General features: G+C 33.4%; 14 protein-coding genes and 2 long non-coding RNA genes across 21 annotated transcripts; 7 read left to right on the top strand and 9 right to left on the bottom strand.

Moving 5' to 3' along the window:
- The first annotated feature begins 6039 nt into the window (after positions 1 to 6039).
- Positions 6040 to 20403, top strand: LOC130644693 (uncharacterized). Of its 2 annotated transcripts, none has more exons than XM_057450398.1 (3): positions 6040 to 6381; positions 17954 to 17990; positions 18172 to 20403. In XM_057450398.1, exons 2-3 carry the CDS (start codon positions 17954 to 17956, stop codon positions 19269 to 19271), a joined length of 1137 nt encoding a protein of 378 aa, XP_057306381.1. In that variant the 5' UTR covers positions 6040 to 6381; the 3' UTR covers positions 19272 to 20403. The 2 variants fall into 2 exon arrangements, with proteins under 2 accessions (XP_057306381.1, XP_057306380.1); XM_057450397.1 differs by lacking the exon at positions 6040 to 6381 and adding an exon at positions 12212 to 12918.
- LOC130645952 (probable basic-leucine zipper transcription factor S) lies at positions 10857 to 11363 on the bottom strand. The gene has a single exon (XM_057452079.1). The coding sequence runs from the start codon at positions 11361 to 11363 to the stop codon at positions 10857 to 10859; it is 507 nt and encodes a 168-aa protein (XP_057308062.1).
- A 5419-nt stretch (positions 20404 to 25822) lies between the features above and the next one.
- Positions 25823 to 27456, bottom strand: LOC130644694 (melanocyte-stimulating hormone receptor-like). The gene has a single exon (XM_057450400.1). It carries the CDS (start codon positions 27182 to 27184, stop codon positions 26336 to 26338), a length of 849 nt encoding a protein of 282 aa, XP_057306383.1. The 5' UTR covers positions 27185 to 27456; the 3' UTR covers positions 25823 to 26335.
- Positions 27457 to 32305: 4849 nt separating this feature from the next.
- LOC130645951 (melanocyte-stimulating hormone receptor-like) lies at positions 32306 to 33142 on the bottom strand. Its single transcript, XM_057452078.1, has one exon. It carries the CDS (start codon positions 33140 to 33142, stop codon positions 32306 to 32308), a length of 837 nt encoding a protein of 278 aa, XP_057308061.1.
- A 4473-nt stretch (positions 33143 to 37615) lies between these two features.
- LOC130644692 (uncharacterized) lies at positions 37616 to 39712 on the bottom strand. Its single transcript, XM_057450396.1, has 2 exons — positions 39279 to 39712; positions 37616 to 38973 (listed from the first exon to the last, which is right to left on the bottom strand). Exons 1-2 carry the CDS (start codon positions 39382 to 39384, stop codon positions 37709 to 37711), a joined length of 1371 nt encoding a protein of 456 aa, XP_057306379.1. The 5' UTR covers positions 39385 to 39712; the 3' UTR covers positions 37616 to 37708.
- An 855-nt stretch (positions 39713 to 40567) lies between these two features.
- LOC130644688 (X-linked retinitis pigmentosa GTPase regulator-like) lies at positions 40568 to 54721 on the bottom strand. The gene is made up of 14 exons (XM_057450393.1): positions 54598 to 54721; positions 52655 to 52780; positions 52017 to 52109; positions 49821 to 49883; positions 47160 to 47224; positions 46455 to 46545; positions 45851 to 46003; positions 45431 to 45754; positions 44752 to 45077; positions 43936 to 44074; positions 43774 to 43796; positions 42684 to 43442; positions 41920 to 42483; positions 40568 to 41352 (listed from the first exon to the last, which is right to left on the bottom strand). Exons 1-14 carry the CDS (start codon positions 54632 to 54634, stop codon positions 41224 to 41226), a joined length of 2892 nt encoding a protein of 963 aa, XP_057306376.1. The 5' UTR covers positions 54635 to 54721; the 3' UTR covers positions 40568 to 41223.
- Positions 54722 to 56510: 1789 nt separating this feature from the next.
- LOC130644690 (uncharacterized) lies at positions 56511 to 64017 on the top strand. Its single transcript, XM_057450395.1, has 4 exons — positions 56511 to 57051; positions 61495 to 61760; positions 62058 to 62227; positions 62327 to 64017. Exons 2-4 carry the CDS (start codon positions 61514 to 61516, stop codon positions 63548 to 63550), a joined length of 1641 nt encoding a protein of 546 aa, XP_057306378.1. The 5' UTR covers positions 56511 to 57051; positions 61495 to 61513; the 3' UTR covers positions 63551 to 64017.
- A 219-nt stretch (positions 64018 to 64236) lies between these two features.
- On the top strand, positions 64237 to 71145 carry LOC130644689 (DNA mismatch repair protein Mlh1-like). Its single transcript, XM_057450394.1, has 6 exons — positions 64237 to 64814; positions 65319 to 65966; positions 66638 to 67034; positions 67111 to 67211; positions 68321 to 68856; positions 70818 to 71145. Exons 1-6 carry the CDS (start codon positions 64358 to 64360, stop codon positions 71088 to 71090), a joined length of 2412 nt encoding a protein of 803 aa, XP_057306377.1. The 5' UTR covers positions 64237 to 64357; the 3' UTR covers positions 71091 to 71145.
- A 1781-nt stretch (positions 71146 to 72926) lies between these two features.
- On the bottom strand, positions 72927 to 78097 carry LOC130644687 (transmembrane emp24 domain-containing protein 9-like). 2 transcript variants are annotated; one of them, XM_057450392.1, is made up of 4 exons: positions 77876 to 78097; positions 74024 to 74250; positions 73675 to 73870; positions 72927 to 73485 (listed from the first exon to the last, which is right to left on the bottom strand). In XM_057450392.1, the coding sequence occupies exons 1-4, from the start codon at positions 78000 to 78002 to the stop codon at positions 73454 to 73456; spliced, it is 582 nt and encodes a 193-aa protein (XP_057306375.1). In that variant the 5' UTR covers positions 78003 to 78097; the 3' UTR covers positions 72927 to 73453. The 2 variants fall into 2 exon arrangements, with proteins under 2 accessions (XP_057306375.1, XP_057306374.1); XM_057450391.1 differs by having other exon boundaries at positions 73724 to 73870; positions 77876 to 78091.
- A 943-nt stretch (positions 78098 to 79040) lies between these two features.
- LOC130644686 (uncharacterized) lies at positions 79041 to 87259 on the top strand. Of its 2 annotated transcripts, XM_057450390.1 has the most exons (3): positions 79041 to 79274; positions 85561 to 85672; positions 86106 to 87259. In XM_057450390.1, exons 2-3 carry the CDS (start codon positions 85594 to 85596, stop codon positions 87254 to 87256), a joined length of 1230 nt encoding a protein of 409 aa, XP_057306373.1. In that variant the 5' UTR covers positions 79041 to 79274; positions 85561 to 85593; the 3' UTR covers positions 87257 to 87259. The 2 variants fall into 2 exon arrangements, with proteins under 2 accessions (XP_057306373.1, XP_057306372.1); XM_057450389.1 differs by lacking the exon at positions 79041 to 79274 and having other exon boundaries at positions 83469 to 85672.
- Positions 87260 to 90347: 3088 nt separating this feature from the next.
- Positions 90348 to 96299, bottom strand: LOC130644685 (uncharacterized). Of its 2 annotated transcripts, none has more exons than XM_057450386.1 (8): positions 96096 to 96299; positions 93883 to 93975; positions 93353 to 93532; positions 91963 to 93045; positions 91692 to 91826; positions 91418 to 91492; positions 90996 to 91074; positions 90348 to 90620 (listed from the first exon to the last, which is right to left on the bottom strand). In XM_057450386.1, exons 1-8 carry the CDS (start codon positions 96172 to 96174, stop codon positions 90401 to 90403), a joined length of 1944 nt encoding a protein of 647 aa, XP_057306369.1. In that variant the 5' UTR covers positions 96175 to 96299; the 3' UTR covers positions 90348 to 90400. The 2 variants fall into 2 exon arrangements, with proteins under 2 accessions (XP_057306369.1, XP_057306371.1); XM_057450388.1 differs by having other exon boundaries at positions 91963 to 92790.
- A 109-nt stretch (positions 96300 to 96408) lies between these two features.
- Positions 96409 to 99201, top strand: LOC130645949 (uncharacterized). The gene is made up of 2 exons (XM_057452077.1): positions 96409 to 97481; positions 97814 to 99201. Exon 2 carries the CDS (start codon positions 98149 to 98151, stop codon positions 99199 to 99201), a length of 1053 nt encoding a protein of 350 aa, XP_057308060.1. The 5' UTR covers positions 96409 to 97481; positions 97814 to 98148.
- LOC130644684 (uncharacterized) lies at positions 99200 to 102773 on the top strand. Its single transcript, XM_057450385.1, has 3 exons — positions 99200 to 102323; positions 102452 to 102540; positions 102692 to 102773. Exons 1-2 carry the CDS (start codon positions 99365 to 99367, stop codon positions 102526 to 102528), a joined length of 3036 nt encoding a protein of 1011 aa, XP_057306368.1. The 5' UTR covers positions 99200 to 99364; the 3' UTR covers positions 102529 to 102540; positions 102692 to 102773.
- A 6120-nt stretch (positions 102774 to 108893) lies between these two features.
- Positions 108894 to 116972, bottom strand: LOC130644683 (uncharacterized). Its single transcript, XR_008982617.1, has 3 exons — positions 116814 to 116972; positions 111456 to 113713; positions 108894 to 109186 (listed from the first exon to the last, which is right to left on the bottom strand). It is a non-coding gene; the product is annotated as an uncharacterized LOC130644683 (long non-coding RNA).
- Positions 116973 to 117053: 81 nt separating this feature from the next.
- LOC130644682 (uncharacterized) lies at positions 117054 to 122335 on the top strand. Its single transcript, XR_008982616.1, has 2 exons — positions 117054 to 117204; positions 122128 to 122335. It is a non-coding gene; the product is annotated as an uncharacterized LOC130644682 (long non-coding RNA).
- Positions 122336 to 125613: 3278 nt separating this feature from the next.
- LOC130644680 (actin-binding LIM protein 1-like) lies at positions 125614 to 140804 on the bottom strand. Of its 2 annotated transcripts, XM_057450383.1 has the most exons (19): positions 140603 to 140804; positions 136073 to 136174; positions 135710 to 135893; positions 135415 to 135581; positions 134430 to 134556; positions 134062 to 134155; positions 133453 to 133587; positions 133333 to 133369; positions 132707 to 132739; positions 132176 to 132565; positions 131918 to 132024; positions 131692 to 131746; positions 131552 to 131604; positions 131273 to 131314; positions 131150 to 131198; positions 130639 to 130676; positions 130326 to 130388; positions 129382 to 129456; positions 125614 to 127591 (listed from the first exon to the last, which is right to left on the bottom strand). In XM_057450383.1, the coding sequence occupies exons 1-19, from the start codon at positions 140604 to 140606 to the stop codon at positions 127478 to 127480; spliced, it is 1869 nt and encodes a 622-aa protein (XP_057306366.1). In that variant the 5' UTR covers positions 140607 to 140804; the 3' UTR covers positions 125614 to 127477. The 2 variants fall into 2 exon arrangements, with proteins under 2 accessions (XP_057306366.1, XP_057306367.1); XM_057450384.1 differs by lacking the exon at positions 129382 to 129456 and having other exon boundaries at positions 140603 to 140795.
- Between the last annotated feature and the right edge of the window lie 2502 nt (positions 140805 to 143306).

Genomic DNA, 143306 nt, shown 5'->3' with positions numbered 1-143306 from the left:
TGCGTTTTATGACAGCTGTAATTTGGATGGAGCTGTTACTTCTTAACATACTCCAGCCTGGATTCGTTGCTGTCGTGTGGAGATTCCCATCACAGTTCATGGGGATGCAGAGAATATGATAATACTTTCTCCGGATGCGATATATTGACAATTGTGAGCAGTTTGTTCGCAGATGACTTAACATTGATCAGCAACGCGTATTCAAGCATGGAAAGCTTGATTTCACTCTCTAAGGATAATGAATTAACTCGTGACACATTACATAAAAACAGTAAGAAACAAGGTAAGAAAACTTTATTAAACTTTATATAAACTTCTGATCAAATTATTGAACGTTAAGGATATCAATTGTAAGTACACGTGTCTACATACAGTTAAATAGGAGAAGAAAACAGCTAAAGTTAATCAGAAAAAAAAGAGAAATGTAAAAAAGTTGTAAATAAGATGTTACTACGTTTAAAACTACACTCTGATTTTCTTCCAATGAAAATTCTTATTTTATTTTAGATTTGACAGATATTGAAGATGAAGTTGTGGAAAGCATTTGTACATTATTGGACTCGCCACCAGCTACAACAAACAACATTCAGAGTGAATCCCAACCTTTACTTTTGCAGCAGGAGGCTACTAACGAACTGCCACGACAAAACTGCTCCAATAACGTTTTTCGAAGATTCCTTCGTTAGTACCGAAATAAAATCCGAACAAAATAAATAATAGCTTTGTTTCTTGCGATTACCATCTCTGTCAATTAAATGCCAGGGAGGGATGAATCAAAACAAGCTTTGTTTTCATCGTGAAACTAAATTTCAAAACTACGATTGGTAGAAACTAGTCCTATTTTTATCACGCCAATTTCAGTTTGTATTGCATTAAAGTCCAATTCACATGAACGTAAATTTTTGTTTTAAAAGCTTAAAACAAAAAGAAATTTCGCTAAACGTCTCGTCTTCCAAAGTTCACTAAATTTTGTTTGAAAAACTTTAAACAAATCGACCAAATCGAATATTGTGTGACATCAATTCGAATGTTTGTGTTCTTTTATTGATCTTAAGCTCTTTACGACAAGTTTCTTAAGCATAAAATAAAGGAATTGTTGCTTACCGTAAAATGCCGGAATCAAGCGTACCGGATTATGAGCGCACCTGCTGTTAAGCGCATCAAATCCTTACCAAGATTTTATTCCCGTTTATAAGCACACCCACAGATAAGCGCATATAGGGAAAAGAGATATAGGATACAATGTTTGTTTCACCTAAAATGGGATATTTTTTTTACCTCTTTAACGCTTTAACAACGCTTTCACCAGTAATGACTGCTTTCATCCATAAGATTCGCCACTCATTCATCATTGGATACAAAATTTTGGCCAAAGTTTCTGAAATATGTCCTACAAGTTTTTCTACCGGCTTTACAATACAACCTTTCTTCTGTTTCTTTTCGACCTTTAACAGAACTTTAAAAGCATTATCGCTGTAAATTCACAGTGTATTTATAGTCATACACATGGTGTCCTTTAACTCCCGATTTTATGTGGGCAATGGTTCAATGCTGTTTACAATGTTGTTGGTATCAATATTCAAGGTTTAAAAGACTACATTATGCCAAAAGCAGAAAGCGAATTCCACTTAATGAGTGACAATGATGATGATAATTCAGAATCCTCTGACACAGATGGTGTTAAGTACAAACAAAGTGATGTTCGTTCTGATATTCTTTTGACGATTCAACAACTGATGCAGATTAAAACATATACTAGCCATAGTTACCACTAATGCGCCCCGAATTACTAATAACGATTTCAAACATTCAAATTTAGAACGGGATTTAAAATTAAAATGGAAAATGGTGGACGTTTGAAATCTATAAAAACTGCAGTGTTAGAACTTATTATTTTCGTTATTTTCACATTTGGCTAAGGCTCTATCTATAAAGTTAGATCTTGATTAAATATATGTACACTTTAAACGCCTCTAGCCTTCTTGTTGTGTAATTTCACGTAATCATTGCTTTTGATTTTTGGTTAAAATTCGTTCAAAAGACTTACGCATACATTTTTGACTTATCAAATCTCCAAAAATTCTTGTGCTGTAATAACAAATTGTGTCTGAAAGCTATTCTGCTGAAACATTTTCCGCCAAATATGACGAATATGATAGAAATGCAGTACGGAATTGCATAGAGGCTTGTGAATAAGCTTATTGCCCAGGGGAAAATTTTTAAATAAGAAGCCCTGCGACTTGAAGATTTCCGTCATTAGCCTAAAAGATTCTGAAATTTGAAGTAGACTTTAAAACGGAGAACAATGGGGTATATAAACACATCATAAGTATCCTAATTCTCAATTATTATTGTAATTAACGTAAAATACAACTTGATAAATAAAAAATAATTTTTTTTTACATATATATAGTATATATTCTAAAACAATAGTTAAAACTTTAACTGGATTTTTTTATAACTGATCTCGAAAATTCCAGGATGCAGGATTGCTATGTATGAACTTCACGATTCGAATATATATAATAACTTCTGAACAATTTCAATTTCAATGAATTATTACTCTGTTAAGTTACCAATAAAATCCTTAAAAATTTCTCTCGTTGAAGATTTTTCGAAAATGCTGATGGTGCATGGTTTCATAACAAATGATCTGAAAAAGAAAGTATATTTAAAATTGAGAAAGAAGAATACAATTTTACCAGAACTGAATTAATACTAGGTTGTTTAATTATTGTCTACTTATCTGATTTAAAGTTAGAATTTATTAAAAAGATACAAATCAATGCCATGTGATACACGAAAGGTATACTATATAAATAAAAATATATATATAAATTTAGTCAAGCTGGCTTTGATATCATTGTTAAACAAGTATAATATTAAGCAGGCGATACAAGATTTTCAAACCTGTGGACAATACAGGACTTATTTTGTTGAAATCGATTTATTGAATTTTACAAATTTGATTGTTTATTATCGAGGAAATTGATTGGTCATTGTTTTCGAATTGAATTGAACAAGTTGATACAAAAAAGGGTAGACACTCAATTAATAAATTTGTCAGATTTGATAAATCAACAACATCATTTATAATTTCAAGAAAAAACATAAAAAAGGGAAGAAAACAAAGAAACCTGTAACATACTGTGGGTAGCGTCTAGTTGTACTGCAAGGGCTAACTATGTTATGTTATTGGTTAATTTATCAGTTCAACTTGACTGTTCCGTGCAATGAACAACAATATTTTTTCATGATTCAACAAATATCTTTTTATATATATTCTTGCGGTCGGATTCGTGTCAACCAATCACGGGCAGCCATTATGAAATGGGGTACAAATGCCGTAATTAATGTTTTTGTGGTGAAATCTTCATAAATACAATACTGGATTTTTCAAGGAATTCTTTTTTTTTTAGTCAAATCTTTAATATGTTTTAGATACTGCTTAATTTTTGCCATTTTGCGACATTTTAACGACGTTTTACTTGTAAATTCTGTTTAAGTAAGGTTGCTACTTTGAAGGTTTGACCGTGAAAAGTCCACTTTGTTCTCCATCGGATAGCAACGAAGGAGAACATTCTGACCCCAAGAATACATGATAGCAGCCTCACAAAGGTTCCTTTAGAAGTTATTTTACTCACCCAAAACGCCTATACTTTTTATGGTGTATGTGGCTTATCAGCACCCTTGTTGATAAAATTACACAGGGCAGGATAAAAGTTTTTTGTTGCTTCTGAAAAAAGGGACTCTAATGAAAGCACTATTTTGTGCAGTTCTAGCTTGATAGCTGTAGTACAAGTGAGAGTAGTTTTACGACTATTAACTTATAAAATGCAAGAATTTAAAAATAAGTATTTAGCTCCCTAGCTACATCATTAAAGCTATTACGACAAGCCAGACCATCGGGAAGGGAAGACCAACAAAATGCAAGCAGTTTTAGTCATGGCCATACACGGAATGTTCTGTTCTTGATTGACTTTAAATTGTGATGCATTTATAAATTGCGGCCTTTGGATCAACGCCATAAACCGTTCTGAGTTTAATTTCATATAAAATATAAGTAATCCTTCTACTTACTGTTAACAAGTTTCGAAACAACTTGGACAAAGAAAAACAAACCTTTTCTTGAAGATAAATTCACGTGGGCTGCAGTGACATTTAAGCATATTAAACGAGACAATATTACAAAGCTTTAAATTAACATAACAAAAGAATCTCGATTAATATTTTTTATGGCAGTCAAATCTTCAGAGACAACAAAGAAACCGAGACAAGATAAGTTTTGCTCGATCAGTGTTATTTTTGTCTTGATGGTACCAAACACACAGGTTGTGTTATATCAAACCTAGGTTGGATGTTCGAGCCGAAGTTCCCCCGCGAAGTTGAGAGTAAGAAAAAAACTTCTCCCATACATAAAACAAACACTATATACCCGCGGTCCACTAAATGTGCGCCCCTTCGGCGGGGCGCAAAAATGTACACACACAAAAAAAATACATTATCGAAGAAAAAACTATTTCGCTAGAACTATCAGAAAGAGCAGCGCCGTTGAGAACCAAATAGTCCTGGGGACGAGGTTGATTATTATTTATATTTTATGTTGGGGTTGTGGCTATCTAGTTCTTTCTTTATCTACCCTTGGCTAAAAAGTGATGGTAGCCAAAAATGTAGGCAACAAAATTAATCCTCAATTAATCAATAATTCTTATGCTGGACACACTAAGATACCTACACCTTTTATTACTGTCACGAAAACTTATTCCACAAAATAAAAAGGCGGAGTGAGTCCAGGGTAACAACGGACTGTTTCCTATGATTTTATTTAGGCTAAAGCTGCTACCCAGTTAAGGGTATTACACCTCTATGGATGTGCTACCAGGTTTACATGTATACACTAACACAGCCCAGGGTTAACAATGTGGTTTTAGTAATCACACCGAAGATGCGATAACACAGTTTTTAACCTGTTTTTACCCCAAATATAGCAAAAACAGTCGGTCTATATTTTTCATTGTTTCGAATAACTTGCCTTGAAAGTTCAAAACTTAATCCTGACAGCGGGCTGAGCACGATCGCACGGGAAAGATCAATTAAGGTGTGAAGGTCATGGAAACCATGGTCATTTTTCTCTCCCTCACAAAAACGAGAACTAAAGTATTTTGACATAGGAAAAACAATAAACAAAGGTCAAGATATTGTCCTAGGGTCAGTCAGAATAACTTGAAGTAAAATGCCTAAAAATCTAGCTATTTATTTTATGTGAGAATAATTATTACTTCATAAATTTTTTGTCGAAATATACGTGCAGAGACGTTTGGGTGGCATGTTAAATTATATTCGATACTTAGAAACAATGTTTGTACCATCTGCAGTTATTATTTGTTATTTCCAAACAAAATTCCTCAGCTAAACAGCTACTTTAAACAGGCATAACGTTCGATCACATGAAGTGTTAAGCACGTGGCGTAATATTTAGTAGTACCGTATAGCAGTCCACTATTGACTTGCAAAGTAAAAAAATAGTGTACACTCGTTTCTTTCTTACCATAGCCTGGTCAACTAAACTTTCTTCGTCGAGTTGATAAAATGAGTTTCTCTCAAACTAAAGCTTAGACGCGAACGAATGACTCAGCGGAAACCCCGAGTTTAAATTAAATAATGTGATTAATCGCTTCGGAGGCCATATTAATTTTTCTGTGAGTTGTTTACCAAGCTTGGCCACATCTTACTGTGGTAAAAACTTTATAGTTTACTAATGTTTGTTAGGGTGAGTGAAACAACTCGCTGGAATATTCAGATGAAAAAGGCTTTCCTCGACATGGACCACGTAAGCAAAGAACAATAGAATTAGCCAATCAAAAAGCGCGGCCAGATTTTGGCCGCAGAAAAATCGTTTGAGACCCAGCGTAATTTTTCCCACCTTAACTACTCCTATTTCCCGGTGGTAAGAAAAATTACGCTGGGTCTCCTGGCTATTCTTACCATAGCTTTTTAATTATATTTGTGGCATAATTTTAGAATCGGAGTGATTTTATTAGCTGTGGAACACACAGCTTCTAGTTTCGGCTGAAAGCTCGAACAAAATCTTGATCTTCTGGGATTTAAGTGAAGTTACGCGTGTCTCCGAGGCGGTTAGTAAAGTTAAAAAAATCACGTGAAATATCACGTTATCTTCGGGTAAAAACTGCATAATCACGCGAAAACTCACATGGTACCTGCTACTTTTCCCCAATCAAATGATTTTGCCATAAAACCGGCCAATCAGCGTCCATGTGCTCGAATACTCCTCCTCAATCCTCAAATGCTGTACCACGATGCCGCGCAGTACTGGTTGCAAACTGGTTGGAAGTAGTAAAGTAAAACTTTGATTGTAAAAAGGTATATAATAAATTTATTTTATTTCATTTTACTGACAATTGACTGTACACTTGTCCTTCCAACATTATTCAACTTTTCCAGCGTTCTTTATGTTAGAAATGTCAGAATGTGGTACAAGCGTTGAAGTAGATTCTGGCCTAACTTACACAATTATTAAATGTACGAAGGGTTCATTTCATCAGGGTCACGAAAAATTTAGCTATACAAGAGGAATCCAATGTACCTGCATATCATTATATGCATCTCTCTTTTCATTTTTTAAGCATGTCTCGCGATGGACAAAAAATGACATCAATTGTGTTCTTGAAAAGGGTGATAATTTGCAGTCAGGGAAATCCTCTTAATTAAGCTGTACAGCTTAATTTGGATGTCAGCTTAATTAGGATGTATCATACAGTCTAATTAGGCGTTCTACAGCTTAATTAAGATGTACAAAACTTTGATCGTCGAAAACACACATTTAACTGAATTTTAGCATCTATCTAACTCAATAAATCCAATACTTACGTGCATATAAACATCTCCAATACATTAGTTTTTTCGTAGCACCCCGGAGATCCGCTAAATTTGAAGTTTTAAAAATGTCCGCTTAAATAGGCTGTATCACGTGACGTGCATCCTAACTAGGATGCAGTACAGCTTAAATAGACTATCGCTACGATGAACCATTGTTTCAATTTACACCGGACTTGGGAAAAAATACTACAGAAGAACTAAACATAAACACTGAAGAAGAAAAATGGAGGCTGTATATGTGACTGACAGCACAATTAGAGGATATCATAGTTTTAAAGTGAATCCGCATCCTAACATCAAAATGTTTGTGGAAAAAGAAAATGGAAATTTATACGACGAAAATGCTATGCAAGTGATAATGCCAGCCTTGGATGATATTCCTAATCACTTACACACAGATGTTACAAGATTTGCAAAAAAAGAGAATGAAACAAACCAGCTAGTGAAAGATGTGGCTGGTAAAATAGTGGGACGTGTCCCAGCAAACCTATGCCGTGTTTTCAGACAACTTCTAGATGAAAGAAACGCACAAAAATCATACTGGTAGGATATTAGTAGTATTTGTAATAATTATCATACCTTCAAGAAAAAATTTTTATACCGTGAAACAATGATATCACGTGTATTAAAACTTGCGTATTTGTTGCGCTCGAAATTGAAAATGAGTAAAAAGTTTACCATTTAGTTTATGCAGGTCCAATGTGTATTTGATATTTTGTATTTTTCAGCACTTCTACGGCTCCTGCAAGACAAAGCAAAAAACCTGCCGCCCACGAAGGGTATAGATACAATCCTTATGGCATGGACAAGAGGGGTGGCGGAGCAGTTATTCCTTGCCAATATGAAATTGTTACAAACAAGCCTGTGGTCGTGTTTAATATATTGCAAGGCTTTTTCAAGACGCAGGAGGGAACAGAAAAATGTGAATATCGCAGCAATACACCCGAAAGCTGTGCTGTTTAGAGCGTTGTACTCAGTTGCTTTTATTTTTTGAATATATATTTTCTCAACATGCACGTGTCATTTTTTTGGGAAAAAAAGTCTCTGTCTACTAATGTATTTATTCACTACTTCTGATTATCTTCTTTTTGCGTATTTTCGTCAGAAGTAATTGAATATATTTGCTTTTATTTTATCAGGAAAAATGTTAAAATATTCTTGTAAAAAAATATGCAAGTGCACCGAACATGCCGAATGGGTGACGAAAGATGAAACTTTCTATGTTCATGATACGAGACAACGAACAGTGAAAGGATCGATTTTGAGTTATTTGCAACTACATACGTATTTTGGTCCGCGAAGTCACTTCATTTGCGAAGGATGTGTTACAGTTGTACGGAATATTATGACCGCTAGTTCTTCAGTTCCAGTTCAAACTACTGAAACAGCTATAACAAAAGATAGTGCTTTGGATTCAATTGTTTTAAACCTAACTTCGTCATTGGCAATATGTTCGAAGGACGATGCCGTCAATGTGAGTTATTTAGTCAGATTGGTCAAAATCATAGCGGAGAAATTTGTTAATGGAAACATAGGTACCAATGGAGCAGGACTTAGTGACATTTATAAAAACTTTGAAGCATTAGAAAACATTGACGTTAACAACTTTATACTGGAACGAAACCCAATTTTGAGAAGCTTTTTGGAAGGATTGTCTGGGTTATCTTTCGATAAAAATCATTCCAAGTTAATGTGTTATCGTATTTCTTGTGTAATCGAAGCTATATACCAATTACGTAATTTTAACTGGATACTCCCTAATACATTTATTTCAATCTTATTCAGTCAACTATTTCTGGATCAAAAATGGTTACAGCAATAAATGGAAAACTGTATCCTGCTGGAAGTTACACGGCATATCTTAACTGGTTGAAAGACCAGGGACGTGGTACAATAGTTTGTCCGAGTGGTGATGTTGACACATACTTTGACAACATTGGAAAATATGTCATTAAAAACTATCGCGTCTCTGCAAATAAAACTGCAGCTGATGTCATCACTACCACTTTACATATTATCTTAGATCCTTCAGGAAACCTTCAAACAAACGAAAACCTTAAACCATGCAATTGGGGTAAGGGAGAATCTGAAGAAGAAGTACAACGTCGAATGGAAAAAATGATAGAGCATGGAAAAAATACATTTAGAAATATTCGCCTGGTATATATATCAAAAATGCTAGAAATGTACGCTAAAGACGAAAAGGAAGTAGACAGTCGAATACATCAATTTTTGAAAGCACAAACTCGTCAATTCACGAATGAAAAGTGTGGAAAAATCTATCACAATTTGAAAAGAAAGTGTGACGAATGTGGATTCCCTGTGCAAAAAACCGTTATTGAGGACATACAACGATCAACAAAGACGGACTCATCTATTGAAAAGTACTTAAATTTAGGTGAGAAGAGTGTAGTAAATAACAAAACCATACAGATTGGCGAACCAATATTACTCAACCCAAACAGCTATTGCAACGTTGAGCTGATACTTAAAGAGTTGAAGGAAAACTTACATATACCTGACGGTAGAAAATGGTCTTATCTTGGTTGCGATGGTCCGCCATATTGTATCGCCAGCCGAATCTGTGAAACTGACAAAGAAAAGTATGATTGGGTGACACTTGTTCCCGGATTGGGGCATTTAAATATGAATCAACTGAAATGTTTTTTCAAAATTTTAGACCGAATTTGCTTGGAACCATTGGCAAAAGACGTGTTAAATTTCAAATCGATTGCTGCCTATCAATACTTCGTAAAGTGTAAGGACAACCACAAGGCTTGGCAAAGTTTCGAAACCTTCCTTAATGGTACAACTATGGAACTACTCCGTTTATACGATTCTGAAACAACAGGAAGTTTGTCGCCATTGGGATTCCTCAAATGGCAGTCAAAAATAACTTCGCCAACACTGAAATTAATTACGCAACTGGTATTAACTTATGGTCTTGGTATTTATACACAGCGGGTGGGAGATAGGAGCAATGACATCAAAATTAGTGATGCGGGAAGATTCGCATTTCTAGATTTGTTTTATGCATTCAATCATCCGATCTACAGGGAAATAGAGTACCGCGACCTTCGGAATAGAGCTATTTATCCAAATGAAGTGAAGGAACAACGAAATCAAAATCTTAGTTTCTCTACAGGGTCATTAGAGAAAAAAAAACCAAGGTGGTGATTTTCTTTTAGAGCAGAAGATCCAACGTCAAAAAATGATCGCTCCGAAGGGCATCGCTGACAAGTCAACTTGGAAAAGGATTTCAAGATCCATAGATAAATTTGATAGCTTGTACACGAAATACTCTAACATTTTGAAAGTCAATGAAAAGTCTGGTTCAAGAAACATAATTCTCAATGAAGAAGTCATTCAATGGCGCTCAGTTCTGAGATATTCTAACTATTTAACACAATATAACCAACATGAAGCTGCTTTTAATATATTTGGAGAAAAGTTGCATGATAACCTTCTGAATTTATCAAATAAAGCAAAAACAAAACGGTTGTTTTATTGGGAACAAAAAAGAAATGGCAAAAACCTTCAAAATATTACTTATTTACCTTTGCGAATTATAGAGTATGAAGAAGACTTGATGGCTGAACTTTCAGAAGATGAATTGTCTTGAAAGAAGTATGAATATAAGAAATATGCCCCCCCCACGAGGATTATGTACAAGGTTTATAAATATATTATATAATAGAATATAAATAATCTGTGGCTGATATGTATATAATAAAAATGTGATGGCTTTTGATAAATAACAACTGCTGGTTTCATAAGATACTTTATGTGTAACAAAAATATGGGTTTTAAAAATATGTGTCTTTAGAAAACATAAAAAGTGTTGGTAAATAATACCATTATCGTTTTTCTCAATTGAGTTCTTTCAGTCCAGCTTGAACAAAAATTCAACAAAAATTCAACAAAAAATGTGAGCACAATCCTTATTTGCTTTGCTACTACTATTTCTTTTTAAAAAGTCGTTTTCGTGCAGCAGTCACGCGAACCGCATTATGGGTTGGACAAAAATATTTCAGATTTTTTAACCATTTGTCACTGATGTCAATGCCAACACATACTACATGCACCCAATAATCACAGTTTCTACGGTTGCAATTCACCCACGTCGAGTCTAAATCCTTTTCATGTTCTATTTCACAGATGTGACACATGTTGCAATTTACATCAGTTCTCTCCTCAATATTATTTGATGGTGATATATTTTTAAAAAAATCGATTTCGTTGACATTGTATGTTTTACTTTCATCGTTGTTGTTAACAGGAAAGATATCTTGTACTATATTTTGTGGTGTGTTTACAACATTATTATCAACAACATCATCGTTATTGTTATTGTTAATGTCAGTATAAGTATTGTTATTATCAATATTGTTGTGAAGATAATTTGACAACAAAACATCTGAGAATGTGTTACTACCCCCACTACCCTCATTTGGAGATAGCAACATGTTGGTATATGTGGCGCCGTAGATTAGTGGTTATAGCTTTCGTACTCTGTGCGGGAGACCGGGGTTCGATTCCTCTTGACGGCGATTCAACATGGGCGAGTGAATGTTACCATAGCCCCGGGTTAACCCAAGCCATGTGAGGGAAATAGGGGAGATGGCACACTGTGTGGGCCGTTGGATGTTGTCGGGAGTTGTCTAGTAGAGCGTGGGCCCTACTAATTGGGTCTGCGTAGCTCAAAGTGAGCATTAAATACTCTAGGACTCTCCATCTAAGCCATGCCCCCTCCTGGAAATAATAGACAGGGTATATCCCTCGATATTTGTGAGGCTAGCCATGTAAAATATGCACATCTATCTCTATCTCTATATGTTCCTCCTAGCCATGGCATAGATGGTAATAAGGGTGTTGCTGGAGGAAGTGTTAAGTTGTCGGATAAGAGCAAATTATTCAAATGTTTCTGCATCAATTCTTTTGAGGTTGAAAATCTTGCTGGAACACTTTCTTTCTCCCTATAAAATTCCAAATATATTTCATCATTAGTTGTTAATTTTAATAATGAAGCACTTCTCAGTATGCCTTTTCGACGTTTGTACCTACAGTCTGCACGTTTTTTTGCTTTGGCAATCAAATTAACACCCCTTTGTCTTGTTTTTTTTTGCATTTGTTTCTTTATTTTCATCTGGAGCCGTTCTCGCTGCATCACCACTGCTACTACGATTATTACTAGTGTTTATTTCATTCAGTTTTTCATCGAACATTGACATTTTAATTGTTTGAAATTTAATTGCACTTTGGATTGGATAGCAACAACACAACCGTCCCCACAGCAGCAAAGTTATTTCGCGGTTTTTTTTCAGGTTGCTGCCATTATGAATTCGAACAAGTTAAAATGAAACTACATGACCGGCGCGTTATTTGACGCCGGGCTCGCGATTTCTAACATTCTTTATCCATATCTTTTGAACCCGGGGTGCTGGAGATACCATTCTTTTTTTATAATGTAGTGGTCAAACTGATGATGAAAGAGCTGCGGCGGTGATTCTGCTAAAATTTACATTTTTCGAGAAATCGGGGAAAAACTTTTTCTACCTCCTAATTTAGATGTATGTCACCTAATTAAGCTGTATGATACATCCTAATTAAGCTGACATCCAAATTAAGCTGTACAGCTTAATTAAGAGGTTTTCCCTGACTGATTTGTACAAACTGCAAATTACAACTCAATTTTTAACATGCACTGAACTACCTAGAACTGTTTCACTTGAAGGTGTAAATATGGATGTAAATTTTGACCATAACTGTTTTGGTTTTTTTGTGACTTCAAGTGCTACTTCTATTAATGAGTTGATTTCTAATTTAAGGTCAAATTTAAAAAATAAAACAAGAATTATATTTATTATCAATGGTGTTGCAGTGTCAATTTTAAAATGCAATCGTCATTATTACATTATTGATTCTCATTCAAGAGATGCTAATGGTAGACCATGCCCAGATGGTACTGCTGTTGTGTTAAAGTTTATTAATTTGTTTGAAGTCGCAAAATATATATCAAAGGTATACCATAATAATTCCATAAACCCTACACAATATGATATTCAGTTTATCTCGATTTCTGTAGAGAATGTGACAGAGGCTGATAAAGCTGTTATACTTGAAGGCCATAAAGCCCCTTTTTTAAAAGTTGTTTCTAGTCCAAAGAAAAAGTTTGACAACAAATCTAACTCAGCTACAAATTGTAAAAATTTATCATTTTTATTAGACACTGTTGACACTAGCATTAAGGGTTTTCGGCAACAAATATTTGAAGGACCAAGTTATGTATGTGTTATATGTGGGCAATGTTTGTATAAAAAATCTGTTGTAGTGTTTGATCCTTTAAAATGCAGTGAAATAGGTAACAAAATATATAAGAATATTCAAATAGAAAATGGCTTATTGTATATTTGTAATACATGTAAACAAAAGGTGAAAAACGGTAAAGTTCCTTGTCAAGCGATGGCTAATAAATTATATGTCAATGATATTCCGAATGAACTTAAATGCTTAAATAAGTTAGAGGCAGTGCTTATATCGAAGAGAATTTTATTCAAGAAAATTGCAATAATGTCAAAGGGTCAAATGCCAAAAGTTAAAGGTGCTATTTGTAATATTCCTGTTGACGTTGACAACACCTGCAATTCACTTCCTAGGAATATTGATTCTTCTGGTATACTCTTAGTTAAATTGAAAAAAAAATTGCAATTTAATGGCTATGTCTATTATGAGCCTGTTTCGCCTGCGAAAGTTGGAGAGGCTTTAACTTATTTGAAATTAAACAACAAATTGTATAGTGATGTACATATCAATGTAGCAAACATTTCTGAAGAATTGCTTAATTTACATGTTGATGAAGAAATATGCATTGAATTAGATAGTAGTACTGTCAATGATAATTTAGAGACTGATTTTAATCCGTTGGATTCTTTTCGCCAACAAGCAGGGGAAATGTGTATTATTCCAGAACATCTTACAACTGAAATATTTGAGATTGCACCTGGTGAAGGACAAGTGCCAACAAGTATTTTAAATGATCAATATTGTGAAGAGCTTTCCTTCCCTATTCTTTTTAGTTTGGGTGAATTCGGATATAAAGTAGAAAGAGATGTAAAACTTTCACCAGTAAAGTATTTTAACCAGAGGTTATTACACTATAAGCAAACATTTGCATCTTCATCAGATTACATTTTCTTTGTTCAATTCGTTTTGCAACAACTAAGTTTTAACAATCAGATTTCCATTGCAATGCGCAAGAGTTCTGCCAATGTAACGGCAGGTATGTTACAACAAGGATATTCTGAAACTATACAATCACTAGTTTCAACAAACAAAGCTTTTGTTTTCATGAATCAGATAAAAGGTACACCTGCCTATTGGAAAAGATTTCAACTTGAAGTCTTGGCCATGATTCGACAACTTGGTTGTCCCACATTTTTTCTCACTTTGTCTTGTGCCGATTTACAATGGGACGAGCTTGTCAGCATCATTTCTAAACTTGATATGAATCCCCTTTCTGAGGAAGCTATAAGCAACTTGACTTACTTTGAAAGATGCGAAATACTTAACAAAAACCCTGTATTAGTTGCAAGGCATCTTCAATATAGAGTTGAACTACTTTTTCGAAATGTACTATTGAGAACAAATCTTTTAGGGGAAATTTTATATTATGCTATACGTGTGGAATTTCAATTTCGTGGAACTCAACATACTCATTCCTTCATTTGGGTTAAAGATGCGCCTACACTGACAGAGAGCAATATTTCTAACTACATTAATTTTTTAGACTTTACAACCCATGCTTACCTACCACGAGAAAAGAATGAGTTATACAATTTAGTGAAAAAATACCAGACTCACAAACATTCAAAATCTTGTCGCAAATACAAAAACACACCATGTAGGTATAATTTTGGCAGGTTTTTTACTCAAAGGACTATTGTAGCATGTCCAATTTCAAGTAAAAAAACAACTGAGGAACAATTTAATGATTTGACAGAGCGAAATAATATATTAAGCAGGGTAAAGACGTATATAAATGAGTATTTAGATCCCAGCAAGCAAGGTTACAAGGGTGATTCCATAAGTATAAGTGACATCCTTAATGAATTAAATATAGTAGAAAAAGATTACTATCACGCTTTGTCAATTTCAAGTTCAACAGATTATGAAATACACTTAAAGCGTCCTCCAGATTCTTGCTTCATTAACAACTATAACCCTTATATTTTAAAAGCTTGGCAGGCTAATATGGACATACAACCAGTGTTCAATTACTATAAAGCGGTATCATATATGTGTTCATACTTTTCGAAATCAGAGTCTGAATCATCTCAGGCTCTTATTCAAGCAAGTAAGGAGATACAATCAATGAAACTGCGTACCAGGGAAGCTATGTACAAATTGGCATCTGCTTATGCCACATCAAGACAAATGTCCTTGCAAGAGGCTGTAGTGTTTTTTACCAGAACTTTGGTTACGAAAATGCTTTCCAAGAACAATTTTTGTTAATACTAATATTCCAACAGAACGAATCAGATTATGCAAACCAAAGGCATTGTTAAATGAACTTGATTCAGAAAGCACTGATATATATGCAAAAAATATGATCGATCGTTACATGGATAGACCTGATAGTAACTTTTGTTCAGGACGTTATGCATCTGTTGATGATATGTGTCTTGCTATGTTTTTATCTCATTATTGTGTCAAAAATGATAAAATTGATAATTAGTTTTTATGTGATTTTCAACCTGTTATACTTACAGCAGATATTTCAGAGAATTCTCAAGCTGGCTGTAATTTTCCCAGTATTATACCATTAATGTCATGCAAGGAAAAGTTAGTTTGCAGGAAAGTTAGACAAATTTTGCGTTATTCAATCCCAAACAATGATTTGTTCCCCGAAAGGCATGCTCATTATCTGTTGTTCTTGTTTCTCCCCTTTCGTTCAGAAACAGAATTGCTTATTAATAATAGTTACTGTGAAAAACTGTTACAACATGGAGTCTTAGATGTTGTGAATGTAAATAGAAGTATTTTTGAACCTTTTTCTGATGATGTAAATGCTGCATATATGAGGATGAGTGCATCTAATAATGTAATGATTGAAGATACAATTGTAACTGAACAAACTGATCAGTTGAATTTAGAGGAAGTCTATCAACAGCCAGTTTTGTTTAATTCAGTTTCTAATAATTCTATCAGTTCTAATAATTTAATAAGTGATGATACCTTAAGGCAGAATATACGGTCATTAAATCAACAACAGCGCTTATTTTTTGATTTTTTGTATGAATGGGCAAATAACAAAGTAAAGCAGCAAAATTGTAATTCTTTCAGAAGGGTAGAACCTCTTCAAGTTTTCGTTACTGGTGGTGCAGGTGTAGGAAAATCTTACCTAATAAATACTATTTATCAATCTTTATCAAAGCTGTTTAACTTATATTCAGGTACACCTGAAAAATGCAAGGTATTAAAAGTAGCACCTACAGGTGTTGCAGCTATTAACATAGATGGAACCACCATCAACTCTGCTTTTGGAATTCCTAAATCAAAATCTTTGAATTTACACAATTTGAGTGACAACCTTTGTTGCAAATTTAGAGACAAATATTCGCATCTTAATGTTGTTATAATTGATGAAATCTCCATGGTTTCAAATGTTAAATTATATCATATACACAAAAGACTGTGCGAGATATTCCAGATGAGTCTTGATAACCCATTTGCGAATAAGACCATATTGGCTGTAGGTGATCTATACCAACTTCCTCCGGTTCAAGAGGCTAAGATATTCACTCCATTTAAACATGACTTTCTTAATATTTGTCATCCATGGAAATCATTTAAACTGTATGAGCTATCTGAAATTATGAGACAGCAAGGAGATGATAGTTTCATAAAACTTCTAAATAATGTACGCATTGGAGAAGTAGGTGACAAAGATTTGTTACTTCTTAATTCACGAATTGCAAAAAACATACCAGTTGACTCGATATATTTATTTGCAGAAAATAGTTTAAAAGACCAACTGAATTTGTCAAAACTTAGTAAATTAGAAGGTGAAAACATTGTCATTAATTCCCTTGACAAATTTCCTGAAAATGGTTTCATTCAAGTTATTAAAACAAAAAACTTTTAACTTCGGTCAGATCTATGTAGCATTGAGCAGAGTAAAAAAATTGGCCCATATTCACATTGAGGGTATACCAACATTAGAAGCATGCAGAGCTGATCCTAAGGTTTCAGAAGAATACACCAGACTAAAAACTGAATCTGCTTTGTCAATTGACAAAATACAACCTCTTGCAGACACCTTTCAATTTGCATTGCTAAACATTAGGTCACTGTCCAAACATGCTCTTGACTTAAGTCACGACATTCGACTAACTAATGCCGATGTTGTATGCCTAACTGAGACACAGTTGTTAGATAATTCACTTCATCCAACCTTGCAAGAGCATTTTTTAGAGCATGACTTATTTTTGCATAACAATACAGATCGATTTAAAAGCTTAGCTTTTCTTAAAAAACAATATCTTCAATGTAATATTTTGCGATTGCAAAGTGCTCTATATCTCGAGTTTTTTTCAACCAGTGACCATTTTATCTCCCTAATTTTGTTTTATAAAAGTAACAATTGCCACCCACAGCGTTTTGCAGATTATGTTTCAAATCTTGTAGAACTTCATAAACCAGATTTTGTGTTAGGAGATTTTAATTCAAATGCACTCTGTGACATACTTCCACCTGTTCTTACTAGGATGAATGAATTAAATTACAAACTTTTGGTCACCGAGCCAACGCATATACTTGGTGGTCTTATAGATCATGTATATGTAAATAATGAATTTCACAATATTGAAAATTTGTCTGTTGCTATTATACCTGTATATTACTCAGATCATTGTGCAATTTCTGTGCAAATCAAACATTGGTAGCTTGATACAATATGTCTAATATCTTTTTGTTTAAATTTATTGTATTTATTCCAAAATCAGGGACTTCATTTACATTATATTTATATATTTATGTCTATTTTATTTATTTATAGATGTCGTCAGAACAGAAAACACCAAAAAAACGTCTTGGTAAGATATCTTTCTTTACCATTTTAAAGGATCCGTTTAAGCATTTGTAAAGTGTTAAGAAAACAAACTACATAATTTAGGTCATAAACTTTAATCTTATATAAAAATATAAATGTCAGTGTCAGTATTCTTATATTTGGCAGGAATTTATAGATAGAATTTATAGATTTTGTTTTTTCAGATAATTCTATTGTTGGGTATGTTACGAATGTATCACCAATTAAAACTGCTAAAAACAATCCAAAGAGGAAATACTTTGATTTCCTTCTAAACACAGAGGACAAAATGGAACGAACAGTTTGTTTTTCCCCTGAAAAACATAAACTGGTATCAGAAGTTCACAAAGATCTCACTGGATGTGAAATAAAAAAATACAAAAGGAGCGACACTAATGACATCATTATAACAGATTTTTCATCTGTGAAAAAGCTTGCTCCATCTTTTGAACTGCAGACCCCTGAAGTTGTTCTCAAAACTTTTCCAGCAATTCTTAATGAATCGATGCTGTATGAAATCGTAAACACAAAAGCATATCTATATGAACTGAGTGAAACTAAGGCGCTGACAGACAAGAATGGAAAAAATATGTCATATCGCAATGCCATTCTTATTGACGAAACAAGCGAAAAACTGCCAATCACGTTTTATAATGAACAATGTGGGCAAGTGAAAAACAAGGAAACATATATTTTAACAGAACTAAGGGTATCAAAATATATGATCAATCGGTTCTTGAAAGCCACCCCATTCACCAAACTAAGAACTGTGGATCCATTAGAAATAAACGACGAAGCAGTAACAGTAACAGATTGTACTTCACATTTCACCATAACTAGTGTAGATTTAAAAAGTTTTTCAGAAAAATTCCAGTGTCCTTCATGCAAATCCAATGACCTTGAAGTTGAGAAGGACTATACCATATGCAATAATTGTTGCACCATGACAGATGCCTCGCAGTGTCGAAAGCACTCCAACATTGGTTTTACTGCAGAAGGCGATACTGGCAAACTTGTCTTAGATTGTTCACCTAGCTTGTTGGAGAAGTGTTTTGGCATTCCGTGTTGCAAAAAGATTCCACTAGCCAAAAAAATGATCAAGGCAAATGTTATAGTTAAGTTTGATCAGCGGGATAACTCGATAATTGAGATAAGGCTAAAAGAGGATAACTCCATTAAGATGTGCCTAAAAGAAAAAGAGCAAGACAATGTGACATCACAAAATTTTATTAGTGAAGAAGAAGAAATGGTATTACTCGACGGGAAAAACGATGAGGAAGATTGACTTACTTATTCAACTGAACTATCATGTTTTTTGTTATGTTATGCTTGCTTAAATGGTATGCTTGCTTGAACTAATTTAAAAAGTTATATTTTTTGTTTGTTTACATTTTGTTCTGATATTTCTTATTGACATTTCAGTTTATAATTTTTTACTCAGCTTGCTGCAGTCCACAAAAATTGCTCCATAGAAATTTATCACGTTCTGTTTGTTGTTTGTTTTGTTTTACTGAACTCTTTTATCATTGTTTTAAAGTACGTGTTCATAATTTGATATGCTTACATATTTCCTACAAAAATTAATATAAGACAAATGATACGAGATAACATGGGGATCATTTATTTAAATACATATTCGGACATTATTATGTTAATGTATTGTTTTTATGCTGGTTAGTCAGATTTCCTTGGCAAGTAATAAAACAATGGTTAAGGACTTCTTTTTGGTACCGTGTATTCGAATCTGAATGCTCTAACAACACTCTTTCCCATTTCTTGGTATTTTATTAAACTCATTCACTTACTACATTTTTGCTCAATTATTTTCCTTGGTGAAACTCTTGCAGCGAAAAACCATTTTGAATAATTTACATTTATCTCTTTAATAATAGCCGTATTCTGTCTGTTCAAAAGGGTTACCGCGTCCCGTAACGGAAACACGAAATGTGATATATAAAGGACGGGCGACCCCGTGGATTTTTCCACGGTCTAACGACTTCTATATTATAATGCCCGTATACGTCTGTCCGTCCGTCTGTCTGTCTGTCACGCAAAATGGTAGCTTAGCTGCGACGGGCGAACCCGTGGATTTTTCCACGGGCTAACGACTAGTTTAAAAAAAAACTTAATGCGAACTAATTATGCAGAAAACCTATAACAGTTAATATTTTACAGAACGCATTTTATGATTCGTTTCAACCTAGAGGTAACGCGGGAATGTATTATAATTGTTAATGCAAGCCCCTAATCTGGCATAAGCAAAACTAGCACCCAGTTCTTAAAATTCCCAGCAATTTATTCCCCTAGGTTTTTCGCTTTCTTGATATGCGTGCTGGCGCGGTTCGCCTAAAGTCACTGTTGTAGGAATCCGCCGTGTTCGCAGGACTTTTCAAAATTGGAACGTCGGTCAAGAAAGCTTTGCTAATATTGCAAATTGAAAAAGAAAAAAAAAAGCTAAGAACGACGAAGTAGCCTGGGTTACGTTTTGACCGTGGCAGATAAGCGAAATAACAGTTGTATTTCAGAATCTCCGTTCCACAGCTTCATAGCTGGTCAGCTATCTTGTTTTTCTTTATATTATTTAAAGGGATTGTAAATTGTTTAAGGAAAATGTACAATTGTATAAGCCACGGATGCTTAGCAAAAAATAACGTTGTATTTATTTGAACATTTTTTATCGATAATACTCATCTAATTCGTTGAAAGAAGGTACTTTGTTGTAAAAGAAACCTCCGTCTGGTACTATTTTTCTTCCTGATACAGTCCAGTTATATTCAAACAAAAGTTGATAGCTGTTATAAGGTCTAACATGGTATCTCAAATAGCGATTTTCTGGTCTGTGCGCGCTACATTTGACGATGCATATATAATTTAATGTAATTCAAGTAGCTGGATTTATATTAGCAATAACAGTGCTGGCCATGATCTGTTTTTCTTTTTGTACTTGTGTTGGTAAGGTCCTCTTTGTGCTGTATTTTTTTTGTTTACCGTTACATCGGCAACCCAGCTTTTTCATCATTATCTTTCTAATGCAAGGTGTTGCAAAAATATATATGATTATGTCTAGACATAACCCCAGGCTGTACACAACAGAACTCATGCAGATAAACCATTTCTGAGTTTTTGTCTCAAAAATGGTTAAATAAAAGAATATTTGATCTGTAGTAACATGAAACATAATGAAAGTAATAATTATCAAAGCTATCATCCAGATTCCTTTTCGGGATCTTTTTATTCTCATATCCAAGCGACGTGAAATTACTTTGGCATTCTTTCCATAAGATTTTTGAAAGTTCTTTCGTGATACCGTGGACTTTCTACTTGAGTTTCGTTTCCGAAATATTGATGTTTCCATTTCTCTTAATGCATAATGGTAGGTGCAAACAGCCACAACTAGAAACAATCCTTCGCAGATTGGATAAAAATATAGATAACACCTTGATCTTAAACTATCCTTGTCATGTTCCACGAAAATTGCATACAATGATGTTGCCGCAATGAGCGATAACCATAACAAACTGATAATTTTTTTAGTTCTACTTTTATGCCAGTATAATTTGTACTTTATGTTTAAGTACAGTTTTAAAAATCTATCCAATGTTAATAAAGTCATTACAACCAGATACAGAACAGTGGCTCCAAAATATTCAAACACCATTACGTAATAAATCACCAATGAATCCAGCTTACAAAGGATTAAAATGCGACGAACCATTCCTAAAATCAACACAGCTAATTCTGATAAACTTAAATTGATTAAGTGTATTCGAGTATTCGATTCTAATTTCGAAGTACCCGCGCAGCGAAGGAGATATAATCCAAAACAATGCAGCACAATAGGTGCGATTAGAATAGAAATTTCAATTTGCAAATAAAACATTTCCTCTTAGAATTTCTGTATGGAAGTTAAGCTGGTAAAGCTTCAGCGATAAAAACTCAGTGTTGAGTCTGTTTATACATGGCCAAATAGTTAGCATGATATTGTCAGTGACTGCTTTAGCTGAACTTTTAAGAGATGGCTTTAATATACTCGTCATGTAATTACTTCAGATGTTCTTTTTCTCACAGTGCAACCTATATAAAAACATTATTCAGAATTTTAAATATTCCACAAAAATTTCTTTGGTAGTTTGCTGTTAAAGCAAAAACAATTGGTCGGAAAAATATACTTTATAAATCTTTTATTGGAGGTACTAACAGCTAAGCAAATATTTCTCTGATTTTTTCCAAAAGGAAAATTGCTTAAAAAATTACAATTTCGGACACAACGTTACATCAGTTATGCTAATGTCCAAGTTTGTTTATTTAAATCCTTGGTGGAAGAAATATTAAGGATCAATCATATAATCTACCAAATTTTCGAAGGAGTATTTATATATTAAAATAGAAAAAGTCTAGTAGACTAGGTTGCTTAATCTTTTCACGTTAGTATTTCAATATGGTTTTTTTTAGAATGAATGTGTAATTATAAAATATTAAATATTGAGCCTGCAAGTGTCATCTTTTTTCATTGAAACTTCTGCGTATATAAGAAATAGGTATTAGAAAACTGCAATTTGCGGTAAATCTAATGTTTAACCATCATGCAGTGGGAGTTGCGATATTTAAGACGTGCAAAATGCAACGCTTCTCAAAATTTACTTAATTTTGAGAATTAATGAGCTACATCAATAATAATTTAGAGCTCTTAGTATTCGCAAAAATAAAAAGTCGGCAAAAATATTTGTTCCATTGCGCGGAGTAAATTTTTGAATTTACGTACTTTTTGCCGACCAATTTCTAGACAAAAATGATCAAGAAATTTTAGATTTTAAAGAATTGTTATAGGTATATAAAAGAGTTTCATTTAGTCAATCTCAAATAGTAATTGCATTGAGCTGTTAAAAGTTAGCAACAAGGAAAAAAAACAGCAAAAAAAGGTGGTCGGCAAAAAAATTTTCGTATGTAAAAAATAAGCGGTGGTGTTTGGCAAAAAGTAAAAAAAAAAGAAATACGCAAAAAAAATTTGGTCGGGAAAAAAAGTCGGCAAAAAGTAAGGTTGAAAAAAAAAAATCGGCAAAAAAAGTTTGGTCGGTAAAAAAATATTAGTCATCTAGCCAAAATTTTTTTACCGCTAAGGTATATTGTTATATTTGAAGCTTTCCATCCCTTTATCTTCTAAGAGAGATCGTATTTCCTATGTTTACTGCAAAAGGTGATGAATACCTCTGATTAGATTTTAAATTTATTAAATTTATTGAATTTTTGTAAACTAATTTTGTGTGTCATACTCTTTCGTTTGAAAGAATAAAGCTTGCTTAATTAGTCAAAAAGTTTGTAATTCTTTCTTACACACGGGTTGGTTTAAAGGTTAGGTCAGTGCAGTTGGATTACGGTCAAATATATAGATAAACACTCCTGTCATTTTCAACTCTTTCTGAACGCTATCTTTTGATTTTCAACACAATATTTATATAGGAGTTCTCAAATAAAATCTGACTTTGAATGGTTTATATCATTGTTGAATTGACAACTTATAAAAGTCTTTTTAACATTATTTCTTCGACGAGCAGCCTTTTTCAAATTAGAAATGCGAAAAGAAAATGCTGTGCGTGACATCACTAAACCCAACTTCGCCTTGCGTTACTGTAATAATTCCGGCCCTTGTTTCAAAGTAACGCTGGCCACAAAGATATGCATCGATATAATACTAGATGCTCTTCGTTTTCAACATATTTACATACTACGTTGAAAATTACCAAAAAACGGGTCTGCTGTAAAATAATTCTGTCCCCCCTCCCCAACTTTTCAAATAGTACGTTACAACAGGAACCAAATGGCAGCAATAAATCCTTGCTTATGTCAGCACTTTTTCTGTGACGTCATCAAAAGCTTGACAAAACGAAGACCGAATAGGGTTTTGCACATACAGGCTTTGTAGATACAACATCCAAGTTTTGGGATTTCTGATACGATATTCATGTGAATTTTATTAGCTGCCTGTGGGAAGTAAACATAAATTGATATTAACTTTTAATAATAAAAACGAGAGCACAAACCCACCGCGGCCACATCTTCCTTTTAAACAGTTTTGCAATTAATAACGTTTGTATGATTGAGTAAAAAAGGGTTGCCTCGTTAATAATTACGTGAGCAAAGAAAGATGGAAGTAACTTATTAATCAAAAAGCGCGGCAAGTGTTCAGATACTTTAGTTTGCGAGAAAGCCTAATTTTTTTCCACCTTGTTCTTCCGATTTCCTAGTGGTGAGAAAAAAAACGACTAGTCTCCTGGCCATGATTAATGTTTTTTCATCGCACAAGTAATTAGAACGTAGGGCTCTGCTTATTGAAACATGTTTTTAATATCATACTTCAACAAAATACGGGCACAAAGAAAAGTAAAGCAGATATCAGCAATATTTTGCCGCAAGAGGAGACAAAAGGCGATAATTCGAATACGTAAGGCGATAAAAGTACATACGGCGATAATTCCTTTCCGTTAATCAAAGCTTAACGATATTTGCAGCCCTGATACAAAAATAAGGGAAACAAAGCCTTAGTAGTAAAATTCCTCGTTTCAATTACTGCAATTTCATTTGATTTAATTTAAAATCTAATAATTTTTTATATTAACTATTTTAAATTTTAAGCATCTCTTCAATGCATCACTTAAAAGTACTTTCTTTGCATCATTTTACCTCTTCTTTGGTTTTAAAAAGATGTCTTTATTTATTCCTGTTTTCAGAAAAAAGTAAGAAGGAAAATATACCAGGAGGTTTTAGACTTTTTTTAATTTTTTTAATAAAAAAAAAAAACTCATTTAATAGCTATGTCTTATTCGTACTAATTTCTACGGGCATCGAATTTCGCACTTTAAACCTTCGAAAGTTGGTAGAATTAATTTTATGAAGTCATTTGGGCCTTCATAAACTAAAATTCGCTAAAAGGGTAAAACGTAGACGCCTGCTAGCTAGTCAGATAAAGCGCGTTAAGTAAAAGGATAATAAATTAAAAGAGAGATGTCATCTGTACACTAAACTAGGTTCCTTTTCTACACTCGTCAAAAAAAAACATGGACAGGTTATACAGTTATGATGCAAAGCAAACATATTCGCTTAAAAACGTACAAAAGAGATTGACAACTACCTGAACGAGTAACAACAAAGTGAACGAACTCTGACTTACTATCCATCCTTTTAGAATAAAGGCAACGCAACTGAATTAATTAACCACACGCGGTCACTAAAGTAGCCTATACTCTAATTTCCTACTGAAGATCGTAACGGAAGAGTCAGTCTCCTTTCATGAATGATTTCATGGATGAAATGTCATTTCATCCATCGTCTTTATATCTATTGTGATTCAAAAAGTAACCTTTTTTTTGCTTTTCATATATTTTTACCAGATTTGTATCATATCTGATTAAATGTAAAACATTTTAATTTTCTAAATACACAATCTTCAAACGCACAAATCCTGTTCACAAAAACACATTAAATTTATCTCTTTTCGTGGAAGAAACACAATGATTCTAAACATGAAGCCGCGAGATTTTAGGGACTTTTAACTGTAGGAGGATTGAAAAGTAAATTAGTAGATCAGCAGGGATCCTACTGAAAAGAATTTTTAGAATATAAAACAGTTGTATTTCCATGTGTATATCTTATAGTTAAGAAACATCTAGACTGAAATCCATAAGTATGTTTCTTGTGAGAGAAGAAAGGTTTGAATCCGAAACATTTTCCTTTCAAGAATTCTCCTTTAATTCATTCGGTGATTGACTTTTCTTGTTGCAATTCCTAGTTTGTAATCTATATGGATAGATGGAAAGTGTCCGCATAATATTTAAAGACGCATTCAACCATAACTTTTACTCTAAGTATATGCGTACATTAATAGACGTTTTGGTCATTTTGGTGTACTTCTTACACCTTGGTAACTACAACAAGAGATAATGCAAATTTTGTAAATGATATATACAACTTTTCATCAAAATATTTAACGTTAGTTCTGGTTCAAACTTTTTAACTGAGTCAACGTCACTTATTCTGTTGCGATTACCCTGGAAGTTGTAAACAAGTTTTTATGATTTCTGCTCATAAGATGTTCAGTAAAAAGGAAGGGTAGTCGGATTTCAAAGGGTTTGAACATAATGGTTTGTTTCCAACAATAAAGGTGAAACATTCTTTTGTACAGACAATAAATCATCAACATAACGAATTGGAGTATGGTTCTTTGGTTATCATCACATTTTCCACTGATTTTAGGCGAAAAAACTCTTAAATTAAAATGTCCATTTGATACGATTTATATTTTTGTAACTGGCCCATTAATTTCATTGATACAAAATAACAATTCCAAGATTTGCATCACCTTCTACGCAATATTTTTTTCCTGAATGCCTTCATCACAGCTGGCACCATGCAAATATAGATAAAAACATCAGTTGAGAATCCAATGTTGTAGGAAACAAACATATATGTCTCCAAGTATATACCCAAGTTGATGTCAAGAAGGATTGAGTAAAAGATCATTTGGTCCATGGAAACAATAAATACAAGGAAGGTTGAAATGATCAATGTCACGGCCAGCAATCCTTTATATTGTTTCACTTTAATCACTTTCGCGGTTCGTTTTCTTTTGTACCCCATTGGAGGTGCCAAAATCTTATTGTTATGTCTCATCTTCTTTAACGCGAAAAAATACGTGTAAAGAGCTGCAACAAGAAATATCATATCAACAATTGGATATAAGTATAAATAACATATCCTCATCAAACTATTTTCGTTTGCTTTGTGTATAGCCATAAATAATGCAGTTCCAATGAAAACAAGTAACCAAATCGTTAACAATAAGTGTTTTGTGCGCCGTCTTGTAACTTTTGTTGGATACCTTATGTTAAAGTGTATCCTTAAGTATCGGTCAACAGTTAGCACAATCATAAAAAGCAGATAGAGAACAGAAGCTCCAAGAAACTCAATCACTGCCAGATAGTACACGTAAACCGAATCAGCATGGCATAGCTGCAAGATGTGCCTGCTCAATTGTGAAGCCACGATAGCCAGCTCTGATAAACTTAAATTTACAAGAAGTACATAGGTATTGGGTTCGATTTGATAGTCTTTGGCGTAATAATACGTAATTAAACCAATCGTATGAACTGTTATCGGTAATGCAGCTGCAACTGTCTTTATTAAGATTAGGTTCATTCTTGACATATAACCACCGAGAGTAACTGAATTTCTGAAGAGGAAGGATACCAATGGAAACTTTTATTATCTGCTATTCCTGGCTATGTATGTCTCATTAAAAAATACAGCGGTAAAGTGTGCGACTTTTAATCATCCTTGTATGATTTATCCTGCAGAAATACATAAAAAAATTCACACTAGCCAAGACGTGTTGCAAAGTTCGTCCTTTTTTATGAACTAAACGTTCCTTTTTGATAAAGGTATGAAAATTGGATGTGGCTATGTGTTAAACTGATAAAAATATAGATTAAAAAACCGTGTTTTTTTTGTATAAATTAAAAAAACAGTGGGCTTTTTTTGTACTAAAAATTCTATTTACAACAACATTATTTACACAAAAAGAAATTTATACAAAAGTCATGGGTGATTAACTTCCTTAGCTTCGTTACGTAGACGAAAAATTAATCGTACCTTTTAAATGATTTAACAGAAAACAATTTATGATGAAAAGAACAATTAATTTTTATGATGTAAGTGGATTTTGTTTGTGGACTATTTTTTCCGCATTTTAATCGAAACACAAAGCGAATTGTAATAAATAAAAATTGATAATATAAAATCAGAATTTTTTCGTGAATTTCAATTTTGATAGGAAGAATTTCTGAATTTTAGCGCAAGCTGGATGCGTTTATTTTTTGCTGAAATTGTTCTTGTCATGTTCTTAACTGCTTTGAAGTCTATTTACAAGAGGAGCCTCATCTTCTCTTTAAACGCACTAATTTTTGTTGTATCTACAAGAAAACAAATTAACAGAATGCGTTATTTAGCTTTTGCTAAATGCCAGACTAAATTTTTAGATAAAATAGGCTAAAAGGAAAACGTGTACTTTATAGTGAATATTAGTGGATCTTTTCAGCAACCATGACTACCTCAGAGTAATTTCCTAACAATGGGCAAAATAATTAAGACAGCGAATTCCCGTGAATTGTTCCACGGGCTAACAACTGCTTTCTTAATAATAACCGTCGTCTTTTTGTGCGCGAAAAGAAAGTCACGTTACGGAAACACGCAATACGGGCAAACCCATGGATTTTTCCACGGCCAGCGACTAGTTAGCAAATATTTTCAAAGGTTAGAAAGGAATATGCATTTAAAAAAAATGCGGCCTGCCTAGTCCATTAGCTAGATATTAATAGTCGAGGAGCTACTAATGGATCTTTTAATGTCATTTTCCTCAGAAGGTTTGATAGTCTCAAAAAAACAGAAGTGAAATGAACGAAGCTATAAACTTTAATTTTCACTTTATAGATACGCTATGGAAAAGGCAAAATTTATATAAGAGGTGTGATTGGCCTATCATCAGAGTTAATTAAAACAGATTTTGCATTTTGTAAACATAAACAAGAATTAAGATGTCAAGTTTTTGATTATTACTTTTAGGTTGCTAAAGTAGATCCTATCAGTCATATCATAGTCAAACAACGTTTTTTTAATGTTGTATAGACGTTGTAGCAAAGTGAAAAAAACGTTGTTTGTCCATAACGTGGTTCAAAAACTGGATGAAAGTAGTAACATCAAGATAATTACATTCGTCAGCACTGCTCAAAAAATCCATTTCATCCTCATCGTGTTCATCATCACTGTCGTAAGCATCCTCTTGCTCTTCGTCATCGAACTGAAATGATGTACTTTGAAATGATTGTAATCCAGTTACAGGAAAATACCGACAGCTTGATACAAACAGATTTCGCTTATATTTCATCACAACATGACAACTGCTTTATAATTTCAATTATGACATATAGAAAAGTTTTCTATATCTAGTTCATGTTTCACAACATCAACGATTTTGGGAGCCACATTTCCATCAAGCCACTTTAATTGATAGCTTTTACTATGCATCACCCAACCGAACGATAATGGATCATCAAGTGAAGCATCAGCTAACACACAGCTTTGCCAGAGACTGGTGACGTAACTTGTTCTTCTTATCTTTTCTAATAGCACTTTGGAACATGGAGGTAAGGTACTTACATTCAACTTCTTCATATGATGTATTAATGATTCGTTTTCCCTTTTGGTTTGTATTTTTTCAGAAACATGTCCAAGCGAGCTTCATCCTCAGACATGAATGTCTGTTTTCCATAAATGGAACACACAAAAGATTCAATTACTTGAATATCAATATTAGAAATATCATCCAAGTCACCAATTCTAGAAAGTAATTCTTGTGCAGCAATGCTTTTTTCAGGTAATTTAAGAGGACATATCTTTCCTTTGCAGTTGAAAGAAGCTGTGTAATCCAGGATACGTCCTCTTAAATTACTTGAAAAAAGCATTGCTGCACAAGAATTACTTTCTAGAATTGGTGACTTGGATGATATACATCCAGTTAAAGCATGAAAACCTAGTAGTGCTTTGCAGAGTGATTCGCCACATTCTGAAATATTTAGTTTATGCTGATATACTTTAGGTTATTCTTTGTGAACAGCTCCACGTCCAACCAAACCTTTGTACCAATACTCATAAGATGCATGCATCCAAGAGCTATGATCAGCACAGCTTTATCTACAGTGCGTATCACCACGTTAACTGGTGAGGTAAGCTTTTTTCAAATGAAAGATCATTCTTGAATCAGCTTCCTCGTGCGTGCACAAATAATCCTGTTCTATTCCTTTGATCATTTTACCTTCTTCAGCAGTAAAGGAATAACACACATCGCCACAGTTGACAAACAATTTCTTTTTATCCAATATTGCCACAAGTAAAATTATCATTCCAGTAGCTAGTGAGGAATTCTACTAGGGCTTCCTAAAGTTGATCTTTCCTCAAAGCTTGTAACCAATTGCCAGGTCTTTTCTGCTCAGCACCCGTGATTTGATAACATTTCACTAATGGACTAATAAAGAGAATTTGAAGAAAGGCTTACAAAGATTTTGTTCATCATTAACTTGCATCATCAGGGTTACTTGAAGTTAAGATTAAAAAAAGATTTATCATACAACCTGAAAACTGAAATTAATGGAAAGCCTCTTTAAAACTATTTTCATAACTATTTTCTTACTATCTATTTTCTTTTCTTCGTCAAGTTCTCAGCAAATCTTTTTTCACATTTGCTCAGTCAGTTGAAAAAATGTAGTGAGCAAAATTAGACAGAGAAGGAATGAAGTAAAAAAACATACAATTAATACATTTCCTAGACCGAAAAAAAAACTGTCTAGACATTAAAGAAAAAGAAGAAAATTTGAAATTCAAACATGCAACACAACAAAAAATATAATAATCATAATTTGGATAACTAAGAAGGCTGAGCAATTCATATTTTTTACTTTTTTAAATAACATTTGTGGGGGTCTGACTTGGACTTGGAATCCTATTAGATGTTACACTTGTGTTTTTTGTGTTCGTAGGCTTTAGTACTACTCACTTGAAAAATTTCAGGCATGAGGCTCATGACATAAAAACAAGCCCTTTTTGTAGTGCTTTGTTAGTGGTCTGACACGGCCTAGGAACCCAAATTTTATGTTAGATTTTGTGTTTTTGTTATCACAGAAAATAATTCTACTTGCATACAAAATTTTAACCATGAAGCTTATGACATGAAATTAGGGTCTTTTTGAGTGATATATTTTGGTCTCTGGAACCTAGAGGAACCCTAAAAACTCCGCCTGACAAAGCAAGTTTAAATACTGACCTAAAAACAATAGATTGAGTCTATCAAACCTTCTGAGGAAAATGACATGAAAAGATCCGTTGGTAGCTCCTAGACTATATAGCTTTGTATGTTATCTATTGGCCGAAGTCATTTCTTGTCAGCTGAAACAGTAAAACGTGAACCATTGCTAGATTGTCAGATCAGTCGCGAAAAGTAGAACAACAATAAAATATAAGACAGCTCAAAGTAGACTTATTTACTCTTGTTATAAAAAAACTCTGAATTCTCTACTATTTACTGAAGAATTAAGACGTCTTCAAAGGACCAACATAGATGTTTAGATCTTGTTTGAGTTTCTTAATAATTTTACATTAAAAAGCTCAGTGCGATACTTATACTTTGCGATGGACAGGACAGCTTAAAGGAAGAATCGATAGCACTAAGTATTACGTCCACCAACTCACCTTTTTATTTTAACTCCTAAGATACTGTTCTAACATGGCTAAAATTGAGTGACATAATATTCTTTTTTAAAGCAACTTTGTTATGAAATTCTTTTTCAAATCTTATCTTGAGAGTTGGTGAATGTGGTCCCAGAAAAATATATTTTGAGCAACGACTTTTTGAGCATTTTTTAATTCTTCTTTTTTGTCCTAAAAAGTATAAGGGTGATAACATAAAAACTATTTAGCAAACTGGTGCAAACCAAATCAATTGACTCAATAAGGAGCAGCAAAAACACGTGTTTTTTTATAAAGATGATGACGTCAAAACAAAATTGCTGATATCGGCAAATTTTTATCATCGCTAATTAATTTTTTAACGCCATGCAATTTTACTGCCTAGTTAAGCCCCTTCTCCTAAAAGAAAAAAATATATTTGATACCAGTATGTTATTTAGGAAGGTTAAATTTCGCAGGAATGCAACTAAGTGGATTTGATAGGTTTAACCAAATCCGCTAAATTAAGTCTGTCGAAAATTATATATTCAAATTATTTAATTTTTATAACATCGCTAATCCGTTTATTCAGAAACGGGTATGTTGTCCCACCTTGGACAATTTGCATAAATATAGTTCCACTAGTTATCTTGGCTTGAGTCGATGTTTTTCCCCCCTTTTTCCAATTTATTTTGCTTCAAAGTTCTAAGTGCACTGCAATGGCTTTGAATAGCTAGCTGGGTGACCCAATGTTAAACGTTATCATTTGCTAAGTTTCTGAACAAATTCTCTTTTACCTAAAGTAAAGTAGTTGCCAGTTGCTCACATAATGTCTTTATTATTGCATATTGTGTTTGACATATTACTAAATCGTGGTTCGTCAGCATCACAATGGATTTTAGGACTACTTTTAATGTCTTGATATATCAACAGTCTTTTTTCTTTGTAACATGCTATAATGTTTTGTAGACGAATTGAATTTTTCATCGTAAATTGCCCACAAATACAATCTGATTACTGCAACAATAACTCAAACAAATTCAAAAACCTGCCTCACGTTCTGCGCAATATTTTCTTTCTGAATGCCCTCTTCACAGCTGGCACTACGAAAATATAGATAAAAACATCAGTGGAGAATCCAATGTTGTAAGAAACAAACATATATGTCTCTAAGTATATGGACAAGTTGATGTCAAGAAGGATTGAGTAAAAGATCATTTGATCCATGGAAACAATAAATACAAGGAAGGTTGAAATGATCAATGTCACGGCCAGCAATCCTTTATATTGTTTCACTTTAATTTCTTTCACGCTTCGCCAGTTTTGGCACCTCATTGGAGGTGCCAATATCTTATTATGTCTCATCTTCTTTAACGCGAAAAAATACGTGTAAATAGCTGCAACAAGAAATATTACATCAGCAGTCGGATATAAGTATAAATAACATATCCTCATCAAACTATTTTCGTTTGCTTTGTGTATAGCCATAAATAACGCAGTTCCAATGAAAACAAGTAACCAAATTGTTAACATGAAGTGTTTTGTACGCCGTCTCGTAAACTTTATTTGATACCTTATGTTAAAGTGTATCCTTAAGTATCGGTCAACAGTTAGTACAATCATAAAAAGCAGGTAAAGAACAGAAGCTCCAAGAAACTCAATCACTGCCAGATAGTACACATAAACCGAATCAGCATGACATAGCTGCAAGATGTGTCTGCTCAATTGTGAAGCCACGATAGCCAGCTCTGATAAACTTAAATTTACTAGAAGTATATACGTGTTGGGTTCGATTTGGTAAGTTTTGGCATAATACAACGAAATCAAACCTATTATATGAATTGCTATCGGCAATATAGCTGCAACTGTCTTTATTAATAGTAAATTCATTTTTTTACACTATAACCTTCAATTAGCTTCGTAGCTAGCTAAATTTCTTGAGATAAATGAATGCAAAGAAAACAATCGATCTGCTATTTCCAGTTCTGTATTTAAACAATGTTAATTGAAAAACAGAGGTATAACAAATATTGCGCTAAAGATGGTATTTCCTTCTTTCTGACTGCGTTTCCAAATTTTCTTTACTTCGCGCGAATTGGATATAACTAATACAAATAAAAAAAATTGAGAGACAAATATTCTATACGTAACCACATTTTAGGTTAAAACATTGTTTTAGTTTGCAGTCTTAAATTTTTTTAACCATCTGTTAAGAAAATTTACAATAGATCCCTTTGAAATCATGTTATAATATTTATCTCCCTAGGGATTTTAATGTTTTTAAGTTTTCTTTTTGGAATTAAAGTAGCTATGAACTTTTTAAGCATTTTGCACAAAAAATATATTTATCTATTTACAAGCTCTATTTAACAGGCTATTCTTTTTAGTCATCAGACACTGGTAGAATAATATTATGATTAAAAAGAAAAAAGACTTGGATTTTACTTTCCTGGTAAACAGAGTTTGTCTTAATTTGAACTTTTAATAAAATCGTTTATACGGGCAGCTAATTGATTCGTCAAAATTCAACTGATATATTTTTATGCAAAGTTAATACAGAAAAAAGGCTTTGCGGGACTTATTTTTTTAAGGACTAAATTTTAACGATTAGAAGGTTTTAATAGAAACAGCAGGAATAACAAACTAGTACGAAAAAAAAAAGTTTTTTACGATAGCAGGGTAGAAGGGAATAGTTTTGTTTTAGGAGAACTTATTCCGCAAAATAGTAAATGTTGAGTTTTCCAGGTTATATTAGACTGTACCTACCCTGTGTTTTTAATTGAACTGCTGTTGCAGGAAAGTTATTTTTTAAATAATTTAATGGGTACATGATGTCAATCACTCCTGCACTAAACGTCTCCTGCTAGATATTCGGAGCCATTGCATTACACTTATAACTTTGAAGCCAAATAAATTGGAAGAAAGGGGATGATAAGCGACGTCAACTCCAGCCAGTATAGTGGGACTTAAATTGTGCGGGACAACCCGTCGGGTTCGGAATCAACGGGTTGACGAATTCATAAAAAAACAGTTAATTTAAATATCTATAATATCTTTCAACCGTTCTTTGAAAGGTGCATTTCAGATCCTCGAACACTTGTTTTTACAAATAATAAAACCAGTAACAGGTGAATTGTGATGATAGCTTTGCACAGTGGATAGGATACGTTTTCAGCCTGTATAAACCATTGCAATGTTTAATATATGCAATAAGATTAAATTATAGTGTTTGCCAACATCATAAATGAATGACGTAAGGTTTATAGGATTGCTTTCCGTTATTTATTCAATACTTTGGATTACCCAATCAGGGCAAAAACAATTCTTAAAATTGATTATATTTACATGCGGCCACCAACGAAGCTATGATAAGAAGGCTTAAAGGTTATACGCACATTGATTTTGTTATACTTTGGCTGACGTTATGCTTTGGCTTCTTTCATTTAGCAGAAAGTACTCAGTATAAAATAAAACTTTGTTGGCAAGTCCGGCGACTGCAAATCTACCACTACATATTATCAAATCAATTAATCATTTCGTGCTGCAAGGAATGCTACGTGTAGAAAGGAAGACTTTTGAGGACTAAAAAGGTTTGTTAAAAGAAACCAGTATAGCGAAATGGACTGGGTTTGCCAATACTATAACGTTACAGGGCCGTAACAAAACGTATTTAGATTCCTTAATAGAAAAGGTAAAACCACAAACCAATGCAATACTGGAGGACATTATGTCAATGTTATTCCAACTAAAGTTAGGGGCAATAATTAGGAAGTATCTCTCAAAACCTAATTAAATGCAAAAACACCATGTGCAGCTATCACCTTCTTCAATAAACTCAGCAGAAATAGGCGTTTCTATAAATCAATCAGATCAATCAAACAGTTAGATTTACTTCAGTCGCATCAGTGACAACATTCCACAAGATCGTTCGTATTTCTAAAATCGAGAAAAGGTATTTGAGCAGGGTATAGGAAAACAGCTTCAACTTCAAAATATCAGGAAGCTTGTTTGGAAGGACATGAGCCAATTCATGTAAATAAAAAGTGTTGTTAGATATATGTGGCGTGTAAGGAAAGGTATTTTCAGCTAGAAAAGTGTAACGAAATGTGCAAAAGCTGCCCGCCCAATACAGAATCAAATATAAACAAATGTTATGCCTTCTTTATACCAAAAAAGTACATTGCTAAGAATGGTAATGTAGCCTATTTTGTTTGGCTCAATGACGTTAGGTGCAATCGACAGCCTATTATTCCTCATTTTATTTATGAAGCATACCCAAGTTTTTCGTTCAGCAAATTGTTACATATCAATAACACAATTGGCGATCCATTTTATTCTATTTCTGGCACCTTTTTCTTCATTTGAGCACATATTTAACACGTTTTGCGTAATAACACTAACTGCACGTAGAAAGTTAATTCTCTTCATGTTATCTAAAATAATTTCAAAAACCATATTCCGCAGCAAAACAATAGCAAATTCCGCCACAAAAAAATCTTTTCCATATATCTGGATTTTTATAATTCAACTACCATACGGATTTCTTGCTACTGCGGTTATTTTTCAACTACCTTATGGCATTGCAAACATTAAAAACAAAATGACACTTGTCAATGAAATAATCTGCGACAATCGCTTTCTAATGATATGTCAATTTGCGTACATACATTTCTTTACCATTGCCTGCGTGCTTTAAGCTTTTTGTGCACGCATGTTACCGTCGTACTAAAATGAAAGAGGAAAAATATTGTACGCATCCTTTGGTGTTATTCACCTACTGATTATAACATCATTTGTCCATCCAAGTTTGACAGATAGTCACCACAAAGTCTTCCATTCCACGCTGTCACTTGGGTAATTAACATTTTTGTATTTTGCATTTTATGTTTACTTCTGAAGTATGAATTCTTGTTTTTAAACCAAATATTTGTAAGATAATTCAGCAGAACGATAAATAGAAATAAAAAATAGCAGGACAAAAAAGACATGAAAAGCAGTGTTTCAGCGTTTAAGTAATATTTTTTTGCACAAGTATAAATTGAACATGCATGTTATTTGTGTAATTATAATAAAAATAAGCGCGCAGTCTCTTTTTTATTACTCATTAAGTTTTTATAAATTTTACTGACAAGAATATATAAATATAAAAGGCATAAAAGATAATTCTTTCTTCAATATTAATTATTGAAACAATTTTTCTTTTATACCTTAACCAAGTCAGTTACCCAACGCTTGAGCAACCCATCTATTTTGAAGTGGATGGATGAATGACATCATCACAAAAATCGAAAAGGTTTTATCCGTTTGTCGAAAACACATGACCCTATACACTATTTTGATCAGCGTTTCAAGTTGTGTTAACTAAACAGTTCTGTTAACTAAAGACACTGATAAAAATTGTGATTTTATTTGTCCGTAGCATTAACGTCCAATTAAGTGTCCAAAAAAGTTGCCATAAAACTGCATTTTTAAAGTCCGTCCCATAGATAATAATATACCATTTCTTATTAGCTTTAGATCATTAGAATTTGTAATAGTTTACATGTCAATGTTAGCAACGACATAGGATTTAGGATCTTAGAATAATTTATTTGGTTAGATACAAACTTTTTTATCCTCCCCCCTGTGAAGTATTGGCAAGTTGATGCTTCGCGCCAGCTTGAAAACTGGAAAAATAACTCTTATTGTGGTCCCAATATTATTCTCAAAACATGTAACTACAGTGTCGCCATCCGATCAGTAGGCTGATTGGATGGAGAATTAACACGATAAGCAAAAAAACGAAGGTTTGGCCCCCACTTGATTTGATCTTTTTATCTTTGCACGGTAACAAGGTTCATTGTGCAATATCAATAGATTTCATGATGGAAGAAGAGATTAGAGAAAACAAAAGAAATATCAAATTAATCTTACTGTTAGAATTAAATATTTAATTCCATCAGCGAGATCTCACAGTGAGATTTTTCAGTGAACATGCTTTATTAGGAGAAAAAACTAATTTTGTAGATCAACCAATTTTAAATTTTGATTCATTTTCCATGTTTCATCCCTTTTAATGTTTATAGATATTTTATTTATTTATTTTTTTAGAAAAAAAAACACACCAAAACAATATAGGATGAACATCCATCATTTCCTTTCGTGATTGGCAGGAAAAAATAATTTGTCGCGAAGAGTTATTTTTGCAAATAGTGTTAAAATATTTTTGCGTAATTTTTGGATAATCTGAGACATACAGAGCACATTTCTTTCCGCAGACATTTCTCATAATAAATAACATTTTGTAACAATTTTTTCATAATATCTTGCTTGAGGGAAAAACATCAGCTGTTGACATCATCTAGCGAAATAAAAACAAATGTGAGCTACATTTATATTTTATTCTAAAACCAATAATTTTCAAATCTTCTCTTTTCCTTTTATCAATTTAAATGCACAAAATGCATCTGCGATGAGTCATGAACAACTTTTTAGTACAAACAGCATAAAATAAATAAATATTTCCACCAATGATAACACAGAAGCGCCAATTACTAGCCCTAGTAAGCCACCAAATTCACAAACTAATTTATCCCATGGGTAGATTTCTTTTTCTTCCACAACTTCGTACGAATCTGGTGTTTGATAGCCAATTTGAATCGAGTACAGCGAGGTAGCACTGTGCTCGCGTTTCGGTAATGGAATGACAAAGGAGGTGACGTCATACTTAATTTCTTTGCAAGGTACTGGGCAATCTGATTTGCTATTCTCAATGCTATCTTCAGTAAAACACAACGTCATGTTGAATATTGACTTGTTTTGTTTATATTCATCCTTGATACTTTGCGGAATAAACATGGCTGACATGTCTCTTATACCGCCACACCTTTTGTAAGTTTTAATGTCAAAATCCATGATAATGCACGTGCGTCTTATGTAACCACCAGGAAACGCATCGTTCCAACTCTCTTTTGTGCAATTTGACGGAAATGGCAAAGGTAGTCGTTTTGTGATAGATTTACGAACTTGCATATAGTAAGTTTGACCAGGGATGATTTCAATCTGTGGATTCAAAAACTCCCCGAACAACTTATGATCGTGAACAATGACGTAGATGTTTGACTTTTTGAATTTTGTCAAGATCTCGTTTTCAATCTCAAATTCGATAGACGCTTTGTCATATATTTGAAACAACGTTTTGTTCCAATTCCAAGAGATGCATGCTCCTTTTGTATTTTCAATGGATTTGAAAAATTGAGCTGACGCGCAGTTGATATTTGCAAAACAATCTGTAACATGAAATATTCCATTGCTCCAAAGCGCATCAGATTTGTTTGTATGCGGTAAAGGACTTTTAAACTCCTTCTCTGTACAAGAGTCATCAAAATTCGGATGCATCAAAAAGGGGTGACCGCAGTAGAAGCTTTTATAGATTTCAAGAAACCCACCCAAACAGAGCGATACAGTTGGATGGTAAGCTCTTTCATCTATGACGGAATGCGCATCTAAGTAGATATCATGAGCCAGATACTTCCTGACGTAGCCTTGGCTTAGATACACTGCCACTACAAGAGCTGATACAACAACGGTTGACCAAATCAACCTTTCTATGCGGTTCCCTGTCACCATCTTCGTCAAACCATGAACAGTAAACGAATTGAGGTAGTCAGCCATTTTTCTTTTTAAAACTCGCCTACGACTTTTCACTTTAAGGTAGTTCCTTTTCACATTGTCATGGTAAACTAAGCGAAACAAAAATCAAGATGGCGAATTTGTAAAACATTCAAAATAGTAAAGTGGGAGGAAAGAGCAATTTTTCGAAATATGTCTTAAATATGGAAGAGGCGGTGGAGTTAATACTTAATTAAAACGGTCAGCGAAGTTTCAAGGAATTTGGCGTTTTACAGGTCGGGTAGACTGTTCGGTTCATAGAAAAATACTGATATCTATCGGCGACGTGTGGATATGTTCACATTAGGCGGAGGAAGTAGGCCTTAAATGATTCAATTTGGATAAACTTTAAAATATGGCTAACTGAATAACGTACCTGTAAACACATTCCTTTCATCTTTTATCGTCAATGCGTTCACAGCTGACGAGAAATCCCTTTTTTGCTTTTTCCTTTCAAAAGACAAGTCCAGGAAATTGGGCATAACGGATATTATGTAGAAATTCTATTTGTAACTCCAGTCTGTAACTCCATTCGCTAAAATAAATATTTCTGCTTCTGGATTATTTAAAGGGAAATGTTATCTAATGTTTCTTTGCAACTTTTTTTCAAAAATATGAAATAATAGGATAAGTCCATCTTCTCGTTTCGCTAAAATAAAGGTTTTTACCGCGTTGACAGATGTTTTCTGTTTTATAAAGATAAAAAAAAATTAAAATAATATAAATACAAGCTTAAATAATAATCAAGCAACATTAAAAGGGTAAGCGCATTATTTTCAATCTCTCTTCTCATTCTTTTTTCAAATTCAATTTTTTTATATATAAAAAAAGGATGCGCAACAAAACACCCTGGTCCCCAGGGTTGAATTTTATGATGATTTTAAAATGGCGTGGAATTTGCAGGGAACAACGAGGGTTAGTAACATACTTGTTATATAAGCAAGTTTATATGGTCAGCGTTTTGTGTTTTCTGATTTCGAAACCTCCTTGGAAGAACAAAGAATGTTATTCGCTAAAAGCATTGTCCTCATCAATCACCGCAAAAATGCACATACAAGCTTGAGCTTACCATTGTTATATAAGCAAGTTTATATGGTCAGCGTTTTGTGTTTTCTGATTTCGAAACCTCCTTGGAAGAACAAAGAATGTTATTCGCTATTCGCTGTTTATAAGCCATCCAGGCGGGTGGAAAAAATCTAACTAAAAGAGTGGGTGCACAAGCAGATAGAATTTTATACACTTTTTATATCCACGAAAATTGCTGAATATAGTACCGTGAAAGATCCCTGCCTCCTCTATTTTAATAAGTTATGTCAAGAAAGAGATCTGTCAAGAAAGAGATCTGTCAAAAACATATGTCAAAAAAAATAAAAAAATTATAGCAAAATGTGATAGTTTGTGTTTCATTCAAACAAATTTCAAATAGTTATTGAATTCAATTTAACGCATTAACCTCGAGATGGGTGTTAACGATAACAGTCCATTCTACCGCCTTGCACTGACCGATAACTTTGTTTGTTTTTCGTTAGCACCTCATGCATAGGTAAAAAGGTGGACAATGGTAGGGGCGCAGTAACTGGTCAACAAGCAGGCTACCCTAGTGTGGTTATTACCATCTCAATTCGTTGTTCAATGGATACTTTGAAATAAAAAAAAGTCCATCTATCAAGAATAAATTACACAATTTTATGATACAGTCGAATTGTAATAAATTACATCTACAGTTAAAAAAATTTGCATACACTCGGCTGTAAGAAACTTTGAAACGTTTCCGAAAATTGCTGCGATACGTCCGTTAAATGTTCGTCTCCACTACGCGAAATATTTTGAGTCGAATGATTTAACGCATTTTAATTGGTTGTCGGAAAATTTGTCCGTTTAAAACTAGAACAGTGTTCCAATCAAGATCGTGCAAAATATATTTCGCCTAGTGGAGATGCTTTAATGTGTGCTTAATATCAGTGAGATAAAAGATTATTGTTCTCCTGTGGATCTGGGCGTTGATAAATCCAACGAGAAAATCACCAAGCGTTTCAATATCGCTAAAGCTGATTTATCTCATTGGTGTGAACCACATCACTTAAAAATAAAAGAATAAGATGGAAGTTTAAAAATTTGATAAAACATGACATATAAACTCCAGAAACACATAAAAGAAATGAGAAACTAGAAGAATTATTTATGACAGATAGCATCAGTATTCGATAAATAACTTTTAAAATTAAACACCAGGCTATACAAATGGATGTTTTTGCAAAATAATTTGAGGTATTAGTCAAATTTATTTCACTTGTTTATCTTTGACGTTGGTATGTTTACTGTTATAATATTACACATGTTTTCGATTTCGTGTTTTCTGTTGTTGGTGTACCAAGCTTGCTGGGAGATTTGTCCGTTTTGTCATTTTCTTTGGCAGCAGCCGTTTTCTTATTTCGTCGAAAAAATCTTAACTAAAAAAACAAAACAAAAAAATCTGATATTTAAACAACGACATCCCATATTTAAACACGATATCCCATATTTAAACACGATATCCCATATTTAAACACGATATCCCATATTTAAACACGATATCCCATCTTTAAACACGAAAAGCAATATACTTCATAAAAATTTATATAAGAACATCCCATGTTTAAACACGACATCCCATATTTGAACACGATATCCCATATTTGAACAGGACATCCCATATTTAACCACGTAAAGCAATATAATTCACAAAACCAAAACTTGACTAAGTGGTATATTGAGAAAGGTTTAACAATTCCATATCGCATTTACAGCATTTTTTCAGAATGCTCTCTTTCTTTCCCCACGTTGTAAAATTTTGAAAATTCATTTCTTTCACATCATAAAATTTTTTTAATAAAACGTAAAGAGCTAAATTTTTTGTTGGCGTTACGTAACAACATATTTACAAGGAAACACATCATTGTTAATTTCTGTATGACCTTTTCACGAAAACAGGTTTGACCTACCCACCCCATTCCCACTTGCAATACTTTTATACTTACAAAGCCGGATTTAGTTTGTTCTTCAGCAGGTTTTTCAACCGTTTCATTTTTCTCGTCATCGTTTTCTTCTTCATCTTCCTCCTCCTCATCTTTGTCATCATCTTCTTCTTCTTCTTTTTTGCCTTTCTTTTTCTTTGTTTTGGCATTTTTGTTGTTTTTTTCCTTCTTACGTTTCATGTTGTCAGTCTCGTCGTTATCCTTATCCTTATCGTCTTCTTCTTCTTCATCATCTTCTTCTTCTTCTTCTTCATCATCTTCATCTCTTTTCCCTTTCTTCTTCTTTTTATCAACGTTTCTCTTCTTGCCTTTTTTCCCATTTTCCCCCTTTTTCTTCCCTTTTCCCTTTTTACCCTCCTTCTCCTCCTCCTCCTCCTCCTCCTCCTCCTCGTCGTCGTCGTCGTCGTCTTCTTCTTCCTCTTCTTCATCATCTTCATAGTCATCTTCTTTTTTCTGTTTACCCTTCCTCTTCTTTTCATTAGTTTTCTTGTCTTTCTCTTTGAACTTGTTGTTTGTTTTTTTCTTTATAATTTCTTCTTCTTCTTCTTCCGTCTCCTCGTCTTCTTCCTGCAAAAAATATTTTTTTATTGTTGATGCAAACGAATAAATTTTCAGGACAAGAAATTTTGGACATCACGCCCTTGCACGATATTTATTTTTTCAAATTTATCAAATATTTGCAAAAATCGCGTTAATTCTGAGTCGCAAAGTAAAGGCAAAAATAAAGGAAAATAAGCTTTATTAAAATATTTAAAAAAAATAATCACCTCTTCCTCATTCACCCCCTCATCTTCATCTTCACTTTCTTCTTCATACTTTTTCATTTTTTTAATATTAATTTTCCTCGTAGATACATCTTTTTTGTAATAATCTCTTTTTTTCTTAACATTTATTATTTCGTCATCTTCGTCATCCTCTTCATCATCTTCGTCTTCATCTTCTTCGTCTTCTTCTTTCAAATTTACTTTCCTCGATTTCTTGTCGATTTGCTTAGGAGATTTTTTATTTTTATTGTTCAGGTTAGCTTTAGTTAACTTTATATTTTCTTCTTCTTCTTCTTCAGTTTCGTATTCACTTTCACTTTCATCTTCTTCTTCCTCCTCCTCTGGTTTACGTTTAGTTTTGTGCTGTTTTTTATTTTTTTCATTATGTTTATCAGAAATATATTTTCCACTAGATTCCTCTTCACTTTCAGTTTCATACATACTATCTTCCTCAGAGTTTTTCTTGCTCTTTCCATTCTGGAGATTTTTTATATTATTTTTTTTCGTTATATTCTTATTGTTCATATTATCAGTTTCTTCTGCAGACTCATCCAGATTTTCGTTTAAGTCCAGTTTTTTTAAGATATCGTCGTCGCTATTTTTCTTTCTCCGATCCAGAGGAGAATTTGTTTCAATATTTTCTAACTTTTTTTTACTAGGTGGATTGCGACTGAAGCTAATTTCCGCTACTAACTTTTTGTTTTTCTTGGTTTCAACGTCATTTGATAGCACGCCATGATCGGCAAGCGCGTAGTCCGAAGTCTGACAGTAAAAAAGAAAAAGAAATAAGAAAAAAATCAGTATTATTTTATTAAGAGAAAAACACAAAACAAAAATGCTGTTGTAAAGGAGTGACAGGATGTAATGTTCTGCAGCGCATCCTTCAACCTCTACGACTGCTAGATAGTCAACGTTTCTTAGCCTGTTTGTGATAAAACTCAGAACTGGCAAGATACAATGCATTGAAAATGCGGCATCGCGACCGCAGTTTCGTGGCTACGAGTCAATGGCACTACTACCTTCACATCATTTACACTAATACAAATTCAAACAAGAATTGCAAAAGAGAATATAAATAACTAGAGAATTTTACCTTTTTTTCTGTAGATTTTTTACCTGAAATAAAAATAAAAATTTGAAATTTAGCAAGAAATTCGTAAAGTAATTAATATACCGTGAATCATTCTGCATTGATAAACAAGGAAGTTTACATTGCACCAATAAAAAGTAAAGCAATGACTAAGCCACCACATACCTAATGGTTCCATCCCTTGTATCTTTGGTAATTTATTTTTATCTAACAAACTTGGTAGCTGATGATTAGCTCGACTTAGCTGTGCCATTGTCTTTGAACTGTTTAATGAACCATTTAAATTTAACGAATTACTCAAACCCTATAAGAAAAATAATTTAAGGATTAAAAAGTGGGGTAGAACCAACCTTATAGAAAATGATGGGTCCGATCTGACACAAAACAGTAGTGCCAGAGCTATCACTTGCCAGTGTTATTCAGTTTTTTACATGATTACTTCCATTCTCACAAAACTCACAAATTTAGAATTAAAAATTCCCCACGAATACCTAGACAAGCTACATGTGTTAAAATCTTGGTGCTAGTGTTTTATTTTCCATTTAAAATTTAGTATTCAGTAACTAGAATTAAAAATATATATATATGATATATTAACATCAAAATTAGAAAATGAAAAATACAAACATTCCCTGATTTTACACTAAAACCTTTTAGTCCTCCTGATTTTCGCTGAGCGAATTTGTCAAATTTCCAGATTTGTATTTATTGGTGGAAAACATTAAAAATGTTTTACTCCCCTTAGACAAACTAAAAGTTGACACAAACAGAAATTGTACGCCATATTAAAATACAAATTTGGCCTTTCAATTTATCGAGATAACAAAATATGTCTCACAATGTGGTACATTAGAATACTACTGACGATATTATTAGGAACGCGCTTGTTACAATATTATTAAAACATGGCAAGTTTGTGCTAACATCTTAAACAGTAAAAGCAAAAAAAAACTACAAAAGTAGTAATGTATATTCACATACGTCATCTTTTATTCTTCTTTTATCTCTCGGTGATACAGTAGGAAATGTATTGTTGCCAGGCCGAAGCGTCATGTTGGCTTCTTTAATGCTGTATTCAGATTTCATTGACGACATTAGCACTTCATCTTCTTCTTCATCTTCGTCTTCTTCATTTTCTGAACGAACACCTCGTACTAACATGTGACACCCTCCGCAAGATACAGATTCGATGTGGAATCCTTTAAAACGTGTGATCAACGTTGGTTTAAACAGATTGGAGAAGCATTCGTCACCTTGACCAAGCTTACCATATCTGCCATCACCAAACGTATATATCTTGCCATTGTCTAAAGCAAATAAAGAAATTTAAAAGTATAAAAAAAGAAGCAAAACAAAAAAACAGAAAAAGGAGCAAACATGTTTATTAAAGTTTTGCTAAAAAATGCAATAAAAACAGAAACTAGATACTTTTGGAACTAATGCAAGAGCTAAAAATTACACCAAATGACTTGAATTCTGGTCACGATGACGGATCTTTAAGTTCAACGTCTGAGCAACGTTGATTTTGCAACGTAGGTAACGATGCCTTTACAACAAGTTTAACAACTACTACAGTTTTGAATAATACCTGTACCAGGTTAACGTGAAGAAAGGTAAGGTTGTACTTTCTAAAAAGTATGGTCGAAAAATATCACCGCACCTGTTACGACAGCTGTATGGCTGTCCCCACATGAAACACCAGTAACTCTAACAGAAGAAAGAGAATCGATTTGTTTTGGGCACGTAACCTCCTGCACTCTTGTCCCATGGCCTAACTGACCATGACTGCCATCACCCCAGGAGTAACATTTTCCTTTTTTCGTAATCGCTACAGTGTGACCTGCACCGCACGAAACTTGTGAGTATTTGTCGCCCTCGTCTAAAGTGGCTACTGGTTGCGGACGGGTGGTATTATTTAGTTGTGATCCGGACAAGCCTAGTTTACCCATTTCATCTTCTCCAAATGTGTATAGCATACCGCTTCCTGGATAAATGAATAATAAAAACAAAATTTGAATAAAAAAAAATTAATCTCATCCACGCTGATAATTGACACAAGTAAAGTATAAAGCTGTCTTACGTGTTACAACAGCTGTATGATAGTAGCCGCATGATATTGAGATGACTTCATCATCGAATTTTAAATGTTGTGGCGTCGAACATTCTTCCTCGTCCTCACCGAAACCAATTTGACCTTCACTATTCAATCCCCAAGTGTAAACATCTCCGTCCTCTGAAAAGTGTTTATATGATAACTTATTTTATACCAAAACGAATAGCCAAAATAAACGACACAAGATTGGTTAAAAAAGGCACAGTCGTGGGGCGGATGTGAAAAGACTGGACATGGCAACACAGGGGCGGATATGGTAATATAGTATACTCTCGGTAAGTAAAATCAAAGATAACTGAAACCATAGGGTGTTTATTCAACATTAACTTTTCTTGAAATTTCTAACATTTCCCTTATTTTTTTCAACTATTTCGGATTAGATTACCTTAATAATGTGATACAAGCATATTGACAGAACAAATAAAAGCTAATCAGGAAGGCTGACTATCTTAACCTTTCTCATGATGTAAATCTCTTTGCTAGGTCTCTTAAAGGAAAAATAAATATAGTTGTTTTACAATTCTACGAAAAATCCCATGCAGAATTAAGCTGCAATTTACATGAAGTTTACCTGTCAATATTGCAGTATGATAAGCACCACATGATATCTCCTTCACTTTTATAGAGGGTAACGACTCAATTTGTTTTGGAGTTACTTCATTCTAAATAGCATTGTTAATAAGATCTACAATATATTTCTTTGGAAGAAGAATTACTTCAAACAAAGTCTACGACTATCAGATAAAATGTAATATATTTTAAGCATTAGGAAGGCAGCTACATTAAGCGAAAAATCAAACGATGAGTTGCCACTTAAAATAGGACATTGGAAAAGACTAACAAAGTCTTTTGCGTAAAATTGTGTTATATAAAAGTATCAAATAATTTTAGAAATTTATCCACTTTATCTATATTATTTGTACTCCATTCGACGTAAAAAAGGGATTTTCTAGTTTCTCTTTGTTTTTTTTGTAGTTTAAAGTTTAGCAACTAAATACAACTTACAAAACTGTTGCGAACGAATTTATGTTTTATAGAATATTTTAAAATTTATTTCGTGACATTACGTAACATATAAAAAATAAATATTTGAATGTTGCTACAAACTCTTTCATAAAAATTTAACGTTCGCATGGAAGCAATAGCAACGAAACAACTTAAGGCATTTATTAATATTGCCAAACTCACGGAATATGAAAATTTAATGTACATGAAATGAAAACTGTTATATACAATGTCTTAAGCATAAAAATCTTTCATAATTTCGCCCACATACCTGTTTATCACCATGACCTAACTGTCCATCTTCATTTCCACCAAAACTAAATAACTTGCCTGACTCTAAAAAAAATCACATTTATTGCATTATTTTATTTAAGTGGATAGCTTAAACGATAAAAATATATTTTCCTACATAAAATTAACGACAGTAGAACAGATCCAATTCTATAACTTTAGTGATATTTTGTGTGTAGTGTGTAAAAAATTTCTGTGCCACTTTATATTTCTTTTATTATTCAACCTACAATGTCGACATTAACTTATTTTTACATTTGAAGGCGGAAATAAAAATCGAAAAATTTTCAGATTTAACGCGAATGAAAAAAATGATACAATGTGCGTGGCATAAATATTCGTGGATCAAGGAATGTAACATATATCCCGAACATTCACAAGTGCGCAAAGTTAGTCGTTTATGAAAGCATTTAAAAAAATGAAATGCCACCCTTTTCAGACTCAAAGCTGATGTTTAACTGTAAAATCTTACTAGTAAATATACGCAGATACGTAATGCCACCCTTGTCAGACTTAAAGATGATGTTTAACAGCAAAATCTTACTAGTAAATATACGCAGATACGTAATGCCACCCTTGTCAGACTTAAAGATGATGTTTAACAGCAAAATCTAACTAGTAAATATACGCAGATACGTAATACCACCCTTGTCAGACTTAAAGATGATGTTTAACAGCAAAATCTAACTAGTAAATATACGCAGATACGTAATGCCACCCTTGTCAGACTTAAAGATGATGTTTAACAGCAAAATCTAACTAGTAAATATACGCAGATACGTAATGCCACCCTTGTCAGACTCAAAGCTGATGTTTAACAGCAAAATCTAACTAGTAAATATACGTAGATACGTAATGCCACCCTTGTCAGACTTAAAGATGATGTTTAACAGCAAAATCTAACTAGTAAATATACGCAGATACGTAATACCACCCTTGTCAGACTTAAAGATGATGTTTAACAGCAAAATCTAACTAGTAAATATACGCAGATACGTAATGCGACCCTTGTCAGACTCAAAGCTGATGTTTAACAGCAAAATCTAACTAGTAAATATACGCAGATACGTAATGCGACCCTTGTCAGACTCAAAGCTGATGTTTAACAGCAAAATCTTACTAGTAAATATACGCAGATACGTAATACCACCCTTGTCAGACTTAAAGATGATGTTTAACAGCAAAATCTAACTAGTAAATATACGTAGATACGTAATGCCACCCTTGTCAGACTTAAAGATGATGTTTAACAGCAAAATCTAACTAGTAAATATACGCAGATACGTAATGCCACCCTTGTCAGACTCAAAGCTGATGTTTAACAGCAAAATCTAACTAGTAAATATACGTAGATACGTAATGCCACCCTTGTCAGACTTAAAGATGATGTTTAACAGCAAAATCTAACTAGTAAATATACGCAGATACGTAATGCCACCCTTGTCAGACTCAAAGCTGATGTTTAACAGCAAAATCTAACTAGTAAATATACGTAGATACGTAATGCCACCCTTGTCAGACTCAAAGCTGATGTTTAACAGCAAAATCTAACTAGTGAATATACGCAGATACGTAATGCCACCCTTTTCAGAATCAAAGCTGATGTTTAACAGCAAAATCTAACTAGTGAATATACGCAGATACGTAATGCCACCCTTTTCAGAATCAAAGCTGATGTTTAACAGCAAAATCTAACTAGTAAATATACGCAGATACGTAATGCCACCCTTGTCAGACTTAAAGATGATGTTTAACAGCAAAATCTAACTAGTAAATATACGCAGATACGTAATGCGATCGTTTATAAGCTTGCGAATAAAGGAATGTGAAATACATTTAGAAATATACATACATTTAAACACAAAATAAAGAAAAAGCCTTTTCCGACGTAGATTAATCTAATTCGGACAAATTGTGAACGTATTTACCAAATTTATACAAGTCTATGTAACAACGGAGAACTTTCTAAAGTGAAGACTTTAGAAGCTGGAGGGGAAAAAAACAAGATAGAGACGATAAAAACTTTGTATTCATTGACAGTAGTGACAGTGATAACGCATAACTAAAATTGTTTGTAAAATACATTTCGAAATGAACATTAGGACATGTTTTTGTCCGAAATCTTTATTGTTTAAAATTAAGGTGCCAAGCGAGAATAAACTTTCGCGCGAATAAGAATTTTAATAAGCATGAACCGCTTGCGAAAACTTTTGGAAGTTTGCAAAAGTTTTTCTGCTTGATAAACATTTTTTGCTCGTAAGGTAGTTCGCATGAAATAAATTCTTATTATACAAAACACTAACACCAGGACAGTGAATAAAACATAAAGCATAGCTTAGTCTAGCCAACACCATTGTTATGAAGTGCATGAATAAATGAAATTAACAATAAGTTGGAAAAATTGACCAGACATACAAAATGTCATTATGCATTATGATTCCATCTAAATTTTAAACTAATGCATTATAAGGGAATTTATTATCGTGTGCGTTAAGCATATTTTGTTTTGGATTTAGGACACCCTAAATTATTAAAAGCAATGCTTCGACATAATGACATGCAAAATAATCATATTCAATAGAGCTTCTTTGACCATCAATAACATATTGCAGTCGATTTAAAGAAATAAACTTCTGGTTACCTGAATAAGCCACAGAATGCGTTCTTCCACAACCAATTACTGTAATCTTTTCTGGTTTTAAGGCTAAAAAAATAAAAAAGATTTTAGTTAACAAAAATTTCACAAACAGTTATTGTCTAGCCCAAGAAACAGAAATTAGCTTATAAATGTAAATTACGAATTCCAGCGTCTATACGCAGTTCAATAAATACGTCTTGTTTAAAATAGCAGGGTGGTAGCTAGCCTCTTTCGAATTAAAAATAATGGTGGTCATTTTACTAATGGTTTAATTTTTTTTGTTCTGCTAACTATCTGATAAATCGGTTTCCTGAAACCTACTGTACAGTCAAAAGCTCATTTCTATTTCATTTTTATTTTTCTAAGCATGCAAAAATGGTGTTGCTCGTGTACAAGGACTTAAAAATGTAGGTGAGTTAAAAAAATGATAATGGCTTAAATTTTTTGATCAATATTATGATAAATTAACGTTTAAGGAGTTGTATCCAGGCTCCTGACACCACTAAATTTTAAAATTTCGAAAGACTCTCACGAAAATTTTCAACATAACTGTCTTAATCGTGAATTTCTTGCTAACACCCTGATTATTTTCATACATTACCTCCACAATAAAAAAAAGAGAAGACGCTAGATAAACTTTTTTTAGTAAGTTTTGGAGATTGTACTTGTGGGTAGTTATGTGTTAAGTAAATAAAAATAGTTATGTGAATTCGTTTCCAGAATTAACTTCCTTTTTTTGATAATCAGAGACGTCTAACTTTTATTCTTATTTTTTAATACATTTTTAAAATAATTAAAATTAATATTTTTAATAAAATAAATTTTGAACTTTGAGAAACTGGACTGTCATTAAAGATGCTTTCTTTCATTTGATTCGACTTTTATTTGATTGTAGCTTCAGTTTAAATAATTAAACACAGATAGACTACATTGGTGCATATAAGCACTAGAAGAATACCACCAAGTTTAAATTGCACCAGCATCCACTTCAATTATTTATTATATATTATCTTTTTTTAGGATAACTTATTTATGCTTTTCACATTTTACACGCACAGTGAACATTAAACTATATAAGTAAGAAAACTAGCAACAAAAAAACAGCTTAAAAACTAATAATAATAACAATAACAACAGTGTAGATATACAGCCAAAGTAAAATCCAGAAACCATTAATTGTTAATGTGTTTTTATATCACATACATGTGGTTTAACCACACAAGAAAACAACAGTAATATTTTTCACAACGTACCATACCTACCTACAATATACATCACGCATTGTGAAAAAATATTGCTTTTCTAATGTAAATTTTAAAAGTTAAAAAAAAGTTATAAAAAAGTTATAAAAAATGCAGTAATAAGTATTTGTTTAGATTCTCACTTGCCCGTTCTTCCGGTTTTAGAATTAGTGTGGGCTGTTACAGCAAAGTCACCACTCTTTTTTCAAAACAAAATTTAAGAAAATTTGAGGACTTTTAATGGAGTTTTTGTGATTTTTGAGGAGCATTTATAACAAAATTGAGGGGATTTGAAGAGAAAAACTTGCACTTGTAACAATGAAGGAACACGCAGACTGGCATCTCAATATGTTCCTGCAAAAGATAACTAAGAAACTTTGCTTTAATTACAAACACAACAAAAAAGTAATGTTTGCAGGCCAAAGCAACCACAAATTGTGGTGATTTAAAATAAATTATATAAAAACTAGCATATATAAAAAATAACCAAATTTTTGGAGGAGATTTGAGAAGAAAACCTAAATTTAAAAAAAAATTGAGGAGAATTAAGGAGACTTTTTGAATTTGAGAAGATTTTAGGAGTTATGAGGAGGCATGGGAACCCTGTATAGAGAATATACACCCTAAAAATAACTTTTAATCAAGTTTCTAAAGATATTTTTATACATATATACTATAACAATACAAACATGGAAAAACGAAAAGGTCAGAGTAAGAGTTATCTGAGTCGCCCCATAAGCAAAATATTCTGTTAGGGGAGGGGTGGATTCTTATTATGCAGGTATTTTAAAGGAGCTTCAAACTTTTTGCAAAGTTTTTTTTTCATATAGAAACATTTGTACTTGATCAAAATTAGGACATTTCACAAGCGACCAATTATATTCCAACTCACGTTGGCACTCTGTAACGGCAGAAGTCAATGGAAGGCTTTGCAACAAATTATTTGAAGAATTCTTACTTTTAATAAAGGACGGTTTGTTTGAAGGCTTTTTATGACCAAGTCCAAGTTGACCCCAATCATTACTCCCAAACACATACACTCTGCCACGTTCTAAAGCAAATCACAATAATTTATGTACAAAAACAGAAAAAAAAAACGTTTAGGAGTTCAAAACAATGAAACTTTACAAGTTTGCCTTGCTACAAAGAATATTTTTGCTACACAACATCAAAGCATATACCCTACAACAGACATGAGCCAGAATTTTATCATTCAAAATGGAGAACTTAAATTGAGCATAATGAACGTCATCAGTCTCTGTGATATGTGAATAATATTTACATTCAACTATGACAACTAATAGTCTTGTGAACATTAAGACTTGGGTAAAACAGCTTTTTCAAGGGTACTTTTTCTCAAGAAAACATTACCATTAATTATAGGTAAAAGATGTTTGGCTTAATTTGCCTTTAAGATACAAAAAGAATTGTTTAAATTTATTCAAATAAGCTAAAACTTATTGCAAACAGCATAAGAAACATGTTATGTTGGTGGTTACAATAATTATACAAATTTAAATAAAAATGATTTTTAAAGTTTTTATTGCAGTTAAACTATAGAATTTGCAGACATTACCATTTGCCTAAAAATATTACCTGTCACCGCCGCTGAATTCTCATCACCACAAGATACCTGAACGACTTTGTCATTCTTAATCCAAAATTTGTTAGCAAGGTTATCAGCAAATCTACTGCGACCAAATGTGAACACTGCTCCAGTATCTAAATAGGAAAAGTACTTAAATTTCATCGTATTTGCAAAATAATCTAATTACATGCAAACCCTTTTAAGAAAAGCATATGTTATAGTGAGGAGGTATGTATATAGCTATTATACATAATCACAACAGCTCAGCCTGAAGTCCTATAAAAAGCTTTCTACTATGATTAGAAGATAGCTCGGTGATTAAAGATTGTAATTTGCATTAAAAAGGCTGTGGGTGTGATACCTGACTAAGAGCTTTAATAAAGAAGCTGGCTCAAGCTATTGGTCTTACAACAAATTACCAAAACTTTGCAGTTAGATTAGGCAGTAATATGTAAAAAACATTTGTCAGAATAATGAACAACATATTTTCATTGTAGCCATTAATGTTGCTAAATTCTTGTGAAATTGTATCACAATTCACAGCATCCTACTTAAATTGATATACAGTTTGAATAATTAAACTGGCTTATAACTATTTATTTTGTTATTACCTAAACGAAATCATGCAAGAGCAGAAGAACACAAAACAGTCATAATTATAGTTACCAAATAATATAAAACAAAGGATAGCTAAAATGGTACACTGGCATTGTTTGCCACAATGTGAAAAATAGACTGTAGATAAAAAAAGAAGACAATAATAAAGAATTACAGAGCAAAAATAAGAATAATATTTGTAACTTAAGAAGTTCCTTTTAAATGCATGATTTCAATGATTGTTTGAAACTTAACAGATCAACAGGAGGTAATTTTAACATTTTTTTAATATAACACAAATAATCACTATTTCCCCACCCAAAGCAATTCTCTAAGAGCGAACTGTTAAGGATTTTGTAGCTCATACACAAGAGACAAAAACGCCATCTTTGTATGTGTAGGGTAAAACACTTAAAATTGTTTGAAATGCTCTTATGAACTTTTAGACAAATAATTATGTGTTTTAAACGTAATCCCTGGAGTATGGCTCAAAGAATAGGCACTGGCATGGTTTTTTATTTTAGAGAAAAAATAAAAGTAAAAGATAAAGGTTTCTGGCCTTTTAAAACCTATTAGAAAAATTAATTTAAGTTAACAATTTTAAAAGATCCAATAAACTCAGTAAACTACTCCTGCAACAATATTTACAATTGGAAACGTTTTAAAATTAGAGACTTATCTAGGCATTAGAGTTCTTAAAAAAAAGTTAAAAAAATACCAGGTATTTTTAGTCACTTTTATTATTTTTTGACCTTTAACAGAAGTGAAAAGGGGTCTTTTGAAGAAATAAATTAGTCCTGCAGCATAAAAATTTAACATGTTATTGGTAGTAGTAACCTTACTTAAAACATATGAGAAGAGGAATTGGTAAGTTTTTTTAAAAGCATTTTTTACACAGCAAAAAAATCACTTTTCTTCATGGATAAAGCCTTCTTAATTTATATATAGCAGTTTACCTCCTTTTTTTAATTCTCAATAGGAGCATTGTAACAAAATAAAGATTTATTTAAACAATAATTATAGCTATAATTGAAAATGTGAGCTTGTGTATTGAGGAAGACTGCATCATAAATGCGTGTTTCATATGCTGAATGCATGTGAATTGAATATATACCTTAAGATATATAGCTAAACACTGTACTGGGTCAGAATTTCCTAAAAATTAGCGATAATACCTAGTCAGTTATTTGCTAACTGCTAGAGAACCAGCTAGCTAGCTAGCCAGCTAAAAGAAACATTACAAAATATAAATAAATCACTAAACTATATCTATATCTAGATAGCTAAATAAGACAGCCGAAACTTTTTAGCCGTACTAGTAAATACCATGGCTACTGCAAAAGCGAGAATCTACCTGGAATTAAATCGTCATCATCTTCTGGGGAAGCCATTACCGATTGTCATATTTTCGTTGTCCAGTGTATGTTGGCCGATTGCGATTTGTTTTGTTTTGGTTGTTTTGGTGTATAATCGGGGAAATCGAGGCATACTACTTAGACGTTACTTTATGTATAAATCATGTGGTAAATCAACGCCAAGTCAAAGAATATACGATTTTACTCTACGTAATTTATTCAAATACTTATTTATTTATTATAAAGGGTTAAGTGTATGAAATAAAGTGAAGACTAAAACTACCTTAAGGGAAGAAAAGTTTGCGCAAGAAAAGATTGCAGAATTATAGATTGCGAATTTTGCTCAAATTCGAAGTCTTTATTAAGGTGGTTAAGGTGGTAATTTATTACAAAAATTTACTTAGTACTTTTTAAAAAAACTTCCTGGAATATTAAAGTGGTACACTGAATCTAACCTCCTTGACAGGCCTATTTGTGCCATTTTTATATTAGGTTCATCTCCTCTAATATTGATGTTACAGAAACCAACGAAAAGGGCCTGGAGAATTCTTTTTTCAGTTCTATTGTCCTTAATATTCAAAGAAACAGGTGAAATAACAGCCATTTTAATACATAAATCGTGCATGAATTAAGATTAGACAGAATGCACGTCTACTTGCTCTTTTAATAACGGTCTAGGAATTAACGTCTTAATACAGCTTAAAATCCAGTGGACAAAATAGGTTAATGGGTTTCACATCGCAAGACGTTTTTAATATACAAAAAGCGACGCATGACGGCGGGACATTTAGAATGTGTTGCATGCAGCATTGAGAAATCACTGAAGCTTCATGTTATACATGTTTATTCTGGAAATTATAAACGGAATAAAGTAATGCAGTGTCAAATGTCAAACGTGTCACCTTTTGTCACAAAAATTAAGCCGATAAAGTAATTAAAATTCCGTGTAAAAAGGCGTTTTTTTGCAGGATCAGAAATTTGATTGTGTAGGTGTATTGTTTTGACCAATTTATTGAACATTGGCTATTTTCTGGTTTGAAATTGACAGAAAAAGTGGCAACTTTGAGTCTTATCCGCCATTATGTACCAAAGATGGACGAAAAGGTTCAGCTTCAAAACTTAAAGAGAAAATAAATGCACATTTTTCTAACTTTGTGTTGTGAGTAGTGACGTATCAGGACCCACTATAGTTGCGTGCGTTCAATTGCAAAAATGAACTTTCCCGTATCTTTTGATTTTAACAAGCCTAAAGTGATACATCAAAGATTAAGGGAAAGTGCGATGTAGTCAAGACAATCAGTTTTGTGCCAATTATATACATTCTTTTTTCTAATATTTACTTTGAACATGATCGTTCATATTGTCGCTTTAAATATGATGCTTAATGCATAAAAACTTTGTAGCCTTAAGTTTTCCAAAACAACAATGTAACCTGCTTATGAAAAATAGGTTTGACATTATGCTGGTGGATAGCCCAGATTTTCAAATATATTATATACAAACTTTTTTGAATTCAAATAATAAGGCTACTTCCCCTCATCTATATAAATTTTAAATTTATATAAAAGCGCTCTAAAGATGTGCTATCAGGGTAACTTTGTCGAATTTAAAACTCGTGTTCGTCAAATTGTGGCATCTGATACACGATATTTCTTTTTATCAAATTCGGGGTCGACGTTTGTTTTGAAAATTCTGTCAAACTTTGAAATCTTATAGAGGGTAAACAACAACAGCAAATACAAAAAACATTTTGTAATACAAGTACTACAGTTATTTTCGTAAAATATATCAACATGGATGATTATACAGACGTGAATCATGATTATTAAAATATTGATCGTCTATCGTTAGTGTTTTGTTTATGGATAGATTATACTTTCATAAAAAAAATTGTAAAAGATTTATAAGCATCTGCAATTCTCGTCACAGAGCTCTTTGAGATAGCAGGCACAACGCCAGGGAATTCGCACTATGGCAGTGGCACATGGTAGGTTGAGGAAGATTGATTGTGACTCTGTGAGACGCCGTGTGAAGAAGTTTCCAATTTTTAGTCTTTACAATCAGCCATAAAATATACTGAAACAAGTTGGAATGTTTGTTTGTGTTTATATGGCGGACTCTTTGGATCTTGGGTTATTTGGTTGGGTGCCAACCGTGGTTTAGCGGCTGCGGAATTCGTGAGTTGATACAAGTGGTGTGTTGTGTATCATGACGCCGTGCACATATGCTGGCCTACATAACATTTCGCGCGAACTAACTGAGTCAAAATCATAAACAATTGCGATTAAAGTCATAAGCGTAACACCCTGGCTCTCGTAAGCGAAAGTGATTGCACCACGATTTGAAAGTTAAAACGACCCTAGTTATATGCTTACAGAAGTAGTAGTCACACAATTGAGTGTTTTAGTTCAAAACATCACAAGATCGTCTAGATTTATTTTAGCAATATAAAGGTAGCTATGGATTTTAAATTGTTGCTTTCTTGCTTTTTTAAATGTCTCAAAGTGACAAGCGCGTCATCATCATTCTCGGCTTAACGTCCGTTTTCCATGGTAGCATGGGTTGGACGGGGTATATTAATTACCCTCTTCCAATCTGATCTAGACTGTGTTAGATCTAAACTCAACTTCCTCTGTATCAAGTCTGTCCTCCTGCCAAGTCTTTCTCGCTTAAAGGTGATTTGTGAAGGCGATATGTTCGTATTTATGTTCTCAAGTAAAAAAAGCGAATTGACTTTATCCCTAGATAGGTAGGTATTATATCAACTCATTCAACAGTATCTCATGGTAGTAGATAAATTCCTTAGCAACATTTTTACCTTCAGCAAACAGTACAACAGGGATGCTGATAGGGGTGCAGACTCACCAGAAAAAACCCACAGAGACTGTTCTGGCGTTTTAAAAAAAACTTAAAATTTCGCCGGAAGAAACCCGAAACCACATTTTTTTAAACATTTATTTCCATGTTATTTACTTAACTTATTCTTTTAATGTCGAGCAGTGGTAGTGGAAGAATGTTTTATATCATTTATTTCATAAATAGCTGCAATAAAATCCCACAAATAATAAACTAGAAGTGCAAGATAAAATAGCACCTTCCTTCTTTTAGATAAAATTTAAATGAAAACAATGAGCTTGCCTATGTTGCATTTTGGTCGCAATTCAGACACTTTCAGACAGGTCCAGGCTTTTCCGGGCGGTTACGGACGAAAACTCTGAAAAACCAAAAAAATGCTAATTAGCCTGTAGTAGTATATACTGCCCCAATACACCACTTTTCTATATTTTTTTTAAATAAGGCTGTTATCCTGTCGAACTGCATCAATTGTTTTGGTTTTATCTTGTTGATTGCTTCTTGCACTTCCAAAATTAGACTATATAATCAAAAAATTTTAATATGTATAATAAAGCATGGGGAAACATTAAAAGGCCACTTCGATGAAGTTAAGTCATAAAGGTATAGATGTTCCATGCATCTGTTCATACCAAAGCAACAATTCATAAACCAAGCTTTCACGTGAAACGCATGTTTTTTTTTCTGGTGGTGATATTAGGATGGTGGTATATGCTAATAAGATAATTAGCCAATCAGTCTTGGTCATGAATGGCGTGCGATCGTACGCGCACGCCTCTGCACACGCCATGTAAAATTCGGGCGTGCTCTTTATAGTGGCGCCGTAGATTAGTGGTTATAGCTCTCGTACTCTGTGCGGGAGACCGGGGTTCGATTCCTCTTGACGGCGATTCAACACGGGCGAGTGAATATTACCATAGCCCCGGGTTAACCCAAGCCATGTGAGGGAAATTGGGAAGATGGCACACTGTGTGGGCCATTGGATGTTGCAGGGAGTTGTCTAGTAGAGTGCGGGCTCTAATTGGGTCTGCGTAGCTCAAAATGAGCTTTAAATACTCTAGGACTCTCCATCTAAGCCATGGCCCCTCCTGGAAAAAATAGACAGGGTATATCCCTCGATATTTGTGAGGCTAGCCATGTAAAATATGCACATCTATCTATCTATCTACGCCTCGTTCTACTTCGTACACACGCCAAGCAGAACTGAGCTATTTTAGAGTAATCCCTTACCCAAACTTTACCCAATACATAATTGTTCATCCACGTTAAAATGTATCTCTAAAATGTATTTCTATTAAATACCCACCTTCATTAAAATTGCTGGCGTGAGATACATTTCAAATGTTTTGCGTCGGCATTGCGTCGACAATATTTTTTTTGTTTTTCAGCTGGCAAAAAATTTCTTCATTACCCTTGTATTGATCTCCTTAAGACGATGACAAATGGAAATGCTATTTACGAACCGAAGGTCAGGGCATTATTAAGTTGAATTTAACTAAGTCAGGAGTCGGTGAATTAACTAGGATGGGGAGGTTGGTTATGAATAGACTTGCTTATGGATTAAAAAGGCCAGGATTATTCAATAATTCTTAGATCTAAAAGTAATCTGTTAACGGAGGTACTCGGTTCTTCCCGTACCTCACGTAATTTAGGTACACGATAGGGCGTAGGAACGCGATCGCGTACCTCAAAATGAGAAGCCTGCATTTACTACTTGGTTGCTTGGGGTCTGGATCAAAGTTGGTTATTCATTTTTCACATGCTTCATTCAATATGGCAGCTTGTTGTGAACATGGTTTGTAAACATTTTGTTGCTAAAATAAATAAGTCAACAAACGAAAAAGAAGCAAATAAAAAGTAAAAAACAATGCTTCAAAAACTCCACGCTGCCGCTCTCCTGAATGTAATAATTGCATGCCAAAATCATAAGCTAGGCGTGCGATACTGATCGCATGCCTCTATTAGTGTAGGCGTACGTACAACCGCACGTGGGTGCAAATATTCGTGACCAAGACTGCCAATGTAGGATAATTATGCAGTACATATAGTATAATTAGTCACTTATAAGTAGAGATCTATTTGCCTAGATTTCCACATTTTTCTCGATTATTGACTGTAGTTTATGCCTTCCTTGTGTTCTTAACACCTGACCATGTCTTTACAATGCTCTTTTCATAACCTTGCGGTAGTGTGTTGTTGTTTTAAGAGCTTCATAATTTGGTCACCATATTTTTTATGGTAACAGTGAGGTCATGGGGTGTTAGCAAAGTCTGTATTTGTATATTCGGCTAATCACTTTGAACAATAAACTATCTTTGTTGCGCAGATGTATTTTGTTTGTTTCTTTCTTTCTTAAAACAGAAAATGCTATGGACCTAGGAAGATGACTATAGAAGGATCGATACAGAAAAAAAGGGTGGAAAGTAAAGCCAAAAAGATCTCAACAATTAAGTGGCTAATCTTACTGCACATACAGCATAATTAATCTGATACAGGCAAATTAACAGTTCTTCCTGACTGACAAAAAGTCAAGAGAGATGTGCATATTTTACATGACTGGCCTCCCAAATATGGAAGGATATACCCGCTCTATTATTTCCAGGTGGGGCCATAGCTTTGATAGGGAGTCCTAGAGTATTAAATGCTCAATTTAAGTTACGCAGGCCCAATTAGGGTCTGCGCTCTGCCAGAAATCTCCTTGTAGCATCAAATGGCCCACACAGTGCGCTATCTCCCCAATTTCCAATGGCCACCAAGGGGAATTGAACCCCAGTCTCCTGCACAAAGTGCAAGAGTTATATATAACCACTAAGCTATGGCACATAAAATTTCTTTATTTTTACAGCAATCTGAAACCTAATTGCAGCTAGACGACCCTTTAGGACTTGAACAAATCATCAAGGTATCAATTTACACTAAAAAATAAGTTAAAACCTTAAATAATGTTTCTTTGAAAAGAAATCAAGGAAAAGACCTCTCAGGAAAAAAAATGTCAGCTTGCTGAGTCTTCTCTGATACATTTACAATTCTAGGTCTTATAAACACACTATATATATATAATACTTTTTCTAAAAAATATATTTTAACCTCAGGCCTTTTCTACACCTATTATAATATGGCGTGGCTATTATGGAGTCGTCCTGTCAGAGTATAATAGGTGTACAAGAGCCGTGGGGACAGGGCTGGTTACGAAGTTGATCTTTTGAAATAAACCTAATGATTGAGCAGGATGTAATCCAGAAATATAAAATAAGGGCCGCTAATCTCCAAATGGGAATTTCATCAAGGTCGTCTTAGGTATATATGAAATCTAATTACTTCAAAACTTGCATAAAATGAATAAAATATAAATTCCACATTTTGTAGTGAATATAATGTATATTATAATGTATATTACAAAGAAATATTTCAGCGAGACTTATTCTTGATGAAAACATGACCAAGGCGGGATGAAAACATGACCAAGATAAAAATTCTAGATATATCTCTATGTTTGAGTCTATGTTTTCCATCGCCATCTGCTGGTTTTTCGTGTAAGTCACTAAAGTCGAAACAAACAACTGTTCCGTAGCCCCTGTGATGTTAGTAAGAGACTTTGTTGATTGTGAATTCTTTGTGCATGAAATTAGTTTTAATTTTCACTATGACAGTAGTAATGAGTATAACTTTGTCTATAGATTCAAAAATTGTTGTTCTTCAAAGGTCACAAGCTTTTTTAAATCAAATCAGTTTGATTTGAAGAAATTATAGCAGCAGGTTCCTATTGAATCAATTTTAAAATAATTAAACATGTCTTTTCTTTTCTTTGCATTTAAGCACTATCGAAACAAAAGTGTGAACTTTTTTTATATGTGAATTTGTATAAATAATTGTGCAGAATTGTACACTAGTTACTACAATAAATCATAAACTATTGCAAACAACATATTGTAGCAGTGGCAAGTACTTTCAACACCAGGTTATTGTGGCATCTGCCTTATCAGATTTTTCTATGAGAATTTGACCATGAAACATGAGTTATTTTATAGAGTTTTATTTTTCAGGGGACTTTAATATATACCAATGTTCATGATGAACATAGATCATATACATGATATGGTTGATGTTGACAGTGATAGTGAAGGTGAAGTTGTTGATGACATTGCTGCATTAATTGATCACTTGCAAAACCACAAACCTAAAACTACTGTCAACTCCCTACGTCAGTCCGTTATCAACTTCATTGCGAAAAATATAAATTATTGGGCAGATTGTATGCCGTCTGATTGTGGAAGATATCTTTATATTCTAAGTCCATTTGATTGTCTTAGTGAGTATACTTTTGGTTTTTTTCTATTTGTGAACAGTATTTTTTAAAATTCTTGAGGCAGTTTTCAAATGCAGGCATTTTTAGAGATTAGAGACTGTATTTAATAAAAGTTAAGAAATTAAGCCGAGAATGATGATGAAATTTGAATGTTCATTTTTTGACATGCATGTATTTTTCTCATAAATTTATCATAGATGAATAGACAAAGAAATAGCAAAAAGAAAAAACAAATCTGTAATTGATGAATTCTCTTGTTATAATAATGTTATATAGCAATTTTTCTTTTAATATGTACAGGAACTGCAGACGTTTTGGCAATCACAAACCAACTTGTGGACTTTCGACTCTTTCAGAGTCAACATATTCATTTATTGTTTATCAGTGGGTTAAAGAAAATAGATTTTTCAATGATGATAAACCATTCTATAAATGATAACGTCTTGAGAACATTGTTTAATCGTTGCAAGGTAAATATACATTCCAAAATATTTTGTACACTACGCTGTGTTCTTGATTTCCTTTAAAACTAGATTTTGAACTTTGTTTTTTGCAATATATTTTTTTAGGAAATAAAAGACTTGGCAATTTCACCCAAAACAAAAATCTCTCTACCATTGTTAAACGAAGTGCCCATTCAATACCCTTCACTGGAACATTTAAATGTAAACCGAGATGTTTGTCCTTTTGAATTTATTTCCAGGATTGCATCACATTGTAAAATGCTTAAATCACTACATTTACATTTCTGTATAAACATCAAGAACAGCATACTTGAAGAAATGAAATCTTGCATCCACTTGCAGCGCCTAACCCTAGCCCATGCTGAGCAGCTGACATGTCAAACATTACAGCTAATCTTGTCTTCGCTGAACAAGTTAAATTATCTTTCATTGGTCGGCTGCAAGGTCAACTTTGGCACACTAAACAGAAAGATTGAACACCCTTCCATTAGAGTATTGAACCTTTCTTGGACTGAACTCTCTGATCAAGGACTTGTTTCCATTGTAACCTGCATGAAAAACATTGCTGATCTGGATGTTTCTAATTGTAAGCGCTTGACAACCGAATCATTTAAATATATTGGTCGTTTACAAAGCTTGCTTAAACTTAAATGTGCATACTTATCCAATTCCTACGTTTTTGATACGAATGTTGAATTTTGCCTGATCAAGATAGGTCTTCATCTGATTGAGCTTGATTTGTCAGGTATGCCTAATGTCCACACAAGCACTGTGGCTCAGTGCTGTCCTAATTTACATGAACTTTTTCTCAATCATTGTTTACATCCGGTCATTGAGTGGACTCCTGCAAGTATCATTTTTACCAGTGCTGGTAAAACGAATTACCATTGGTTATCCAGCTACAAAGAATATTTCTCCATGTTAGAAATATGTCATAGCTTACAGAAGCTCTCCATGTCTTGCATGCATGTTAGTAGTTCGAATATGCCGATGTTGTTTTCCAGTGAGAACAGTTTAAGAAAGATGAGGTTTTTACCATGGAGTTTGGAAAGTACTGATCCAATAACTGAGAGATTCTTTTTAGATTTTATCACAAATTTTCGTTTCGATTTCTTGGAAGAGTTGAATTTGTCGCATAGCGATGCAGTTTCATTTAAAGTCGTTTTGGCTGCTCTTAAGTTGTACCCAAAATTAAAAGAATTGTCTGTTGTTAACTGTGATTTGGTGGAGCAAGAAATTTTACTGTTAAAGGAAATAAAAAAGAAATCAGGAATCAATGTTGTTATTCAAGTTTCTGGTGCCAACAAGAATGTTGTGCGTGTTTTATAATTTTCAGTCATTGTTGTTCAAATTGTTTTTTCTTGTGTAAGAAATAGATAGGGTTCTGTATTTACATTTTGTAAAGAATTTTTTAGTATTACTTGAACATTTTGTAGATATTCCTCCAATAGTCCGTATTCGATGGTTTGGTTCTAGTTACAGAATTAAGTCTTGTTAACTGTTTATACAGTAATTTTATAATCTTTTTCTAATACTAAATTTATTTTAATTGTACATTTAAAAGTCCACACATAGAGGAATAGTTCAGATTAAAAACGTAAAAGCGGTTACAAAAGATGGTTGCAGAAGTTGGTAACGACAAGATGTTGCGCGTTCTTCATGATTTTTTTACTAAAGAAAAAGTAGATAAAGTATTTAACTATTGCGTACTGTTTCCACCTATATATACATTTTTTTAAATGAATTGAATGTAAAATTATATATTTTTATAATGTATGTATAAATTATTTTTATAGTGTAATCATTAAGAATTCAAAATAATAGTAAATCGAAGATTTCAAAAAAGTTTACTTAAATCTTTTTGCTTCATGTTTAGTGTTTATAATAATCACATAATGTGTGATTTCTTTTTAAATTTGGCAAAACTTTGTTAAGATTTTGTCTAGAGTTTAGTATATTCGCTAAATATAAAATCTGCTCTTTTCAAACTGTTTTTTGTAACAGAACAACACCTATGAAGTTCGCGGCCACTTTAACATCTAGGACTGAATCTTAATCCTAAATTAGATTTCGAGTGATGTAAAATATTTTTCCACCTTTTTTTGTGTATACCCAAGGTTTGTTGTTCTTCAGAAAATGTCCAGTGCACCACAGATTCAAAAATTAGATGAAGTTGTCATTAACCGCATAGCTGCAGGCGAGATCATACAACGGCCTGCAAATGCTATCAAAGAAATGATCGAAAACAGTCTCGATGCAAAAACAAAATCAATTCAAGTCACTGTTAAAAATGGTGGTTTGAAATTATTGCAAATATTAGATGACGGTTGTGGTATTCGCAAAGACGACTTAAATATTGTTTGTGAACGATTCACGACGAGCAAGTTGTCATCGTTTGACGACTTGAAGTCAATATCAACGTATGGTTTTCGTGGTGAAGCTCTAGCTAGCATCAGCCATGTTGCGCATCTTACCATAACAACAAAAACCGCTGACTCACCATGTGCGTACAAAGCGAAATACGAAGACGGGAAAATGGTACCGTTGCAGCGAGGAGGAGTTGCAGTTGCGAAGCCATGTGCTGGAAATAAAGGTTTGTGGTTGGTTTAAATCAATACAAAAAAGTCACATGGAATGTTTTTTTTTCGGAATTACAACCTTGTAGCTGTTGATTAAAAAATTCTAAGGCTTTGAATTTAAAACACTCAGGGGAAACAGAAATAAAGTCTTTATCAATTTTTGATATGTTGATGGGAGAAAAAAATTAGAATAGGTTTTATGGTTTACAATTAATTTCCGATTTATTGTTCTTATGCAAAGCAACAATATCCTAAGTTTTGTGCAAAAACACTATGCAAACTTTTTGGCATGTTTACCGTAAATGCTTCATTCAGTGCCTACTCTCAAATGATAAGTTTCCTGCAAAGAAAGTCTTTACATAACACAAAAATGAGATTTTTTTATACCCTCCCAATTCCCGCCCCTCTCGAATAAGCGCTCATCTCCATAGCCACATTTTTAAATAAACGCCCAGAGCGCTTAATCGAGCACTTACGGTAGTTGTTGCATGTTAGCGTTATAAGTTTTCCTCTCACAGGTACTCAAATAACTGTCGAAGATTTGTTTTACAATGTCGCTGTGAGAAGAAAAGCTTTCAAAAATCACAACGAAGAACATTTAAAAATTGCCGACGTCATCAGCAAGTATTCTATTCATAACCCGACTGTTGCTTTCACACTAAAGAAATATGGCGAAAATATCGGTGAAATTAGGACACAGTCAGATTCAACCGTGGTAGACAATATCAAAGCAATTTACGGTCCTACAGTTGCTAGGGAGTTGCTACAAGTTACACATGAGGACGATAAATTTGGCTTCAAAGTAAACGGTTACATTTCCAATGCTAATTATTCTATGAAAAAGTGTGTCTTTCTTCTTTTCATTAACCACAGACTGGTCGAATCAACTGCTCTAAGAAAGGCTTTAGATGCTGTGTATTTAAACTACTTACCGAAAGATAAACACCCGTTCATGTACATGAGTTTAGAAGTAAATCCATCAAACGTTGACGTAAACGTGCATCCAACGAAACATGAAGTAAAATTCCTGCATGAGGAGATGATTATAGAGAGTATTCAGGAATGCGTTGAAACAAAATTGTTAGGTGCTAATGAGTCGCGACAGTATTATACCCAAATGTTGCTGCCGAAGATGGTAACAGCTGGTATGGAATGCCCAGTGGCAGGTTTGCTTATTTGTCTGTCTGTCTGTCTGTCTGTCTGTCTGTCTGTCTGTCTGTCTGTCTGTCTGTCTGTCTGTCTGTCTGTCTGTCTGTCTGTCTGTCTGTCTGTCTGTCTGTCTGTCTGTCTGTCTGTCCGTCCGTCCGTCCGTCCGTCCGTCCGTCCGTCCGTCCGTCCGTCCGTCCGTCCGTCCGTCCGTCCGTCCGTCTGTCGTCTACTTGTTTGTTTGTCGTCTTTTGTTTGTTCGCTTCGTATTTTTTCAGAGGACACCATGTTGTACGTAACGTTTACATCAACATAATTTGTCCTCTTTCAAAGCCTAACTTTCACAAAACAACAATATTGTAATCGAATGAGCTATTTTGATATATTCTTTCGATGTTATTTTGCTATTCTTTTGGCGAAGAATCAAATTGCTAATCAACCAACAGGTCTTTGAAATCACACTGTCTCGTTACGTTCTGAATTTGGAATGTTTTTATTTATAAGCCTAAAAGGTGTCGACACATGTAGCCACAGCGCTAAAAGTATTTTCTCTCTTTAATAACAAGAAAAAACCTTTTTACTTTTTTATGGCAAACAACAACACAGCGTAATTTATGCACTTGAAAAAATGTGTAGGTGTATGTGTAGAAGTAATTTTTGAAAAACTGTTTCATTGTGTCCTCACTTTTAGGTGTGATCGGAGATTCAAATAACGAAAAAAGTGAAGCTAAAAAATTATATGCACATCAAATGGTTCGTACTGATTCAAGGGAAAGAAAGTTGCAAGCATTTTTTTCACCAGCTTCAAAAACAAATTCCACTGAGTTAACAACCTCTTCAGCATCACTGGAAACTGAATGTTCACCACCAAAATCGAATTTAGAATCTTTTCTATCAAATTCTGAGCTAGTAGAAAAACATCCGAGCGGCTTAGAGTCAGTAGATTGCCCGGTTAATTCAGAGACAGTTAACGAAAATTGTCCCGGCAACTCAAAGCCAGGCGGTGTAGATATCTCAGTAAATTCGGAGCCGATGGTAGTAGATCTTCCAAGTTTAAATTCTGAGAAGATGGATAGTACAATTCCAGTGTGAGTAGCATTATTTCTTCTTCTTTTTTGTGTGTTTCATTAACACGGTGACATCTTCAACGCGTCTATTTTTTAGAATTAATTCACCTGGGCAGGAAGACAATGTTGCAAAAATTTCGTGCAACGATGACACCACTACAAAAAAAACTGACAACACAACTTCTAAGTGTAGTTCATGTAAGTTGCTTATTACTTTTTTTATCTGTGTTTCTTTTAAATTTTTAGGATTTTTAATGACGATGACAAACTACTTTTTTCATCACGTAAGTGTCCAAGATAAACGTCCACGGCGTAGCTGGTATTTGAATTTATTTTTTTAAGTTCCACTACATCAAAGAAAAACCACTCATTTTTAAATCTACTGGCTTACCAGTTCTTTTCATCACTACCAAAGAACGGTTTTCTCTAAGTTTTCCATTTTATGGTTGAAAAAAATAGTTTTGATAAGTAAAAATCTGCAAAAATATTTAGCGAATTCTAATAGTAGTTAAAGACACCAAAAGAATATATTGGCAATGTTATCCTAATACTATAATACAGATGTGAAAAACGAAAATAAAAATGTTGTTGTTGGGAGAATTTAATAGGTTTGTAAATTACATATTCTGGAAATTAGAATGATCAAGAATGCATTCTAAATAAGTCAAAATGATAAAATAAATAATTATATTAAGTACCATAAATACAGTGGATAAATAAAGTGAATATTTTTTTAATTTAAAACATTAATAGTAACATTGTAAATATGTCAACGAAATAGAAAACTATGAAATTATTTAGATTTTTTTTTAACATCTTTAGGGAAAGTAACTCAGAAGGTTTCAATGACGTTGTGGAAGGTTACTAAAAACACAGGACCCCTTCCCTTAGTTAATAGGGTTAATATAGGGTTAATATTATTATCAACGGGTCGCGGCAGTATTAAGGAACGATAAATTATTGCACAGCCTTAAAAATTTGAATAAGCACTAAATTTAAAAAAAAAAAGATTTTTTGCTTTACACTTCTTTTATCTCCCTTCTTTTGGTTTCGTACTTGTGAACCTCGCTCGTGGTTTTTTCTTTTATTTGACGCAAACAATCTTGGTTAAAATAGATGAAGCAAAGCATCTTCCTTAACAAGGTGGAATTTTCGAAAAACGAGACACTCGCGTTAGAGGATGGTTAAATCGATCACTGTTGAAATGTTGTGCTTTTGTTCCATTGAGAATTATTCATAAAAAAAAATTGTAGACAAATGTTTTCCCTCTATTGTTGTGAATATCGTTGTTGTTTGTTGTTTTTCAGCTTTAAAACGGAAGTCAACTAGTAAAACACGACCGGATGAACGCAAAATCAAATTGACCAGCGTGAAAAATCTTCGCAAATCAATCGATGACAAGGAACATCTTGGTTTGAAAAATCTTCTAGAAGATCATAAATTTGTAGGATGTGTAAATAAGCCTTTGACGCTGGTGCAACATTTAACTCGCCTGTATTTAGTCAACTCGCAAAAACTAAGTGAAGAATTGTTTTATCAGATATTAATTTTTAAATTTGGAAATTTTGGATACATTAACTTGTCCTCCCCCGCGCCAATATATGAGTTAAGTTTGCTTGCTCTTGACTCTCCCGATAGTGGATGGGTACCCTCCGATGGAGATAAAACGGACCTTGCTAGGTATGTTGTTGACTTGCTTAGTAGTAAGTCCGAAATGTTATTGGACTATTTTTCGTTGAAGATAAACGAGCAAAATGAACTGGTTTCGTTACCGTTGCTGCTTGATAAATATACACCGAATTTAAACGGATTACCGATGTTCCTCTTGAAATTGGCTACTGAGGTATGACATTTCTTGTTCTGTATTTGTGCAAATCATCTTTTGAACACAAAGCTGATTCCAGAGAGAGCGATAAGTTAAAGCTAAATAAAAAGTCTTAATTTTTTGATGCCGTATTGTTCTGATTTGTAGAGCAAAATAAGATACTCTGGAACATATACGTTAGCCTGTGTAAATACGTTAGCGTGTAAACAGTTGTTTTTTCAGATGAGTCGCTGGCCAGCGAAATACATGCAATACATTTAAATATCTTCTGGGAAATTGATTCACAATTCTTTTAACGCGTAAAAACCAACACGGAAAATGAGATGTCGAGGTCTATAAAAAAACACGATAAATAAACGCATCATATTGTAAATAAAAAATAAAACAGGTACCTAAGTGAAGAAATTTTCGCGAATTTAAACTGAAACTATAGAAAAAGCAGTAAAAATTAGATGACATATTTTATTTTTATTTCGGTCTTTTCGTCTTTAAAAATATCTCAGGAAGTTATCTTATTATGATTAGAAAATTTCTCTGAGAAAGTATTAATTTTCGCAGATCTAATTTTCGCGAATGGATATTTTTTAATATATTTTGCGGATAAAATTTTTTCAAATCAAAAAACTATTGGTAAATTTCGCTAATTTTCGCGAATTAGGGCAAAAATTGCAAAAAATTTCTTCCCTTAAGGTATACACGTTTTTTTTTTACAAGAAACATACATTTGGGCTTAGGCTCAATGTTTCTTAGTTTTTCCGAGAAGTAAGCCTCAACTGTTTCTTATTTGTTTTTTATTCTCAATTCTTTTAAAAACATGAAGAGAACAATATGTTGGTAGAAAAGGGTGAAGATGATAGAATCATTTTTAATTTGCTTGACTTTTAGTGCTTTCCGTTTAGTTTTTGGTTCTTGGAGAAGAAAATTTGTTTCTTGCCTTTCTGAGCCTGTCCATGTTTCTTAGATGTTTCTTAGTGTTTTGCCAATTTGAGCCTATGTTTCTTGTATGCATGTTTCGTGTTAAAAAAACGTGTATTAGTTTTGTCTTTTACTGTAGCTCCAATAAATTTTATTGCACTTAAAATACTTGCCTGGGACATAGTATATAAAAATTACAGCTGGCTTCTGCATTGTTTGAAATCGACATGAAACATTCTGAAAAGGTGAAAATCCTGGAAAATTGTTAAAAAAATGGATTAAATGAAAAGTCAGAAAAGTGGAAATTTCGCGGATTTATATTATATTGAGAATATAGCAAAATTCGAATTTCCACGACTAGCTGCAAAGATCCCGCAAAAATTAGTGGTGCGGAAATAACATTTTAATGCAAGAAAAGAGCTGCGTCAAAAAAAAAAAAAAAAAACATTTCCAAATGTAAAAAATGTGGCGCGGCTTATGCGGAATGTTACGTAAAATCTGTTATCGTCATATGTGTCTCGAACACCAGCCTTGATTTCTAACAAAACGGCGGCATGATCGTGGTTTCCGTCGTGTTTTCTTTCTGATGAAATGATCCATCATAATCATAATTTTTCAGATGAATGAAATGTTGCTGAATCAGAAAAATCCTTCTACTTCCCATAGATAATAGGATTGATAAAGTGTTGGGAATACACTGCATGTTCTGTTTCCTATTTCTCTGATAAATATAAAAAGCAAAAACAAGAAGCCTTCTCCTATCAATGGCAGCCATCCTGAAACATTTGTTTATACACCTATGACCAAACAGACTAAAATATGTTAAAACATTGTGCACAAAAAATAATTTAGAAAGCGTGACCAATCTTGTGCTTAGTCACTTTCTGAACTCAGATTAAGTACCACTAAAAATTACGTATAAACCGAAATTGATTTTATGCGTAACTTATGCCTAACTAAAATCATTTAATTTGGACGAGGCATAAGTTCGGCTGTATAAACTAAGTCGATAAGATTTTTAATTCCTTAAATGCGTAGAGATTTTAATTTTGGTTAACTTCTAGGTGAACTGGGATGCAGAACAAGAATGTTTTGATGGCTTCTCGCGCGAGTGTAGTAGGTTTTACGCGTTTGGTCCTGATCCAATCGGTGACGACAAGGATAGTGACGATGAAGAAATGGAAGGAAATGACATCACGTGGAAATATACAGTAGAACACGTTTTGTTTCCCGCTTTTCGAACTTCACTAATACCACCTAAAAAGTTTTTTGAAGATGGAACATTTCTTGAGGTTGCTAATTTACCAGACCTGTATAAAGTATTTGAACGGTGCTAAGTGTATTATATAGTTGAATTGTTTAGTTGTGTATAAGGTTATGTAACGTTTCTTATTAGTGTTGTGTTAGGTATCGTAAGCGCATTCAGCAGTCTAAATGTCAGATAGCAGCATAGAAGTAAATTACATAGCAAGATGGACACTGAAGTAGAGGGCATGAATTTTAACCTCCAGTACCTGAACATTTAACAACTTTTTATGTTGATTGGATGTGAGATAAAAAGCTTCGGGTATTAATTTAAAAAGCCACGTTATCTTACGAAATTCTTGAGTTGCAGTTACTGATTTTTAAAAATGCAAAATATTTAAGAAGTGCATCTGCACTCCTCCGTTGCAGCTAAGCGGTGCGTGTCGCCTCACAACAATTCTTTACTTAAAATAGACAACATACAAAATTTGATCATACGGGAGGGAAACTCTATTACCTTAAAGGGGACACAACGTATAAGATGATGTGAGACTTATATTATAGAGCTGAAGAAGTTGGTTAACAAGTCTTTCTAAATTTTTTAAAAACCTGTTCTTTCTCAAGATATTCACATTTAAAGAATTTCAGATTTAATTATTCTGCATATAAATTATAATACCACAGTAAAGCAATAGCAAATTTGGACATTTTCTGTTATCAGTACTTTTAAACCTGTTGAAATGTAATGTAATGTTAAACCTTTTAAAACTTTATCAATGCATGGATATTATAAAGGTGAATTAGCATAATTTTTTTGCCAAAATGACACTCGTGCCGGGCCTCCTGAATTTTTTATAACTAAAAAAATTGCTATTATTGAAAGTTATTTCTTGACTCTCCCTCACTTGGCTCGCTCTCCCGATATAAAAGAGACAACGTTGAAGCCTTTGCATGCTGGTTGGGGTGATTGCCTTTTACAACTACATAATATCAGCCGATGGTAAAGATATAATCATTAATTGGTGGAAAGCCGCTGGAGTACACAACGACGATAGATTATTTCCATGGTATTGATCCCTTGGTCGATCAATGCCCTACCTTATTAGCTTTGCATCTGGACAGGGTTTGCAGAATTGATGAAGAGGAGCAGAATGCTTATAATCGCGTTTAATGACGAAAAACACGATGACGATTATGTGTCTATAAGAACATAAAAATTAAGTTTATAATCACGAATTGCGAAAGTTTATCTCGCCAAAACTTTCCCATTTCATCGTACTTGAATTAAGGAAACTACCGACGATAGATTCTTTCCATGGTATTGATCCCTTGGTCGATCAAGGCCCTACCTTATTAGCTTTGCATCTGGACAGGGTTTGCAGAATTGATGAAGAGGAGCAGAATGCTTATAATCGAGTTTAATGACGAAGAACACGATGACGATTATGTGTTTATAAGAACATAAAAATTAAGTTTATAATCACGAATTGCGAAAGTTTATCTCGCCAAAACTTTCCCATTTCGGATTTCGCGTAAATTTATCTCGCGAAAATATTTGAATTTTTAGATTCGCGAAAGTTTCTCGACTCGCGAAAGTTTCTCTGAAAAAAAGTAGCTTCGTAACAGGTAAAATGAAAGAGATTTAAGAAAACTGTTTAAAAATCTACTTTTACAGTTTACAGCTTTACAGGAGACTTTTTAAAATTAACGAGAATTGAGAGGTTTTGAGAAGCAGCAGCAACGTATGAAAAAAAATACCAGTTTTTTAAAAGTAACACCACCCTAAAGCCATTTTAAGTAGAACAACACAAAATATCATACACCGGTTGACAAGAATCTCGTTTCCTTGGGATTTTCCCTTTTTTCATTAAAATAGGTTCTAAAAAAGCCTGGGGACGATGATGAGAAGAAAAACTACTTTACACGAGTTTCTTTACAATTGCATTTATTCTGCGGGTAGAATAATTTTAAATACGTTTGTAGCAATTATTATACCTTTCACAAACCAAAAAACTGCAAGCAAAAAACCTGCCCGAAAGAAAACCACATAAAACAAACTCTTAAGAAAAAACAACTACAAACGTTTGATTTTAAGCATTTAGGTATAAACTGGAAGTATTAAGAGGAAGGAACGGAGAAGAGTTTGTTGACGCTCGAGCAGGACATGAGATTGCGTACAGCTATTGACGTTAAAAAAGCAGATAAATACCTTTTCTTAAAAACATCCTAATATTTGCACAAATCTTATCAAATAAGACATTTTCACTTCGAAACAAAACAATATATCGATCTGTTCTCATACTCAATAAAATTATAAAATTCTTTCTACGCGATTATTCACACCAATTTCTTTGCTTCGAAGAATCCTTTCAAATGACGCATTTGCCAAAAGCCAGTAGCTAGGAGAACCAGTGTTTGTAGCAACGCCCACCATAACACACGCTGGTTAGTGCTTTCACTTGTCGTTCGAAAGCGTTCTTCGCGGTACTAAAAATATAAGTATAGGCGTAGAAAAAAGACTTGGAAAACACATTATTATTTGTAACAGCGCTATTTCGAATACCACTGATTAATCCAACCCAGACGCTGTTGCTCTATAAAACTTCCTAATAAGCACTCATCTGTGAAAATTTCATTGTGAAAACAATTGTACTTTAGTTAACTTTTCAGTATTACCTCTTTTACCAAATGCACTTAATGTGGTTTTTTCGTAGGACCTTCTTACCCTTTGATATGCTTGCTCCTTTGTAATTTGATCAATTTGATCGAGAAGTTGTCTCATTCTAAGTTGTAATTCTGTTAATTTATCTTTCGCTGCAATCACAGCGTAATCATTCGCATGTTCACCAACTAACATCTCCAAATGGACTCGCTAAAAGAAAATACAATCATAAAACGAAAGGTCTTTAACGTTATTGTAAGTACACACTCTATCGTAAGCTGGCATTTGGCATAAATAACCATATGAAAGAAAGCAGCACCAAAATAATTATTTCCTTGACTAACAAAAACACGTTATACTCACCAGTCTACCACCTGAAAATAAACTCCATCTCGTTGAGTTTGTATGTAAACATATATGATGCTCTCCAGGAGTGTGCGACGTAAAGGTAAAACGACCTTCAGAAGCGTAAAACTTTGACAGCACCACCTTTTTTTCTGGGTCAAGAACTTCTACGTGCATCCCAATACCAGGACTGGCTGGCATGTAATCGTTTGCAGAATCATCAAAAAGCTGTGTACGGTATTTTCCTATAAAAATGAAATTAAACAAAACACTTAATATTGCGTTAGATAGCTGATGTATTTACCGACAATTTTTTTTGATATACGTGCATGTATGTTAAAAGGATAACACAGTCAACAATTGGCTGCATAGATTTATGCTTAGCAGCAGGTGAAAACATAAGTATAATATCAATGATTTATGGAAACAAAATTAAAATAAGAAAATTAATCTTATGAAAATAATAAAGCAACATAAAATAAAAACTGAACACATGTTTTTTCATTTTTCAAAACCAAATAGCCCTATTTCATCCCTTGTTGATAAGTTCCTCTTTGTAAGCTTATAATTTTAAAGGAGAACTAACGAAAAAACCTACATTTATATCAGTTTATCCTAAGAATAATTTTAAATTGGCGACTTGTGTCTTTAATCATTTTAAAGAATGCAGTTGGTGAAAGCTTAAAGACCAATGATGTAATAAGGTATAACATTGGTTAGTCAAAATTGGAACTCATATCAAGCCTTTAAAAATAGTAGAAACTACTATATTTTAATAAAGCTGCTTATATTTTAAACTTCATTAATCAACAACCACAGTTTTTAGGATATTGCCAGTTATATATTGCTGTGTTTTCCTTGGATAACATTTTTTGCAAAATATTGGAAGGTTTAAGGTTCGTTAAGTCTTTCAAAATCAGCATTCCCAATAAAAATAAAATATTTTTTATTAACTCCATTTTTGAGCCTTTGGATACTTAGAAAATGCATTTACGTAAAACTGGATCTTACTGGGGAAGCAGCAGGTACAACCATAGGTGTAAGCCTAGTAACCAAAATCGAAAATGTGCTAGCTGCACTTTACACAATTTTTTAAGCTTGGTAGGGTTGTTTTATCGTTATTTCAGAGAGAAATACAGCATAGAGGGATTTTAAAGCTTTGTACCATGTGTTCTTTTTTTCTCTATGTATGGCTATTAGCATTTGAAACAGGTAAAACTTGAGCGGTCATATTAGAGAAACGTCCTAATTATGTGATTTAACTTTCCCCACTAATCTTGTCTCTCACTGGCAACACTGCATGGCTATGAGATGATATCGTGAGCCCTAAGGCTAGTTTATACAATATTACCAATTTCACCGATACAGGCTTCTCATTTTAAGGTACGCGATCACGTTCCTACGCCCTATCGCATACCTGAATTATGTGAGGTACGGGAAAAACCGTGTAGCTCCGTTGACAGATTAGATCTGAAAATTACTGAATAATCCGGGTCCTTTTAATCCACGAACAAGCCTATTCATAGCCAACCTGACCATCCTAGCTAATTCACTGACTCCTGACTTAACTTAAAAGAACTACGTAGACAGAAATTTCTTTTGCCTGGCCCCTTCGTCGTTGATAACCAGGTCTTACACAACAAATCCAGCCATGCGGTCCTTAACTAATGCTGAGGTGAACGCTGACACAGCACAGATAAAGCAATTCTAAAACTGTCATACCTAACGTAATTCAGGCACTGGCAGGCGGAACAGACATTTTATCATGGATTTAATTAGATAATTTCTTCATTTGACAAAGCAACTGGAAACCATTTATTAAAATGACAGTATAGTCATGCATACTATTTCGGCCATGTAGAGAAAGAAGTTAGGATTGAGAGAGTCGCTATACCAGTAGACGCTCAATCATTGTGTTTGGGGTTCATGATTCAAAACACTCCCAACTATTCTACCGCAAAATGAATGTGCAACAAAGATTAACCTTGGAGCCCGTATCGCACGTGTAACATCCTTTGCACGTGCGTTGCTAAACAAATAAATACCTATTTTAAAAATTGCGTAACTGGAGCAAATTAGGTACGCTGTGCAATCGCGTAACGTAGTCAACTGGCGTACACGATTGATCACGTAAGCACATTTTTACGAAATAAGAAGCCGGCTATACCGAAATTTGTTAACTTAATAGAACAAATACCCGAAACATCGCCTGGGTAGCTCATCAATGAGAAAATTTAATAGACTTAAGCAAAGTATTTTACTCAAAAAAAATATTCTAAAATGCACACACTTATGCTGAAATTCGCATCTTCTTTTAGTGATAATAAGTAAATCTTTGTGACCAACTATGGTTGTTTTAAGCCAATAAAAAAAATTGATGAAGGGAACACGTGTTTTTAATGCAGAAACTTAAATAAGCTGCAATATCAATCTTGTTTTTATTCAACTAAAACTGCATGTACAGGCAAGATGGCAGCAAGTCATAGCGATGTTTAAATATATTACGAAAGCATAAAGGAGGTTAAAATAATTTCGGCAAGGAACAACAATAAATCAATGTTTTCACTACTTCTTTTGATTGTATATATTTTAATATGGCTGTTTGCAGGTAAACTAAACTATAATCTTGACCGAAATCTTATATACCCTTGGCTGAATAAAGATTGTTTTATCAAAAAAGCTAAATTTTAAGTTACTCGTTCTATTAAAATACAGAAGAAGATGCAACCAGGGAATAAAAACTGTATTAGCATTATTAAAAATATTTAAGCGAGACATTCAATTTGAAGGTAGCATACTAAGGCCGTTATCAAAAATATGTTGTGTTCGCATCCTTTGTCCGACTCACTTTTGGTAATAAAAACCCGAGTCGGTATAAGTTGCAAAAAAAAAAACGGGAAAAAATTTTGCGAGGTATATATTTCTCAAAAAGAAAATTTTTTTCGCCAGAAAATGCAAAGTTGTTAAAAAAACGCGAAAATTAATATCCGTAAAAATTAATTCCTTTAGGGCACTCCTGTGGCTACTGACAGTTTACAGGGTGCCGAAAAATGGTCTACAAACGATGTTGAGTGGCTCTATACTGTTTTTGACCCTGGGAACGAATTGTTTGCTCTGATCTGAAAATCCCGACTCATTTTTACAGGGCACACGAGGGTGCCGATAAGCCGCATACGCCGTAAAAAGTGCGGGCGTTTTCGGGCGAGTTCAGTGTTTTGAAAAAAATTCAAGTATTCGCCCGAAAAAACCCGCATAGGCCCAAACAATGCCCGAAGAACAAAAAAAAACAAACACTAATATGATTCATAAAAACTATAAAAAGTAAAATAAACTTACTATGTGGTAGCGAATTTCCTAAAAGAACTGTTTTTGATGGTTTTTGATAAAGTTTACTTTATAAATAACTTATATATAAACTTTATTAACTCCTTTCTCTTCTAGCGCCTTCTTCCCAAAGAGGGTGCCGATAAGCCGCAAACGCCCGCATATATACGGGCGAGTTCGGGCGACTTTTCAAATAAAATTTGCGGTTGTCCCCCGAAACCGCCCGCACTTTGCCGAACATTCCTGAAATGCAATTCCTTGTAACAAACCATGCGGAGGATGGTTGGGAAGAAGGAGACAAAAAATAATTTTTTGTCTCCAAAAACGGAGATAATCTTTTTCTTCAAAAACGGAGATAATTTTCAAAACAGAAGGCAATTTTAAGGACAATCTCTTGAAATGGAAACAATCTCATGAATTACATCTGGGTTGTACTGATGAAAGTGGGAGGTAAGCCTTAACTGACGTACTATATGATTTGGCTTTATGCAAGAAATAAGATGCAAATCTCGCAGATTAATCTGACCTAAAAATCAGCAAACAAACCTGTTATCATAGTTTCATCTGGAATTTCTTCTATAAAACATTTCTTTTCCGTTTCACCCATGTGGAAATACAGTCCATAACATGTTGATGTGTAGAGTAGAGCTAATAATACAAAATAATTCCTCATCTTCTATCGAATGTTGTTTTACAACACTTTCGCTACCACAGTGAAGCTGCCATTAATTTTTATTCGTTATGCGCACGCAACGTGTCCTCTTAATTTTATTTATTTATTTATTTTTTGAGGCCGCATATAGCTTGATCCGCGGCGTCAGTTGCGCAGAATCTGAATGATGAATGGGGCTTGGAAATATGTGAATCGAACACACCTGCCCTCTTCTCTAACCATTTTTTTTAAAAAAAATGATGTTCAAAAAGAAAAATAGAAATATTAAAAAACAGAACATAAAAAAATCATTATTTAAAACCAATCTGCTGCACAGATTTTATTTGAGTTATTTCTCAAGGCGTTATTCTTTCCGGCAACTAAAGAGAGGTCGACCTCTTCCAACCTCGTTCCCAGGGCTTCTTGTCTCTCATCGGCGCTGCGCTTATTGATAGGTCTGACGAAAAATGTTCGTCTCGCCGTCCGATATTCAAAAAGAGACAACTTGTCCTGGGATCGAGGTTGGACCTCTTCCCCACCTTGCCTATGATATTTTGGGGAGGCAGACAGGTGTTAAATTTTTCACCGCCACCTACTTTCTGGCAATCCAATGCAAATCATCAAAGCTATTTGGCTTTAAAGCTGGCTGTTCTTAAATGTGCTTTATGGGCAAAATCTCGTGACTATTAAGTTTCTGGTAGAAAGTTCTTAATTTCCTCTTTTGGTAACTTGGATTCAGTGAACCTTTTCAAGAGTCCTTGTGTGTTTTTAAAATGGACTTTGGATAAACAAAATTGCTTGCAGTGGTCGGAAAAAGTGAGTTATACTGAATAATCAACCAGAAAAATGCAGAAACAAGAACTTCAAATTCAATAAACATAGGAGTTGTGGCGTAACGTAATGTTTTCATTTTGCATTTAATACATTGGACATGCGCACGCATTATATTTACAGGCAAAAATATAAACAACGGACCGTAACGATTGAAGATATAAAGTAAACAAAAAAACTGGCGCTATAATTGTCTGCTCTAAATAGAAAGTTGCGCATATACGGAACTTTGTAAACATTTTTCACTCATCTATACGACGATCAGTAGATTACAATGCAGCAAAACATTTTTGAAGTTTCATTATGTAGACTGTGAGCGAACAGTGTTTTTAAAATCTGCTGCTTTATGAAGAACGAACATCAAATGTTTATTCACTGGATAATAATTCACGCAGTTAATAGGAGAAGATTACATTTCACTTCAAGTGCCATACATCAGGGAGATTTATCCCAGCTTCTAAGGTACATCGTTTTGTATGTTCCTATTTTTTAGCTTAAACTACGTCCTAAAAAAATAAATTGTAATATAATTTTACACGTTATTAGAAGGAATGTGCAGTCAAGTTCCGCTATCTCGAACTCTCAATGGATCTGACAAGAAATTGGAGAAAAGGAGATTATACCAGTAGAAAAATCGAGATGGAGGGTTTTAACTTTTTCTGACGAGTTGCCGTATAACTCAAAAGAAAAGGTGTCAAAGAAAGCCTTTTATAAAAGTATTTTTAATTGATAAGTCTTTCTCGATTTTTTTGTACTTTTTATTTAATTTTTTTCCAGTGCAGTATTCTTTTCGAGATCTTGATAACTACTAATTTCTCGAAAGCGATCGATTTATAGTGTTTATGATGGTGCAATATTTTCTGATAAGTTCGAAACAACTGTAATTTCTCCCTTAGGGACCAGAACGTAGTTCGACATAGCAAATAATACGAAAGTAGAGTAAATTTTAGTTAGCAAGACCAGAAAGGGTAAAGGAAGCATGGGTTTTGTTCGAAGTAGCACATGTTCAAGAGTATAAAAAGGGTCATTGGAAATGAGAGGGAGCAGCTTTAACAAATAGTGGCACAATGTCTTAAGAAATGTTTATTCAAGCGAAGCAGGTTATTTGTTTAACAAAAAAAAAACATAACCGGAACAAAGTAGAGGGCACTTTCTTCTATGTGTTTTCCGAAAAGAATATGACGATGCTAAAACACAAACTGCTTGCTACCTTTTTTTCTTTCTACAAAAGAGAAATGGGTTGAGCAATGGCTACTGTAGGCCTCCACATGTTTTATTAAAGCAGAATTTTTAACTCAATGGTATTGTATCAATGATTTATCCGGTTGCGTTGATGCGTATTAATATTTAAGCTAGTTTCTAAGAGAGGTGTATTGTTATTTTGCTGTTTTCAGTGTTGAGAGTCATACAATTTAATGTCAATGTTAGATTTAAATAACGAAGAGGTAAATAAGTGTTATCTCTGCATTCTGTTTCGATGGGATAATGGCACCAGTTACTTCAGGATATTTTAGAGGCAGTGCAGGCTCACAGTTGCTAGTCTTCTGGTTTTAATAGTTGTCGCGGCTGGATAGTTTCACAAACGCCTGTTAGTTTCTTTTTGATAACTTCTGTTTAAGATGAGGAGTGGTCACACCCATTACGAGACGATGTCGCAAGTTTTAGTAGCGTTAACCAAACAAAACAGTGAGTTTTTGTACATTTAAACGCAAATGTGAAAATCTTACAAAAATATTTAATTCTAAAATAGTTTTTTTTTTCTGGAGAAACTAAATTTAATTATATTTCTTGATACTTATTTTACTTGTTTAATACAGTGTCAGGTTTCGTAGGATATATAGGATTTGGTAAACTTCATAGAAATGGTAAAATTACACCACTGGTATTTGTTTTTTAAAGGAACCATTTATGTTTCAAGTGTTTGAACGTAGGTTGGTTTAATATCATGATTTTATTGATGCTTGGAACAAAATTTTTAAAATGTAAAGTAGCTATTTATATTTTATGGGTTTTTTTTCTTTTTTTTTCGACACTTTAGATTGATTTTTAATTTGTTATGTAACATCTCTTGTGCCGTTTTGTTAGACAACATACGGTGACTGTTTTTATGTTGCTGGAAACCAAACTTTTAGATATTACACTAGCCAGGAGACCCAGCATAATTTTTCTTACCACAATAAAATCTGAAAAATTATTGTAATAGTTAAGGTAGGAAATATTACGCTGGCTCTCAAACGATTTTTCTGCGGTCACAATAAGGACTGCGCTTTTTGATTAGTTCAATCTTTTGTTCTTTGCTCACTGTCCAATATCGGGGAATCTTTTGTTTTGAGCGCCAATTGTCTCACTCACCTGTGAAAATTTAATAAATTTTGTATTATTTAAAAGGTTAAGATGTGACCACGCCAAATTACAATCAACCAATGACCACAAGGTCATTGGTTGATTGTAATTCGCGGTTTTCTAGAAAGGTGAATTGGAGTTTTAGGGATTCAGCTACTCTGACATTTATTTGCGTCAAAGCTTTTTTGTGAAAGAAACTGAATTTGACATTGTCGAACGAAGGAAACAAGTAGGCTAATATTACACGTGAAGTTGTATCTAAATGAGCACTGTAGCGCCCATCACCACATTTTCTGTTTTGTTTTAAAAGAGAACTTTGAGTTTTTTTGCGTTTCTCAGTTTCTTTTCACATAAGTTAGAACAGAAAAACACAACAGCGTTATAAGAAATGACCGTATGACTGTAATCCTTTTTTCAGGCCGCTAATTTCAAATGATTTTAGTTTCGCTTTTATTTTTCTTCCTTATTACATAAAAGTTAAAATTAATCATGAAGAAAATTAATAAAACAGTCAATTTAGTGTGGGGGCAACTGTAACCCCGCTGGATTTTTTTGTTAGAAGCAATATTTTGTGTTTTTCAAATATATTATTGCATAAATATTCAAAATTACCTTAATGCTAATTTTTATTTTCACTTTTGTGTATTTTACAGACCAGATGGAAATAACAGGGAAAAAATCGCTTATTTGTATATACTTTTTACTATATGTGTGTTAGCAAATATTTCTTGGGTTTAAGGCAATAAATAACAAATTAAATTTTGCTAAATTTTCTCCCTGATCTTTGTTAGAGCATCTTCAGATCACAAGTAAAAACGTCTTTCAACATGCATGTACAAATTGTTAAAAATTCTCTTGATAAAAATAAAATGTATAAAAATCGTTTATTAACAATAAAAGTCGTTAAAAATTATAGTATGTTTTCCCAAATTTCAGATAATCGTCTTATTTCATCTTTTTTGTTCAATAAATCCGATTTATGTTGTTTAATCGCTAATGCCTCTTTAAATTTTCTTTTAATAAAATTGTTTTCCCTATAGAGAATTTCTATTTTCTCAAAGTTCATTTCGTGTTTTGTTTCTTTAATGTGTTTGGACATTCCAGAGACGTTTTCTTTATCGTTTTTTGCGCCATTTTTGTGTTCTTTTATTCGTGTTGTCAACTTCCTTCCTGTTTCTCATATGTAATATTTTCCACAATCTCCACACGTTACTTTATATACAACACCTGATTCATTGTCCTGGTTTCCGTTTTTCAATATTTTGTTGCCTTTTACAACATTTTTTAGCGCTTTGTTTTTCGTATGTGTTAATTTTACATTAAATTTCTTGCATACTCTGGCGATTTGTTCTGAGATGCCTTTTTCATAGGGTAAAAACAATCGAATTGAATTCGTGAAAGACGTTTTTACTTGTGATCTGAAGATGCTCTGACAAAGATCAGGGAGAAAATTTATCAAAATTTAATTTGTTATTTATTGCCTTAAACCCAAGAAATATTTGCTAATTAACTATGAAAAGGCAAACCTATAAAAAATTTATATGTGTGTATTACGTGAAGGTTTAGCCACTTGCTGGTATCATTAAATGTAATTTGACTATGCTGCACATGTTGTTAAAAGTTCAACTACAAAACCCATGATATGAGCCAGTCAGTAAATTACTAAAATTCGCAAATTTGTCCTTATATTGTTTTTACTTATTATACATTTGGGTTCGAATTTCAAACCACATAAAAAAACGAAATCTATTATCTAATTGGTATTGAATAAATGTCAGTTATCAATTCAATCATCATCGTCGCTTTCCAATTCACTGTGATTGTCTTCCTCTTACTGCTTCAACATCTTTCGGTAATATTGCTTTTGTTACTATGTTTATAACGTTATCTTAATCATCAAAGCTCCAGTTCTATTCACCTAATGTTAAAGAAAGCCTAATGACATTTTTGTTAAAACTGCTGCATATGGAATTAGAAAGTTGATGATGGTAGCCTCGTTCGTTAACCCTAACAGATATGGATCTGTCAATACCAAACAACTTGTTACAGCTCCTTCCGTAGTATCTTTGCAGGTTTGAACAGCACATTATAATCGTCAGCACTACTATGAATACTGGCAGAATCAAAAGCTTCGCTTTCAGTTCTTGAACTGCATAACTGTGTTGATTCATTTGCGCGATACGACTTAATGAACTTAACATCCCCAATTTGTTCTTCTATCAACTGTTTTAAATATTTTTGTAGACATTCTTTAAAGAACGTTTTCCCATTCCATTTTCTACCAAAATACTTTTATAGGTCCTGTGAATAGTGTAAATATTAAGAATTTCCCCTTGAGAAAGTTTGTACTCGACCAGGTTCAGGATTTTTATATCTGCTACTACCCGAGCTTTATGATTTGTATCTATGAAATCTGTGCCTGTGTTCTTACCAGCCTCTCTCTGTAAGTGCACATAACATTTTAAATGATACAACACATCATTTGCTAGAGCGTCTGATGGATTACAGGCTGAATTCAGTCGCATTTTTATATCTTTTTTCTGAATTGATGATGCATATTCAAATAGCCGTTGACCCATAGGAATCGTTGATACTTTGATGCATTTCTCCTATTTTATGTTGACATATGACACATGCCTTTCTGTTATATTCTATGTGCTGTGATCGCAACAAACGCTGTGACTCTAGATTTTACGTAGGTAATAACCCCTTAGGTCGCCCAGATGATCTCCTACTCGTACTGGCATGAGTACGACTATTATTAAATAACTAACTCACATAACGATCACTATATTTTCTTTCTGTATATACTTTTGTTTTTGTCTTGATATTACAAATTACTATTCTATAAAAGTTCAACAGATTTTATGTATCAGGTTGAGTTTAATGAATAGGAAACATGCATATCATACATAAAATAGTATTAGTGAGTTTCTACATCATTCTGTGTGTCCATTGCAATACACAAGACAAATTTATTTTTGGAAAGCAGAATTTATGACGTAACTATGAGGGAACCAAGTTTTGTATTTCTTTGATTTCTGATTCTGATTCAAGACTAAACAACACTCTTTCTACTTAGAAATATTACAGTAAATTTCCATAAAAGCACTATTTATCAACAGAAACATGACATTTAGATGGTCCTCAAAGGCCAAAATTAGTCATTTCTGTACAAAATAGATCTGGTCTGTAAATTATACCTAAAATTAATATAAAAAATTGGCATTAAGGTGAATTTGAATCTTCATAGAAATGTTAGAAAGAATCTAAAAAAATTGCTTCTAGCCAAAAAATCCAGCGGGATCCAATATAGCTATAATTGCCCCCACACTAGTTCTCAAAACGGTGAAATTATCATTACAAACAGCAGGCTTCAAACTCGCTACTTGCGCATACGTAGGACAGATGGAGAGCGGCACACGAAAGTCGGATTGGGAGTGTTTCGACAGAATTTATAATCATCATATCGTCCACACCATATACCGCAAAATCTGGGTGAAACGAAATCAATCAACTTCCAAGTCTAAAGTGGATCGATTTCTCTCCGGAGTGTTAAAATGTAACATAACACAACATAACACTTTAAAAATGGCGGGAAATCAATGTACAGAACAAAGAAGAATATTGTTAATTTTCTGACTAAACTTTTTTTTTATTGGTTCTTTGTCATTCGTGTGTGGGCACCCTGAACATGATACTACACGTTTTTTTTATGAGAAACATGTTTATAAGAAACCTACCAGAATTCTTCAAAAATTAAGAAACTTTTACTACTACATTCTATGTCTATTTCTGAAATAAGAAACTTTTTTCTAACTAATTCTTACAATTAATTGAAGAAAATGTTACAATCATCACTGGGGAGAGACTTTGAAACAAAAAATGCTATATTTTTTTCATTTAAAACCAACTAGTCCAAAGATTAAAGAAACTTTTAGAACTAGCTAATTATTTGATATAAGAAACCTATATTTTACTGGGAAAATTAAGAAATTAAATAAGAAATTTTTGGAACTAAAAACATGGAATTTCAGCCTACAAATAAGAAACTTTTAGAACTAGGCCCTTCGCCAGGTTTCTTATATATATAAAAAAAGTAATTACTCACTGCATGTGCTAGCAAAGTAGATTTCGTTTACTGCGGTCTAAAGCATCCTGCGTTAAATCTTAATCGATATGCTATGATATTAGATAAAGCAATAAAATAAGGAAAAAACCCACGAGGAATTTCTTGGCTGATGAAATTGATTTGATAAAAAACGCTTTATAAAAGACAAAAAAAATATTTTGGGGATCCTTTAAACGAGTACAGTTTAGAAAAAATGATTACATGTCACAGACAAGCACAGACTTGAATTCTTAATCTTAGTTAGGTTCAGAAAAGACTTGTTTTATTTTTTAGGAAACATATCACACACATAGATTTTTTGCCACAATGAAGATACATATATTACTGTTCTTGTTGATGTGTTTATGTGTTCTTGGTTTGGTTTTTGTAACATGGCAAAATCCAGGTAATATACTATCAATTTATCAATTTTTGTTATACCAAGGGATTTTAAGAGTGTGCACTGATTTGCCTAATTTGTCTGTAAAAAAATCGGTGAAAATATTTTAGTCGCTTCAACGAACTTTAGTCGCTTTTTTACTGATTAAATTTAAATCGCTCTTTCTCAAGGAAATTTTAAAGTATAAGACACTCCAAGCCTGTCACCATTACCATATTATGCATAAATTTGTTTCAGTTACGAAAATGAAATTATTTTCAATAATATTTTGCCATTTTTTAACTTACCCAATGTCCTGATAGCTTTGAAATTCGATAATTCAAACTGTGTTCTTTGGTAACGTCTAGTTGACAAAATCGTATAGTAGATACATATCACTGTTTCCCAGTGCCTTTGCAAGAACTTGTTATATAGGACATTATTTAAAAATTTCTTTCAGAATGGCCTTCTTTTACTATTGGTTTTTCATACAAGAAAGATCGCAGCATTCCTCGCAGTTTAAAACAGCAGACCAGTTCACAGGAATTTATTCCACAGCCTCTGCCAACACCAAGAGATCGTACTGCAATTATCTCATATATCCCAAACAGCATGAATCAAGTATATCAATTCGTGTCTATGTTATATGGCTCATGGAAATATTTTACAGATTATCGAGATAAACTTATCAGTCCAATTAAAAGGCATAAAGTAATGCATGTAGATTTGTTGACATTTTGTCATCCGTTGATATGTCCAAACTTAGAACACATATGCGAATTGTATACAAAAAGTGTCAACTCTACCACGCCTCCTAAATGTTGGTTTGTTGAACAAGAATTTGAAATGGATGTTCCATACGGACCAATCAATTCTTTTGTTATGTTCAATAGGACGGATGTAGATGAGTTGATGAAGCCGTACAAATATCTTTTGCGAACTGACCTTGACGTGTTTTTATCGCCTGCCATTTTAATTTGGAGGCCAAATAAAAGAATTATAACAGGTCAAGGTGGATATTGTGACCCATTTAACATGAAAAGATTAAAAGCTATTGCAAGTAAATTAAATATGGTACATCGAGGCGTACATTGTGTTGGTTCGACTTGGTATGGCGAGACAAAACTTTTCACAGTAGCTTCTAAGAAGACATTAGAAATGACAGCACATATGTATTTAAATGAATTTCATCCAACTGCACCTGGATTGGAAACTATTAATTTCACAGCAAATCGTGAAGGAGAATGGGTAAGATGGTGGAGACCAGTCTCCCTCCTGTACGGTGCTGAACTTGCTCTAAATCATTTAATTGAAGATTTTTCTATAAAATACAAACAAGAGCTTGATACACCATCCTGTAGCAAGAAGAGTATTTGGGAAACTCCTCACATTCATTGTTGGCACGATGATTGTGAATTTCAAAAATTTAAATTTATAAGTAATCTAAACAAAGCTATCAGTGGTAGAGACAATATTCCAGGAGACGTCGTTCATAAGATTATTGAAGGTATATATTTTCAAAATGTGACTAATATGAACATCAAACAGTATACGACATATATTGCATGGTCTTCTGTTGGAAAGTATCTCAGGAAAAAATTTCTAGAATAACCACCTTTGTTGTAGTCATATTTTTTCTTAATTCTTACTTCATAAAACATCAACTATGACGCATCAAAGACAGTACAATTACTCTTAGCGAGGAACTAGAATTAATCATCATCGATTACATAGGCGATTAGTAAATAACGATTGCCGCTTTTTGTTGCGTCCAATTGCTTTGACATCGTTGTGTCTTGTCTAATTTGTTATAAGTCAGCCTAATATCCACATTTTGTTAAAGTTGTAAACTTTTCGTTTAATTAACATACTAGCTATAACAAAGGGTATTTCTTGTATACATAGGTTTCCTTTCACCAAAATTTTAAAAGGGACATTTACTATAATGGGGGATAAACAGCAAATAACTTGGCCTTTTTGCCTTAGACTGGATTACCAAATTTAATATTTAATTCAAGTATTTCGTAGCCCTTTCATGAAGTACTTGTCACTGTGGATTCAATTGATAATTGACAAATTAATTCCGTTACATGTTGTCGCAACTAAATTTTCGTTTTATTGAAAATGGACGCAGTAAATTTACAAGAACCGAAGGCTGCGTTATCAGGATGGCGCCCAGTTCGATTCAGATTGTGTCAGGAAGATCTTATTGATGAATCTGGTAAATTCTATCGTCCAGGAGGGTTTATCTTCACCAAAATTTTAAAAACTATGGACTATGAATTCCTGATAAATTAGTTAGGTGTAGAGGTTTTTGCAAGGCAAAATTTTAAAAGTATTTGACAAATTGCCAAATTAGTTCCACGACAAATTAAAAACCAAAATTGTATAGTTAAGGCAACTTTAACCACATTGGTTTTAGGCGTCGGTCAATGTAGTCGATGATTCATTAGCACTAACTTTTGGCGACATGAGATATGACTTATACCATTTTCAATCAATCGTTAAATTACACCCATAACAGATTAAACCAAATACGCCAAAATTAATCGTCGCCAAAAAAATCTATATCAAAAAATTTGATCAACGCCAATGAAAATCAAATTATTTACTTAAGTCGATGACGTATGAATTTCACACTGCTCAATGGTATTTGTCCAGTTTTCTCTTTTTCTTAAAATAGAAATTGCTTGTTGGCTATTGGCTATGATATACAGAACGATATCTTTTGGCTTCAAGAAAAGATTTTTTTACACAATCTAAATTAAAATTGGCAAATGAATCAATGAAATCCAATATTAAGTTAAAAATGTTACACAAATTTGAGATAAGAAATGTTCGTAAACCATTTTCATGTCAAGGTGATTTCTTAATAAATAAAGCTCCTGATAGACTGAGTCTTACAACAAAGAAACCGAAGAAGCAATTTATTGACATTGACAGGCTTGACGAATTGGTTTCTACACAGCAAATATAAACAGTAAAAAACCTAAAAGTGCTGTATAACGCACCGTCCACAAAAATGTTATATCTTTTATACCAACTGTGAATACATCGAAATTGCGTACAATATCAGACAAAGAGTAAGAAATCTGTAATTTCACGCCATTGATACAAAAAAATTTTGCCATTTATAGCTATCTTTTTAGAGTTCGCATGTAGCCTTGCTGCACATGAAACAGAAAACTTGTAATAAAAAGTAACTCTCAAAAAGAGAAAATGCATATAGCTTGAAGAGCTGACTAAAAAGTTTAATTTGCGTAAAAGAAGTATGCAAACGCATACAACTCCATACTCTGTCCCAGGACTTGTTGTTTCTTTTTGCATATCGGACGGCAAAGAGAGACAAAACGCCCTTAGAACGAGGTTGATACGACACAATATAAAAGAAAAATAGTTTGTTTACAAAGACTATTTATTATTTCTGACGTTAACCCCACACTCACAAAAATTTATTTCCTAAAAATTTGTGATTCGCGAAAATAAATCCTCGCACAAAATTAGAAAATGGTGGATTCGCGAAGATTTGTTCGCGTGAAATATTTGGAAACGACCGATTCGCGAAAATTAAACCTCGCGAAATTTTATCCACTTAAGGTAATACTCATGTGGCATAGTCAAAAAATTTTGAACTTGGGAACGGTTACGAATTTCTTAATTTGCACAGATCTAAATGACCAACTGTATATAAGTAATTATGACACAACACAAAATTCTGATGTCTTTAAATAAAGCTCAATAAAAACATGATTCACTTGTAAATTGTTTTATTTTCTGTGTTTTATGTGTCTGTGTGTGGGAAAGTTTCCACATTTTAAGCTGAAGTAAATACTTAGATTACAATCCGTTCTTATCCCATCATAGCAAAAACAATTAGTCCATATAATTTTGTTTTGTGAATAAGTTACAGTAAACGAAATTAAAAACACACGAAACAGCCCGTTGATTACACTGGACTGAGCGCTTATTACAGATACACCGTGTCGCACATGAGTATAGGCATAACACTATTTTTCAAAAAACTTTATCAGAACTTCGGTTAAAAGAAATGAAGAAACATCTGGCATTACCCAGTCCAGTTAGAAAAATACTCAGCATTTTTTTTTGCAGAAAAATTTTCAAAACAGTAAAACAGCTGTAGCATCCACCTGACTGTATTTAGCATAATTATTATTAGGAAATTTGTTGGTAGCCAAACTTTATTTGGCTACTTTTATTTTAAAATTAGAGGTAGTTGGGCTACCTAGATAGCCGCAGCACTAAATACAAATGGATAATAGTATACCAAACAGAATAAAAACTTTAAAATAATAGGAATAAGTAAAGCTGAAGTATAGCTAGCTAGCCAAGCTGGTTTAAAATATACCTTCCTTGCCAAAATCTTAAAATTGGTGATTAAAGATTTGTACGTGGGTAAAAAAACCCGTAAAAATATATGTGCCTAACATGTGAAAACAAATACTACAAAATTAAAATGCTTATAGAAGAGAAAAAGGTCAAACACATGTGCAAACCTGACGCCATTACTTCAATACTACAATAGCCTACGTAGCATGTTTTCGTTGTTTATCCATTCCTGGTTTTCCGAATGAGCTGCGCGCAACCATTTTGAACACACATAATACGGCTAATATTAAAGAGATGACACATATTGTAGCTAGTGCGAAGATTAAAAAATTTCAGCAAATAAAAATTAAACCACTATTTTTCGCTTTTATTTATCACTATTAATTATCTTTTCACCTAAGGAAAGTTTTACATTTCACTAATGTAATCCGATGTAGTCGATCTATTATTTGAATAACAACCAACCATAATACAAACGTGCTGTTGAAAGACTTGATAAAAACCGCTATCAAGGATGGCTTGATATGACAGGTAGCTGCTGTACAGGGATAACTTCGTTAAAAATCGTTTACTTATGGAAAGGCACCTTGCGAAATTTGGAATGGCTCTATCAGTAAATTTGTTGTCACTAAATCGAAGAAAAAAGAATAGCATTATACCTTAACAATTCGTTTTCGTTATTCATTTCATGCATGTGCACAAAAATTAAAACTCTACGCGAAAATTTGTACAGTTTTAGTAAAAACAATTGAAAAAAAAATAAATAAATAATAATAAAAAAAACGAAATATTTCAATTATTTTTTTTAAAAAATAAAAATAAAAAATAGATTCTTTTTGAATGGGTTATATGCAAATTTTCATGACGCAAAATTTTATTCAATAGATGCAAACCATCTATTATAGATGGATGAACCCATATAAAAAAATTAAAAAAATCGGGCAAAAATATTCGCGTATACACTATCGTGTATACGCGAATATTTATATAACATAGGACTCACCTTAAATCGAGGTATTTCAAGTGTGGAAAATTTAGGTGGTTATAAATCAGTGTCGAAAATTCTGTTAATCCATTGTTGTCTAAAAATACATTTAAGTACGAACTGCAAAACCAATCTACAGAACGTGCGTCTAAACAATTCATTACTAAGAACATAAAAAGAAAAAAGGAAGATGTTCCAATGAATCCATAGTATCTGCTTCCAAGGCATTCGTGTTTTAGAAATAAATTTCAACGGAATGACGTCATCACTTTAAATGACCATTCGTTTATTAAGTTCATTCTGGGGATGCATTAGAAGATTTTCCTAATACATATACAAGCATATCGTCATACTTATTATTTATAAAACTAATTACTGGATTTGTACTCCTACGTTTCTTTGAATCGAATGTACAAATAACCAGGACGAAACACGCTTACCTAACCCATTCTTCGTCCATATTAAAGTATGTAGATAGGACGTGTACTTTGCATCAATGTCAACAGGAAGTCTTTCTAAAAAGGAAAGGAATTGTTCAATTGTGGATACCCAATCAACCATAACTTTAATGTTTGGCACATAAGAAGGATTGATCAATTGAATCGTAAACGTTGAAGGTTTATAACGGATCAGTTTGCACTGTTTACATTTTCCGATTATCTTTCAACAATTGCAACATCTTAGAAAAACCTGTGTCTGCTCAATCGCACTTACTGAAGGAGAAACATTGGTCAAACTTAAGTTGTTGCATATTTGATTTTTGTAGCAATCTTGTCAACGAATCGTCCAACTCCTCGCCACAACGTTTATATTCTGATGATAAACTGAATGTCGTTAAACGAGGATGATCTAAAAAAGCAATTCAATATTTGCGTTTTTTATAATTATTTATCCGCGTATCCGTACATTCAAACTCATTGCATTCCAAACCACTTGCAGACACAATTTCGGGTTTTTCAATTCACATAAGAGCTAATAGCTATACCTGCCACGGCTTCAAGTAATTCTTTATCGTTAGAAAAATGATATGCTTTGTCTATAAACAATTCTTCAAGCAGCTTATTCTCCTTTAGATAATCACTGATTTCATAACCTTCGTCGACCATCGTTACTGTCAATGATTTCAACCCTTGAAAAATACACTGTTGACTACATCTTTCACTCTCAAACTGTCTTTTTAAACATGTTGAATATATAACTAAATTTCGTAGTAAATCAGGATTGTATACTGATTCGTACAAAGACAGTTTTCTGATTTTATGTTGCTTACTATGAGTGGTACAAACAGGTGCAGCAGAGTACTTTAAAGCATGTTCAAATCCACGGCAATCAGTGTCTTCAATGGCTAAATTTTGCAAGTTACCATATCCAAGAAGTGTCACCAAGGAGGTGTCTAGGTTTGACACAAGTTGAATATCACGAATAACGAGCGTGTTTAATGTCTTCCATTGCATAAAAGCATTACAAAAAAGTGGCAGCACACTAGATCCATGTCTTGAGCAAAATAATTCAAGTCTATCAACATTTGTTTCCACCATCTCAATGCATGGTAAAGTTTTTGTTATAGATTTTATTGGTTCAAATGCACATTCATATAAATCAATACCAGAATTTATATCAGAATCCAGTTCAGTTCTAATTTCATTCGTCCCTACAGAAAAGTCAATTACTGACTTATTGATTGGGTTAAATATAGATTTTGCTACGGTAAACAGTTTCGCAGTGTCCAACAGCAATAAGTTTTCATTGCATGAAAGTTTGACTGAAGTCAGTTTATTTTTCCGAAGAATTAACAGCAGCTCGCTTATGCACTCTATATCACCAAATGGACCAATCATTAGATTAATGGTTAACTTTTTAACGTCCTTTAGTAATGGCAAAAACACATCAAGATGACTGACAATTTTTGATGCACTTAGAGTAGTGACAGTTAAACTCTTTACAAATTTTGACAACCATGTTATAAAGTCAGTAGTAGTATTAATGCATTCGAAATATTTGTCTGAACGTTTACAGTTTTGATCAGGATATTGTAAGATGTGATGAAGAGCCTGCTTATGGCATTTTTCTAAACAAAAACTACATAAATGTTTCAGTAAGAAAAATCTATACATAAATATTTTAATAAAAGCATGGCCATAGCCAACTTTTAATTTTCATTATGCTTATAAAATATGCTTATAACACTCTTTTCTGGCAGTTTTTTAATCATGCAAAAATAGAATTTACTAAACTGAGCTTCTTAATTGTGAAAATCTTTTAGTAAACCTGAGCCTGAATAATACACATATAAAAAACTGTGAAGTCATATAGAATTCTAGTCCTCTCAAATGCCATTAGCTTTAACAGTGGTTAAAATCAACAGCGAGACTTACCGACTGGAACCAACTTGTGCAACTCTTCTATCACATCACTCATTAAAGCATCATAAAAGAATTCTTTATGAGTAATGTTAGGTTCCCGATTTGATGAAATTTGAACTTTTTGACGTGCTCGTGCCTTGAAAGAGTATGACTGAACAAATGACCACTGTGACAACCAAATATGGTCTAGTACTAAAATTATTAAAGTGAGTCTCAACAAGGTATATATATATACAAATTAAAACAATTACAAGACTTGGTATTACTCCTAAATTCTCCTGCTAAGGTTGGCTTAAACCCCCCAAAAAATGTGAAATATTTAAATAATACTCTTTCTGCATGAATTTAGCTTTAGTTTCTAAGTACTCTGGGATTGTCTGTCTTCATAGGCTTCATGAGGAAAACAACAAATAGATTATATAATTTCAAAATCAGTGAGCCTTAACCACTGAAAATATAAAACACCCTATCTAAAGGTGTTAAATTGAATAAAATATATCATGAAACGTATAGGAGGTTATTGGAACAACTATGTAATGTACCTGCTACACCTGTTATATTTTCAAGCAGAGATACTCCATATGGTGAGAGGTATCTTGAGTATTCATGCAACAAAGGTTTGCATGTTGATATTTCTGAAAAACAAATAACCGATTAAAATCTAACTCATATAACAAAATCCTAAAGTTCACTAAATTTAAGGTTATAATAATAATAATAAATATTTAAAGTGGCTAGTCCAGAAAATCACAAAAACCTATAGTTAGTGGATTGTTTCCACTGGGGGCCACTAGAACAAAAAAGAAACAAAAAATGATAAACCTTAGACTGCCTCAGCTCAACAAAACATAGTAACATTTATAATCTATGAAAATTGAAAAGAAAAAGAATGAAAAACAAAAATTACAAAGTTAAAAAATGATCACTAATAGAATTTGCTAAATACATTAGAGATGGAAGTCTTAAATGAAAGCGGAGTTATTGAAGATATTATTTCGGTTTGTCTGTTCAGTATTCATATTACTGTGGAAAGTTTATCATTTTTGAACATGATAGTTTAGTAGGCGACGCTTCGGGAGATCCTTCTCCCATCATCGGGGAAAGTAAAATGATGTTGCGCATGTATTTATATAATTGCAGAGGATTGAAATTCATAAAAATTAACCAATCGAAAACGAGCTGATAATTACAGTTAATTACGGTAATTAACATTTTCGGACCTGGATGTAGGTAACTACTTCTTCTGTAGGGCTAGTAACCCACAGTAATATGAAAACAGAGTTCCATCACAGGTCACTCGGTCTGGAAGATTATTCCACACTTTTGCAGCTCTAAATGGGAAGGCTTTTTTGCCAAATTATGTGTTGACCAAGGGAAGTGCGAACCTGTTTTTTGAAGCTCCTCTTGTTTGATGAATATGACAGATTTTTGCGAAAAGGAATTTTAAGAGCAAGTTATTAGGAGCAATTTGATTCATGGCTTTGGAAACTAACATGGCATCGGTTTTGATGAGTAAATAATTCAGTGATTATTCCCTCTCTTTCTCAAGAAAGGTACGGATTTAATTGTTTTTCTAGTTTTCCAACTCTACCTTGGGTTGCACGAGGCAATTTCGAGGAGCAGTAGTTGAAATATGGCATGACAAATGCATTAATTAAAAGGTTTATCAATATTAAAAGGTTATCCACAATCTCAAATAAAGGTAAAGAATTTTCCTGCAAGTTATCTACGACTAAAATAATTTGGATCAAGCCTTGACTCTAGCTAAAAAACAACTTTGGACATTAGTGATTTTTACTACAACCAAAAGTGTGTAGTATCAATATATGCCTAAGAACATATCACACCTTTTACAAAATATTGACACCTTTGTAAAGAAACTCCCAGTGAAAAAAATTTCTCTATCATGCCCACTAAATTAATTAATCCATGCTGGGACCCACAAATGTCAGCAGCAATTAGTACATTCTAGGAGTTCAGAATTAATGAAAGAAATCTGCTCGCACGTAGTGTAGTGGGTTCGTCTGCGGCTCTCAGTTCTGGGGACTGCGGATCAAATCCCGCTCACTGCCAGGCAGTTATGTTAGTGACAAACAAAGTAGTTCTTCTACAATATCACTTACACACATTATACTCGCATATCAAAGTAGTTCTTCTACAATATGATCATTATTTTAGTGCATTATATTTTTAACTCTCCCTTTCTTCACCTTCTACTTATACTATTGTAACAATTCTTATATATACATTGATCAATTATACAAAATAAAATGACAAGTGTTTTTGTTTTCCCTGTTTTTTAAAATCAGCACACAGTTTAAACTGCTTCCCTCTTATCGGGACTTTGAACTTATTTAGTAACTGGGCATATATTTAAAAGGTCAGTGCATGTTGACAATCGATTTTTATACTGTATTGGGGGGTAAGTTCAGAAAAGGTTCAGATGGTTTAGAGAACGTGCAATTTCTTCTATTGTGAAAATTATGTATTTCTAAGTCATTAAGAGCTAAAGCATTTAACAGCCCATAAAGCCATTAAAAATATAGCTAGCTAAAAGTTTGTTGACAGCCTTCTCAAGAAAAGTGGGCAGTTATTTACTTGGTGTTTGTTTTGGTTATGTGGGTATTTACCGAACAAGTGATAACGGTTTATAAAAATTTATATTGCCTTATCTTATTTTAAGCGAATTAAAAAATGAAATGCAATTATACCTAGCTAGCTAAATCATTGAAATAAAAAACAATAGCTGGCTAACCTTTAGAAGTTTCAGCAACCATAGAGTTTTCAGCTAAGACGAGATAGCAATAATGCTTCAAAGACTTCGGCTGTTCCATTTAGCTACTAGCTACACTATACAAGAAAAATATATCAAAATTAGAAATAAATTTAGTTAAAAAATGGGACGGAAATGTAAAAAAGAACTTAGCAGTGCTAGGCAAAACCACATAACGCAACACGTGCGCCATTTTAAAATTTTGTGCATTTGTTTTGATCATGTGACTTATTAGAGTAGATATCTCCGACGAAGCGGTCATGAAAATGTTGCAGTGTAACCTTAGATCTATAGTCCAGGAGCTCATAACAGAACTTTAGGTCCCATTTTCTACAAAAGGTTTGACCCTCTAAATAGGTTGGTAGTATCACGGACAATAAAAATCACATGGTCAGCTGACCCAATTTGGGGGCGTTTGGGTCCCAGGCCCCTAAAATTACCCTAATTCGAGACTCCTATTTGGTCCCATAATTCTCAAAGCTTAAAAGTTAGTAACGTGTGTCATTATATGAGAGAATCTGAAAGATGATAAAGCTTACCGAAAAATTGGGTCTTAAGACTGGGTCAGACCCCCCTCAAAGACCATATTTAGGACCTTAATTTGTCCCCATAAGCTACAAACTCCAAATTTTGCACAAACATTCTCTAACATAGTGTAATGTCAGTGGTCATAAAGCTGACCAAAAATTTGGGTCTCTTGGCCTAGTCAGACCAAGTCTCGCCCCATATCTCTATTTTTAATGCGGAGGAGAAGCAATAGAAAAACATTTGTCTTATTTCCAATGTGTTCAGGGCCTTAACTTATTTTTAGAATTTTTTTAAATAGAATAGAACGTTTTCGTCCAAATACAACAGGAAACCGACATAACAAACCAGACAGTGAAAGAAAAAAGTTAAGAGAAGCAGTTATTTTGAAGCAAGTGAAGTAAAAACGTGAACAAATTACCGGGATATTTGCATATTAGACTATCAAATATAGAAAATTAGAAACTTTAGATAAAATGTGATAGATAGAAGATATGACAGGTAAAGATATATGTAATTATATCAAGTTTTTAGTTACTGCATGTTGTAGTCAGTTTCGGATGATAAGTCAAAAAAAGTTTTAATAGTCTGTTGTTGAACTGAATTTTTTAAACATATATTTTGTCAATTTTTACTTCATTGATTGAATTTCTCATTTCGTAGAATTTTCGAACAAAGAAATATTCAATAAGATCAATGAAAGCGATGGTAAGAGGAAAACATAATTAATTAGAATACATTAATTTAAGATAACCAATAACAAGTTATTATTGTGATATTTTGCAGATGTTGTAGCTACTGTAGATGACAATTTAAATGCAAATGGAAATACTGACAGTGATGGTAAGTTGAAGATGCTTTAATGTAAATGAGACCTTCTTTGATTTACATACTTGTTAGATTATGTTGAAGCCTTGTAAATATTAATTCCTTTGTACATTTTTACGTTCTAATTATATTAACTGATTTTTTACGCTATTTACAGAAGAATTACAATATATCTTCATATTAACGTTTTGTTGTTTTGTATATTATATTTAAGTGACATGGCGTATTGTATTTATACAATATATTTAATGTTTTTGAAATCACTGCTTAATCGGAACACCTAAATTTCCGTAAAACCTTCTTTTCACCACAATTAAAACCGTTTTTGTCAATTTTGTAACTTTTAGAACGATGCTGTGTGCTGCATGTTGGTGATGGATACAAAGTTGGCAAAATAAATCTCTTCAATACGGAAACCCTGGGAAAGTGCAAATCTATCTTAGTTACACGTAAAAATGGAAATCTAAAGTACAAGGATACGCAACTTCCTGGCTTTGTGAATAAAATTCAAGGATTTCATTTAAATTGTTACAAAAGATTTATAGCATTGTCTGAAACACAGAGAAAAAATCTCCCCAACGATAAGAAAGTATCTAAAGCTGTCCCTTTAACCCGTTCAAAAATTTCCATAACAGTGCAATCATCTTCAACAGGAGTGTTTTCAAAGATATGTATTTTCTGCATGCGAAAGGAAAAGAAGCACAAAAATTTAAAGCAAAAATTAAATGCAGCATCTACAGAGAATTTTCAAGAAAATATAAAAAAGTATGCACGTTGGTTGGAAGATAAGCCTATGTTAGTGCGAATCGGAAATGAAGATTTTGTAAGCAAAGAAATATACTACCATGGAATGTGCAGGGTCAGTTATCAAAGCAAGGCCGAAAAAACACCATTGGCAATACAAGAGAGGAATGAAAAAGGGATGGAAAGACAAAAACTTGAAACATCCTGGCATACTGCGAGAGGGATTCACTGCAAGGCTTTTGAAGGTGTTTGTGCTTATATTGATGATCACATCCTAAAAGAAAAAGATGTTATCTTACTCAGCGAGATAAAAAATCAATATCACATGTTACTAGCAGAAATCGGGAATGAAGCATTCGAAGATATTGAATCGTCTTCAGCAAAACTTGAGCAAAAATTATTAAAGCATTACAAAGAAAGTATACAAATCATGAAGGGGAAAACAAGACGTGGAAACTTGATATTCTGCAGCACCATTTCCGAAGAAGAAGCTTTCAGGAAAGAGTACTCGATGAAGACAAAATTGAAAGCGAAGATTAGAGATGTAGCGTTTGCATTAAGGTCTGCCATAATGGAAATTGAAAAATGCCCTATACCCGATGAAGTGACATTTGCAGATATAAAAAAAGGTGAAGTTGAGGCACCAAATGAATTAATTGAATTTTTCAGTTACCTTATTGGTGGTCCTGACCAACGCATAGTAAAGTCAAATCAGAAGCAGAGGCGCATAAAAAGTATTGCTGACGATGTCATATTTGCTGCAACATCAGGAAAAAAAAAACCTGCAAAACATTTGCAGCTTGGACTGGCAGTGAAAAGCATTACAGGAAGCAAAAAAGTGATCGAAATGTTAAATAGACTTGGACACTCTGTTAGCTATAGCATTATCGAAGAACTAGAAACAGAATTAACTTTTACATCAACAAAGGCCGGGAATGCCACACCACATGGTATGAAACTAATGTCAAGTCTTGGAACAGGCGTTGCATGATACTGTTGGGATAGCGTACCAAGTTGTGTCACAAAATAATAACAAATCATTGGAAGAAGATGACGATTCTACCCTTGGCAATTCTCAGCTATCTGGAAAGAAAAAACGTAGATCATTTCTGGCTGTAGGATTAGACATAGAGCCGTACAGAAAAAAACCTAAGATGTTAACAAGAATAATGCTTCCACTAGATGACCAGAGAAGGGCGTCAGAACCCCTTTCATATATCAAAGCACGCATGTACGATACCTTGTGGATGATGGATTTTTATTTTTCACCCGACACTACACCAATGTGGGTTGGCTGGAATTCTATAATTTTTCAAAATACCAACAATCTGCAAAAAGTTTGGTACCTGCCACAAATTAATCAGTCTCCAACTTCTATAGCTGTAGTAGCAGAAACATTGAGGCGTGCACAGGTGATTGCGAATGAATGTGGTAAAAAAAACATTTCAGTAACATATGATCTTGCGATTGCCAAAGTGGCTATGCAACTTCAAGCAGAAGAATCTCCAAAGTTTGACAATATATTTGTCGCTCTAGGTGCATTCCATGTAGAGATGGCCATGTTTAGCGCATCTGGCAAGTACATCGCTGAATCTGGTGGTCCGCATATCCTAAATGAAGCTGGTGTGATTGAAAAAGGTTCTCTCAAGTCATTTTTACTGGGAAAGTGTTACAAGAGAAGTAAAAGATGTCACCAAATACTTGCACTTGCAATGGAGATTCTTCATTTTCAATATTTTCTTCAAGAAAGAGAGGAAATTCAATTAAAAGAAGATATCCAAGAAGAAATCAAGTTCATAAAATCCCAAGAACCCTTGAACTTGCATGAAGGACATGAAGTATCCAAAGAAGTCAACAATGTCTTGCGTGAATACAGTCAATTCAGGCAAGATACAGAGAAAGGAAATCATGGTGCAACAGCACAATATTGGATGGGGTACGTCGAGATGATTCGACTTTACCATGATTTTAGTAGAAGCTTGAGGGATGGAAACTTTGATCTGTATGTGTGCTGCTTGCCTAAAGTCGCAAACTATTTCTTTAGCATGAACCATCCAAATTACGCTCGTTGGATTGTCCGTTATCATGATAATCTTCTCAAACTAAAGGACTCTCATCCCGAGGTTTACACTGAATTTCAAAGGGGATTATTTTCGCTGCGAAGAACCCAAAAGTCATTCTCAAGATTACCAATCGACTTGACATTAGAGCAAACGATAAATGCAGATGCTGCATGTCAGCGAAAAGGTATATCAGCTTTAACAAATTCTATTTCTGCTCGTCAACGATGGGCACAAAGTCATTCTATTCGAACAAGTATTGTGTCATACGTGTTTGAAAATTTGGGGATGACAAAACAGGAAGACGTGTCTCAAGATTTAAAGGCCAGCAGAATGCGACAAAATTCTAAAGATTTACATCAAGTTATAAACATGGTCAAGGAAACCATGAATCCATTTAACGATGCTATTGAAAAACAATATCTTTTTAATATAGCATCAGGAAAAGCAGCCTCACCAGACACAACAAAGTTTTTGCTCAACATCGTTAGTGTTGGAAGCAAAGCACGTGATAAATTTATTGACGAATGTTCTAAAGATCCAGCAAGATTCGAAAAACCTATACGAAGACAAACATTACACACATTTGCAACTGGGGGAACGAAGTATAATATTAAAGCTGCTGACAACAAAGTGGTTGCTGTAACGATGATGAGAGATTTGTTTGGTAGCATCTTGTACCATTCGCTACAAAGGAAAATTGATATGGCAGAGGTACTGAAGTATCCTCTAACACCTGTCCCTTTATCTCTTGGACATGTTGATGGCAAAATGCAAAAGACCCCTAAAGTCAAATTATTGAACGAGTTAGAAGCAAAAGTAAAAACTGACGATCCAAATCGCGTCGATGTTAACATAATTGATGGAATGTTTTTCCTACATCTTTTTGTTGACCTTCCAGCAACATTTGGAGCTCTGGCAACATTCATTTTGAAACGCGTTTGTGCTAGCAAGGGAAACATCATACATTTTGTTCTAGACAAAATGGTACACCCGAGTATCAAGGATTGTGAAAGGGATTTGCGATGTACTGAGAGACATGGAGCTTATCAGATAACTGGACCTGAGCAAAAAAGACCTTCAAACTGGTTGAATGCATTGAGAAATGATCACTTCAAAGCAGCATTGGTGGAGTTCTTAGCCTTCTTTTGGGAAAACAACATGCATTCAACAGTACTTGGAAACAAAACAGTCATAATGAATCGCAATGATACCTGCTACATGTTTAGAGTTGAAGGAGAGATCGTGGTCAAAACCGAGATCGTTAAATTGTTTTCAACTCATGAAGAAGCTGATTCCAGAATTTTGTACCACCTATCTTCGATTCAAACACCAGCAAACGTTGTGATAAGAACCATAGATACTGACGTGCTGATAATTGCTCTTGGCTGCCTTAGTAAGTTACCTAACAGCTTGAATATTTGGATGGAAACCGGTGTTTACACTAAAAATACATTAAGGTACATAAGTATTAATCAAATATACCAGAAATTGGGCAAAAATATTTGCATGGCCTTGCCAGCATACCATGCTTTCACTGGATGTGACTATACAGCATCGTTTAGTAGGAAAGGAAAAATTCGACCTTTCAAACTACTAGAAAAAAATGAAAGTGTGCAAGATGTATTTAAACAGCTAGGAACAAATCTTGATGTCACAGATGACGCTTTTGCAACGTTGGAAAAATTTGTATGCAGCATGTATGGAAAAAGGAATCTATCATCTGTAGATGAAGCTAGGTTGGTAATGTTTTTGGAAAAGTATAAACCAAAAGGAGAAAATGAAGCAATTTCCTGTGTTAAAAAGTTTGATGGAAGTTCTCTACCACCTTGTTTACGAGTGTTGCGTCAAAAGATTTATCGAACAAAGTATGTTGCACAGTTATGGATGTCATCAATAACGTCCGAGCCTCCAAATCACCTTCCTGAAGACATGGGTTGGCTGCTGAAAGATGGCAGCTATATCATTAAGTGGTACGAAGGCGAAATGTCTCCAAAAGCAGTAGATGTCACCAGCAATGAAAATTATTATGGATTCTCCAGAGAAGTAGAAGGTAAAATTTTGGATATTAAGTTTTACAATCTAGTCACTTAGTTTTTTAATTATTACTCGGAAGCAATTCTTTATTTCCGCTACTGCCGCCGCTATTTTAAATATTAAAAGTATTTCATTCTCCTTAAGATTTTGAAGGGTTTGATGAACTGTCAAGTGATGACGATTCAGACAGTGATGACGAAACTAGTGACGAAGACGTGTAATGATAATTTAAGGTTAGATTTTTTTTGTGGGATATGACAAAAAATTTACAGAATAGGATTCAATGTCATATATTCTAGAACTGAGTAACCTTTTTAATATTTTTTAATGTTGTATTGTAGTTTAAACTAGATCTTATGACTGAATGACATTTCTCATCTTTAGATGCTGATGCAGAACAATATCAATCATGCTGCTATAACCTATTGTACATATTTATATTTTATTAAATGCTATCAGAGCATTTCTTTTTTAATTTGATATCGCTAACTATTGTCTGACCTGATCAAGAGACCGTAATTTTTGGTTTGCTTTTTGCCAAATCACAATAGTCTTACAAAATTTTAAGTTTGTACCTTATGAGGTCTAATTTGAGTCCCTGTTCAGATCTTTGTCTGACCTGCTGATAGGACCGCATTTTTTGGTAAGCTCGACCATTTATGTATTACATAGTTAGTATAGAACACAAATATTGAGTTTGGGCTTTGTAGTCATTGGTTTTTTTTACCCTCTAAAAGTTGTTTAAAATAGGGATTTGGGGCGAGACTTGGTCTGACTAGGCCAAGAGACCCAAATTTTTGGTCAGCTTTATGACCACTGACATTACACTATGTTAGAGAATGTTTGTGCAAAATTTGGAGTTTGTAGCTTATGGGGACAAATTAAGGTCCTAAATATGGTCTTTGAGGGGGGTCTGACCCAGTCTTAAGACCCAATTTTTCGGTAAGCTTTATCATCTTTCAGATTCTCTCATATAATGACACACGTTACTAACTTTTAAGCTTTGAGAATTATGGGACCAAATAGGAGTCTCGAATTAGGGTAATTTTAGGGGCCTGGGACCCAAACGCCCCCAAATTGGGTCAGCTGACCATGTGATTTTTATTGTCCGTGATACTACCAACCTATTTAGAGGGTCAAACCTTTTGTAGAAAATGGGACCTAAAGTTCTGTTATGAGCTCCTGGACTACTATGGCAAGCCCTATTCACATTTATTCGATATGCCTTGTATATCAACGGTACCTTCGAGAAACCCGGTTTATCGATCGAAAAGCCTGGTTTATCGGACGAGTTTCCATGTTTCTGCAAATGTGCACTCAGTGTATGGCTAATAGATATTTTTTTTAAATAAAAACATTTCACGATGACGAGAAACAAAAGCAAAATTATGTTGGGGCATACCCATGGCTGTTTCTTAGAACGGCAACATAATACTACCAATAGTTATCTTACAGTGCCTGCCTCTAGCTAGGATCCTCTCTCTCTCTCTCTAGTTTCAATATCACTGTCTCGTAGTGGTAAATGAAAGTATAAACAAAACCTGATTTTGCAGGGTTTTTTTTAGCAAAAAGTCATCGCTGCATTGAACAAGATGTCAATGGCGTACTTTGCGGAACCTAACTTAGTCGAAATAGATATGCATCACTACACTGGATTATTATCCATCCACTGGTGTATTTTTTAGAAACCTTGAATCTCGACCGAAATACCAAGTTTTTCCAAAATTTCCTTTGAGATACCAGGTTTATCGGATCAAAAAACCTAGTATCTCGATCACGGGAACGAAAAACCTGGTTTTTCTTACCGTTAAACGTAGTTTTTCGATTGATATACTAGGTATATCGAATACTTGTGAATTTGGCTTGCCATATAGATCGCCGGGAACGTTTATTCTCTTTCCCAGAGCTCTTTGAGATTATCTCAAAGAGCGCTGGGGTCGAGAATGGAGAACTTTGTGATTTCTGGCACCTACGGTGGCTCACAGTTGTCAAACGATAAATTTAAAAATTCTACCGAAAATTAAACTTTTTCCACGGCAGATTAATAATTTTCTACCGAATTTTCTAAATTTAATTTCAGTTTTATTAATAAGGAAAGTGGCGCGTTATAGTTCAAGATTACAAAATGGTAGACTCAGTGACTCAAAACGTGTTAGCATAAACATACGGTAATTCAGTTCCTGCTTTAACCCTATTCGGTCCGGGGGGGATTTCGCCCCCCCCCCTGACGGTTTTTTTTTAATAACTCCTGATTGCTTTCTTATATGGCTATGATACTTACTGAGTTTCAACATTTATCTATTAGACACCTGCATGCTAAATTTTTAGGTCCCATACCATTCAGAGGCTTTGATATTGGCCATTACTCGAAACTACCCCTAAAATCTCTATGAAATCCTTATAATGGGGAAAATATAATAACTCCTGTTAGGATTATCCTCAGAACTTGAAACTTGCAACACAACTTTGTTTCGTCAAGAAGAATCATTTTGAATAATTTTGACACGTGACTAATCCGATTTCCCGATTTTGTCGGATTATACCCGAAAATCGAGAAAAAACGGATTTTCGGTCAATTTTTGGCAATTTTTTATTCGATCCATGTAAAAACCGGAAGATATGTTAAAAACACTTTATTTAGCTTTCAGAAACTTCAAAGAGAATGTAAAAATTCGCTCTAGAACAAAAGTAACTATATTTTAAGCAGATAATGGCATTTTTAACAATTTTCAAGCTTCTGATGACGTCACAGAAAATGTGCAGACGCAAGCAAAAATTTATTGCCGCCATTTTGTTCCTTTTATGACGTACTATAAGTGTGCCAAGTTTGATTCAATTTGAACAATCCTATGAAAAGTTATTGAGGGGGGGGCGGAATTCGCCCCCCCCCCGGTCATAGTATGTTCGAAAAACCCCGGACCGAATAGGGTTAAATGCCCTTTTTGATTCTAATATGGCTACAAACGACGAAGGTAAGGATGATATGTTCTATCCAAGTTGAAAATATAAAAGCCTTGACCATGCTTGCTTTGCTATATTATGCTATACTTGCTACAATTTTTTTATTTAGATGTAATCAAGTTTAATGAAGAATCAGTCATTCGATACTACTACCGATGTGGTCTTCAATACAAAGAAATTCTTTTACGCCTTGAGAGGCGCCATACGTATTCCATCAAATTAGAATTACGTTGCTTTGTAGACTCAAATCATGAACATTGTCCTTTACAAAATGGCAATCGCACAATTTTTAGGTTGGCAAGTTCCAAGGAATATTGTGAAGGAAATATAGCAATTATTGTCCAAACTATGCATGGCATATTGACAATGCTAAACTTTGGGGATTTTCCATCGACAGCGCTATGCTATGGTTCCGAGTAAGCAAATCTAACAAATCACCGGCCATTATTGCAAGTATGTACTTTACCTGTGTGAAGGAGATTGGCGGTTATCCTGTGGAATTAGTTACTGATCTAGGTACCCAAAATGCAATTATTGTTGCAATGCGATCATCGATTGGTTGAAATTTTGCTGCTTTGATCCGTCTTAAAAGAAAGTTATTAGCTAATAAAGTATAAGATTTTTTGCTTACACTAAGGCGCACACCTCTTATGAACCCTGTTTGGATTTTTTGTGTATCCTTGAGTGCCCCGAGTCACAAATAAATACAAGCTTAAAGGTAATATGCGATTATATAAGGACAAAGGAAAGGCCTACTCGGCTTTACAAGACATTGCGTGTAACCACAACAACAACAACCTTTTTACTGGGAATTGCACGTTAGAAGAAAACAAAATGGCAGTAACAAGCGGACTACATCCCCGCAGCCAAGCTTTGTTAACAAGGAAAAAGTAATTTAAAGCATGTGAACATACGTATATATAGCCAGCTCGCTACCTAAAAAATTTTATAACAAAAATTTCTTAAAACTTACCCTAACCCTAATTTTCGAGGTAGCAAATCATTTTTATGTGGCTTTAGCCAGGAAACCTTTAGAACGAGCCAGTGTCGCCGTTTTTTGATGAGACTACTGAGTAGTACAAATCGATAGCAATACGGAGAGTTACAGTTCCAAGGTTAAAGTTACAGTGATTTTGTAACTGATTCAGTTTGCTGAGTTATATTTCTAGCAGCTTTAATGTAGATTCCCGGTTTATTTTATTATTTTTAAATTTATTTTAAAAAAAATTGTGTTTCCAAATTTGAACTATACTTCACTTGCGTTCATGAAAATTTTTATTAATTTTAAAAATTTGCTGCAAAACATGCTGTCGATAATTTTTGTACATGAAATTAAAGATCGCAAACATAACCGCAATATTGTCAGTGTTGGTTGACGTAAATTAACGTAAAGCTGACGAACTTTTTAAGGACCAAGATCGATTTAACAAAAAAACAGTTAAACTATTAATATTGATATAGAAAACATAAATATCGAGGACGTTAAAAAAAAGGTTATTAGTTAATTTAAAATCTGTAATTAAATTTGAAAATATAATTTTGTATCAACCGCAATGTCAAGTTCACACTCGCATACTTTGTTCTTTAATGCACTTCATCCATTTGATGTGATTGAGGTCTTTAGAAAAACAAGAAAAAATGGTTGTCAATAAACCTATTCTCAAAAAACATATTTCCTGATTTGCGTTATTTTATACCTCTTGTAGCTAAGTCAATGGAGCTATATCGCATTAATTTCATTCCTTTTTATAAGGTCATATAAGAATTTTTGTTAATTTCTTTCGTGTTAATTTCGTGATCGTAAATTTTATTCTTCGTTAAGTTTCTGAAACAAAGTAAACCCAAAAAGTGAAATAATCTTTGAGTTGATTTTCTTTCTTTTGCTTTTTAAGGTGTCTAAGATCAACGTTTGACAATCTGAAATAATTACTGAGGTGTACCAAATTGTCTTCTTGCTTTGGGTGTAATAACCTTACGATAATAAGAACACGCAAATAAGGCTTATTACCGCTTATTCTCATAGAAAGTGCCAGCCATTAGGATGGAATCCCATCACTTACTTACTAATTTAGTAATTTACTCATGAACTAATATTTTTTTTTTTTACGAATTTCTAGCGTAGTTAATTGGTTTCCACCTTTCACATTTTTCATATTTTGTTTAATTATGTAGGCTCCAGGCAAATTCATCTTTAAACCAACGTGTGAATTATCTTTGGAAGATAGAGACATCACACCCTCTTTGGTTTCAGCAGTTTCAGGAAAGCCTTACACATGTGTCATTACAACTGCTGAAAATTTCCATCCCGTAGTTTTAAGACGGGTGAAAAATCTATGCTTAGAAAATTTCCCACATTTTTTCACTCGGACCTATCAGCTAGCGCGGGAAAATTTATACAAAAGTAGAACAACATGGCTAACAAATTGCTTTTACTTAAAAAGAAATATACAAATAATAGTATTGTACGATATTAGTTTAAAATAAGCAGAGGTTATTTTGGAACACCATGCTGTCATTTAAACCAGGTGTTTGAGTCGTGGCAGATGTACCGTAGTAATTAGCGTTTTGACCAAATGGTTTGCTACTGTAACAATTCATTACAACTTGTTTTCCAGCCTACCTTTATCTGCCCTTATGTTTCTTTTATCAAATTCCCGCGAAAGAAGAAAAAAGTTAAGAAACTTTTAACTTTTTTTCCACGAATCTTGTGATTATGTAATGTTTTAATAATCAACAAAAGGATGCTCTGACTGCCTTGAAATTACGCGAATGGAAAAAGGACTTAATGCTGCATTCATGAAAGGAAACACGAGCTTCTTCTGTTTCTCATCATAAATTTTGGATCGTGGAAATATATTACAGAAACTAGAGACGCACTCGTCAAATCAATCAATAAATCGTTGTAGATGTGTTAACTTTTTGGAACAAAATAAAATCAGTGTTTAGTTACTTATGGTGCATGTCCAAAACACTTTTTTACGAGAAGCCTAATAAACGGATTATACAAAGTCAAAGCTGATATCTAGCCCTTTACGTGAAAAAGATGAAAACTACCGCAAGTAAATTCAATACAACTAACCGAGGCGTATACTTAACGAGAGAAAACTTTTATTGAATCGTCCAAGAAGACATTAGAGATGACAGCACATGTATGAATTTTACACTAAAATGCACTTGTATGATTTCACAGTGGAGATGAGATCTTGTTTTTAATACTTCAAATCTTGGTTTCATCCTAGCGCACTATTTTCTATGCAGTAAGACATAAATATTTTTGTCCTCAGTTCCTTAAATTGACAAGCTTTTCAATTAATTTCTAATTCGCTTTGATTAAACGAAACCAACCTTTTTCCCCATGTAGACAGACTTAAAAGAATAAAACAAGTTGTTTTTGGGAGAAGGACTCGTCTTAAATACTTGACAGCCAATCAACGTGATTGAATTTCTGAGAACTTCGCCCTTTTGTTTAAAAATCACGTGACAGCGAGATTATGGCTTGTTCCACACTGAAAATAAATCCTATTAACTTTCTTGTAATCAGTACGGACTATTGAATTTTGGAAAGACATCTAACAAAAGCAGCACTGGTTTAACACACCAAGAAAAAAAAATTAAATTCAGAAAATGGGATTGAAAGAGACTTTTATTTGTTATCAAAATATTTCGTTGGTAATATTTACATCGCTAGAAGATTAAGCAATCTTGCAAATATATTTACAAAAGGAGTATTTTTTCTATAAATATGCTTAACGTCTTTTCTTTGTTTGTTCTGTAGCTACTGAAGCTTGTACGCAGTCACCACCATATAGATAGCTATCATAGATAACACAAAGACAGCAAACAGGTATTCAAATTGCGGGGATTTTATTTTTTCTGCCATGCTGTATAACAAATCGTCCAATAAATAATCTTTTTAACCTTAAGAAAAATTAATTAAATAAACACAAGAGGATATGGCAGGTAGGTTTTAAAGTACAAATTTCTTTAAGTGCACCGCTTCCTTATTGATAGGCTATCTTTATTTACTAACATTCACCTGGCAATGTTTCTAATTAGTAAAATGTGATGCCAAGCATGCCAAAAAAAATACAAAACAGAAGTAGCTAAAACTGTACGCAAATATTTTGACGCAAAAAAAAAGTTAACCAGTAAAATAAACATGCCAGATTATTCCTACTTCACTTTGTTTGTTCATGCCATGGTAAATAAAAAAATGCAAGTTTAGAAAAAAATTAAATTGTTTTATGTTCAAAATTTACGTAAATTTCAGAGTGTCAGCTAATAGAGTATATCGCAAAAAGATTAAGCAGAAATCAATTTCCATTGTGATTCAATTTTTCCACGCAAAAAATGAAGTTCACAAAGTAATTAATATGGAAGCTGCTGTGACGAAGGGATTGCTTTTAAATTTTAAGGTAACTATATAAAAAATATAAAATGGCAAAAGTGAAAGAAGTTTATATCAAAATTCTGTTAACTTTTGTAAAATATATTGTTTGATTAGCAGGAATATTTTTAAGACATTTATAATTAGGACTTATTTATGTTGTACAAATTTGTTGACACATTATTAAATCTAGCGTTATTTTAGATTTGTCTTTCTTATATATCTAGTCAATCTTGAAATATTTAACTCCATGTTGTTCATTTTTGGTGATTGGCAAAATTACGTATTAGGTTAAAGTGCTCCAACGACGCGTTATCCCAGGAGATCCAGCATATTTTTTCTTACCACCAGGAAATCAAAATAGCTAAGGTGGGAAAAATTACGCTGGATCTTAAACAATGTACTGACGGTGCTTTTTGATTGGTTAATTCTATTGTTCTTTGCTTACATGCTAATATTGTGAAACCTTTTTTTCGATGGCGAATGCCCTAACTCACTCGAACAAATATAATTAATTCTTGCAGTATTTAAAAGGATAAAATGTGACAACGCCTGTATTGGCCTTGCCTATTTTGTTCTGCTTTAACCACAAAAAACAAAAAAATAAGCTTGCGCAGGAGGGCAGGAAATAAAAAGTTAATTTGCGATAAGTTAACTTTCTTTTTTCGCTAGATCACTAAATATTTAAAAAAAAAAACACTACGGTAAAGATACGTACGTTCACGTTGTGCTTATTGTTTAACAGGTAAACAAAAATTATTGAAAATATAAATTAATTAACAAACTATAATTACCCTAATACTTGCACAGAGTTTGTAAATATGGAAAACATTATTGTTGTTTTAACGTAATATAATAAGTTTTCTGCCCTAATATAATTTTTTACCCCTATCTGAATTTTATAAGTTTAAAATCACCACGTTGTAAAAGTTTTAAAATAAAAAATCAAACAATCAATTAGTAATTGAAATTTTTCCTTTTCTCAACTCGGCCTGTCTGTGAGTCAAAATGGCAGCTGTAGGTTCTGCTGTTTTCTTTAAAATGAGGGCCTATAATACGTTAACCCCGTCCAGCCCTCCAATGTAACTTTAAAACCAGCTAGAGTAATCACAAGTAAATACAATAGCTTCGTTATTTATATTTTTTTATATATTTTAAAGTTTAGTTGGATCTTTATTACCTTTTTCAAATATATACAAAATTTATATGTACTTATTTTGATGCTTAGCTTTAGCTATCCTGGCTACCTAGCTATAGGGATCAAGATGTACTTTCGTTTTATAATCTCGTATTACCCAAGGTTACAAAGTACAATATTTGTGATAAAAGTAAAAATACCTAGCTAAGGAGCTAAAAATATAAACCAGTACAAGCACCATGTTGATGCAGCATATGTATATCGTTAAGTTAACAAAAACATTTATTATGGCTACCCTCTTTTATTCGTTTCATAAATTTTCCATTGATAGGGGGTGGGGGAAATAACATTTTAAGACATTGAAATTATAAAAACAAACGTGAAACGATTCATGCTCTGATTGCATAAAATCGGACAGTTCTGGGTATGATTTCTCACAATTAGTTGTACAGTGGCTATTACATACAATATGGAGCAATGGAAACTACGCTTAAAAGGTTAGTCTGTCACGCTGTAAAACAACTAATTTTGTAAAGCCATGTGACGTCAGTTATTTCAAATTTAAAATATAAAAATGTAAAAAATGTAAAAAGAAGAAAGAAAATTAGTGAAGAGATGAAGAAACTTGTTTCGGCAGCATTTGAAACAGCTAAAAACCTTACCCGGTGTGGTAGGTACTATAACTTCTTCCAAACGTATTATTTCCTTATTTTGTTAATATTCATTCGCTGCTTGTGTCTGTTTATTTTAACGAAATCTAAACGACTTACACACTCCTAGCCTGAATGAAAACCGTTTCATTGATCTTAAGTAAACACAAGCAAAGTTAATTTCTTAGAACAACAAAAAATTGTGCTGATAAGACATTTCATTCTCAATAACTGTTTATCTAGCCCACGTGGGATGTGTTTTTGTGTGTGTAAACATATATTTTGTTAAAGAAAAGTTGTTTTATAAGAAAATCTTGATGAAAAAACTTTAAGGATTTTTACAAACTAAACGTCTTAGTGAAATCAAAATTTATGGGTTATTTAAGAACTACAAATAACTGAACCGCAGCTGTACCGTTTATGAGTAGCTACAGAAATCAATCAGTTCTGTATTCACGGGTATGTGCTATTTTGGGAAAAATACCTTGATGCATCTAGTGTGTTAGCCACAAAAATGCAGAACAATCAGGTCCGAAGCATCTTACACTCAAGTTTGTTTGTTTGTTGTGAGGTTGTTGGAGGGGTGCAAATTAAAAGAGCAAATAATTTACCGCCGTATGAGGCACCTCCGGCCTAAGGCCGCAATGAAAATGTTTGTGGTATTAACTCCTGAAGCTATTTTAAAAACAAAACCTCTGCATAACCCTCTCTTCGTGTTAACCATAGCCAACAAACATTTTGGGTGACGTGCCCTTATCCGCTCCCCCATGGTTGTACAGCCCTGACAGTCATAAACAACCGTTAAATTCTGACTATAATTCTAAATTGAAGGCTACCATCTTCGGCTCCCAGCAAAAAGGTTGCAATGTAAATTAAATTGAAAAAATAGATTTTAGGCAAAATTTAAACAAATGTTTGGAAAATGAATTGAGGGAGCGTTGAGGGGATAACTATACCTTGCATGTGTGTTTTTATAAGATTGGTGAAAAATAAGGAGGTCTTAAGGAGGAAAAGAAGAAAAAATATTCTTGCACCTAACACGATAACGTGTGCTTTAGAACTTTTTAAAAGTATCATCTGTGTCACATTGCTATTAGCATCAATTTTTATATTTTTTTAACTTTTTGTTTACATTTCCACTTTAGTGTATAAATTCACCGTTGGTTACAAGATTATCTTTAGTTGAAATATGCAGCGTAAGAATGATATATTATGAAATATTTATTTTTATTTAAAAAATTAAAACAGACTTAAACTTTGAGAATTTGCTCTTAGCGAACGCAGTTGGCTACCAATAAGTTGGTAAAAGCAACAGAAGACTTCGCAGGGCTGTTTTTGGTTAAGAAATACATATAAAGTTCTTACGATAATATCTTATGACCAATTGTTATATATGGGTCACATCTGGGGGCAGAGTGGGGAAGGGGGGGGGGGGGGGGTATACCTTATTTAGTTCTGAATGGGACCTTGAAATGACGTCCGCTTTAGCGAGGTCACTGCTATAATGTTTCCTCAACCTAGAGATTTTGCTGAAGCGTTTACCACACCCTCGTCACAAGGAACTTTTTCCTTTTTGGAAAAAAATCCTCGGGATGAGGGAGGGTTTAACAATCATCTCATTCGTTCCTAGGAAAAGTGTCCATTGTAGAAAGTGTCCGTTTTAAAAATGTCCGCTAAAAGTAGATTTACTATTGTAGGTAGGAAATTGGCTCTTGCTGAACCATTTTCTTCACCAGTTTTCTGTACATAACTAACACCTTGTAACACACCTATGACAAAGGTTTAATTACACAGAGCAAAGTCCTATTTTTTAAGGACGAATATAGGATGTATATCAGGGTTTCTTTGTATGAGCGACAACTGAACACAAAACAAATTAGGAATGTTGTATATCAGCATGGTGATCCATAGAAAACCTACGAAAATAATTGTGAAACCAACCCACGGCTTCATATGCGGTGCTTGAAAACTGTCTTTTTTTATGATTATTTATTTTATTTTATAAAATTTATTTTAACAACAAAATATATTTACATTCATGATTATTCTTTGCGCCATTTTAAAATTTGTGATATTGACATTGAGCTATGTATACATTGTCTATGGAAGATCGTCCATAATGTACTTTCATTGAAGCTTGTATGCAGTCACTACCATGTATACTGCTAATATAGTAAGTACAACCACGGCAAATACATACTCGAATTGTGGAACTTGCATTGTGATTCACGCGGCACCCCGTTCTCGTTTCTGTTACGTATTATTTAAACCTAAAATAATATTATAACACTTTAGAAGTTCAAACTGAGTTTCTGAAAACCTACTAAAAGAAATTACTTCTGTTTTAAGTAGAAATTCATTTTTATTTTAAAGAAATATTCGCATTCATTCTTAATGATAAAAAACAAACAACAGCAGCTTTTTTCCGTGTGAACAATTCCAGTAAAAAAACCTCCTTATAAAAATTACTGACTGTGTAAAATAATGCATTATATTGTGAACAAACAAATATTTATATGATCTATTTATTTATTTATTCTTTTAGTTTAAATGCTAATTAATTCAAGGGGTTTAAAAAGTAATACGTTATCAGAAGAAATCACAAGTGTATGTAATTTTTGTTTTATTTTTTTTGTTAACGATACATCCGAAGTCGCACAAAAAACCCGCCCCATCTGCTCATGCCCTGCTTTGTTAGTAAGCAATGCTATTATGTAAAACAAAACAAAAAAATTGATATCAGAAAGATTAAAACAGGTCTAAATAGCAAGAATAAAAAGGGTTTTTTTTAAAAAAAAAATTATATAGTGGGGGAAAACAAAGCTCCAGAGTTCAACATGGCTGTCGGCTAAGGATAAACCATTGTCGCCGTCATCTCTTATGTAAAAATTTCTTGGAACGAGGGTGAGCCATAAAGGACAAAAAATTGTTTAGAATCAAACTCTCCTTTTTCTTTCTCTCTACCTCTGTGTTTGTGTCTTCCACACAGAATTCCACACAAACTCAGAATTCTATTTTTAACCATTTTTTGTCTTTCTTTTTTCGCTCGGAAATAAAAAACTTTTGACTTTACTTTCGTCAATTACTCCTTCGTTTTCTTCCAACTTCATTCCCAGGACTTTTTGCCTTTATTTTTAGTTGAACGCACCACTATGCTGCTTGGGTGCTACTGAAACTTTCAGATTAATTAGATAAAATGCGCTGCAATTTTAGACTATAGTATAAAGTTGCATTAAAAAATACAAAAATATTTCAATTAGCCTTTACCAATTCAATTTTTTTGCACATATTTCGCATTGATACCAATGACATTATTCCGTCACTAACCAGCGGTCACAATGTGTTTTTTGCATTGTTTAACCCTAATATTGCCGAAGAAGGTGCGAAAATTTCAATTAGACCTGGTTTTGGTCAGAGCGCAAAAACACCAAAATCTATGTGTTCAATAAGTTTTTATTGAAATGATCCAATTAAGGCTTAAAACAATCTCGTTTCCAGGGCTTTTCTATGTTTCGTGGAGACATCATATCCGACGTACTTTCTTTAGTGACATTAAAACGGTTGTGCCGGAAACTTCCGGCAACTGAATGAATGACAAAAAATTTAGCAAATATTCCAAGCAGGTAGTTTGGTACACCCAAAGGCACTATCTCTCCATTTTCTATGAATTTCATGATATAAAGTATTTGAAGCGTTATAGTTGTCGATTCTAATACTTAAATAGTATAAGTACTTTAAACCCTTTAAATAATACAAGTGCCTCCCTAGCGCAGACATTCTTTATAGGAAACTCTAATAAGAAAATCTTTCCGAAGCAGACACGACCACTCCGTAACACGGACACTGTTTGCAGGTCCTGTCTGAGTGTTTAAGGCATAAGTGACCTCCATAAAGTGGACACAGAAAAAACACTTTTAAGTAAGGCATTTATCAGACAGTACGATGATCATTAATGAATGGGACATAATGATTAGCAATTGAAAGCAAATGAAAATAACGGAATATTTTATGTTTGCTGGTAAAACGGATATGTTAAAAGTGCATTTTTCCATCTTTTTTCTTTCCCCCTGCAATCCAGTAAGGAGGGGGAGGGGGGAGTCCAAAAGTCTGTGTAGTGAAAAACAAGCCGTAACTAAATTTAGCAACTTTTTAGTGCCAACCTCTTCAAAGCGGACAAAAGTTTTCGTCCCGTAAATGTCCGCTTTATGGAGGCTTCACTGTGGTTCACACTCATTCGCGCCTCTAGGGCGTTAATATTTCATTTTGAAATATTTTTCTAATATAAATAAATATATAATAAAATATATAAAGGAGAATAACCAGGTTAATAATGAAAAAAAAAACTATGACGGTGGTGTTGAATAATCGTCTTCATCAAATTAAGAACAATATCAACAATACCACAAGTATTGAAAATATGGCTCATACTTACCTATTATAAACACATCATTAAACAAATTTTGGTTTTTTAGGGCAATTAAAAATTTCGAACAATCAAATTTGTCCGAAAATAAAAAAAACATCCGTATTTTTTTATGGTTCATGCTGGGATAGTTAAACTAATTGTTTAAGCTTATAGAAATGACAGAATAAATATTCCAATATTGTTAAGTTTGTATGAACTTGAAAGAAACCCAAAATAGTTCAGAACTTTTATCAATTCTGCTCGCACTTTTTAAAATAGGACATTTAAGTATTTTTGCATGCAAAGCACTTTTAAATTCTCATTATAAGCACACACACGGATATAATTACCACATGTAATTAACTCCATTAACCAATCCTATTCAAACGTAACGTAACGAAAAAACGTAAACATGAAGCTAATATGTATCTGATGACACTAATTGTCACCAATATAATGGCTTATTCTCGCATGTTACAGTTATTGTAACAAATTATTTTTGCAAAATACAATCAGAAGTGTATAACTATTTAATAACGAAGCGAAAATTTTGATTACAGACAATATGCTTCAGAAAAAACAAAACTTGATAGCCTAACAGGATTCTTTAACTAACTTAGTGATGCGACAAAAATTAGCAAAGTCAACTATAAGCCCTCTTGAGAGTATTAAAATTGAGTGACTTCCCAATAGTAAGAAAAATCATGCTAAGTTTCCTGGCAACGACAAAATTTATTTCAACCACAGAATATTATAACCTTTCTCAAACTTGAGTGCTTCCCTTCTTGAATTTAGAGAAAATATCGCACATTTTAAAATATATATTAAAATGTATTAATATTTGAAAGTAAATAAAAGGTAAAAACAAGCTACCTCCAGGAAACAATAAAATATTAACAGAAAACCTACTTTATTTAACTAGCTACTTATAAAAATCTACAAATTGTATAAAGAAACTAACATACCTTTATATCTGCTCGCAGAAAGTTGAATAAGTGAAGCAAAAATGAGTATTGAAAAGTTCAATATTGTACTTGCAGTTTTATTGATAATAAAAGTTTTATATATAAAACTAAATCTTGCGCTTATTCAACTTATCATTGAGAAAACTTCTAAACACGCAAATATAATTATGTTCTGTAGTATGCTATTCAGTAATTTAAAAAGCCATTCAACTTCTTATAATAGGATTTTAATGCCTCTGTGGAAAAAGATTATCAAACAAATTGCTGAGGATAGCAAGTTTGTATTAAGAAGAACGGAGAATTTGAATTTACGGAAGAAAAAAAATTACAAGAAAAACAAAGAATAGGGGTGTTGGCGCATCAGCATTGCATGATGGTACAATTTACAAAGGTACAGACGATCGAGGCGATATTTTTAGTTTGTCAATTTCATTTGCGATTGTCTATGTCCATTTTATTCGAAATTAAGAAAGGCGGGAAAAATTAAAAAAAAGACAAACTGAAAACTACAACAATAGGCAAGTTGTTATGCTTCAGCGCACAAAAAATTAAATATGCAAATATACAAAAATTTAAATGTAAGCTAATGAAAACAACTTTTCTTTATGCTTCTTTAGGAGTGCAATTTTACAACTTCCACTCTCAAATTAAAACAAGTTAGTTTATTTTTTTTTTCACAAAGCTGGGTATTTAAAAGTTTAACGCCTAACTTTCGTGACGGATGGACAAATTAAGATTCAACAATATCGAAAGAAATTAGCCATCGTGACACTTTACTCGATAAATATTTCTGAAATGGAATGTTTCGAGATAGTTAAACAATAATTGACTTCAATTCCAATTTTTTATTCAGGCATGAAAATTTCGTGATTGGTTATTGTGACAGATGGACCAAATCTAACAACAATTAAAGTTTTTCTCAAATTTAAAGTAACAACTTCTTAAAAATTCATAGTGGTTATTCTTACGAAATTTCTGAAAAAATTAAGAAGTATTAACGAGTATAATTGCTTTATAACTAGTCTTTAAGTTTGTCCTTCCGTCACGAGTTTTCCCTACACAGTACTCACAACTATATTTCGAATTTTGATTTTTCACAATAACCTATTTTGTAATAGCCCCAACTACGCAAGGCGGTAAAGGACGTTTTTTATTAAGCGCAAAAATAGCATTTTTAAAATGCATAAAGATAAGGACAATTAAGCAGGGACAGGTCTATATATTAGCCATCTCTTTACTTCTTTAGAAGCGGGTTGTTTCATAAAGACGTTTTTAAACGAAATACAAATTTCGTATACCATATGTTCATCTTCAGGCTCGAAAGCATACATTAATAGATTTTTGCTGACCAGCTAAATAAGAGTACTGCTGTTACAAAAGTGTGGGAAAGGATCTGTTCTAAAACAACAGACGAGTCACTAGACGATTGTAGACGAGTATAGGGTCTGTACACGAGTGTAGACGAACGTAGAGTAATGTCGACAAGTCACTACGTGGCTGTAGAAGAGTGTAGCCAAGTGTAGACTGTACTGACACTATACGTCACAATCGCCGCTATATGTCACAAACGCCACAGTATTTCACAAACGATAGAATCTTAGTCACATTATGTTAATTTAAATCTGGAACGCTAATTATAAACCTCCAGTCAAATGGTCACGTGACAAGACCGTCATCAAAGTACTAAGTTAAATTACACGTATCGTGAGTGTTATATGCGTCAATAGTGAAGTATTACCGTACATCTACAACAACAAATAGCGCCACCTGAAATACTCATTTTTGACCAATAAATGACAAATTAAAAAATCATACGATCCACCGCTAGTTTTCGCACTGTCATTAAAAAATTTTAAAATGCGGAAGTCAATATTTGTTTTAGATGTTTTAAAAACTTACAATATCAGTGGTGCCTTTCACGAATCCACTATCAGTTTTTTCCAAAGACATATCACTCCTGTAACGAAAGAACCCAGTTGGAGAAAACGTAAATATTACCGATGGAAGGGTGATGGATTTGTTTGTTGGCGGTAAATGTTGGTGACAAAAATATAATACACACGTCTGAACAAAACCCTATTATTAAAGTAATGGACAAAACAACCAAGTAGTCAGACGTTCGCAAGACTGAAGGATGAAGAACCGATTCATGGGTTTCTTAGAAAGACATATCAAGACATGTCGTCTAAACAGCAACTCTACGAAGGTAAAGATGGGCATGAAACATATATTTGCAAAAGTAGCTACCATTTCTTGCAACATGTATTTTGTAGTCTTGAAAGGACAACTCATAGAATCAGACTGTTGTTTGCATCTTTTTTGTTCTATTTGACAACATCAGGTCGTTTCAACAACAAAGCTGTCCTTCTTGCATTTAACTGCTGATAAAATAACGGAACGGCATCAAATAGATTTAGTGGATATGAAAGACGAGGCCGTGGAATACTGTGGAGAATTTTATCGTTAAATTTTGACAGTGCAGAATGTGTTTAGTCGTTTCTTGTGGATAAGGCCATTACAGAAAAGAAAAGTCGACTTCTTGCTAATGAAATAATGCGTCTATACCGAGAACATGGTCCCCAACGTTTCTACAATGTGATAACGGAAGAGGATTAGAAGGGAACACAAGTAATGCTTGGAAAGACGTGGGTTTGAGAGAAATTTAGATACAGTTATGTGACATTACCAGCAAGACAGTTTCCTTGAAGTTTGAAAGTCAAAAGTATAGTAATATTGATGACTTGTCGAAAGCTCCTTGCACGTTAAACCGTATAAACGACCTGCATTTGTTGCTTATAACAGAGGAGACTCAAAAATGTTTTTTAAAGGTACGGATACTCGATTGCTTTTAATCCACAGGGTAATGGAAATTGCTAATTTAGAATTTAGTGCTATTCCACATCATCTGTGACGTCCTCACCAAATGAAGTGCTTTAACATATACTTAATTCCAGATACCGACTTTCACCATTTTATACCTGGAAGGATTTTGCAAACATATTTGATTCTTCGCGTTGTGAAAGCTACGATAACTATTTACTACCAGTAAGTATTTTGTCGTTTGAATTCATGTTGTTTCTATCGAACGTAGAAATTGTATTGGCCTCATTGTACCGCAAGAAGATGCTTCAGACAACATTCTGACCATAACCGTTAGATATTGCCATGAAGGAAATGGAGAACATTATATGAGTATTGATGGTCTAGAAATGGAAATTGATGAACTTTACAACAATTCAATGTCAACAGATGATGAAATGGCAGGACGTTTCGGCATATAACAAAATTATTTCGACAAGGGCGACGAGAATTCCTTTGACCTGGAAATTGAAACTCAAAGAGACTATCAAGGCTATGCAAGTGTACAAGAAAACGATGACAAAATGTTAGATTAGCGGCTATTTAAATCTAATACACCTTTCCCGAATTTCATAAGTTATAATAATTATGACGTCATCCAAAATTTTATTATGGTTCTATGCTATTCAAATAAGGACATTTAGATAGAATATCAAATTATCAAGACAAAACTGAAGTATTTAGAGCGATATATTATTCTGGTTGGATATTATTTAGATTTGAAGAAAATAATTATTTTAAAAACGAGGCTATTTTTAGGAAGCCGGCTATTTGAAGGCTTTGACAGTAACTTTTAGCTTGCAATTAAGTCTCTTAACGAACAGAAATATTTACGAAATTAGGTAAGCAGCACTGGCAGACTTGTGCGGTGGGATCGTGCAGTTCTGCTGTCGAAAGCTCTATCTTTGGGGTGGTATGTCATTACGATGATAAAGTGACAACGGAATGAACTAAATATAACTATAGTAGCTAAACCACTCACTTTATGCACAAATATTAAAGAAGAGGCGCTGCGGCATGGCTGCTGAATAAAAGTTAATGATAAGTGTTGATTTTAAAGACCAGACTGACTTACTTGGTCTCGTCTGCTCCATAAAACAGTCCAACTATAAATTTGTCTGCTCCATAAAACAGTCCAACTGAAAAAATTTGCGAGTAAAGATAGAAAAAGTAAAGATTCAAGGAATAAAGATGAAGCCGCCATGTTCGTTTCATTTGTTAGCTATTGAATGTTTCCGTTCTGCATGTTTATTGAAATTTGGCGCCATCTCATCATAACAAACTTTATCGTTGAAAGTTGATAGTATGGTGTAGAAAAGAGACTAAAACAAGAAAAAAATACTGTTGTTGGTCATGACAGATATTTCTTTAGTTCAAAGAAGTTTAAATGAAGGTTATAAAATGCTGTTACTACTATAGTACGTAAAATATTCTTGGTTTTATCAAGTAAAAGTTGTTATTTTTGATTTTTACTGGTAAGTACATCCAAAACCTACTTATTTTCACCCCATGCAGCCATGAAAATTCTGTAAAGACGTTGCCAGGCAGATTATATGGATACTTAGTTGTGAAATATAGTTATTTATTTGTTATTATAGTAGCTATCTTAATAGATTTTGGGATTTAGAAATCAATAAATATTTTTCTCTCACTTAAAATTTAATTTCTGGCTGCCACAAAATAGTTTTTTGCTCGCTTCTCCTTTAAACTATGTACTAGGACGTATTGTTGTGTTTTGAGTCCGAATTTCTTATGTTAAATTCTTTCTTACTTAAACGGAAGTGGAAATTGTATGTTAAAGGATTAAAAGAAAATCTAATTAGAAAACGAAAATCGCGCTGACATAAATCATACAATACAACATTATCTATCCATGATTAGAGCATGCCCACCGACCTTACGATATCATTTTGGTTTGCTCGCAACAAAGTAAAGGTTGTTTGAAATTGTGACATATAGTGTCAATTTTTCATTTTTTTATATATACTGTTGTGATATATAGTGGCGGATTTATGACACAAAGTGGCGTTTGTTCAAATAGTGGCGTTTGTTCAAATAGTGGCGATTCTGACATATAGTTAACTTGTTCCCAGGGCTTTTGGTCTCTCATCGGCGCTGCTCTTATTTGGTAAGTCTGATGTTCGTCTCGCCTTCCGATATGCATAAAGAGGCAACAGGTCCTGGGATCGAGGTTGACATAGTGTTAGTATATACCAGTCGAATCAATGAAACTATGTTCAATATGAGACAAAGTCCGGCTTTAGATCCGGCAACGGGCAAAGCGACTTAATTTATAATTTTAAGGCCACTGTTTCTTATGAGGCAGATATTTATTTTAAAAGAACGACAACTTTGTAACTTCTAGAAGAAAAAGCTGATTTTTGTGTATTTTTAATATTTAAAGTATTTATAATTTAAATGGCATGTACTTCTAGCTTACATTCCATTTTTTAAGGTTGGAAGAATGTTGGATAGATGTCCACAATACGAACTCGTGTTTGCTGTGGTTGTTTTAACTGTGACGGCGTTTTATTTACTTTATTTGTCGACAAAGCCTGAGCTTCCAGAACACACGTAGCGGAAAGACGACGCATGAAGAAATAAATTTAATAAATGTAAAGAACTGTACATAAATTAGGTAAATAAATAAATAATTAGAAGTACGTGAACTAATTCTTCGCTTTACACAGATTTTGCATAGTGTGATACGTTCCTATAGGCTAGAATCTCCTAAGCAGATCTGTCATAACAGTAACGTTTTAAAAAAGACGGAATAAAGCCGTCTTTAAGACGTTTTGAAACATACGAGAACGAAAACGTCACAAAAAGACGTCTTTTTCCCTTCGAGGACGTCTTACGCGATACGCTTTCAAACAAGTTAAATACCTCTTTAATTGTCTTTAAAAGATGTATCGTGTTTACTTGGTCCACAAATTGTTTAGGTATGAGGTAGACAAAAATTTAAAATAGCAGACTACCTAATGGTACTATTTTCGCTGGGTATAAATTTAAGCTTTTTTTCAACTACAAAATTATCTACCCGCTAAATTTGTGTATTTGGTGTTAACAAATACTATGTTTATTGTGTTTGATTCAAGGATCTAAGTGTTTTCTGCACGAAAAAGGTGTCTCAATTACATTATAAATCAGTAAGCCCGTAAAACAAACAAACAAAATGCGGGTATTAGTAAAGCATACTAGCTGTTAGCCTGTTGAAAAATCCACGGTTTCACCTGTCGTACAGATTCCGGCTACCATTTTTAACAACATACGGGTACTAATAAAGAAGATGGCGAAAAAAAGACAGCTGCTACATATTTTGCTGATGCTTCTTAAAATACAATGCGGAATGCGGTGCTGCTATGGTAGTGCATAAATCTACTTAATAGTGAGTGATATTCGTTGTGTTATGCCATAGTCATAAGAAAAAGAGATTATGATTATGGTTATGCATTGGTTTAGCAGAAACGAAAAGGTTGTAAGTCTAGATAAATTTTTTAGGTTTTTGGGGATTAGGGATAGTAGAAACATATCTGTAGATATTTCTGGCTCTATTTCTAACTCTGACACTGTACGACTGTTACGTGTGACTATTGATAAAATGTGGACTATCCAACCGTATGTACACGAAAATTTTGAAAAGAGCAAATAACAAGCTAACAGCACTTTTATGAATACGACAGTATCTTGACTTAGCTTAAGCTGAATTGATTTACAATTCGTTTATTGTTTTATGCTTTAAAATGTCAGTAAACAGGGAAAATGATACTTGGCGACACTTCGGCAGTTAGTCGCAAAATGTTTTTCAGACCGTTCTAAAAAAAGAGATGGTAGCGCATGCGCATATGTCATTCGAAATGCGTGTGAAAGGTATGTGTTAAAGTTGATAAAGTTCTCGGATTGCATGTAACAGCATACAGTGGTCGTAAACTCGGCATAACTATGAACGATCTCGTTCCCAGGGCTCTTTATGTCTTTCTGACAATCTCATCGTCCGAGTTTGTCAGAAAGACAAAGAGAGCCCTGGGGACGTGGTTGAACAATGACAGATCCCATGGATGCTATCACCGAAAAGATCAACGTTGCGTGTTCTTAAAACTGCCATTGAAGGGATCAAGGTCTACCTAATTCAAGGGATTGCTAATGCTGGAAAGAGAACTTTGTGCACCGACATATTACAAAAAACAGTTTAAAGAAACTAAAATCGTCTAAGATCTTAGAATTTAGAAAAACAACAACAATAGGAACAAAATTTAAATGTCAAAGTGGATTGCTCGGTGCAGAACAGGCAGTATTTAAAGGTAATCTCGAAAACGTAAAAGAAAAGATAGAAAGAAAGAATGAAGGTAAGAATATTCTTGAAAAGCGTCGAAAGCTTAAAAAGCTTGCTGATAGAGAAGATGACGGCTGCGAAGTTGCAAACTGTTATGATTTAGATGCTTTAGCAGATAACTCTAAGGACAAAAGGAGAATGGATCAATCTAGACTGCTAGCAGCTGCTAATAAAAAAAAACAGGCTAAAAAATGCAGCAAAAAATTTCCTTTTTCATAAAGATTTTTATTTAAAAATTTTAATGTTGCGCAAAATCAGCGTAGAAATATATCACCCCAAAAGAGATTTTTCTCATTCCAGATTCTTCTGCTATTTGTGCGGAGAAAGAGGACATTTTTACTCCTCTTACCAAAACAAAAGCCAAAAGCCGAATAGGAATTATAAGTACGAAAAAGATTAACATGTATCGTCTGTTGTTGGTAGACTTAAAAGGAGATTATCGTTTTGGAAAAATAACTGTCCGCGTGCCTTTTTGTTTTGCATTATTATAGAGCACGGATATATTTTATATTTTGCAACTCTACCGACACCGTTTTACGCTCAAAATAATCTTTCCAGCTTAAGTCATGGATGTATACAGGAGGTATCTAACAAACTTTGTTGTTGTATCCCATTGATCTTTGCAGAGCTCGGAACAGTTATTAATTTAAGAGGCATATATCAACAAGCATTTAAAACTAAATAAATTCCGTAACAAGTTTTGAATATCTTCCATCTGGTTACCATCATATGGAAGTTCATCTTGAGCATTACAAATACATAGGGTTTACATGGTCACTTCCAAAAAAAGAAACCATTGGAGAGAATATTGGTCTTGCTTCGCTTGTTACGTTTTTACTAGGTTTTTGCGATCAATTGTTAAAAAATAAAGAGTTACCGCAGAATTCTTTACATCGACGACATTATAAAATTGCGTATAAAAGTGCTTACGGCAGCAATACTGGTTCAAAAACTCTTCTATCAGCAGGGTGTGTAGTAAAGCAAAGAAGATTTGCACTAAAATTTTTTTATCTTTTGATCGTAGCACTGGTTCGACTACCAGAGCACTTTTAGCAGTTAAAAACATTTTGCTAAGTTTCCTTGATTTACTCACAAATGAATTCGTGAAAGTGCACGTTAATACGTAAATGCTTCTCGTATTGAATCAGTCGGCAGTGGATTGCTGCTACCGCGAAATCCAAAAACAAGTCTAACTTGTAAATTTGTGTTTCTTTTACATGAAAGTCGGGAACATATTCTCTCAGATGTACAATTTAGCGTTTGGTTGATGTAATTTTTTCGTGATGTGAAAATTTAGTAATTTTTCCGTGAATTTAATTTTACGAATAATCTTTAATTTTCGCGGGAATTTAATTTTTGCAAATGAGAAAAAGCACGAAACACAGGGGACAAATATTTTGATGAACTCTTTGTTCTTAATTTGAAACTGCAAATTCAATTAATAGGGGGGATCATTTGCAAAATAAAAAAGACAGGAGAGAGAGAGAAGAGCATAAATATTCAAACCAGCGATTTTTAAAACCTTTAGTCGATATGTGGTATTTTGTGCAAAAATTCTCCGTAATTATAAAAAGATGAAGCTACGGACAACAAAATAAAATGCGAAAAAACTCAAAATTCCATATTTAAATAAAAAAAGATAAAATACAATCAATTAAAATGCAGAACAATTATTATTATAAACAAAATTTATCACAAATCAACTCGATAATATAAGCGTGTGCAATACGAAAAAGTGTGCTCGGTTTTTGGCGATTCAGTCAGTCAACCTCCTTGGTTAGTGAAAGTTTTCTATTTACGTTCAGTACTAAGATAAACGATTCAATAACAACAAAGCTCTCAGAGGGCTAAAAAAATTCAGCAGGATTCCATATCCTTTTTCTTCTTGCAAATTTACTGTCAGTGTTTATTTTAGATGCGAAACACACGACCACTACTTTTAAAAGAACGATTCTAGTAATAAGTCTACTAAGCGAATAACAATATCACACCGAATTTCAACTGAAAATCACGCCACTCGTACAACACGCAAAATAACTAGAAAAATACAGCCTATATAATACTCAGTGGTGAAGTCATAAATATTGAACAGTATATATCGCCTTCTATAATATACAAACACATATACTAATAATAATAATAACCAGTGAACAAAAAAGACATTTATACCTCGTTCAAAGTCGACATTACATATAAAATATGTTCCAATTGTAAGCTGCTGACGCAAAAGGTATCAGCAAAAATATATATTATTTACTTTTCATAGTTGAACCAAAAGAATAACAGAGCACGACCAATCCTGAGAAATGCAAGGGCGATGCGACGATGTTATATAAACGGGCAGAAACTTTCGTAAATTTTGCTATTTAACTCCTCTCGCGAAATTTTGTTTTGGACCATTTCAAATAACAAAATGGTAAAAGTTTCGCGAAATCGCTAATAATTTTCCACCCGCTATAAGTTGTTTTCTAGTATTATTTGCTTGTTTCTGTCGAATAAGCAATTAAACTCTTGAAGCATGAAACGTGATAAATTTTATATCCCGCGAAATTCCATTCCTTAAATTTCGTATTTTGCCTATAAATGTTTCTATCCTTAAGCGATTCATGCAAGACACCGGATTAAACTTGTAACAATATTTTCACTATCCCAATTAGCAACCACTTCGCCATGCAATACAAACAAACATGTAGCATGAACAAATTCACAGAATATAGGAACGAGAAAAAACAGGTAGAGAAAAATTTAGTAGGAAGTACAACAAACGCATACAAATACAACATTTCGTGTCATATGAAATACACACAGGAGATAAAAAAAATCATACGTGGGGGAGGGAGGTGTTTTCCTTTTTACTTGGTGGATAAAATATGAAGCCATAACTTATTGTGAACTATTTAATCACCTATCCAAATAGACTAATCCAAAATATACCTAACACAGACACCAGACGTTAGATTATGACAATACTAAAACACACAATTAAACATTACCACAATGGCCACTTATTTTCAAAAAGTTACTCCCAGGACTTTTTCAGAACTTTTCGACTTTTTTTACAGGAGTAATTTCGTTCGACAAAAACAGAAATTTCAATGGGAATAAAACATAAACAGTAGTCATAACCCGAAAACTAAAAAAAATTCCAGTGTTTATCCTGCAACTTTTTAGGAGTTTTGCTGCAGCATACCACATTTCCAGGAGTTTCAAGAGGTGTCAAAGAGTAGTGACCACCATGAATATCTTAGCACACAACAATTTTCACTGGATGAGTGTCATATATATATTTATATCTTCATATATATGCATAAAAGTTTGACTCTTAGAAATTAGAGATATTCAGTTTATAAAAAGTTAAACTGCAAATCAGTATGAACAGATTATGTACAGTGCACATGTGTATACTATATGACATCGTAGCACATACATTTATACCCATTTAGGAGCGAAATCGAAGTATCTTTTAAAATTATTAAAACAACATAGCCTTTTTCTTTAGGTCATCCTGTTTCCATTTGGGCAAGGCGTAATATTTCTCTCTTGTCATTTGGAAGGCTTGGTAGAATTCGCGATCACTAAGATATACCTGAAAAACCAAGAAAAATATAAAGTAAGGGAAAGCAATAAGGAATTCTAGAATGCACCAATTCTAGAAAAAAAGATTGAAAACTACATTGACTGATATACTTTTATGAGTTACAATTGACCATGCAGGGTGTGCAATCACGTGACGTTGATGACTTTTTTGATCAGTTTATTTTCTAAGTAATATCATATCTAAGGATACTAACAATACCAAAAACATTGCTTCTTAGCCAAATTTCGATGTATAATTCACTCGACACTTATTAAACTTTTGTCACTATTTGGATTTTCGGCAATTTTTTTGACATTTCCTACACGTAAGTGAACACCCTGCTTTCGGTTAAATTTCTGTATATAGTAAAGACAATTTATGTTTTTAATCATGTGATTAGCATTGTTAACTTAATTTGTTAAAGCTACCTCTTTAAAAGACACCAAAAAATTTAAAGTTTACTTCATTTAAAGAAGTATATTTATGTTGTTGACAGGGTTAATGATTAGTTAAAATTAGTACACGAAAATTTAATCATCATTTTAAGTTAACTTGAATTACAATAAACCTCTTCTTAATTGCAAAGGGAAGGGACAGAATTTTTAGTCACAATAACTAAATTTCCGATTGATCAGCAGAAAATATAAGGGCGATTAAAAGTTAATTTGGAATTAATTATTAAAATGATAAGGTACGCTGAAGGAATCGATAGGAAAATGTTGACGACGAAATTACATTATGCCGAGTGGTTGCGTGATGACAATCAATAATATTAGATTTCTATGCATATTACATGCTAAAAAGTTAGACACATACATGCATATTTAAACTCTTCATATTTATCAAAAAGGTACAAAAACAGCACTCTGCACACGATCAAAACATATGGTCTGAATATTCCGTTTACGTGGATTTCTTCCTGGAGATGCACAACATATTTGGTAGTGAGGATGCATAACATGCTTGGAAGTGAAAAAACATAACATGCTTGGAAGTTAAGATGCATAAATGCTTGGAAGTGAAGATGCATAACATGCTTGAAAGTGAAGATACATAGCATGCTTGGAAGTGAAGATACATAACATGTTTGAAAGTGGAGATACATAACATGCTTGAAAGTGAAGATGCATAACATGCTTGAAAGTGAAGATGCATAACATGCTTGAAAGTGAAGATACATAACATGCTTGAAAGTTAAAATACATAACATGCTTGGAAGTGAAGATACATAACATGCTTGAAAGTTAAAATACATAACATGTTTGAAAGTGAAGATACATAACATGTTTAAAAGTGGAGATACATAACGTGCTTGAAAGTAAAGATGCATAACATGCTTGAAAGTGAAGATACATAACATGCTTGAAAGTGAAGATACATAACATGCTTGAAAGTGAAGATGCATAACATGCTTGGAAGTGAAGATGCATAACATGCTTGGAAGTGAAGATACATAACATGTTTGAAATTGAAGATACATAACATGCTTGAAAGTGAAGATGCATAACATGCTTGAAAGTGAAGATACATAACATGCTTGAAAGTTAAAATACATAACATGCAAGAAGTGAAGATACATAACATGCTTGAAAGTTAAAATACATAACATGCAAGAAGTGAAGATACATAAAATGCTCGAAGAGAGATTAGTATTTTTGAATTGAAACGTAATTTTTTATCACAACAATTTCAAAGGTATATAGCTACCGGTGTGAAGATAATCTTTTACAAAAGTTCTTTTAAAGAGGTAAGCTTAAGAAAATGAGAAAAAGAAGGACGTGCAAATAGTATAAGTGTACCTCGCGCCTCGTTTTGTCTACATCCAATGGCAATCTATAGCTATTTGTCTTTAAAACTTCGTAAGGATATGTGCTCTACATAAATAAGTGTTTATTACATACAACAAAACCATATACCCAACGTGACAACAAAACGGACGAGTGCATACATCATCTTTTTTGTGTGAAATGTACCATACCACGTGCATATTCTTGACGCAACTGGCAGACTGTTTGTGCGATCTTTGTATATGTGCACCATGTGTGTGACTCCGTGGGTTTGTGTGGTTTCGAGTTTAAACAGCGTTATGTGCATTGATGCAAATTGTGCTTTGAACCAGAGTACACCACTGGTCTGAGTTTACAGTAACTAGAATCTTTCGTAGTAGTTTTGTGTGGTATGTCTTGGTACATCAGTGAACACATGTCAGGTGTAAGTACGTATGTCGGAGTAATTATAGAGTATATATGATTTAGTCACAAGTTTCCAATAAAATGGGGTAGCTATGATTGGCATGTATACACCCATTGCGTAACAATTTTCATCAATAAAGTACCAGAGCCAAATAATACAACATTACAATTTTTTTACATCATTTATCGATAGCCGTTAATACAGTTCTGTCTTTTTGTCATAGCAGTGTATCGCAAATGTGCATTTTATATTATACGCATAACAACATAAAATTATAAACATCATCATAACTATTAAACATTTTTAATAAAATAAAAATAATTGTAAGAAAAAAAAATTAGAAATATATTAGCAATGATAGTAATTCTTTCAAGACGAATAACAACAACAACAACATTTAAACAACGACAACAACACTGACAATAACAACAACAACAAGAAACATAATAATTCCATCACCCAAAATTTAAAAATCAATATATTTACATCAAAAGACAATAAACTTTACATCAAATACGCTTTAGGAGGTTGCCCTTTAAGCGTAACTTACATCTTCTTTGAGCTTTCTTTGTACCTCGTGATCTATATCCACAGGAGGGCCAAAACCATTTTGCTAAATTAAAATTATGTTTTATAATTCTAAATGCGTAAGGATTATAAAGATACATCACAGGGTTGTTACAAAGATTATCCTTCTGCCCATCTTACAAATAAATACACGAACTATGATAGTCAATTAATCAAACCAACTGGAGGAAACGTTGATAATTTGTTCTTGTGAAGTATTTGGGAAAAGCCAACAAGCGAAAATTGCTACTTGAAAAAATCAATCAGGTAACATTATTACTATATTTCATGCATACCTTCGGGTTTTGCAGGTTCATCGACTTGCGTGCTTGTACTAAAATCATAAAAAAATGTAATAGCAACGAAAAAAGGACCGTATAGATAAAACTTCTATTTTAAAGAAAAAGTGTAGTATTGTTTGAAAACTAAGTATTAGCAAACTGGCTGATATTTACTAGTATAAGTTTAAATTTAAACCTCTTATATGAGCGTTTCAGAAATACGTTTGTTAATTTTATTAGATGTGTCCACTTTTACAAACTTCAAAATAGCGCTAGAAGAGCACTAGATATAGAGGGGACGCACATTTTATTCTAAATACTACTAAAAAAATTGCCATATCCAAAGTTTTATTAATTACCGCTCATTACAATTTCTCTATTTTAAACAAAGGCATGTGTTTTCGTTAATTGTTTATATAATAAGTTCCATCCATGACGTTTATTCGTCATTTACAGTAGTTATCTAAATGAAAACATTGCATATAACAATAACAAATTGTTCTATGCATTTGTATACAGTACTTACATTTATTGACACCTGCCCCTTTCTTGTACACCTTTACACCAGGGCCGTCCTAAAAACACATGGCGATATTATACGCTAACACACAAAGAACATAAGCTGAACGTAAAAGAGAACCTAGCTCACCTTCTCATCATTGTTGCTGCTTGTACTACTGGTACTTCGAGTCTAAATAAACAAGCATTTGGTTGAACAGATTTCGAGATCGTTGGATAGAATGTTGACAAGGTGCAGTAAACTAATTCTCGTTTATTCCAATAAAAACAAAAACGTACGAAGCTAAATTGCTAATTCAACTTTAGACCAGTACCACAAACTTTTAAGTAAGTAATGGTGAAAACGATGGTATAGCACGAATAAATATGTGTATAAAACAAAACAGTAAACAGTATAAAAGATACTAACATTGATAGATATGGTCGTTCTGCTAGTCACTGTAGGCGATTTTTCAATCGATGCTAAAAAAACCCGGAAACATTTCGTCATCACACCGACACACAAACTATGTGCAACAACAACAGAGCAAACAAACTTCAATTTCTTACTGTTTCTAGCTGCCGCTGATTCAATATAAGACAATGGCCTGGTTTTTGCCGGCTCCTAAAGCGTTCATACACGTTGAATAAATTATAACAAACAATAAGAAATACAATATACGCTTGACGTGTTTCGATAGCAACACACACTGCTCAATTCTTTCTAATTTAACAGACATGCTTTCAGGAAAAATAACCACAACAATATAAGAATTACAAGTGCATCAAAACTTACTTGTTTTTGAAAGGGTGTAGCACTATATACACCTGATGCATACTTTTCTTTGAAAGCGTTACTGCTGGTTCTCGTTGGTGGAGGTGGCACAGGCGGAGGCGCATCTTCTAAAACAGCAATTGCAACAAGATATAATTTTCGTCCCAAAATATAACATTTTTAATAATTTATCAACTCTGGCCTATATTTTTTTAATAACACAAATATTATTAAACTATTAAATACTATTTTAACGTTATCGAAAAGATCATTTCTTACCCTCGTCATCTATTGATCGAGAAAGAGTCTTATTTTGGGCAGGTTTAACAGAAACCGATGCAGATATTTGTGGCGGTTTTACGGAGCGGAAACCAGCGGGTTTAGACGTGGCGGCTTGATATGAAGGTGGTTGCCAAATACTTGATTTGTCATCACCAGACCCTTCAGAAGAATGAAGTGATTGTCTGCCATGATTATTATAATTATTAAATGTTTTTTCATCGAGGTTGTTGTTGTCGTCATTTTGGTAGGGCTGTGATTTTCTTTCTGGCTCAACATTTCCGTTGAAACTATACAAAGTAGTACCGTTGAACGCTGGCTTGCTATCATCGGAATTAGAAAATTTTGTTTGAACTCGACTTCGAGGGCTTCGTGGTGAAGATGTTGTGACTAAACAAAATGGAGTTCTTTATTAACACAAGAAATCATAACAAATTAACTATAAATTATAACAGTACATTTGCCAACACAGGATTCTGTTGACAAATGTACTGTTATCAACACATTTACTAACGCAATCATGTGACATACCTGGTTCATCATCGTGCCTGTTATGCTGAAACTCTAAAATTATCGAAAAAAAAAATGGCTAGAATATCGAGTGTGTATAGCAAAGCCAACCAATTTAATTTACTTATAAATGATATAAATGTTTTAAGGGTTTAATTAATACAACATTATGCAATATAAACACAAACCTTTTAAAATATTAAGTTCAGTTTTCAAATCTCTGAAGTTAAACATATTCAGAATGTTGTTAGAAGAAGAAAGTATCACTATGTTAAACTTGCTGCAATTTTTTGACAAGTACAAAAAAATCCTATTCAAATAAATTTAACGCTGTTAAACGATTAGCAACCAAACAAAAGAAAGACTGGTAATTATTTACACGATTGTAAGCAGAAATAAAAAAAAAGAAAAGAAAAAGAAAGTCAGTTCATAACATCTTACACAAAAAAGAACTGGAATTGTCTATTACCAAAATATTTAGATTAGAATATAATGGTAATTTGATAAAAAATTCAAGTGCTTTATTAATAACTAAGGGAATACTTTTAGAAATGCTTTAAATACAAGAGATTTCCTTTGCGAGAAAAAAAAAATGACATAAATAAACTGCATGCATCCTTAAACATCTAAACACGTAGTCACCATACCATTTTCAGCCAGCCATTGATTGTCAGCTTCTTTATTCTAACAGAAGAAAAAAACTGATGTTAAAAAGCAACATGTCAAACTTACTTATATATAACGTATCAGAAATTATGGAAACTTACTTCCTTTTGGTATTCTTCACTACATTGAGGATGCCATATTTCCGATCCTTGTAAATACATTTCTTCCCCTTCACCAAACATCTGTCCACATTTTGCACATCTGGAGCACTGTGGGTGGTAATGCTTTTCACCAGCCTAAAGATATACAACACATTCTTGTACGAACACAGTATATTTATTAGAGCACTATTTTTTTACCCAAGAAAAACTGAATAAAGCCTGCATACTTAATGTTTTATCCATGTTAAATAAAATTATTCATAGTGACAAAATCAATATTTTTATTCTTTTAGTTTCCAACAAAAAATGTCTATTCCTACGGTACTATAATTCACTCTTTGTTAACCAGTGTAATATTATTTGCAATGGCGATCCAATCAATTTTTTTTGAAGTTGTCCAGGATCTCCTTTTCATTTCAATTTTTATTTAAACTTTTTAAACAACATAGCTCCTGGAGATGTTAGAAATGCTAGCCATTAGCTATCAAGTTTGTAACAACTTCAACAACATAGCTAACTATCCAAAATACACAATAAAGAAAGTTTCCATGTTCATCAGGTTTCACAAAAAATAATTAATCTTTGTAAAGAACTATGCACATCACGAACCTGTAAAACCTTGCCAGTTATATAACCCCCACAACCTGCACACGAAACACCAAATTCCGTCTGATAATCCTGTTCACAGTATGGAACTCCATCTCTACACAAAGAAAAATGATTGTTATACATTTTGCATAACGTAATGTATCTTTGCTATCCACGTTACATTTATAAAGTCAAATGATGGACATAACAATAGGTTAATTCAAAGGGTGAAACAAAAGGAAAACAATTAATTAACACTATAAGAAATAAACTCCTTATTGAAAGGTACAAATACATTTTTTCAGTCTTATTAAAAAAAACCTTTAGTATAGAACCTTTAGTTTTGCCAGGTAACAATGATTGCTGTTACCACACAGAATAGACTATACCTGCCCATATATTCTCCTGCAAGCAAACAGCCACATTTATTGCAAGTGAAACACCATAAATGCCACTGTTTCTCCAAAGCTAACAATGCCTGGCCACTTTTTATATCATTGCCACATCCAGCACAATCTATAGAAGTAGATATAAGATCATAACATTATTGATATTTAAAACAATATATCATTCAAACATATTTCATTATTGATATTTAAAAACTAATTTGTTTCTGATTACTGCCATAAAAATAATCAGCTAAATATGTAAAAAGATTTTCACCATTTTTTCATTATTTTTGTCTGTTAAATTGATTGTAAAAGACTAGTCAGTGGCCCTTGAGAAAATCCACGGTTTTGCCCATTGCCTGTGTGTCGCTACTTGTTGTAACATTTTGAGAGACAAAAAATTTGCCTTTGTTAATTTAACGTAGCTAGAACAAGTAAAATTCATTTTATATGAACAAGTCAATGCTGAAGTTATCAAAGATTTTTCATATCAGAAGTCATTCTTTCCTTTTTACGTCTGCCTAAGGGTTTGACAGAAGTGTAATCTATAGCATAATCTTGGACCATACCTGAATATTTGTTTGTGACTTGCAAGAAGGGTATTTTTATGTCCAATTTGATGAATGGCAAATTAGTTAGTTTTGACATTTATATATAGACTTATTAAAATTAAAAAGGTAAATATTGTTCCCTTGAAGCAAAAGAACATCAAATTGTTAGAAAAATAGGCATATTATTCTTCAAGGGAAACCAGAGCCTGCTTGGGACTAAAAGTCCCTAAAATTGGGTCAACATACACTTTTAAGAAAAGGTGGGCTCAAAAAGCCCACCTCTTCAGGCTCTATTCAATAAAGCAAAGGAAAAACAACTTCCTAAAAAAGCGATTATACATTATTAACTGGATCATTGGCCTAAGTGAGATTCTCAACCACTATCCTATAGAAACACCAACCAACAACATTTAGAACAGAAAACAATAACATACTGCTGGCACTGGTGTCACTGTTTTTACTAGTCTTTGTAATTATTGCTTTTTCTCCGTTAACTTCTTTTTGTTGTGCTCTTTTGTGTTCTTCAATTGATTTGTTACAGTCTTCACACAAGAATATGTCGCCATCAAACGTTATCTTCATTCCAGGTGGAAATATTTTCCTACAATGTAAATTTTTATAAAGTTACTAAATCCAGATGCACAAAGTTAAGTTCTCTCTAAGCACTGAGTTCATGTATAAGTAGCCTCTTTTGAATATGCAAACTTTAAGAAGTACACAGTCATTCACCTGCACTTGCCACAGCCAAAACAATCAGGATGATAAACTGTATCTAAAGCGCTAACTACTTCACCCTCAACGTATTTTCCACAACCACCACATTGCGTCCCCATCAGCTTGTAGTAATCCTCATTACAATAGAACTCACCATCAATGAAAAAATATCCATTTTTTAGAAGATCTTTTTTACATTCTAAAAGAAAAATTTTGAGTAAAAAATCTAACTAGACAAATGCGTGTGTCTGTATATATATATACATACACAAAAAACATTGCAAAATTTTAGTAACATAAAGAATAATACTCTAGTGTGTTATGCTTTATGATACTAAAATTTTAAAGGGAAATAAAAACAAATAAAAAACAACTTACTTATACAGGAAAAACAGTACTGATGGTAATATTTCCCCTCAACATTAACAATATCTCCATAGCAAGAGTCACTACAACGATCACACAGAGGATCTTCTTGAACTAAAAAAAGGAAAGCTGCTGATAATCCATTTTCTCCAACAGTCAGTCACAATTCTGTAATGTATCATTATTAACAAAGAAATGCCAGCTGTACTGACATTTGTTTTCAAAGGACAAGAGTTTTTGTTACTTTTAGTCAACAAAGAACATTTAGGGGCAGGTCAGGATCAGCTTTTGATATTTCTTAAGATGGTTGCATAACTTTAATCTAAAACTCTTAAATATTATATGTGCCCTCCTAGAGATATTAAGATTTGATCCTTGTTTTTTACAAAAAAAAATGCCAATGGAGATGAGATTGTAAGACTATATATCCCTAAACTGCATAAAACTACATGTCAGAAACATTGCATAATATTGTAACACCCTGCTCTGTTACAATTAGTAAAAATTTTTCTGCTTGTTGATAACATGCTATATATATAATTTAAATGTAAAACAGCAAAACTAAACCTTAAATAGTCCATTATATATACAAAACACACAAATAAAATATGTTTGTTGTAACACTCTGCTCTATGGTAATGATTTTTTTAATGTTTGGAAAGATCTCAGCAACAAAACTGTTAGGTTTTGCACATAAATGGCTCCTTATGTTTTTAAAAAGAACACTTTAAATAAAATTAACTCTTCAATTGAGCTTTATTTCAGCTATAAGAGACAATGTAGCTATGACTGGGAGGGTGGTTAGGTCACAATTTTAAATGTTAAAAGACTTATTGTACTTATAATATAGTGTATTATATTTTAATGTATTCAATTCTATTTTTTTCCTTTACAACAACAACAACAAAAAATATTAATTAACTGCACAAGCTAGAATACAAGAAAATATCTACTTGTCCCCTGTTGTAGACACATTTAATCAGTATTTCAAGCTTTATACATAAGGAAACTTTGTATATAGACTGGTCATTACGACATCAAATATATTACTGTAAATGTTCTCCTCTCCCGATCAGGTGGGGTTTTCATAGCCTCTTATTCAATTATTAGTTATACTTTTATAGTCACAGATCACTTTTAACATTACCTTGTCTTTGTTGTTACACTTGCCTGTAGTCCCTACGAACACACACCAATAATATCCTGGATTCTGCTTTTTTTTACTTTTATTGTGTTGAAGTGCTCTGTGAAAATTTTTGGTCACTCAGTGAAAATGCTTACACAAAATCAAATAAAGAACACAGGATAAATCGGATAGTATAAATCGGATAGTATAAATCGTAGTGTGACTTTCAAACACACTGAAAAACATTTTTGGTTTCTTTACTGTTTCTTACTACATTTAGGCAACTTTTTAAATCTCTAGGTCAATTTTTAACATCATATCTATTGTGAAGAAGTCAGGAGATACAATTTTGTTATTTGATGTAACATTTATTAGGGATAGATATAGATGATAGATGCGCAAATTTTACATGGCTAGCCTAACAAATATCTATTATTTTCAAGAGGCGTCATGGGTCAGATGTGGAGTCCTGGTATTTAATGCTCATTTTGAGCTTTGTTGAGAGGTCTGGGACGAGCAAATAAGTGTAATTTTGAGAAAAAAATGTATGTTAATCAATTCACCTTTATTTTCCGGTATATAACCCGCACATCGTATAACCCGTAGCTCAGCTTTTTTAGAGAGTTATAAACTGAATGCTATCAGATAGCCTGCAGTTTTGTATAACCCGCATCAAATTTTAATGGGTTTTACATACCTGCACTTTTGTATAAGCCGCATTGTGTTAAGAAAAAAATTTAGCGTATTTTACTTACCGTAATCATTCTTATAAAAATGTGCGTGTGTCATCATTTTTTTCATGCTGGAGAAAGTGGGGGACTTTTAAACTTGTGAACCCCAAACAGGAGAACCGAGTGTCTGAATCAGCGACTCTCTCCGCCTTAACTCCTTGTCTCCGATTGCAAAAATAATATTGAATTAAAATTAAAATTCTTCTGCTAATAATGACAGTACTGAATCAGACAAAGCTGTTTTCTTTTTATTTGTAGACAATAGTTCCAGCAAATGAAAACTCTTGCTTCCTGTGATATGATGTTAATGTACGCACCATATTATAACACGCACTAACAGTGGAAGTCGTAAAAACTTATAACCCGGGGGTTACATACCGGAAAATACGGTATAATCTCTTATGCATTGATGATAATGTTCAAATGTGCAATCCTCAACAGGTCTAAAATTATTAATGACAGAAAATGTCAAAATTTGCTATTCTTTAAAAAAGACACTATAATTTATGCAGCATAATTTAATTTGAAATTCTTTAAAATGTGAATATCTTAAGAACTTAGGGAGATTTTTAAAAAATTTAAAAAGACTTGTTAACCAACTTTTTAAGCTCTATAATATTAAAAAATCCAACATCATTTTATACCTTCGGTTCCCTTTAACAAGAGAATAACAGACTTATAATAATACTCGATTCTGGTCGTGACGTATATGGCAAGAGCTATTACGATTTTTCTAGTTGCAGAGGAAAAAGTCCCAAAAGTGTTGACTTAAATATAAGTTGCAAAGTATATTTCGAAATACCACAACCCACTGCAAATTTGGAAAAATCGTTATTATTTTGTTGTCTGTATTTTTTTTTAAGAAATTCATTGTAGAAAGTAAATCATTTTATATTGACAAAGCTTATGCTATATACAATGTTATTGTATTGATTTGCGTTATCACTTTATTCAGTGTTTTTTTTTTTGCTGTCCTGACCATTACCTACGCCCTATGTTTTCCTTTCTTAACAAATTTTATGTTTTTTCTTTAGTGTTTTCACTGCTCTTTGTTGTTTTATTGTAATATTATGACAATGTTAATATTTTAACAATTTTAATAATTTACTATATATAATTTTAGATTTTAAAGGTTTTTAATGTCAAGGTTTTATGTCATCTACTATTTTCACTTTTCAGCCTAGCCCTTTGATAGTTCTATCAATTTTTAATGTCCTTTTATTCTGCCTTGGCTTCTTTTACTTGTTTTGTCCTTAATTTTCTTCCTTGTTGTGCCCCCGTTTTCTAGGACTTTTTACACCTGTGAATCCTAGTTACAACTTCTTTAAGTATTAATTTTATGATGCAGTTACTTATTTTTTTATTATTTAGGATAAAGAACCATGTAACGTGGATATCCAAATGAATGATTATTATTATTATTTTCAAACATTAGTTTTGCATGGAAGGATCTCTTTAAATCAAAATCAAATCAATCAAATATATGTATTTCATGGAATAAGGAACATTGAATGTAATTTACCATTACCAACCCTGATCTTGTGCGCAAACTGTGGGGACTACAACCAATAAGCCACAGCACCGTAGATAAGGACAGAGACTTTACTGTTTTAAAGTATCATTGCTATTAGGCGGACGTCACAAATATCTGGTGTTCAAGTCATTTGAGCACCAAAAATAGAGCGGTCGGCGAATGATAACTCAAAAATTCGAAACATTGTATCCAACTACTCAGCCATCACCGCGCGCCATTAAACCACCGATATTTAATGATAATTTGGGCACCTCGGTTAAATGGAGTTTCCGCATGCCGTTTTCAGCTAGTTCACAGGACCCTTTTCGCTTTTTAAAGCGAAGCACAATAATAATGGTAGGTAATGGCTGTGGAAAGACAACAAGCGTGTACCATTTTTTGTCATTCTAGCTTTATCGACTCAGTATATTAAAATTTCGATTAAAAAAAAAGGTCGGTCGGGTGACTCTAACACCAAATATTTGCGACATTTGCCTTAATATTAACCGTATTTAATTATATAATTTGAACACAATAAAAGGCAGTGAAATAACACCTGGGAGTTTAAATGAATCAAATAACAATTATATCATATCAGAGTGAATTTAGATATTTAATGGCAAACTTAGATGTAGCGTGAAAAGCTTAGATATAGCAAGACAAACTTAGATATAGCATGGAGACTTTCACATGTCTTTACAGAAGTGTGGATAGTTTTGGCAATGTGTGGAGGGCAGATGAAATGGAGAATACTAGGCAAGAGTCATGTTACACAGCACAAAATTGGCTATTGTTTAGTAAAAAACAGCATCATAGTCTAAAACATTTTAGGTGGCTAGCTAAGCTAAGTTTTGCTAAAATATTGGTGAACGTATGTATGTGAACATTATGTTATCTATATACACACATGGTCACGCACAAGATCCCACAAAAAGATATAACCTTAGTTAACACATTGGGACATCTCTTAGCGTAATGCCACACCTCTCCGCAGCCGAAAGCTAGCTACTACTAGGGGTTGGTAGGACAAAAGGACGGACGGACTGGACTTGTTGATATTAATCACACCACATCGGTTTCTAACAAGCTAGCAAGCAACTTAACATAAAAGGGAAATTCAGATATTACTCTGTTATCGCCTAAACATATAAAGCAAATGGGACAAAACTTACCCATGACTATGTTAAAAATACCGAAGTTTTATTACGCAGCTACAAAAAATGTGCAGGAAATTTGTTTACTATAACTAACTATTTAAACTTGCTGCATATTACAAAACATGCAAACAACACTTGTGTAAAAAACGGTGGAGATAGCATTTCGAATTGGTGCGTGCCCTGCTATGGAATTTCCATAATATGGGTAAAGCGCGGGAATAATATATATTCTCCATAAGTTACAGCACTCTCTTTCTGCTGCGGTCAAACATTCCATTCCAAAGCTTCCGATATCCCGAAAAGTATTCCGATTTCTCACCCAATTTTCTCACGATTGGTATATTTCTGCGAAATGCCAACCTCGTTCCAAGGGCATTTTATAAATGCATTTTAACCACCCAAACATCAGGTACACAAAGAAGTATATAATTATGTATATATATATACATAAACACATCAACAACAACAACAAAAGGGCCAGTAAATATAAATAATAAATTTTTCCATAATGGCTTTTAAAATGTATTCGATTTTGAGATTATGTTAATTTTTGGACTCTTCCTTGTTATCTGGATTATATTATTTTTAAAGTGTGCTATTTCAGAGGCAAACGCTGTTTGCTTGTGAGAACTACGATGCAGATGCAAAAGGATGACCTCTCGTAAAATTATGTCGCAATAAACGAGTAAAGGGGCACTCATCATATATCATATTTGCTATGACATCGTCCCCGATGGGATAAGATTGTCTGTTCTCCCTAATATATTCCTGCTAAATTTTGACGAGACATTATATGATTACATATAATTCTAATCCATACAGGAGCGTAGGTAAGACAATCGATTTATATTTGGGTGGCAAAAAAGTATCCCAGTATTAATTATGGCGTTTGTTGCAGCCCACATGTCAGCTATTCTATTATGATTAGCTTAAGAGTGTTGCAAAGCTGCGGTTCTATATCTTGATATGTTCCATTGAAATCCAAGATGTTTAAACGGCGTAGTAAGTGGAATTGAATATCCATATATTTGTGGAAGGGAAATGGAAATTTTTAAAAATTACGAATTTTGTTCTGGATGATTGAACTTTCGGATGATTGAACTTTCAATGATTATTTTCCAATTATCATTGAAAAATGACAGTGTATACAGAAAAAAATGTCATTTTTTACACTCTCATTTCCAATGACCTTAAAAATTAAAAGTTAAACATGTTCAACTTTTAATTTTTCAATTACTTTTTTTTTCTAAGGTTTGTTTTATTTCGAATGGTTTGGATGAGAAAAGAAAAGCATGCATGTTTTTATGAACTGTTTTTCTTTTTAGAGAAATTAGTGAGGAGTAAAATAAATACACTGCAAAGTTATTTCAGCGCAGAATTGAAGAAAGTAAACAACAGCAAGAAAAGTGGACCAGGACGAGATGATGTTTACGAAAGTAAATGGCCATACTTTCAGTCCTTGCTATTCCTACGTGACTCCATCGTCCTAAGAAAAAAAACTTCTTCGATAGTGGGTATAAATTTCAGACAAATTTTTCTTGCCATGGAACAGCACCGGTGGAATTAAAGTACGCACAAAATTTATCCCTGATATCTTTCGCATCATTTCGAGTCGAGAAAGTTTGTCAGATCTCAATCCAGAAAGTGAGGGCTCACAAAGTGCAGAGTATTAATGTGTACGTTTGTTTGATAAATTACTGAACGAAATATATATTTACCTTGTGGTATTTTTCTTTTAATCGCATGTAAATAGCTTCGCAAACTTCAGCGATGAACTGTGACAAAGTACTTTTGTGAACGCAAAATAAATACTGTAATTCGGCGTAATTTATTCCACATGAGAAAAACTTCAAAGTTGCAGCTACTTTGACTTTAGCAGGAATTGGGTCTCGCAAATGCGTTGTTTTTTTCTCAATGTCAACTTTTATGAGATTCAGGAGCTCATCAACAATATTCGGCGGCATTCTTAAAAATCGCGTATACTCTGCAATTTCCTCTACACGCAGTTCATACATGAGAGTATTGTAGATGCCAAGTTCATTTCGCCTATACGGCTTCACTCAAACATTTCTTTGCTTTTTCCTATGTTTAGCTCTCTTTTTTGATAACATATATACAACAAAAGCAGCTGCTATTTCTTCTTCAGAGTCCATGTTGCAAAGAAAACATGCTCAAGTTTCATGTTTTAATGATAGTGTATTCGCGCCAAAATTTGTCATTTTTAATGTCATTGGAATGTATCATTGGAAAATGATCATTGAAAAATGATAGTGTATTTCAGCCTTAAGTGTTCGTATCCATATTATCCATATAACGCAATGATCCACCATTTTCTCCGCACTAGATAGTATTGCACTTATCAACCAAACGAATGTCGACTGCGCATAACAAAACAACTTTAATGAAAGTGAAGTGCATTAAAGTAACAGCATAAAACATAAAACAGCATCTTTAATTTGTTCAATGAGATTATTATATACTAGTTGTTAGCCCGTGGAAAATGCACGGGTTTGCCCGTCCTTTTTATACCGCATTGCGTGCTTCTCGCTACTTGCGCAGCTAAGCTACCATTTTGTGTGACAGACAGACAGACGTATACGGGCATTATAATATAGATGTTATAGAAGTACAGAAGTACCTTGTCTGACACTTAGAGTGAGAGCTATGCGATGAAATACCAAGGTAACGGATGAAGGCAGCCTTCCCTATAGTTTTGAGA

This window comes from Hydractinia symbiolongicarpus, chromosome 5 (assembly GCF_029227915.1).
Source record: "Hydractinia symbiolongicarpus strain clone_291-10 chromosome 5, HSymV2.1, whole genome shotgun sequence".
Taxonomy (NCBI): Eukaryota; Metazoa; Cnidaria; class Hydrozoa; order Anthoathecata; family Hydractiniidae; genus Hydractinia; species Hydractinia symbiolongicarpus.
Note: the sequence above shows the minus strand (reverse complement) of the source record. Positions and strands in the feature narration are given on the sequence as shown.

Coding starts and splice junctions, on each gene's coding strand:
- LOC130644684 (XM_057450385.1), top strand. CDS start 99,365: ATGTTAACAAGAATAATGCTTCCACTAGATGACCAGAGAAGGGCGTCA. Junction 102,324..102,451: donor ATTCTCCAGAGAAGTAGAAG/GTAAAATTTTGG, acceptor ATTCTCCTTAAG/ATTTTGAAGGGTTTGATGAA.
- LOC130644693 (XM_057450397.1), top strand. CDS start 12,640: ATGGATGTAAATTTTGACCATAACTGTTTTGGTTTTTTTGTGACTTCA. Junction 12,919..17,953: donor TCGCAAAATATATATCAAAG/GTATACCATAAT, acceptor ATTTATTTATAG/ATGTCGTCAGAACAGAAAAC. Junction 17,991..18,171: donor AACACCAAAAAAACGTCTTG/GTAAGATATCTT, acceptor TTGTTTTTTCAG/ATAATTCTATTGTTGGGTAT.
- LOC130645951 (XM_057452078.1), bottom strand. CDS start 33,142: ATGAATTTACTATTAATAAAGACAGTTGCAGCTATATTGCCGATAGCA.
- LOC130644688 (XM_057450393.1), bottom strand. CDS start 54,634: ATGGCTTCCCCAGAAGATGATGACGATTTAATTCCAG. Junction 52,110..52,654: donor GAATTCAGCGGCGGTGACAG/GTAATATTTTTA, acceptor GATTTGCTTTAG/AACGTGGCAGAGTGTATGTG. Junction 49,884..52,016: donor CAAACCGTCCTTTATTAAAA/GTAAGAATTCTT, acceptor TTATTTTTTTAG/CCTTAAAACCAGAAAAGATT.
- LOC130644686 (XM_057450390.1), top strand. CDS start 85,594: ATGAAGATACATATATTACTGTTCTTGTTGATGTGTTTATGTGTTCTT. Junction 85,673..86,105: donor TGTAACATGGCAAAATCCAG/GTAATATACTAT, acceptor AATTTCTTTCAG/AATGGCCTTCTTTTACTATT.
- LOC130645949 (XM_057452077.1), top strand. CDS start 98,149: ATGCGAAAGGAAAAGAAGCACAAAAATTTAAAGCAAAAATTAAATGCA.
- LOC130644690 (XM_057450395.1), top strand. CDS start 61,514: ATGTTCATGATGAACATAGATCATATACATGATATGGTTGATGTTGAC. Junction 61,761..62,057: donor AAGTCCATTTGATTGTCTTA/GTGAGTATACTT, acceptor TAATATGTACAG/GAACTGCAGACGTTTTGGCA. Junction 62,228..62,326: donor CATTGTTTAATCGTTGCAAG/GTAAATATACAT, acceptor ATATTTTTTTAG/GAAATAAAAGACTTGGCAAT.
- LOC130644680 (XM_057450383.1), bottom strand. Junction 131,605..131,691: donor ATCAGCGGCAGCTAGAAACA/GTAAGAAATTGA, acceptor GGGTTTTTTTAG/CATCGATTGAAAAATCGCCT. Junction 131,315..131,551: donor GAACGACCATATCTATCAAT/GTTAGTATCTTT, acceptor TTGTTTATTTAG/ACTCGAAGTACCAGTAGTAC.
- LOC130644692 (XM_057450396.1), bottom strand. CDS start 39,384: ATGCCCAATTTCCTGGACTTGTCTTTTGAAAGGAAAAAGCAAAAAAGG. Junction 38,974..39,278: donor TGAAAGGAATGTGTTTACAG/GTACGTTATTCA, acceptor TGTTTCGCTTAG/TTTACCATGACAATGTGAAA.
- LOC130644694 (XM_057450400.1), bottom strand. CDS start 27,184: ATGTCAAGAATGAACCTAATCTTAATAAAGACAGTTGCAGCTGCATTA.
- LOC130644685 (XM_057450386.1), bottom strand. CDS start 96,174: ATGGAACAGCCGAAGTCTTTGAAGCATTATTGCTATCTCGTCTTAGCT. Junction 93,976..96,095: donor GGTTGCTGAAACTTCTAAAG/GTTAGCCAGCTA, acceptor TTTGTTTTTCAG/AAATATCAACATGCAAACCT. Junction 93,533..93,882: donor AAATATAACAGGTGTAGCAG/GTACATTACATA, acceptor TAATAATTTTAG/TACTAGACCATATTTGGTTG.
- LOC130645952 (XM_057452079.1), bottom strand. CDS start 11,363: ATGTTGCTATCTCCAAATGAGGGTAGTGGGGGTAGTAACACATTCTCA.
- LOC130644689 (XM_057450394.1), top strand. CDS start 64,358: ATGTCCAGTGCACCACAGATTCAAAAATTAGATGAAGTTGTCATTAAC. Junction 65,967..66,637: donor TATGGAATGCCCAGTGGCAG/GTTTGCTTATTT, acceptor CCTCACTTTTAG/GTGTGATCGGAGATTCAAAT. Junction 67,035..67,110: donor ATGGATAGTACAATTCCAGT/GTGAGTAGCATT, acceptor TCTATTTTTTAG/AATTAATTCACCTGGGCAGG.
- LOC130644687 (XM_057450391.1), bottom strand. CDS start 78,002: ATGAGGAATTATTTTGTATTATTAGCTCTACTCTACACATCAACATGT. Junction 74,251..77,875: donor AGATGAAACTATGATAACAG/GTTTGTTTGCTG, acceptor TCATTTTTATAG/GAAAATACCGTACACAGCTT. Junction 73,486..73,723: donor AGGAGCAAGCATATCAAAGG/GTAAGAAGGTCC, acceptor TTATATTTTTAG/TACCGCGAAGAACGCTTTCG.